The sequence below is a fragment of the Nuphar pumila genome, chromosome 11 (genome assembly GCF_984573655.1).
Source record: "Nuphar pumila chromosome 11, dmNupPumi1.hap1.1, whole genome shotgun sequence".
Classification (NCBI taxonomy): Eukaryota; Viridiplantae; Streptophyta; class Magnoliopsida; order Nymphaeales; family Nymphaeaceae; genus Nuphar; species Nuphar pumila.
This window is the reverse complement of record NC_143259.1, coordinates 22234681-22378859: the sequence shown is the minus strand read 5'-3', so window position 1 is coordinate 22378859 and position 144179 is coordinate 22234681. Positions and strand designations below refer to the sequence as shown.

The window sequence follows — 144179 nt, the reverse complement described above, 5'->3', positions numbered from 1 at the left end:
TATTTGACAAAGCTTAGTGTGTTCTCAGATGTTGTTTGTGAAAATCGTGGCTTTACACATCTCTTAATATAATCTCTTCTTCAACATCAACAGCCCTTGTCATGTTAGTAAGATAGTTGTTCATGAATCAATCCTGATGTAATGATGCTAGATGAGAGCGAGCCAATTCTTGATAAAAGTAAAACCGCTACAGCAAGATGAACTGCAATTGGTTTTCTCGTTGTTTTTTTTTTATTGCCACTATTTTTTTTAGAAAGGTTATTACTATTGTTACATAATTGTTATAACCGAATGGGCTATCATTGGTTTTATCATTGTGATTGTTATCACTATTGTTGTTGGTGCCATTTTGTTCTCATCATCATTTGCTACTGCCCTGCTATTTCTTTTTTTTACCAAATAAGAGCTTCAACTTGTTCTATGTACCTGTTGTGTTATAGATAGCACATGGATATGATATATTACTATGTCACCTACTGTATAGATATGTTCCCCATACGTCAAGCATCCCTTATCATACATATGCTTCGCTTATTGCTTGCGAGTTACCCCCATTATTTGTAGATATTGTCAATTTCCACATGTGTATCTGTTTCATTGATTCAAACATTATTGTATATTATGACATTCCATAGTATATCCTCATGTTTCTAGTCATCCATTTTCTAGCATGTATCTCATCTGTGCAACATAGGTGCAAATAAAAATTTTTTAGATTTGCAATTATAAAAACATATATATGTATATATATCTTCATGTAAATATATACATAAATATATATAAATATATATATATATATATATATGTATATATATATATATATTCTTGGGTATCTTGTATATCCATTCCTTGTACTAATCCCACTTTTGCAGGAAAATCTGGAGGAGGCTGACTCTTTTAATTCTATATTTTTTTTATTTTGCTTTATGTCAGAGATATAATAATCAAATTTGGAATAATATTTACTTTTACTGTTTAGATTAGGATGCATATCATGTAGTTTGATTTATGCAATATCTTTATTACGTGGTTCATGAATTTTATTTCAAAAACATTGTGGATGAACACGAATGGCACGAGTACCAACTCTTAGAGAGTTGAGGAACTCGGTGGAGTCCATATTTACGGCTCTAGTCGGAATATGGACGAGACCCAGATTCATCATCTTTCTACCAGTCACATTGGGCCTACACTCTTAGGCTATCTTCAAAATTGCACATCATATTTCCAATTTTACAAAATATTGTGAATTAACTTAATTAAACTCTGAACATATATGCATGGCCACAGTCAGAATATGTGAAGAATTTACTTTGGATTAATACACAAATTTCCAACAAATTTCTCAAAAAATCTTCTGGATATCTTTTCCATAGTGCATTCATACATTCAAATCATCTGCATCATGGCATCATCTGCTTTTCTCATGATTTTCTCAAGAAAATTTCATTCTCTGGAAATCGATTCCTCAAGAAACTCTGAAAATTTTTGAAGTTGGATTTCCCAAGTCAAGTTTTCCCGTGATTATCCCTGGAAAATATTCTTTTCTTAAAGATTCATTTTCAAAAGGAGTTTCTCATCTTTCTCAAGAATCCAAATCGATTTTCAGATATTTCAAGGACAATATTCTCAAGATTTCAATTCCCTAAGTTTGGATTTTCCTTCTCCAAAGAGTTTTCCAATGAATTTCAATCATTTTCCAAAGAAAGTTTTCAAAGTTGGAATTTTCCCTGACAAGCATTTTTCCTTCAAATGTTTACCCTTTTCCTAAGAATTACTTTTATTTTCCCAAGATTTTCAACCATTCATGATTTTTCCAAAACTACATAAATTTTCTCGAGATTTCAAATCATTTTCATTAGAACTTCCTGAGAGACTGATTTCCACCTTTTTCCTGAGAAATGCTTTTTAACTCCAAATGTTTTATAAGCATACATCATCATTTTCCAACTTACATTTTACAAAATCTCATAGCACATGCCTGAATTCTCTGTGCATTTAGGATAGAACACAATTTCCATGATTTCACTAAGTCAAGCACATTTTTTGTCTTTGGTTCGATTACCCCTATTAAAGGCGGCAGGAATGGTCGAACCTTGTACCGATAGGTCGAGCCCCATCCCATGAATTTTTCCGCTATTTTAAAAAATGGAGGCGAGTATTTCAAAACAAAATCCAAAATCCGGTCAAGTTTGACTCGCGAAAGAATTTTCCTCTCTCTCCCGCAAGGGAAGGAAAGACGGGAAAATTTCACGACGATAATAGTAGGGCGATTCTTTCGACAATGCAAAAGATGAATAAGGCAATCCAAAAGAAGCAGGGTGATTCTTTCGACAATGCGAAAGACGAATAAGGCAATCTTTTCGACAGGAGCAAGGCAATTCTTTCGACAAAGCAAAAGATGGGTAAGGCGATCCTTTTGACGGGAGCAAGGCGATTCTTTTGACAATGCAAAATATGAGTAAGGCGATCCTTTTGACAGGAGCAAGGCGATTCTTTCGACAATGAGAAAATGAGTAAGGCGATCCTTTGGACAGGAAAAAGGCGATCCTTTCGACAAAGCGAAAGATGAGTAAGGTGATTCTTTCGACAATGTGAAAGATGAGTAAGGTGATCCTTTTGATAGGAGCAAGGAGATTCTTTCGACAATGCAAAAGATGAATAAGGTGATCCTTTTGACAGGAGCAAGGCGATTCTTTTCACAATGCGAAAGATGAGTAAGGTGATCCTTTCGACTGGAGCAAGGTGATTCTTTCAACAATGTGAAAGATGAGTAAGGCGATCCTCTGGACAGGAGCAAGGCGATTCTTTCAACAATATGAAAGATGAGTAAGGAGATCCTTTCGACAGGAGCAAGGCGATTCTTTCAACAATGTGAAAGATGAGTAAGGCGAGAAAGGCAAATCTTTCAGCAATGCAAATGATGGATGAGGCAACTCCATGAAAGAGGGGAAGGCAACTCTTTCGACCGTGCGAAAGAAGGAAAAGACAACACCAAGATGTATCAAAACAAACATCAAGTTTTTATTCCTTATCAGGAAAGCTGGAAAATATTGCCAAAATGATAAAAAAAATGTCTTTGATTCAAGGTAATTGAAGGCAAGCATACTTGTTTTGAAGGATATTCCCTCTTCTACCTAGAGTATTACCTCCAACTGGGCTAACTCTGCAGAATCAAGAATTAGATTCAAATTTGTTGTTGTTGAGTTTCTTCAAGGAAGCTATCCATTTCCTTGATATGAAAAGAGAGAAAATATTCTTAGTTTCATAAAAGCAATTGAGTGAAAAGATATTGATAGAGGAATTTCACATAAATAAATAAGATTCTTGGCAATTTGGCAGTTTGATATTTGAGCTTTGCCTACGATGATCTTTTGGCACTCTTTTTGAGATATTGAGCTTTCTCAGGGTTTTGGGAAAGAAGTTTATTACATCATCCTTTATTTTGGAGATGTCCTGACTTTTCTTTTTTTCGGAGAAGGGTACATCACAAACTCCTTCATCTTGGAGATGCTCTGATCCTTCTTTTATCTCAGGAATTATATTGATGATATTGTTTCTTGGGTTGAGAATCTCTTGATGGTAGCAGAAATCAAATATCTTTTAGGGGTTGTTGGGAGGTTCATCTCATTTGCCTTCATCTTGACGGTGATCTGAACTTTCCCTGGAAGAATCCGTCACAAACTCCGTCATCTTGGAGATGATCTAAATCTTCTTTGGCCCCGGGGGTCTAGCTCGCATATTCGTCTTCAACTTGATAACAATTGAGGGATCCCTTTTGCAGATATTTGATTGCAGCTTAAATGGTTGAGAAGATATGGATTGAATGAATTCTTTTTTCGCTCAGGATATTTTCACTGCCTTACTGCCAGAAGAATGTTCTTTAAGAATGTGTCATATCTATGATCAATATCAGTTCACTTATGGCTTTTCAACATCATTGAATTTTTTCTTCGCCAGTCATATCGAAGATTTTCTTCATCCTTTTGGTTAACCAACAGAAAATCTAAATTTTGAGTCTTTCTTCACAAAAGCTTCACCCTTTTAGAAAGAATACTAAAGGAGATTTGAGGTAATTCTTTATGCAATAAAAGCTTGAGATCAACAACTATTTTTTTATGACAATTTGGCAAAATATTCTTGAAATCCTTGACAACGAAAATTGCTTAACATCGAGTTTGACACATTAGTGGGATTCTGGAGGAATGTCCAACACGAAGCTAAACTCTGAAGGTAAATCCAATACAAAATTGGAATTCTGAAGGTAAGTCTTGGCATAATACTGGATTTTGAAGGTAAGCTCAACTCAGAAGTTGGTTTTGAAAGAACATCTGAATTAGAAATCGGATTCTGCAAGGAAAGCTCGAAAATTCGAGTCGCAACTCGAGCCTTCAAAGGAAAACTAAGAAGTTTGGTTTTTAAGGAGAGAAAATTCAGGTCGAAACTCAAATCTTCAAAGGAAAACTAGACTAACTCGGATTTTAAAGGAAAGAAAATTCGAGTCGAAACTCAAATCTTTAAAGGAAAGCTGAAAGGTTCGAGTCGGGGCTCGAATCTCAAAGGGAAACTAGAATTTGAAGGAAAGAAAACTCGAGTTAAAACTCAAATCTTCAAAGGAAAGCCAGAAAGTTTGAGTCAGGGCTGGAATCTCAAAGGAAAAAATGGAAGTTCGAGTCGAAACTCGAATCTCAAAGGAGAATCAAAAGTTCGAGTCAGAACTCGAATCTCAAAGGAGAGTTGGAAGTTCGAGTCAAAACTCAAATCTCAACGAAAAATTGGAAGTTCAAGTCGAGCTCAAATCTCAAAGGAGTGTTGGAAGTTTGAGTTAAAACTTGAATCTTAAAGGAGAATCTTTAATCAAAAGATTGAATTTTGAAAATTGCCAGTGCGAGGACTCGGATTGAAGGTTTTGAGAATGACCAGTTCGAGGAATGGATTATTTGACTTGCAATGAAGAAGACCATCATAGTTAATTGTATGTGGTCTGATTTCAGGATTGTTCCCTTATCCTGAATGGGGATTGAATAATATTGAGGGGAGTTGATGAAACATGATAGAAATTGATGAAAATTTGATGAAGATTGATAAGAATTTTGAAGAAATCAAGGAAATGATCCAGGTTTATCCCTTAACCTAAAAGGAAAATACCTCGAAGAATGAGGTTCAGGTTTATCCCTTAACCTGAAGAGGAAATGAATAAAAATTGATAAAAAATGATGAAGAATTAATAAAAATTAACAAAAATTGATGAAAAATCAATAAAAAATGATAAAAAAATCAATAAAAAATGATAAAAAATAGTAAAGAATAAAAAAAATTGATAAAAATTGATGAAGGAAAAAGATTGAAAAAAAAAATAGTAAAATTGGTGGAAAATTGATGACACTCAAAAGATGATAAAAGATTTCAAGATTATCTCTTATCCTGAAGGGGAAAAGAAATACCTCGATGAACGAGGTTTAGGTTTATCCCTTAACCTGAGAGGGAAGAAGGAGATACCACAAAGGCCGAGGTTTAGGTTTATCCCTTAACCTGAAAGGGAAGAAGGAGATACCTCGAAGGCGGAGGTTCAGGTTTATCTCTTAACCTGAGAGGAAAAAAGAATACCTCGAAGGACGAGGTTTCGGTTTATCCCTTAACCTGAAAGGGAAAAAGAATAAAATTGATAAAAATAGAGAAAATTTGAGGAAATTTATGAAAATTTATTTTGAAAAAAGAATTCTCACAGGTAGCATTGTTGCTCCCATGAGGGGTCTCAGGATTATCCCTTATCCTGAATGGGAAAGAAGAAAATACCTTGAAGGTCGAGGTTCAGATTTATCCCTTAACCTGAAAGGAGAAAAAAAGAAGAAAGGAATACCTCATTAGAAAGAGGCATCAGGTTTATCCCTTAACCTGAAAGGGTAAAAGAAGAAAAGAATACCTCATTGGAAAGAGGCATCAGGTTTATCCCTTAACCTGAAAGGGGTAAAAGAGGAAAAGAATACCTCATGGGAAAGAGGCATCAGGTTTATCCCTTAACCTGAAGGGGTAAAAGAATAAAGATTGACAAAAATTGAAAGAATTGAAAAATCGATAAAATTTGATAAAATTAATAAAGAAGGATAAAATTGGTAAGATTGACAAAAGATTAAAAGAAATTGATAAAAATTGAGAAAAGAAAAGAGTTTATTTGATCTTGCCTACACATGGGATCTTTGAAGTGAGAGGAGAATGTTATTTTGAAAGACAAGTGAGAAAATCACTTTTGGGAAGAGGATCAATCGAAAGGGTGATTTTACAGAATGATCAACACGAGGGTCGATTTAGAATAAAAATCAACACGAGGGTTGATTTTAAAGAGAGATCAACATGAGGGTTGATTTTTTAAGACAATGGTTCGAAACCAATTTTGGAAAAGAAGATCCACACAGGGGTTGATCTTGAAGACCATGGTTCGAAACCAATTTTGGAAAAAGAAAATCAACACAAGGGTTGATTTTTGAAGATAATGGTTCGAAACCAATTTTGGAAAAGAAGATCAACACAAAGGCTGATTTTGAAGATAATGGTTCGAAACAAATTTTGAAAAAGAAGATTAACACGAGGGTTGATTTTTGGACAACGGTTTGAAACCATTTTTGGAAAAGGAAAGATCAACGTGATGGTTGATTTTGAAAAAGGATTGGACAAAAATATTGAACTCTTGGTGATCATAATAAAGATTTTTGCAGAAATTTTCAAAATTTCATGATTTTGAAAAACTCTCGTAGGTAATTTCATTTCTCTCCTGAATGATGTTGGGATTGTCCCTCATCTTAAAAAGAATAGGAATTTAATGTGGCCTAATGGAAGCCAATGGCAAAGAAGATTCTTGAAATAAAAATATAATTTTTCAAAAATTAATGCCCCAGTATGGCAAAAGAAAGAAGTATTTGACATCAAAGATACGAAGAAAATTGATATTTCATTGATAAGCAAAGCTGGTAACAAAAGACTGCATATTTACAAGCACTTTGACCCGAGGTCACAAAAAGACTGGGGCTGACCTGCCCCTACAAGGTGACTGGCAGAAAAGGAAAAAAAAACAGAAAACTTTGGCATTTTATCAATTTTCTGAATGGTCTGGAAAAGGCTTGGTCATGATGGCCAGCTCATCTTCTTCTTCGTCTTCAACGAGGAGACTCTTGTCAATGCAGTCCTGGACAATGTTTTTGAAGACGAAACAATGATCGATGTTATGCCCCACTGCCCGATGGAACTTGCAGAACTGATTCATGAACCTTCTCATGATTGTGGGAGGATTTGTGGCCTTTGGGAGCTTCACTAATCCCTTGATAAACATGAATTCAAGGGCTTCCTTGAGCGATTGTTTGAGGGGAGTGAATGCACGATCATTACTCCAACCTTCGTACTTTATCTTTTCCTTTTGTGGAATATTGTCTTGAGACAACTCGTTGTTCTGCTCAGAAGACTTTTCTTCTTGAGTTGTATTGTGGTTCTGACCACTTTTACTGTTAGTTTTGTTTCTCCTACTGTTTCTGCCATGATTATTGCCGGAGGTATCAGCTGAGTGAGTGAACTACGCCTTCTTCTTCTGGTCTTGGATATTCTTGACCAGAGTCATGCCCTCGTCGAGTCCATTCTTCATTCCTGTCTCGAGTCATTCGGCACGCTAAATCAATTTGATGAAGGACTTCACTGGAGAAGTGGCAATGAGGCTCCTTAGAGGTTGGGAAAAGTTATTGAGGATTATCTGCAGTGCATGCTCCTCTGGAATGAGGATCTTCATTTTGTTACAAGTGCTTCTCCACCTATAGATGAATTCTCCTGCTTTTTCATTCTCATTTTGCTTCAAGTTATAAAGGTGATTGAGCGTAGGTGAAGCCTCAGTATTAAACAAGAAATGCTCAATGAACAAATTTACCACCTTATCGAACTCTTGTAGTTCGATAGGATTGATGTGATCGGCATACCATCTTGTTGTTGTTCCCTCCAGACTGCGGGAAAAGCAAATGAACAGGGCCCGATTATCCTTCCTAAAGCGGTTGCATTCCGCATAAAAAGTGGCCAGATGAGCCTTTGGATTACTGGTTTCATCAAACTTGAGGAATTTACGAGGAAGGTTCTCCAGATTATCATCTCCATCTAGGCCATCGTAGAAATCTTCGCCAAAATAGGTCTACTTGCCCTTACTTTTGGCCTGAATGTCCTTTACTGCTTGAGTTACTTCCCTCAATTGCTCGCCCATCGGATCTTCAGCTGGAATCCCACACTTAGGCTTGTTCATAGATTTGGGTTCTTCAGTAGCTATCTTCATGAACTGCCATGGAGGATTCTGACTGAAGACAAATTGCTCTTCCTCTTCTGACTCTTCTTCTGCGGACTCTATGCTTTCAGAAGCACTGTCTGGTTGCACCTTCTTTTTGATGATCCTGACATGCTTTTTTCGTAGCCTTCTTCTACAGTTTGCTTTTAGGAACGGTCTTTTTTAGACTGGCCTCGTCTTGCTCTGACATCATCTTGGCCATCATCTTCTGAAATAGACCATACATAGCGGGATCAACATCATCCCTCTTGTTCTGACTTTGTCCTCTGGATGCCTGGGGAGAATTCATTTCTTCTATCTCACTGTCGTTGTATTGCTGAGCAGTCTCCTTTTCTGTCCTCGTCTGAACCATATTTTTTTATAGAGTAAAGGGAGGGTTTAGACTGAAGAATTTTTGGGAAAAGTTTTTGATGAGAGAAGGAATCAAGTTAAATAGGTTAAAAAAATGATATCCCATTACTAGGGATTGAGTCATCACAGAATTTTGTGACAATTGCGTTGTTACTCCATGGGGAGGAATAAACAACTGAATGCTATTTTGAAAAAGGCTATCACTTGGCAAAAGAGACTTTATTAAAAAAAAAAAGGCGAAAGACTTTTTTGGAATAGAATCAGAAGATACGTTGGAAAGATAGGAGGAAAAAGGTTTGAAAATAGATGGCAAGGATTTAAAATTTTGAAAAATTACAGGCAGGATCAGAAAAATTGAAGAAACCAGAAGAAGAAAAGAAAAATACACCTGGGTTTTGAAAATAAAGAGGAAATTTTGAATAATATACCCAGGGTTTTTAGAAAATATAAGGTAATATAAGAAACATCACAAAATCATAGTTATACAAACAAGGATACACACACAGCACTCCCTAAAGATGACTCTAAATGCAATGTTTTGAAATGGCTTGTAGGATTCTAATCCTAACTCTATGGTTCATATCATCTTATTTCAATCAAGATACGCCGATATACTCAAGTCGGAGCTCGAAGTACGTGTCATAGAAAATATCTCTCCGGTTCTAAGGTAATGGCTTCCCAACATCCTTGAGCACCTACCGATATACCTCGGACTATGGCCCTTAAGTACGTGGTAGGGGGGCGTTAACCCAAATAAGTGGTCCAGTTGTGAGGCTCTCTCTCGAACTATGGTTCAGTGAGACACCCAGCAATGTGAAGACCAGGACAATATAGGTAGGGATGTTTTCGAAAACATGTTCAACATGCAATAAATCAAATGGCTCTAATGCAAGTCCTAAAGAGATAGAATTTAAATGAGGAGAAGCACACACTTGCATACAATCCCTAGAATTGAGGAGAGTTTTATTTTAGACCTAAGTCTAAGTGAGCATGAATGGATCTCCTCAATATGGTCCTACCAAACCATACTTAAATCTTATATGCATTATGTCAGCTAGGACAGAGTTTAAGCTCCTAAGGTTTGCATGGAAATGAAGCTAACATTTGAAGAATAAAGATTTAGATAACATCAAAGCAAAGCAAAAGGCAAAAATTTGACAGGACGAAGACGGGTCCCATCACGGTCGCCAACTTCTGTGATCATTGCAAATTTTTTCCTCTTGTTTCTCTCTTTTTCTTCTTTTTTTCCTTTCTAGCCTCTATTTTCCTTTTTAAAGGAGAAATAAAAGTTAGAAAAGAAGAGAGAAAAGAAAAGAAAGGGAAAGGAACTCTTTTGCAAAGGTCTCATTTGACCTACATTTTGAAAATATTTTGAAATTACTCACTTCCATTTTTTAAATATTTGCGTGAAAATTGAGAGATGGGATTCGCTCGTCGGTACAACGTTTGACCGTTCCTGGCACCTTTACCAGAGGTAATCGAACCAAGGATCGAATTTATGCCTTTTTGATTTACTAAAATATGATCTAAGAATTTATTATAAGTCTAAATGCACAAAGAATCATGCTTTGTGCAATGCAAATGCAAAGATGTATGCTTTTGGAAAAATAGTTTAGAAAATTTTGGGATTTTTCAAGTGATTCTGAAATAAATTTGATAAAGGAGTGAAAAAATGATTCAAAGGTTGGAAATTGGTTTGAAAAAGTTAGATTTTGAATCTAACTTGGATTTTGAAATAGATCTGGAAGAAGAGACTTGAAATTCCAAGTCTTGGAATAATTAAAGACTTGAAAATAAATTTTGAATTTGAAGAAATGAAGAAAAGGGAAGATTTGAAATCTGAAATCCTAGATGGAGTTTGATCCAAAATCTGGAATCCTAAATGAAATTGGATCCGAAGTCTAGAATCCAAGATGGAATTGAATCCAGAATCTGGAATCCTAAATGGAATTGGATCCGAAGTCTGGAATCCAAGATGGAATTGAATCTGAAATCTGGAATCCTAAATGGAATTTGGATCCAAAGTCTGGAATCCAAGATAGAGTTGAATCCGAAAGTTGGAATCCTAAATAAAACTGGATCCGAAGTCTGGAATCCAAGATAGGATTGGATTTGAAAATCAGAATTCAGGATGGAATTGTATTCTAAATCTAGAATCCAAGATGGAATTGGATTTTGAAAATCCAAATGGGATTTTGAAGATAGATCTGGATTTTGGAAATCCAGATTTGAATTTAAAAGTGGGCTTTAAACTTTAGGGAAAAATCAAATTTTGAGATTTAGAATCAATCTCAAAACCTTGATTTTGAATTTTGAGAATCAAGACTCAATCTTTGGATAGAACTTTGGAGATTTTGAAAAATAAAGGGTAAACTTGATTTTAAACCTGAATCTTGAAATCAGAAGATGAATCTGGAAATTTCCAAGTTAGGATTGAACTTTGAAATTTGATCTGAGATATTGAATTGAATTTAAAATTGAATCCTAAAAATGAATTTGAAAATTCAAAGTTGAATTTAAAATTTGAAATTTGATTTAAATTGGAAATTGAATTTTGAATATAAGAATGAATTTGAAATTTCAAAGTCAAATTGGACTTTGAAATTGAAGTTTGAGATGAGATAGAATTGAGAAGATGAGTTTGAATAAGAATTGATTTGAGAAATGAAGAAGGTATTTGAAGAATTATCTCAAAATCACTTGGATTTTGAAGTAATATGAAAAAAAATTGAAAATAAGATGTAATTCTATCCTAAATGATAAATGAATTAAAAGAATTTGAAATTTGATTTTTGAAAAGCATATTTTATTCTTTAAATGAATTGAAATAAGATTGAAGATATAATACATTTCTGACTATGGTCATAAAATATATTATATAATAATCATATTTAAACTCAACTGAAGAATAAAACACATTTTTGGTGCCTCTATAGAGTTTAAAATGAAATTAACTCTTAATATATCCTGACTATGGCCATTGATATATATTTTGAGTTAATTTTAAGTTAAACTCTAATAAAGGAAGAAGATATTTAGAAAAATATGATGATTTTTGAAAAAGATCCAGTGTGGATCCAATGTTATTCCATAAAAGATGAAAATCATAAGTTTTGTTCACATCTTGACTATGGTCATTGATGCAAATCATCAACTTAGGATTTAATCACCGTTTATTAGAATGGTGTACGTGTCATTCGTGTTTCCATTTGTGAATTTTTGAAATAAAAGGAAAAAATGATATGAAAACAAGCAATTTCTAAAATATATGCATGCTCATACATTTTAATCTAGGACCGAAAACATAAAGAATTCTCATTATATCTTAGCTATTACAATATTTGAATTGAATTGAAATAAAAAATTCCTAAACTAAGAAGGAGAGATACATTTTCCACCTAATTCCTGAAAATCCAAGTCAGCATAAGGTAGAAGAAGAAAAAAGACATGTCATATCATATTTAAGATGCAAGATGATACATATGCTATATACAATGCATGATGAACAATCGATATGCTATGAAAGTGGCAAGGAATGAATACTATTGTAATGCAGTGAAGGTATATGCATGATGGTGAGCTGTGCAGAAAAGTGCAGCTGGATGGCAATGCAAATGAATGGAGTGTGGGACTTCATTTAATGAGATGCTGGAATGCAAATATAATGACAATGGATGCCGATCCTGATGACAGGTGACATGGCTGTGCAAAAAGGATAATATGTTGTGTTGTTGTATTTGGTGTGCTGCAATAGGGGGTGATGGATGAGGCTAGGTAGCTGATAGGGTTGCTACAGTGTTATGAATAGTGCCTTTCAATTCCATATATGGATGAAAGGCTAGTCGTCGAGGCAGGAAAGAACCATATATTATAACTGAAAAATATCTGCCAAGAGTCAAAAGGAAAAAAAATCTTGTCATGATGTACCGTGAACGCATGCACCTTGTGGCCGTGAGTTGTAAGCTCAACTGCAGCCTTGACGACTAGCCTTTCAATTCCACTTATACCAAGGTCAGGATGAAGTATTACGATGTTGGAATTCGGGTTTTGCTCATCCATCTGTATCTTCCCTTCCACGATTGGCAGCCCCAACCGATAATGGTTTGATCTGAAGGGGGGGGGGTAATACAGATCCACATAACCGATTCCAGACATCACCAAGGCTTTTGTAATAGGTTTAAAGAGAGAGATTCTCTTCTTTGATAAAACAGCCTGAGTGAGTGAGAGAGAGATCTACCCCCGCTAATAAAGTGTGTTTTCATCTTCACAACCCTCAAATGACAGGGAGTCCATTCACTTGCATGATTTTCTCCCCCTTTTTTTTTAGTAGTAGCATCCAGGTTCGGATCAAAGGATAGAACAAGCGAATGGAATCAACAGGCAATTTTTCAGAGAAAAATGGGAAAAATAAAATGGATCATCAAAAGGGAGAATGAAATCAAACAATCAGATATTCAAAATACGAGTGAGTTATTTATGGCATAAACAGGAAATAAAAAATCATCGTGACTATCGAAATCAACCATCCACCAAAAGTGAAGATGGGAATTCAAAAATTAGTAGATGATCAAAACAAACGAGGTTTCAAAAATCAATGGATGATCAACACATGGATTAAAAAAAATGGAACTAGAAATCAGATATAATACAGAACTGCAAATAAATAAATAAAAAGGATGTGAATCTGAATCGCAGCATAAAGAACTATCGAAATTCAATATGGAAAAGAAGAGAAAATAATGATGGAACCGAATAATAAAAGAAAGGAGAAGAAAAATGTATCAGAATTAAGCCATTCCATTGCTTGTTTGCACAGGGGATGGGCTAATATTGCATAAGCAATTCAACGTCACCCATGGTGCATTAATGGGGTTAAAAACAAAAAAAAAACTGGAAGAGAAATAAAAAAAAACTCAAAGGGGAAAAGGTAAGATGAATATAGAGATAGGATTAAGATTCAAAACCCAGATGGATCGACGATGTCATTGCGAGACATCGTCGGTCATCGATACTTAAGGGAAAAAAACGGAAATCTACTGTAAATTTGAAACAGAAATAGATATTGAAAATTAAAAGGGAGATGAAGAAATACATGTAAAAATGAGAAAAATCATAGATCAATGGTGAAAGGTAGGAATTCTTACCTTACCTTGCAAGAACTCTGAAGGAAGGAGGAGAGCCTTCTTCCGTCCAGAGGGGAAATACCAGAGGAGAGAAGAGCATGAAGGGGATAGGGTGAAGACCGATGCGTTTAATGGATGTCTCAGCTTGGAAAAAATTGATGCCTGTTACGAACCCCTGCAGCCTCTCTTTATAACGAGAGGTCATTAGGTTTTTCACGATTTTTTTCCTTTCAATTTTTGAAGATTTTTAAAAAACAATGTCCTTTTCACAAAAATTTTTTTAAAATGTGGTTTTTAACAAAAACAAGTTTCCAAAGGGGGCTTTAAAAGCCATTTTTTTCGATTTTCTTTTTCTATTTTTTTGTTCTTTTTGTATTTTCTACATTTTTTTATATTTTTGAAATAGAAACTCTAAAACTAAAAAAATTTAAACTAATTTTGCAAAATTTAAAAATATTTACAAAAGAAGTGTTTTTCTGAGAAATCGGGTTTAAATTTGGAAATTTCTTCAGAAAACGGGTTTAGATCCAGGTTTTGAGGAAATATTCAAGTTTTAAACTTCGAATCGAGAAATACAGAGCAGTGGATCTGAATGGATACCGGATGAATTATCTGAGCCTTTTAGAAATTATTTTTGGTGTTTTTGTAATTTCAATTTGAAAAATTGGATAACGAGGATCAGATTTGGAATTTGGCACTGGATTCAGATCTGAAATTGAGTCAAATGTATAAAATGGATTTGATTTTAGTAAATATGAGAAATAAACTGGAATTTTGAGCAAAAGTGACTCAATTTATTCAGAAAATGGGGCCAGGGGCAAAAATGGAATATTTACAGAATTTTAAAAATTTTGGGGTGTTTACAACTGGCCATATCGAGGATTTATTCTTCATCCTTTTGGTTGGCCAATAGAAAGATTTTGACTTTAAAATCCTTCTTTGCAAAAGCTTTGTCCTTTCGGAAGTAATACTGAAGGTATTCTGAGGTAAAGTTTTGTGTAATAAAGATTTTGAAATCAACAAATATTTAATGACAAATTGGCAAAATGTTCTTGAAATCCTTAGTGAAAGCGGGCATTGTTGTCCGACTAAATGCATCCATGACAAAATTCTCCTCTCCTTTCCCCAATGGAGAAGATTCAGAAATGGGAAATAGAAATTACTTCTCTCTTCCCTAAAGAGGAGGTGTTTGCAAAATGAACTTTCGAAGAGAAATTAAGCTTTCGTCAAAACTTCCTAACATTAGGCTTCTCTTATGGAAAGGGAGCCGGTAATGGTGAGGTCAGTGAATTGGTCATGAAGGAGCGAATCCATCATACTCTCTCTGAAAAGAGGGTCCTTCATGATGAAATGACCTAGTATAGAATTGGGGCCACCAGGAAAGCGAGCTTCCATCGAAGTTCTCCCTGAACTAAGAGTTCCTTGTGTGAAATTGGAAATTTGTTTTGCAAATGGTTCACAAAGACACGAGTCCCTTTAAACTCTCCCTAAAAATGGGCTAAATGGACAAAGGATATCATGTGAAAAGAACAAGCTCCCTCGAACTCTCCCTGTAAAAAGTGTCTCTCGCAAGAGAAAATGATTGAAATTGGTATTGAGTGACCAAAAAGGTCGAAATTGGAAATTGGAGATTGGAATTTAGAATTTAGAAATTGAAAATTGGAAATTGGAAATTGGAAATTGGAAATTGGAAATTGAAAATTGGAAATTGATTGACCCGAGGGGCGAAATTGGAATTGATTGACCTGAAGGTCGAAATTGGAATTGATTGACCTGAAGGTCAAAATTGGAATTTGGAAATTGGGTGACCCGAAGGTCGAAATTGAAAATTGGTTGACCTGAAGGTCGAAATTGGAATTTGGAAATTGGATGACCCGAAGGTCGAAATTGAAAATTAGGTGGCCTGAGGGTCAAAATTGGTATAGAACTTGAATTTTGATGAATGATCAGCACGAAGATTGAGCCCAAGAGGTCGACTGACACGACCAACGGGTGAGACACTAACCCGAGTGTTCAATTTTGAAAGAACACCAGTATGAATACCGAATTTTGAAAATATGTCAACATTGACATTGGATTTTGAAAATGTACCAGTTCGAGTACTGGGTTTTGAAAATATACCAGTTCGAGCACTGGATTTCGAAAATGTACCAGTTCGACCATTGGATTTTGGAAATATACCAGTTTGAGCACTAGATTTTGAAAACATACCAGTTCGAGCACTGGATTTTGAAAATGTACCTTGTTTTTAAATTGAGACTTGAATTTTTGGAAAAGACCAGCGCTCTCAAAATATTTGGGAATTGTGACGAGAATGATTGTCGAGGTCTCAGGATTATCCCTTATCCTGAATGGGTAGTTCAGGTTTATCCCTTAACCTGAAGAAGAAATGAATTGGATGCATATGACTGCAAATGAATGAATGCAAATGTATGCAAATATGAATGCAAAGTAATGTAAATGGGTGCACATGCGTGCAAAATGAGAGATTTGTTTAGCCTGCTTGCATACAGGATATTTGTGGATAAAAAAAAAATTTAAAAATGCCCCAGTGTAACTGGGAAAGAAGAATTTAACCATTATTAAAGAAAATCTGAGGAATTACAAAGAATAAGACAGATGATTTAAGTATAGAATTTTTTTAAATGTAGAGCATTGATGGGATCTCGCAGTTCCACTCTGTCAGCATTGATGAGCCGATATGAATTGCGAGGTAATGCCTCTTTGACAACATAGGGACCTTCCCAATTTGGTGACCACTTGCCACCCGAGCGGTGCTTGAGATAAGTCGTTGATCTGAGCACTAGATCGTTGACTCAAAATTTCCTTTCAATGACAGAATTTGCACATTGTATGGTTATCCTTTGACAATATGATTAAGCATGTTTTGCTACTCTGAGCCTTCTTTCATCTAGCAAATCAAGTTATACTAGCCGTTGTTGCTGATATTGATCAAGCGGTAACTCCAGAAATGATGCAAACTTCAGAGCGGGTTTCTAAACATATAAAGGCAGTACTACTTCAGTTTCGTAGACAAGTTCTGACGGAGTAGCATTAATTGGAGTTTGAATGGTAGTCTGATATGCCCACAATGCATCATGGATCTTTTCGTGCCAATCACGACCTGCCTCCAAAGTTTGCTCCAGGATTCGAATAAGAATTTTATTGGTGGCCTCTGCCTAACCATTCCCTTGAGAATAATAGGGAGCGAAGAAATGATGATGGATTTTGAACTTTGAGCAAAATGTCATCATTCTCTCATTCTTGAAATGACTGTCATTGTCTGACACAATGTCATGCGGTATGCCGAAACGACAAAGGATATTCTTGTGAATGAATGAGACTACATGTCAACCTTCTATTGTGCGTAGAGTGACAGCTTCTACCCATTTAGTGAAATATTATGTTGCGGCAAAAAAATATTTGTGGTCATTTGAAGCAGAAAGAGTGATGGGGCCTACAACATCAAAGGCCCACATAGAAAACGGCCATAGAGAGACGACAGATTGCAAATATGTCGTTGGGGCATGAATGGAAGGTGCATGCCTCTGACATTGAATGCACTTCTTCACAAAACGATAGCAGTCTTGATGCATAGTCTTCCAATAATATCTTGCTCGGATGATTTGCTTGACAAGAGTTTGGTAGCCGACATGACCACCGCAAATACCTTTGTGTGCCTCTTGCACAACTTCTTTGGCTTCTTCTTTGACCAAACATTTGGAATACTTAGAACTGAATCCACGATGATAGAGAACATCGGCAAGAATAAAATATTGGGCAAACATGTGCTAAATTGCTCGTTGCTCTTTCTTTGAAAGTTTTGGAGGAAATTTGCCAGTTTCAATGAAATTCTAGATGTCATGATACCAGGGCTTCTTCTTTTTTTCAGCCTAGTTTATCTACTTTGTTGGAATGAAAGCAGATTGATCAAGTATGTCAATTTCAAAGGAATGACAAGATTCTCCACTCTTGAAAGACATGATAAAGCCCAGATTGGCTAAAGTGTCTGTAACTTGATTGAAGTCTCTCTTGATATGGAAAAGTTGAAATTCTTTGAAATTGTTGGCAAGAGCTGAGACGATCTTCTGATAAGGAAGTAATTTTTGATCTTTCACTTGTCATTCGGCTAGGACTTGATTGACGACGAGCAAAGAGTTGTTAAAAGCATGCACTCTTTTGATATTGAAGTCTTGTAGAATTTTCAGCCCTTGTATCAAAGCTTTATACTCAGCCATATTGTGAGTGCACTGAAATTCTAATTTGAGAGAAAAAGGGGATCATTTCCTTCTCAGGCATAATTAGCAAAATCTTGATTCCTATGTCTGCCATATTCTTGGAACCATTGAAGAATAAATTCCAAACTGGAGATTATTGAATATTGCAGATCCGCTCATTGGGAAAATCATCCTCGGCTTTAACATCATCTACTAAAGGAAAATCTGTCAATTGGTTTGCAATTGTTTGGCCTTTGATAGATTGTCGTGAGACATATTCCAAGTCATATTGCATCAATAGGACTTTCTATTTGGCAATCCGTCCACTGAGAAAGGGTTGCTCGAGAATATACTTGAGAGGATTTAACTTGGATAGAATCTTGACTTCAGATGCCAACAAATAATGTCGCAATTTCTGACACATCAAAACTAGAGTTAGACATGTTTTCTCTATCTAAGAGTATTTCTTTTCATAGTCAATGAAGGTCTTGCTTACGTAGTAGATGGTATGTTCTATCATATTGCCCTCTTCATATTGCGCCAAGAATCCACCACAAGCGACTTGATTAACTGAGATGTATAGTAAGAGGGGTTTTCTCAATTCTGGCGGTTTCAATACATGAGAATTGAGAAGATACTTTTTGATACGCTCGAATGATTGTTGGCACTTTGGTCCTCATTCAAACTTTACTCCTTTTCTGAGCAAATGATTGAAAGGCTCACATCTCATGGCCAAATTGGATATGAATCGCCGGATTGATTGCATGCGTTTCTGAAGGTTATGCAATTCTTTGAGATTTGTTGGGGGCAGCATGTCAATGATGGCCTTTGCCCTAGCAAGATCCACTTCTAGCCCCTTTTTGTTGACCAAAATGCCTAACAGCTTGCTGGATTCAACTCCAAAAATACAATTTTGAGGATTGAGTCTTAGCTTGTAAAGAATGAGTTGATTGAAGACTTGATCAAGAGTTTTGATGTGATCTTCTTCTTCTTTGGATTTCACCAGAATATCATTGACATATGCATCCATGATTTTATTCATTTGGTCATGGAAAATGGCTGTCATTGCACGCTGATAAGTGGCTCTAGTATTCTTGAACCCAAATGGCATAACTGTATAACAAAAGTGCTCCAAGGAGTAGTGAAAGATGTCTTGGACTGATCACGGGCGGCCAACTTGATCTGATTGTATCTGGAATATCCATCCATAAAAGAGAACATGGCGTGACCCGTTGTGCTATCGATCAAAAGATCAATATTAGGAAGCGGATAATCATCCTTAGGAGTCGCTTTGTTGAGATCTCTAAAGTCGATGCAAATTCGGACTTTGCCATTCTTTTTTGGAACAATGACAATATTTGCTAGCCAGTCTGGATAGTCAATGGTTCGAATGAACCCTTCGAGTAGGTCTTTCAGACCTTTTTTAACTTGTTTCTCCACTCGAGGATCCATTTTTCTTAGCTTCTACTTAACTGGCTTGACATCTGGTTTTAGGATGAGGTGATGCTCAACCAATTTGGTAAGTCCATGAAAACACTTTTTCATGCTGCTTGAGAAAATTGGTGAGCCTTTCTTTCTCTTCTGGGCTCAAACTGCTGTCGATCTTGAGAATTTTGGGATCATCTTCTGATCTGATATTGATATCCTCAGTCGGATCTTGAACTAAGGATAAGGGATCATCTTGTTTTTTAATTGATGCAAATTCTGGTAATTTTTGAAGAGCTGAATTGAACTCTGCGGATTCTTCCGTCTGCTTTGTAGCCTGGCTGCATTTTGCTCTTGCTTTGACCTGATGAATCACTGTCGGCTTCAAAAAGGCATTTGGATTAAGAACGAGCTTTTTGATAGATCGGGAAGACATTCTGAAAATTAGAAAATAAATTCTATTCAGGGAAATCGCCCATCATAAAACAAATTGCTTTTGTTGAGAAAATAATTGAAAAAATAAAAGAGCAAAATAATGGCAATTTTGCAAAGATTTGCTAATAAGAAGTAAGGAGACAAATGGCATCCGTATGGACAAAGGAAACTTGCAACTTTACTGAAAGATTGAATTGATCAAGTGATAATGATGAAAACGAAACGGGATATCATCTCAGTGCGAAAACAAAAGAATAGAAATGAAAAGACAATTGTTATCATCGTAAAATTTTATTTTTGCAAGTCAAACTGACCTTTGAAAAAGTTTTTGAAAATAACTCGCCTCCGTTTTAAAATATGGAATAATTTCGAAGAATGAGACTCGTCTGTCGGTACGAGGTTCAATCGTTTTTGGCGCCTTTACCAGGGGTAATTAAACCAAGGATCAAAAGTGTGCTTAGCTTTGCTCAACTTGTCTAAATTGTGTTCTATTTCCTAAATGCACAAAGAATCAGGCATGTGCTATGAATTTTCTAAAAATGCAGGCTTGAAAACATGATGTTCACTTAGAATATTTGAAATACTTGGAAAAGATGTTACTTGGAAAATCATGAATCATGGTGAGAGAATATTTCTGAGGAAAGTGAAAATCGATTTCTGAAGAATCCAAGTATTTTAAGAAAATTGATTTCTGAGGAATTTCAAATAACTTTGGAAAAACTTGATTTCTCTGAATTTAAACCTTGAAATTGAAGATATTGTGACTTGGAAAATCATGATTTGAACTTGAGAAATACTTGAAATACCATTTGAAATCTCAGAGTTTTGAGAAAATCAATTTCTGAGTAAGACTTAGAAAATTTTGAGAAAATTAATTTCTGAACTAGAATTGGGATTTGCAAATTAAATGAAATGAATGAATATAGATTTGAAAGATATTTTATAAGAAATTGAGAAAATCCTTTTGTATTTTTGAGAAATGCAGTGGATTTTGAAGTTAGCCTAAGAGTGTAGGTTGAATGTGGCTAATACGAAGATAACAAATCTGGGTCTCATTCGTATTCTGACTATGGTCATGAATACGAATTCCACCGAGTTTGTCAACTTTCTAAGAGCTTGTGCACATGCCATTCATGTAGACCATGGTGAATTTGTAAAAATATGCACATGAATGACAAGCATAAGGGTTATATATCTAAGTTTAAACTATATGCAATGCAAATCCTAATCTAAGCAGAAATTGAAATTCTTATTCTAAAGTTTACATTTAATTTACATCACTAATTGAATTTAAATAAAAGAAAGTAAAGAAAATTAAAGTCTTCAATATCCCTGTAAAACTAGAAAACTTGTGAGTGAAGATATTCGGCTTTTCTAGATTTATCTAGCAATATCTAGAAATTACTGGATTTTGCTAGATATAAGCCTTTTTCATGATTCTCTAAGATAAACATAATGAAAAATGAAATAAAATGGAAGAAAAAATAAATATAAATAACTTTGAAATTTGAAATTTTATGAAAAATGACAAAAATACCCCTGAAAACAAGACTATGGTTTTGAAATCAGGGTTTTCAGAAAGATATTTTGTAAAATGCAAATTTTGAAATTCAAATGAGAATAAATAAAACACAAAATGATATGATATGATTGAAAATAAGAAATTGAAAGTTTGGAATTTCGAAATTGAGGTCAAATTACCAAAATGCCCTTGATAGCAAGACTATGGCCTTAAAATCAGGGTTTTCAGAAAATATTTTGGTGAAAACTTGGGATTGAGGGTTTAAATAAGATAAAATAACAGCCAAATCGATCATGAAGCATCCTAATATGATTCTAAATACAATCAAACCCTAAAAATATAGACTCATGCATAAAAATCCAGAAATATCATGAAAATCATTATTTTGGCAGTGTTTCGGGATCCTGCGGGTACCCTGTTTTGCAATTTAACTCATCCAAGCATCAAATGATATCCAAAATCAGTAAAAATTGATATGTAAACTTTTTATAACCACAAAATTAATCTAGAAACATAAATATCAAATTTTGACATGATTTAAACATGAAAATTGCTTAAAAATCCAAAAACATGCTATTTTTACCCGTGGGTACATACCTGTCATGGTGTCAGACCCGAATCAGGGAACAATTCACCATGGAAATATCTAAAATTTTATAGAGACAAAATAGACATATAAACAGAGAATCTCCTATCTACAAATCAGAAAAAGCATCTCCGGTTAGGGAGATATTGTTCTGGAAATCTGTACTTGAATATAACGAATATAAAATTTATCAAAACAGATGCTTCCAGTTAAAAATACAGAGAAAAATAGCAAAGCACATTAGAAAATTCTAGGTTTTCTGCAATGAATAGCATACATGTAGACAATGAACTCTTTTTTTTACAGATCATTGATCGGATCTCCGGTTAGGGAAATAAGACCAACACAAGTTTAATTAGGGTTTTAATAAATCATAACGAGTTCTAAAAAGTTGATCTAACTTTCTGTCAGAGGAAAAATAGTGAACAGTGATGTAAAAATACAGGAAAATTAAAGTAAATACTAGCCATTAACACAAAACTGTTTCATTTTACAGATTACAAATCAGACTTTAGATGAGAGAAATAATGCAATTGCAAGTTACCTATGAATTTCAATAGCGATTTTAACTTCTGGAAATCATGATTCAATCTTTTATTTTTCTGACAGAGTTCCTGAATTCCAAAACTTCTGTTTTTTTTACAGAGACTCAATGACACATTCGGGGACCACATATAAAAAATCAGCAATTTATAACAAATATTTAAATGTGAAATAGCATACTTTTTACAGATTTAGAATCAAAACACTCAAAAACATAATAAAGCATTAAAAACTATGATCTAAACATGGAAAATAACAAAAAAAACTCATAAACAACATAACAAAATTAAATTCAATGTTGAAGTTTATGAAATAAACATTAATACCAAAAGAAAATAAAAAAAAAATACAATGAATCCATGGCCGAAATTGATTTTACCTTTGAAAACATGGATTTAACCCATTTAATGGGTAAATCTCATGTTTCGTTGGTTAAGAACGTAGAAAACAGCAACTTGAATGATTCTAATGGATTAGAATCTTGGAAATCACCCTCCAACTGAGTTAGATCATCTTCTTGAGTCTATTTTGGAGTTCTTGGAAGAAACTCATGGTTGAAATCCATGAATCAAGGGCAATAATGGTTAAATTCGTGATAAAAGGCATAAAAATTTAAGAAAAACATGAAAAAAAATATAAAAAGCTTACCTTGGGTGGATGCAGCTTCAATAGAGGAAGAAGAGGTGCCGAAGAGAGGAGAGAGACCACAAAAATTTGAGAGAGAAAAGAGTCTCTTTTGGCCTCTTTTTGGCTACTATTTATAGAAATAAATTAGGTTTTTCTAAAAATTAATTAATCCCAAGTTTGCCCCTTTTAAAAAGTATCCAAAATCATTAGTGGGGGGCGATTTTTTTTAGGCGATTTAGCCTAACCAAACCCTAATTACTAACCTAATAAACCCTAGAAATAGCCAAATGTGGCGCCATCTAGTGTGGGCCCACATTAGTTTTTTAAAACTTTTAATTTAAAACTTTAAAAACTACTAGTTAAAAACCAAAATAAAAATGGATTTTTCAAAATCGATTTAAACTCTTCTAAACCCCTAATCTAACTAGGACACTGACTAACCTTAGTCTAACCCTGACTTTATCAAATGTTGCGCCACCTCGAGTGGGCCCCACTTGAATTTTAAAAAGTTTATTTTAAAACTTGAAAACGAGCAGCTTTTCAAAAGAGTTTCAAAAGTATATTTAGAATTGAAAGTTTTGAAATAGCACAGAGTTCTGACTGGGTCAGAACTTTTCCAGATACGGCGCCAACTGAGTGGGCCCCACATCAAAGTTTTGAAATTTTGAAATAAAGACTAAAAATAGCTTTGAAAAGGGGTTAAAATCAATAAATAAAATTCAAAGGCTTGAAAATAGAGTCTTAATCAAATTGGAACTCTAGGCTAGAGTCCTGAAATTTTAGGACTCTGAGATTTTAGGATTTTGAAAGTCAGATAAAAAAGGTTTTTGAAAGATTTCACCAAACTGGTAAAATAAGTCAGAAAACGCGGTCAGGGTTAGAGTCCTAACTCAATCAAAACTCTAAAATAGAGTCCTGAATCAATCGGAACTCTGTAAAATGACCTAATTTTTGAAAAGCAAATGAAAATGAATGAAAATAGAAGTAAAACAAACTTAAGAATAGACTCCTAATTGAATTAGGAATCTGGGCCAGAGTCCTGATCAGACTGAAACTCTAGATTTTTTTTAGTATTTTCTAAAAAACAGATGAATGAATTTGTGAAAACAGTGAAAATAACAAGTATTGAAATCAAACAGGGTTCTGATCCAACTAGAACTCTGAAAACAGGGTTCTGATCCAACTAGAACTTTGAAAACAGAGTCCTAATCGTACTAGGACTCTCAAATTTTTGCATTTCTGAGAAAACAAATAAGAGAATCTTGAAAAACGGGTGAAAATAGGATAAAATTGAAGTCTGGTTTAGAGTCCTGATCTGATTAGGACTCTAAGGAAGAGTTCTAGCTCGGCTAGAACTTCGAGAATTTTTTATTTTCTAAGAAGCAAATGATGAGATTTAAATAGAACTTTTAAAAACCAGTGAGAATGAAGTAAAAAATGAACTCAGAATAGAGTCCTGATTCGATCAACTCTGGGATAGAGCCTGATTCGATAAGGACTCTGGAATAAAGTACTAATTTTTTGAAATTTCATGATAAAGGTATAACAATTTTGATAGATAGAAAGATTTTTAAAAGATTCTCTCAAAATTGAAATCAAGGTTAGAGTCATGATTCAACTGGGATTCTTCAAACAGAATCCTGGTTCAACTAAGTTTTTGACTCATTTTGAAAGATTTTAAAAAGATTTGATTTAAAAATAGGCAGAATACCAATGAAAGATAGAGTTCTGATTCGATTAGGACTCCGAGAAAGAGTCCTAATCTGGTTAGAACTCTAGAATTTTGGCTAAAATAAAAGATTTTGAAAATCAGATAAGAAGGTTTTGAAAACAAGTGAAGAACAGGAGTAACAGACAAAATCGGGATAGTCCTAATTCAATTAGGACTCTGAGAAAGAGTTCTAATTCAACTGGGATTCTAGAATTTTGTCCAAAAACAAAGAATTTTGATAGGTGTTCTCAAAAATAGGTAAAAAGGGTAGTAAAAGGTAGAGTTCTGATCCGACTAGGACTCTGGAAAAAGTGTTTTGATCCAACTATGACTCTAAATTTTTTTAGATTTTTAACGAATGAAGGAATTCAGAAGTGACACCACCTAAATGGGTCTCATCTTAGAATTGAGATCAATTGAAATTGAGTTTCAAACGAATCCAGATTGTTTTCTGAGAAAACATTTTAAAATATAAGATTCTGAGGGTTGGCAAATGACAAAAATGTCGATTTAAAACCCAGGTTTTGAAATTGATTTCGAAAGAAAAGTTTTAAAAACTCGAATCTGGATTTAATATTTTGAAAACAGGAGTTCTGGATCTCGATAATGAGATGAAATGACATGCAATGTTGTACAATACAATGAAATGATATGTCGAATGCATGCAATGATATGCAATGACATATGAAATGTAAACACTGAATGAGGATGAAAATTTGGGGTGTTTATAGATGCCTCTTTTTGCTATTAAGTCAGTTTAGGGTCGAGCTTAGTGGCAAAAAAAAACACACCAAATTTTGACTATATACAAAAAAAATGCCCCAGTTAGAAGAATCTAACTGGGTATGAAAGAATTTGCTCTAATGAAAATGGTAGATATGGAATGGAGAATGAAAGATTCATTTTGTAGAAATGAAGTTCAGGTTTTGCCCTTAACCTGGATGGGACGAAAAATACCTCGTATAAGAACGAGGCTCAGGCTTGACCCTTAACCTGATCGAGAAGATAGAAAATGGTAAGTTGGATGGCGAATAAGATAACTTTTTGAAGAAGAATAAGGCAACTCTTTCGATAATGCAAAAGATGAATTCTTTCAACAACGCGAAAGATAAAAAAGGTGATCCAAAGGAGCAGGTAATTCTTTTGACAACGCGAAAGATGAATTCTTTCGACAAAGCGAAAGATGACAAAAGAAATCCAAAGGAGCAGGGCGATTCTTTCGACAATGTGAAAGATGACAAGGCGATCCAAAGGAGCAGAGCGATTCTTTCGACAACGCAAAAGATGAATAAGGTGAGCCAAAGGAACAAGGTGATTCTTTTGACAACGCGAAAGATGAATTCTTTCGACAACGCGAAAGATGACAAAGGTGATCCAAAGGAACAAGGCAATTCTTTCGACAACGCGAAAGATAACAAAGGTGATCCAAAGGAACAAGGTGATTCTTTCAACAACGCAAAAGATGAACTCTTTCGACAACGTGAAAGATGACAAAGGCGATCCAAAGGAACAAGGCAATTCTTTCGACAACACGAAAGATGAATTCTTTCGACAACGTGAAAGATGACAAAGGCGATCCAAAGGAGCAGGGTGATTCTTTCGACAACGCGAAAGATGAATTCTTTCGACAACGCGAAAGATGACAAAGGCGATCCAAAGGAACAAGGTTATTCTTTCGACAATGCGAAAGATGAATAAGGCGATCCAAAGGAGCAGGGCAATTCTTTCGACAACGCGAAAGATGACAAAGGCGATCCAAAGGAACAAGGTGATTCTTTCGACAACACGAAAGATGAATAAGGTGATCAAAGGAGTAGGGTGATTCTTTCGACAACGCGAAAGATGAATTCTTTCGACAATGCGAAAGATGACAAAGGCGATCTAAAGGAATAAGGTGATTCTTTCGACAACATGAAAGATGACAAGGAGATCCAAAGGAGCAGGGCGATTCTTTTGACAACGCGAAAGATGAATTCTTCTAAAAACGTGAAAGATGATAAAGGTGATCCAAAGAAACAGAGCGATTCTTTCGAAAACGCAAAAGATGACAAAGGAGCAGGGCGATTCTTTCGACAACGCGAAAGATGAATTCTTTCGACAACGCGAAAGATGACAAAGGTGATCCAAAGGAACAAGGCAACTCTTTCAACAACGCAAAAGATGAATAAGGTGAAAGGCGATTCTTTCGACAACGCGAAAGATGACAAGATGATCCAAAAGAGCAGGGTGATTCTTTCGACAATGCAGAAGATGAATTCTTCCGACAACGCGAAGGATGGCAAAGGCAATCCCAAAGGAACAAGGTGATTCTTTCGACAACGCGAAAGATGACAAGACGATCCAAAGGAGCAGGGCGATTCTTTCGACAACGCGAAAGATGAATTCTTTCGACAACGCGAAAGATGACAAAGGCGATCCAAAGGAATAAGGTGATTCTTTTGACAACGCAAAAGATGACAAAGGCGATCCAAAAGAACAAGGCGGTTTTTTCAATAACGTGAAAGATGAACAAGGTGATCCAAAGGAGCAGGGTGATTCTTTCGATAACGCGAAAGATGACAAAGGCGATCCAAAGGAACAAGGTGATTCTTTCGACAACGCGAAAGATGACAAAGTCGATCTAATGGAATAAGGTGATTCTTTCGACAAAGCGAAAGATGAATTCTTTTGACAACGCGAAAGATGACAAAGGTGATCCAAAGGAACAAGGTGAATTCTTTCGACAACACGAAAGATGACAAAGGTGATCCAAAGGAACAAGGTGATTCTTTCGACAACGCAAAAGATGAATTCTTTCGACAACGCGAAAGATGACAAAGGCTATCCTTTCAAAGAGAAGGCCAGTCTTTCAATAATGTGAAAGACGACAAAGTCTATCCTTTTGGAGAGAAGGCTAATCTTTCAACAACGTGAAAGATGACAAGGTTATCCTTTCAAAGAGAAGAGAGGTGAATCTTTCAACAACGCGAAAGACGATAAAGGCTATTCTTTCAGAGAAAAGGTTAATCTTTCAACAACGCGAAAGACGACAAAGGTTATCTTTTCGGAGAGAAGGATAATCTTTCAATAACGCAAAAGACAATAAAGGCTATCCTTTCGGAGAGAAGGCTAATATTTCAACAACGTAAAAGACGACAAAGGCTATCCTTTCGTAGAGAAGGCTAATCTTTCAACAACGCAAAAGACGATAAAGGTTATCCTTTCGAAGAGAAGGTTAATCTTTCAACAACGCGAAAGATGATAAAGGTTACACTCTCAAGGAGGCAAAAGGTGATACCGGGATGTGTCAAAATGGACATCGAGTTCTTCACTTCATGTGAGGACAACAAGAAAATAATGCCAAAATGTCAAAAATTGTTTGTTGATTCAAAATACTTGAAACTGATGTATATTGGTATGAAAATATTTTCTCTTTTTTACCCAAAGTATTACCTCCAATTGGGTTAACTCCGTAGAATCTAAATTCAAATTGAAATTGCTTACAATTGGCCTTCTTCAAGGAAGCTATCAATTTCCCTGATATGAACGGAAAAGAAAGAATTCGCATTGTGAAAGCAATTGGTGAAAGTATCATGATAAAAGAATTTCACAAAATTAAAGAAGATTCTTGGTAGATTCGGCAGTTTGATATACTGGGATTCTTTTCTCATTATGATCTTTCTGCACTCTTTTTTTTTCGACAGAATTGAAGCTCTCTTAGGTTTTTGGGGATTACATCATCCTTCATTTTGGAGATGTCCTGACTTTTCTCTCTCTTTTTTTTGGAAGGGCACGTCACAAACTCCTTCAACTCATAGTTGTTCTAATCCTTCTTTGCCTCATGGATTATCTTGACGGTATTGGCTCTTTGGTTGAAAATCTCTTGATGATAGCAGAAATTAAATATCTTTTAGGGTTTGTCGGGAAGTTCATCGCATTTGCCTTCAACTTGGCGGTGATCTAAACTTTCCATGGAATGATCTGTCACAAACTCCTTCATCTCAAAGATGATTCAAATCTTCTTTGGCCCCAGAGGTCTAACTCGCATAATTCATTTTCAAATTGACGACAATTGAGAGATCACTTTTGCAGATATTTAATTGCAACTTAAATGATTGAGGAGATATGAAAATTGAATGGATTTTTCTGTATCACTTAGGATATTTTGACTGCCTTATTTTCCAAGAATGATCTTTAAAAATGTGTCATTGACTGCGATCAATATTGATCACTTATGGCTTTGCAACAACATTGAATTTTCTTTGCTGGCCATATCGAGGATTTTTTCTTCATCTTTTTGTTTGGCCAATAGAAATATTTTGAATTTGGAATCCTTCTTCGCGAAAGCTTTGTTCTTTCGGAAGTAATACTGAATATATTCTGAGGTAAAGTTTTGTGAAATAAAGATTTTGAAATTAACAAATATTTAATGACAAATTGGCAAAATTTTCTTGAAATCCCTTGTGGAAGCGAGCATTTGAAGCACAACTCAACGCATTCATGACAAAAATTCTCCTCCCCTTTCCATAAAGAAGAACATTCAGAAATGGGAAATAGGAATTACTCTTTTCTTCCCTGAAGAGGAGGTGTTTGCAAAATGAATTTTCGAAGAGAAATTAGGCTTTCGTCAAAACTTCCTAACATCAGGCTTCTCTTATGGAAAGGGACTGGTAATGGTGAGGTTGATGAATTGGTCATGAAGGAACGAGTTCATCACACTCTCCCTGAAAAGAGGGTCCTTCATGATGAAATGGCCTAGTATGAAAATTTAGGGGGGGCACAAGGAAAGCGAGCTTTCGTCGAAGCTCTCCCTGAAAAGAGGGTTCCTTGTGTGAAATTGGAAATTTGTTTTGCAAACAGTTCACAAAGACATGAGTCCCTTCAAACTCTCCCTAAAAAGGGGCTAAGTGAACAAATGATAGCATGCAAAAAGAGCGAGCGCCCTTGAACTCTCCCTATAAAAAGGGTCTCTCGCAAGAGAAAATGATTGAAGTTGGTATTGAGTGACCAAAAAGGTCAGAATTGGAAATTGGAGATTGGAAATTTGGAAAATGGAATTTAGAATTTAAAAATTGGAAATTGATTGACCCGAAAGTCAAAATTAGAAATTTAGAATTTGGAAATTGGAATTTGAACGACCCAAAGATCGAATTTGAAAATTAATTGACCCAAAGGTCGAAATTGGAAATTTGGAAATTGGAAATTGAAAATTGAAAATTGGAAATTGGAAATTGGAAATTAAAAATTGGATGATCTGAAGGTTGAAATTGAGAATTGAGTGACTCGAAGGTCAAAATTGGGAACTGGAATTAATATAAAGATTGAATTTGAAAGAATGACCAATACACATACAGGAACTGGTAAAATAACCAATGTGAGGTTAGATTTTGAAAAAGGACCAATTTGAAGACTGGATTTAGAAGGACCAGGTGCTAACTGGGTTTAGAAGGACCAGGTGCTAAACTGGGTTTAGAAAGAAGATTCGAATCAGAATTCAAATCTTTAAGGAAAAACTAAATGAATTGGGTTTTGACAGAAAATTCAAGTCGGAACTTGGATCTTCTAGACCAATTACTAAATTGCAGAAAAGTTTGAGTAGAAACTCAAACCTCTAAAAGAAAGCTAAGCGAATTGGATTTGGAAGAAAATTTGAGTCGAAACGCTAATTTTCTAGACCGATTCTAGACATTTGAATTGGATTTGGAAGAAAATTCGAGTTAGAACTCTAATTTTTTAAACTGATTCTAGACATTTAAATTGGATTTGGAAGAAAATTTGAGTCAAAACTTTAATTTCTAGACCAATTCTAGACATTTGAATTGGATTTGGAAAAAAATTCGAGTCGAGACTCTAATTTTCTTGACCAATTCTAACAATTGAATTGGATTTGGAAGAAAATTTGTGTCGAAACTCTAATTTGCTAGACCAATTCTAGGATCTGAAGGAAGAAAATTAGACCAATATAAATTGGATTTGGAAACATTGACTGGGAAGAAAATCAAAATCGGAGTTAAGAGTTTCAACCAGTAAAACAGGATTTAGAAAAATACCAGCATGAGCACCGAATTTTGAAAGAGTACCAGCACGAGCACTGAATTTTGAAAAAGTACCAACACGGATACTGGATTTTGAAAAAATACCAGAACGAACACTGAATTTTAAAGAGAAATTACAGCACGAACACTAGATTTTGAAAAATTACCAATTGATTCTGATGGAAGATTTTTAGTCTTCACCCTCATGCTGACTTGGACAACTGTCAAGGCCTCAAAATTTATCCCTTATCCTGAATGGGTAGTTCAGGTTTATCCCTTAACCTAAAGGGGAAATGAATTCGATGCATATGGATGCCAATGAATGTGAATGAATGCATGCAAATGCAAATGAATGCAAATGTATGCAAATGAATGCACATGCGTGCAAAATGAGAGATTTGTTTGATATTGCCTGCATACATGATGTTTTGAAGACAATTTTCAAAATCAAAATGCCTCAGTGTAATAGGGGAAGAAAATTTGGATAAAAGGAAGATAATTGGCGTTCGAAGAATGCTCTCGAAAAATAACAAAGCAACTGACTTTTGATTGATTCACGAGGGACTCTGAAGAGGGTCATTCCTCATGAAAGAACATTTTGCGAAGAAGGAAAATAAAAGGTGATATCAAGCTTATGAGAAAAATTGATAATTTTATTGATGCATTGAAGGAAAGATGACAAATTAAGGAAAGACAATCGGGATTACATCATCCCTTTAGGATGATAAAGCACGATGAGAAATGGGAAAATGCTGGTGTTGTCAGCTTCTTGAGGGAAAATCTCAGTCAGGATGACTGGTTCTTCTTTTCATCTTCAATGAGGAGATTCTTATCAACGCAATCCTGAACGATGTTCTTGAAGACGAAACAGTAGTCAGTATTGTGTCCTACTGCCCGATGGAATTTACAGAACTGATCCATGAATCGTCCCATGATCGTGAGAGGATATGTGGCTCTTGGGAGCTTTACCAATTCCTTGGTTAGCTTGTATTCAAGGATTTCGTCGAGAGGCTGCTCAAGAGGAGTAAACTGGCCATCGCTACCCCAACCATCCTATTTTTTCTTTTCTTTCTGTTGACTCAATTTTTCATTCTTCTTTGAAGACTTTTCTTTCTGACTTGTATGGTTGTCCTTGTTATCTTTGCAGTTACTGTGGCCAGCATTGGCAGAGAAGGTGAAATTTGTCTTCTTCTTTGAATCTTGATTATTCTTGATGAGGGTGATGCCATCATAAACCCCATTCTCCATTCCCATCTTGAGTCACTCAGCTCATTCGGTAAGCTCAATGAAAGATTTAGAAGGCGAGGTGGTGATAAGACCTCTCAAAGGATGTGAGAAATGTTCAGAATAATCTGGAGTGCGTGCTTCTCTAAGATGGGATTTCTCATTTTGTTGCAAGTGCCCCTCTATCTGCGGATGAAGTTTCTAGCTTTCTCATTATCTCTTTGCTTTGTATTGTAGAGGTGGTTCAGCATTGGCAGGGCTTTAGTGTTGAAAAGGAATCGTTCAATGAATAGATTGACCACTTTATCGAATTCCTTCAACTTGATGGGATTGATGTATTCTGAGTGCCATTTAGCAGTCGTGCCCTCCAGACTGCGAGGAAAACATCTAAACAAAGCACAATTGTCTCTCTTGAATCGATTGCACTCCGCAAAGAACTTAGCCAAGTGAGCCTTGGGATCGCCAGTCCCATCAAATTTGACAAATTTTTGGGGGAGATCCTTCAGGATGTCATCCCCATCTAAACCATCATAGAAATCTTCGCTTGTGAAAATCCTTTTGCCCTTGTCGCGGGCTTGCAGATCCTTAACCATTTTGACCACATCTCTGAGTTGTGACTAGTCAGAGTTATTAGCAGACTAGTCTTTTAGCTTATTGGCTGGCCCCTGAGTCATTTTCTGAAAAGTTTGATGAGCCTCGCACTCTTCATCGGTGTCACCTCCTGATTCTGTTTCATCAGATGTATCCTCATGTTGGATATGCTTCTTGGATATCTTCAGTTGTTTCTTCAATGTTCAGCCCTTGATCTTTTTCTTGGTAGGAATCTTGCTGGAACTGGCCCCTGCTTGCTCTGCCATCATCTTATTCATCATCTTTTGAAACATGGCAAACATCTGGGGATCGACATCATCATTGGCTTGTTGATTTTGTTTTCTGGCAGATCGTGGTGAATCCATTTCTTGCTCGCTGCCACTGCTAGGGTGCTGAGGCAATGTTTTTTTTCTGGATCTAGTCTGAATCACTCCACAATGCCAAAATTTTCTGCAGAACAAAGGGATGGTTTAGATTGAAGGATTTTGGGGAGAAAGGTAAATGATGAAGGAAATATTGAGGATTATGAAAGATATGGAAATTTTGAATAGAATTTGGAAGACAAAATTTGAACATTTAAAAAATTGCAGACAGGATCAAAATAAGGTTGAAAATTCGAGATCCAGAGGAAAGGTAGGAAAAGGGAAATTGCCTGGACTTTTTGAAGAAAAATATGAGGTTTTTAAAAATCGTCAAGGGTTTTGATAAAATTGTTGGAAAATAGATGAAATTTGGAAAATGATGTAAAAGGAAAATAAAAAAAAGCATTCCATCATATCCTGCACAAATAATTATGCACATACAGCATTCCCTAAGAAGCTGACTCTAAATGCATCAATTTTGAAAATGGTTGTAGGACTCTAATCCTGACACTAAGCTTAGATCAGTTGTGTTCAATCATGATATGACGATATACTCGGGTCGAGGCTCGATGTACGTGGCATAAAATTCATCTTTTGTTCTAGGCTTGTGTTTTCTCAACATCCTTGAGCGCCTGCTGATATACGTTAGACTATGGCTCTTGGTACGTGGCAGGGGGGCGTTAGCCCAAATAAGTGGCCCAGTTGTGAGGCTTTGTCCCGAACTATGGTTCTGGAAGAAAACCCAACAACGTGAAGACCGAGTAGACATAGGTGGGGTGATTTTTGAAAATGATCACATGCAAGCAAACAGAGGGCTCTAAGACCTAAAGAGATAGATTTTTGAAATTTTGAAGAAGTAAACATTGTTTAAATACAAATCCTAGATTAAGGAGTGTTGTATTTCAGACCTAAGTCCATGTGAGCATGAATAATTCTCTTCAATTGGTCCTACCAAACCATGCCTAGCCTACATGCAATTCATGTCAGCTGGGTTCAAGTCTAGGCTCCTAGGTTCACATGATAACAAAAGTAAAGGCTGACATTCCAAGGAACACGATTTTGACAATTTGGACTAAGTTAAGCACACAATTGATCAGGCGAAGACAAGTCTCATCATGGTCGCCAAACCTGTTATCATCGCAAAATTTTACTTTTGCAAGTCAAACTGACCTTTGAAAAAGTTTTTGAAAATAACTCGCCTCCGTTTTAAAATACGGAATAATTTCGAAGAATGAGACTCGCCTGTCGGTACGAGGTTCAATCGTTTTTGGCGCCTTTACCAGGGGTAATTGAACCAAGGATCAAAAGTGTGCTTAGCTTTGCTCAACTTGTCTAAATTGTGTTCTATTTCCTAAATGCACAAAGAATCAGGCATGTGCTATGAATTTTCTGAAAATGCAGGCTTGAAAACATGATGTTCACTTAGAATATTTGAAATACTTGGAAAATTTTTGGAAAAAATGTCACTTGAAAAATCATAAATCATGGTGAGAGAATATTTCTAAGGAAAATGAAAATCGATTTCTGAATAATCCAAGTGTTTTAGGAAAATTGATTTCTGAGGAATTTCAAATAACTTTGGAAAAACTTGATTTCTCTGAATTTAAACCTTGAAATTGAAGATATTGTCACTTGGAACATCATGATTTGAACTTGAGAAATACTTGAAATACCATTTAAAAGCTCAAAGTTTTAAGAAAATCAATTTCTGAGTAAGACTTGGAAAATTTTGAGGAAATCGATTTCTGAACTAGAATTGGGATTTGCAAATTGAATAAAATGAATGAATATGGATTTGAAAGACATTTTCTAAGGAATTGAGTAAATTCTTTTGTATTTTTTAGAAATGCAGTGCATTTTGAAGTTAGCCTAAGAGTGTAGGCTGAATGTGGCTAATACAAAGATCACAAATCTGGGTCTCATTCGTATTCTGACTATGGCCATGAATATGAATTCCACCGAGTTTGTCAACTTTCTAAGAGCTTGTGCACATTCCATTCGTGTAGACCATGGTGAATTTGTAAAAATATGCACATGAATGACAAGCATAACAGTTATATATGAAAGTTTAAACTATATGCAATGCAAATCCTAATCTAAGCAGAAATTGAAATTCTTATTCCAAAGTTTACATTTAATTTACATCACTAATTAAATTTAAATAAAGGAAAGTAAAGTCTTCATTATCCCTTCAAAACTATACAACTTGTTAGTGAAGATATGTTGGCTTTTCTTGATTTATCCAGTAATATCTAGAAATTACTAGATTTTGCTAGATATAAGCCTTTTTCTATTATTCTTTGAGATAAACATAATGAAATATGAAATAAAATAGAAGAAAAAATAAAGATAAATAACTTTGAAATTTAAATTTTTATGAAAAATGATGAAAATACCCCTGAAAACAAGACTATGGCCTTGAAATCAGGGTTTTCAGAAAGATATTTTGTAAAATACAAATTTTGAAATTCAAATGAGAATAAATCAAACAAAAAATGATATGATATGATTAAAAATAAGAAAGTCAAAGTTTGGAATTTTGAAATTGAGGTCAAATGACCAAAATGCCCCTGATAGAAAGACTATGGCCTTAAAATCTGGGTTTTCAGAAATTATTTTGGTGAAAACTTGAGATTGAGGGTTTAAATAAAATCAAATAACAGCCAAATCGATCATGAAGCATCATAATATGATTCTAAACACAACCAAACCCTAAAAATATAGACTCGTGCATAAAAAACCAGAAATATCATGAAAATCATGATTTTGGCAGTGTTTCGGGATCCTGCGGGTACCCTGTTTTGTAATTTAACTCATCCAAGCATCAAATGATATCTAAAATCAGTAAAAATTGATATGTGAACTTTTGATAACCCTAAAATTAATCTAGAAACAGAAATATCAAATTTTGACATGATTTAGACATGAAAATTGCTTAAAACCCCTAAAACATGCTATTTTTACCCGTGGGTACGTACCTGTCATGGTGTCAGACCCGAATCAGGAGACAATTCACCATGGAAATCTCTGTAATTTTATAGAGACAAAATAGACATAAAAACAGAGAATCTCCTTTTCACATATCAGAAAAAGCATCTCCGGTTAGGGAGATATCATTCCGGAAATTTGTATTTGAATATAACGAATATAAAATTTATCAAAACAGATGCTTCTGGTTGAAAATACAAAGAAAAATAGCAAAATACATCATAAAATTCTAGGTTTTCCGCAGCAAATAGCATAGACAATGAACTCCCTTTTTTATAGATCATTGATCGGATCTCCGGTTAGGGAGATACGACCAACACAAGTTGATATAGGGTTTTAGTAAATCATAACGAGTTCTAAAAAGTTGATATAATTTTCTGTCAGAGGAAAAATAGTGAACAGTGATGTAAAAATACAAAAAAATTACAGTAAATACTAGGCATTAACATAAGACTGTTTCATTTTACGGATCACAAATCGGACTTTGGATGAGAGAAATAACGCAACTGCAAGTTACCTATAAATTTCAATAGCGATTTTAACTACTGGAAATCATGATTCGATCTTTTATTTTTCTGACAGGGTTCTCGAATCCCAAAACTTCTAAATTTTTTACAGAGACTCAATGACACATCATGGACCATATATAAAAAAATCAGCAATTTCTAACAAATATTTAAATACAAAATAGCATGCTTTTTACAGATCTAGAATCAAAACACTCAAAAACCTAATAAAGCATTAAAAACTATGATCTAAACATAGAAAATAACAAAAAAAACTCATAAACAACATAACGAAATTAAATTTAATGTTGAAATTTATAAAATAAACATTAATACCATAAGAAAATAAAAAAAAATACAGGCAATCCATGGCCAAAAGTGATTTTACCTTTGAAAACATGGATTTAACTCATTTAACGGGTAAATCTCATGTTTTGTTGGTTAAGAACGTAGAAAACAGCAACTTGAATGATTCTAATGGATTAGAATCCTGTAAATCACCCTCTAACTAAGTTAGATCATCTTCTTGGGTCTATTTTGGAGTTCTTGGAAGAAACTCATGGTTAAAATCCATGAACCAAGTGCGAAAATGGTTAAATCCATGATAAAAACCATAAAAAATTAATAAAAACATGAAAGAAAATATAAAAAACTTACCTTGGGTGGTTGCAGCTTCAATGGAGGAAGGAAAGGTGCTGGAAAAAGGAGAGAGACCACGAAAATTTGAGAGAGAAAAGAGCCTCTTTTGGCCTCTTTTTGGCTTCTATTTATAGAAATAAATTAGGTTTTTCTAAAAATTAATTAATCCCATGTTTGTCCCTTTTAAAAATTATCCAAAATCATAATTAGAGGGCGATTTTTTTTAGGGGATTTAGCCTGACCAAATTCTAATTACTAACCTAACTAAACCCTAGAAATAGCCAAATGTGGCACCACCTAGTGTGGGCTCACATTAGTTTTTTTAAACTTTTAATTTAAAACTTTAAAAACTACTAGTTAAAAACCAAAATAAAAATGGATTTTTCAAAATCGATTTAAACTCTTCTAAACCCCTAATCTAAGTAGGACACTAACTAAGGATTTTGAAAGCCAGATAAAAAAGGTTTTTGAAAGATTTCACCAAACTGGTAAAATAAGTCAGAAAACGCGGTCATGGTTAGAGTCTTAACTTAATCAGAACTCTGAAATAGAGTCCTGAATCAATCGGGACTCTGCAAAATGACCTAATTTTTGAAAAGCAAATAGAAATGAATGAAAACAGAAGTAAAACAAACATAAGAATAGACTCCTAACTGGATTAGGACTCTGGGCTAGAGTCCTGATCGGACTGAAACTCTAGATTTTTTTTTGGTATTTTCTAAAAAACAGATGGAAGAATTTGTGAAAACAGTGAAAATAACAAGTATTGAAATCAAACAGAGTTATGATCCAACTAGAACTATGGAGACAGAGTCCTAATCGGACTAGGACTCAGATTTTTTGGATTTCTGAGAAAACAAATAAGAGAATCTTGAAAAATTGGTGAAAATAAGATAAAATTGAAGTTTGGTTCAGAGTCTTGATCTGATTAGGACTCTAAGGAAGAGTCCTAGTTCGACTAGAACTCCAAGAAATTTTTATTTTCTAAGAAGCAAATGATGAGATTTAAATAGAACTTTTAAAAACCTGTGAGAATGAAGTAAAAAATGAACTCAAGATAGAGTCCCGATTCAATGAGGACTCTAGGATAGAGTCTTGATTCGATCAGAACTCTGGAATAAAGTCCCAAAATTTTGAAATTTCATGATAAAGGCATAACAATTTTGATAGATAGAAAGATTTTTGAAAGACTCTCTCAAAATTGACATCAGGTTCAGAGTCCTGATCCAACTGGAATTCTTTAAACAGAATCCTGGTTCAACTAAAACTCTGAGTTTTTTACTCATTTTGAAATATTTTAAAAAGATTTGATTTAAAAATAGGCAGAATACCAACAAAAGATAGAGTTCTAATTCGATTAGGACTCTGAGAAAGAGTCCTAATCCGGTTAGAACTCTAGAATTTTGGCTAAAATGGAAGATTTTGAAAATCAGATGAGAAGGTTTTGAAAACAAGTGAAGAACAGGAGTAACAGACAAAATCGGGATAGAGTCCTAATTCAATTAGGACTCTGAGAAAGAGTCCTAATTAGACTGAGACTCTAGAATTTTGGCCAAAAACAAAGGATTTTGATAGGTTTTCTCAAAAATGGGTAAAAAGGATAGTAAAAGGTAGAGTTTTGATCTGACTAGGACTCTGGAAAAAGAATCCTAATCCAAGTAGGACTATAAAATTTTGACCAAAATGACAGAAATGTGTAAAGATATGATCATAACTAGTTTAACATCAGAATGGAGTTTTGAAAAGATTTCAAAAGATAAAAAGATAGAGTCCTGATTCAACTAGGACTCTAAAATTTTTGAGATTTTTAACGAATGAAGGAATCTAGAAGTGACACCACCTAAATGGGTCTCATCTCAGAATTGAGATCAATTGAAATTGAGTTTCAAACGAATCCAGATTGTTTTCTGAGAAAATATTTTAAAATATAAGATCCTGGGGGTTGGCAAATGGCAAGAATGCTGATTTAAAATCTAGGTTTTGAAATTGATTTCGAAAGAAAAGTTTTAAAAACTCGAATCTAGATTTAATATTTTGAAAACAGGAGTTCTGGATCTCGATAATGAGATAAAATGACATGCAATGTTATGCAATGAAATGAAATGATATGTCAAATGCATGCAATGATATGCAATGACATATGAAATGTAAACATTGGATGAGGGTGAAAATTTGGGGTGTTTACAATAGCAGATGCTTTTAATGTGTCACCTTGACGAAAATAGTGCTCTTCTTAGATCTTCTGTCATTGAAGCCCAATCCGGCTTCTCGAGGATAGTGCTGGGGAATTACTGGCTCGAGGCGGCCATCTTCATTCTTGCCCAGGCTTTTAAAAGGCTGGTAGCCATGTTTTAATAATAGATCAAACCCTTTCTTGGCCTTCATGAATTGGAAAAACAAAGGATGATCATTGAATGTGTTGTAGTCAATTCGCCCTCCAATCTTGAAGAATTGTAGGCCCCTCCATCGAGTCATGGATACTGTATGCTTTGGTTGTTTTTCCATCTGCAGTATTCCTGAATTCTCTTCAAAAATGACCTCTTCAATTCTCCTAATATTAGGGATATCGATAGTGAAAGTAGGTCTGGGAATCATGGGTTGAGCTAGCCTCTGTTCTGGATCTTCTCCCAGGACCGTTGTGATCATTCCACCTTTTGACCACTTGACGCACTGATGAAGAGTAGATGGCATTGTGTTCGTGTTGTGGATCCATAGTCGTCCCAACAACAGATTGTATGTTGGTGGCACATTGACCACATGGAAGAGAACTGAATGGACTGAGTAGTCGATGAAAAATTCCAAGAAGATTTTTCCTTTTGCAGTTTGGCCATGATTATCGAACCCGTAAATGATGATTGGGTGTGGGATATATTCCTCCTCTTTGATGCCCAAAGTTTTGGCTATCATTTTCGGACATATATTGAGGTTGTTGCCTCCATCTATTAGCACATGAGGAACAATCATTCCTCCAGTTTGAATCACAACATATAGAGCGTTGTTGTGAAATACATGAGGCTTCGGGAGATCCTCATCCGAGAAAGTAATGGGAGCATTTGTCATGGCTTGATTGACTATCTGGTTCATGTCTTCAGGAGTTATGCTCGGCTTCACCTTGATTTTCTGCAGCAGATCATCTAATACATGTTGATGCTTGGCAAAAGCTTGTGTTAGGTCCATAATTGAGACATTGGATAAGGCAATTATTAGCTTTTGTGCAGACGTCTCACTTTTCTCTGGGGCAGGCTTGATAAAGTGTTTGAGAAATTCAGGAATTCTTTTAGTCGCCTCAGAGGATGCCTTGGTAGGTTTAGCGGATATCTTCATCTGGCCGAAGACTGAGATGAGGTCCATCCTCTGAGCATTGGACTGAGCCTGTTGTAGCATGAGGACCTGATGTTGAACTTGTGTATCTCTGTTAAAGCATGGTCTAATATGTGCCTACGGTTGAAAGGGCTGTTCAGAGATGGCTACTGTAGAATGATGGGAAAATAGTTTCTTCAGAATTTCCATATTTTCATCTTCAGCACCCTCTACCAGAAGATTTTTGTCAATAAGATCTTGAACAATATTCTTGAGAATAAAGCAGTTTTCAGTGTTGTGTTCCACTGTTCTGTGAAATTTGCAAAATTGATCCTTGAATTTTTCTATGGGCACAGGGGGATCGACCAGCCTGGGCAATTTGACCATGCCTTTGGTCAACATGTACTCGAGCACAGTTTTGAGTGATTGATCTAGTGGAGTGAATTTTCTGTCATAGCTCCACTCTTCGTGCTTCACTTTTTCTCAAGATCTTGGTCCCCGCTCTAACTGAAGTGGTTTATTATATTGAGGGATCGATTTTCCTTTCTGATCATTCTTGTGGGGATTTGAACCCCCTGTACCATAATAGAAATCTTTGTTCTGCCCCTTGCGGTGATTTCATTTGTCATTTCTGACAGAGTGGGTAAAGTGAGCCTTCTTCTTCTGCTCATTCTGACAATTGTTCTTAGTGAATGTGAAGCCTTCGTAGACTCCGTTTTTCATGCTCAACTCGAGTCATTCAGCTTGCTCTGTTAACTCGATGAATGTTCTTGATGGTGCAATAGAAATGAGGCCTCTTAAAGGCTGCAAAAAATTACTCAGAATTAGAGACAATGTGTGTCCCTCTGATATGGGATCTCTCATTTTGTTACAGACCGACCTGAATTGATGAATGAAATCTCTGGCCTTCTCATTTTCCCTCTGCTTGAGGCCGCAGAGATGACTGAGAGTTGGAAGTGCCTCAGCATTGAAGAGGAATCACTCGATGAACATATTTACCATTTTGTCAAATTCTTTTGGTTCAATCAGGTCGACATGCTTTGAGTACCATTTTGTTTTGTTACAGACCGACCTGAATTGATGAATGAAATCTCTGGCCTTCTCATTTTCCCTCTGCTTGAGGCCGCAGAGATGACTGAGAGTTGGAAGTGCCTCAGCATTGAAGAGAAATCACTCGATGAACATATTTACCACTTTGTCAAATTCTTTTGGTTCAATCAGGTCGACATGCTTTGAGTACCATTTTGCAGTTGTTCCCTCCAGACTGCGAGGGAAACAAAGGAAAAGTGCCTTATTATCTCGCTTGAACTTGGCACATTCAGCGAAAAACATAGCCAGATGTGCCTTTGGGTCACTAGATCCATCAAATTTAATGAATTTTCTGAGGAGATTGTCCAGATTGTCGTCCTCATCCAAACCATCATAGAAATCTTCGCTCATGAAGACTTTCTTGCCCTTGTCGCGGGCCTGCAGATCTCAAACTATCCTGACCATATCTCTGAATTATGGTTGGTCAGAATCATTGATAGACTGATCCTTGAACTTGTGGGTTGACCCTTGTCTCTGGGTTGATTTCTGAAATGTTTGTTGGGTCTCGAACTCTTCATCTGTGCCCTCTACGAATTCCTCTTCATCTATTATATCAATATTCTGAATAGGCTTCTTAGACAGCTTCAAAACCATTTTGACTACCCGGCCTTTTTCCTTCTGCTTGACCTGGGTCTTTTTTGTACTGGATTCAGCTTGCTCTGTCAGCATCTTGCTCATCATCTTTTTAAACAATGCATATATTTAAGGATCGATGTCATCATCTGCTTGCTTTCCCTAACTTTTGACTAGTTGGGGTGAGTCCATCTCTTATTCTGAGGCCGTTGAATATACGATGCCCTCTACTGGTGCAGTTTTCTTTTCTAACCTCGTTTGAACTATTAAGTATCATGAACGTTCTCTGCAGAGCAAAGTTGGGTTAGGCTTTTGAGAGAGATTTTGATTGGAAGAAAATATTTGTTGAGAATTTTGGTAGACAATTGAAAGAATATCCTATTACTAAGGGTTGAGTTGTCGCTGGGATTACGACAATTACGTTGTCATTCCTTTACAAAGAAAATAAACAACTAAAAATTATGCCTTGTTACCTAGGCGAGGTTGTCAAACCAAGAAAGAAGAATTTGAAAGATTTTTTATTCATTGAAGGAAAAACATGATTGCATTAATAATAAACTTGAGAAAGAGGGGGCGAACAGACAGTTTTCCACCACTCTTGATAATCAGCAGAGACACGAGGACCGGGAAAAAGTGGAAGAATAACAAAAGAGTCTCAGCCATATCTGGCAGAATGATATGTTCTGGACCACAATGTTGATGTAAGGTCGAACTCTGGCATAACTCCCGATAGCAGTCGTATCTCAACGTGCTTCTGTCTCAAGGAAAACTTTCAAACACACCGCTCTGAATGATAGTAGGCGTAGAAGAATGGACCAAGTAGCTTAAATTGCTTGTCGTATGCATAGGTGTATCTGGGAGGTGATAGCTCTCAATCAAAATAGTCCTACACCACTTCTTCTTCCTGCAGATGACCAATCAGGAACCGGTACCGTGCAACTAGAAGGAGCTCCTTGTCGTTATATCTGAATGAACTAGCTCTGGTCGGCACATGCTAGAGGAACCAGGACTGAAGTGCATAGGTACATCCCTCGACTAGGACTCTCCAAGTGTGAAGCGAGTCAATCTTCGGTACAGAAAAGTAAGTGCGGCCATGGCTATCGAGAGACGGATGGTCTGTCGACTTCCCCATCTTCTCAGAAGTTGAACTATTCTGACATCCACATAATTTTATCCGTCTGGAAAGAAAGCGAGTCCTACAGTGCACAAAACCATTGCATGCTGAATTCTCTGACTTCTGTGAACACCTCGTACTATCAGTAGATCTCGATCAGTCTCACATATTCATTTTCATTTTCTTTAATCAGTGGCCAAGACTTACGCCCTATCATGCAAGCCAAACCATCTTTGGGATCTAAACTCTTGACATTGATCAAAAATTACTGCTCCAATGGATCTCCAGGCTGACCGGCTGGCTCGAGCAATCCCATGATCTCTGAAAACTCATCCATCAACAGGGTCATCTCGCCCCATGGGAACCAGAACGTGCAAGTGCACGAATTCCACCGCTCTGCGAGTGCGTGGATCAGATTGTCGTTGACTGACAACTTTCCCACTGTGGATGCCAGTTCCAACCCACAATCGCTCAAGTGGTCCAAAAACATACGGGAGAAGTTCTTGAACCAAGTATAATACCACCAGGGAAAAAAGGGTCTGGTGCTGAGAGCTCGATGCTCAGGAAGACTTTGTCGCACCTCGTAGAAGATGTGACCCTCAGGAAAGACAGAGTCGAGCTGACTGGATGCCATTGAACTGAAAGATAGGGCAATAATTTTGAAAATTACAGGCAGGATAAAGTGAAATGCTGGAAATTCAAAGTCCAGAGGAACGAAAGAATGAAAAATCACCTAAAGTTTTGAAGAAAAAATGGATAATTTGGAAAAATCATCCAGGGTTTTTGAGAAAAAGGAGATATTTTACAAAATATGGAAAATGAGGTATTTTGGAAAATTATCTAGTATTTTGGAAGAATTGGGGAAAATATGGGAAAATAAAAAGGGAAATGATTACAACACATTCAATCACATTCTGCATAAAACAATTCTGCACATGCAGCACTCCATAAGAAGCTGACACTAAATGCATCAATTTGGAAAGAGTTTTAAGACCCTAATCCTAACTCTAGGCTCAGAACAGTTGTGTCCAATCATGCTATGCAGATATACTTGAGTCGAGGCTCGACGTATGTGGCATAAAAAATCATCTTTGGTTCTAGGCTTGTGTTTTCCCAACATCCTTGAGCATCTGCCGATATATGTTGGACTATGGCCCTTGGTACGTGCAGGGGGCGTTAGCCCAAATAAGTGGCTCAGTTGTGAGGCTTTGTCCCGAACTATGGTTCTAAAAGAGAGCCCAGCAATGTGAAGACCGGGTAGACATAGGTGGGTTGTTTTTTGAAAAATAATCACATACAAGCAAACAGAGGGCGTTGAAACCTAAAAGGATAGATTTTTGAAAATTTTAAAGAAGCAAACATTGTTCTCACACAAATCCTAGATTGAGGAGTGTTGTATTTCAGACCTAAGTCTAAGTGAGCATGCATAATTCTCCTCAATTGGTCCTACTAAATCATACCTAGTCTATATGCAATCCATGTCAGTTGGGTTCAAGTCTAGGCTCCTAGGTTCACATGATATAAGAAAGTAAAAGCTAGCATTCCATGGAACATGATTTTGACAATTTGAACTAAGTCAAGCACACAATTGATCATGCGAAGATAGGTCCCATCTCGATCGCCAAACCTGTTATCATCGCAAAAAATTTCCCCTCCCTCTGCGAGAGAGAAACGATTCTGCGAGTTAAACTCGACCAAGGTTTTGAAAATGGTTTTTGAAAATTACTCGCCTTCGTTTTGAAAAATTATGGAAAAATTCTGTGGAATGGGATCCGACTGTCGGTACAAGGTTCAACCCTTCCTGACGCCTTTACCAGAGGTAATTGAACCAAGTATCAAATGTGTGCTTTGATTAAGTTTAATTATCTAAATTATGCTCTATTCTTCTAAGAATACACAGAGAATCAGGCATGTGCTATGAAATTTTGAAAAGATGGAATTTTGAAAAGATATAATTTTGAGAAATATGATGTTTGCTTCAGAATATTGAAATATGCTTGGAAAATACCTTGGAAAAGTGATTCAAAATGGAATTTCTGGGAAAATCATTGAATTTTATTGGAAATCAGAAATTATATTGGAAAATAAATTTTTGAATGAAAAATGGATTCTCAGGAAAACTTGAACTTTGAGAAAATCGGTTTTGAGATTTGGACTACTTTCTTAAGGAAATGGATTTGAGGATTCTAAGAAAATCAGGAAGTTTATTGGAAAATGACTTTTGAAATGGAAAATGGATTCTCAGAAAAATCAAATCTTTGAGAAAATCGATTTTTGAGATTGGAATTGCTTTTTTCTAAGAAAAACGATTTTTGAATAGGATTTGAGAATTTTGGGAAAATCAATTTCAGAAGTAATTCAAAGTTTTTAAGAAAATCGATTTTGGGATTTTAAAATGAAATTGAGAATGTGAAAACCTTGGGAAATCATGATTTGAACTTGGAAAATACTTGTAATCTCATTTGAAAATTTAGAGTTCTGAGAAAATCAAATCTTGAGAAAGACTTGGAAATTTTGGGGAAAATCGATTTCTCTGAAATGGAATTGGGAAAAGAGTCTGAAAATTATGCAAATTGAATGAATATGAATTTGAAAGATATTTCATTGAGGAATTGGGAAAATCCTTTTGAGTTTTGAGAAATGCAGTGCATTTTTTAAATTAGCCAAAAAGTGTACGCTGAATGTGGCTAATACGAAGATCACAAATCTAAGATTTCCTTTGTATTCTGACTATGGCCATAAATACAAATTCCACCAAGTTTATGAACTCCCTCAGAGCTTGTGCACGTGTCATTCGTGTCAACCATAGTGATTTTGGAAAATGTGCATATGCATCATATATCAGATATTGGAATTTATAGAAATTAAACTATATGCAATGCAATCATATTCTAAGCAGAAAATGTAAATCTTATTCTAAATATTATATTGTTTTTTTACATTTAATTTAACAAAAGAAAAGAGATAAAATAACTGAATCTTCTTCTTGAATGTTCCTGCAAAACTAGAAAACATGTTAGCACAAAAAATGTAGGTTTATCTGAATTTATCCGAAAATATTGGAAGTTATTGGATATTATTCAAATATAAACCCAAATCATATCCCCTTTGATATAAACATGAGAAATAAGTAAGTAAATTCAAAAATAAACTTAAAAATTCGAAATTAGAGTAAAAATGACTAAAATACCCCTGATGACCTTGAAATCAGGGTTTTCTAAGAGAATTTTTATAAAATTTAGAAATTTGAAAATCAAATAAAATAAAATTAAACACAATATGATGCAATATGATGATTTGAATGAAAATTTAGAAAATTAAATATTGGAATTTTGAAATTGAGGTCAAAATGACTGAAATGCCTCTGATAACAAGACTACGGCCTTGAAACCAGGGTTTTCTGAAATAAATTTTGCAAAAATGAGAAATTAAAATGCAAATGATATTGAAATTGACCTTAATATGATATGATATGCTTATTAACATGTTAAAAACCTTAAAATAGCAAAATTATCACAAAATATCGAATTCAACTTGATTTTTGCGTGATTTTCGCCTCTAAATTTAAAGATTAACTAACACAAAAAACAAATGAACTTGAAATTGATTCAAATTTGTTATGGACATCTAGAATAACCCTAAAAACAGAATGGAACTCGAAAATCTATTTTTTTGTTATTTTTTTAATATGGAAATTAACTAAAAATCCTAAAAATTAAGATTTTGCCTAAAATACTAGATCTAAACTGAATTTCGGGTACTAAACTACCATAAAAATTTCCCAAATTTTATGAGGTGATATAGGACAGTTAGTAAAAGATTTTTTCCTTTTATAGATTCTAGTTTTGACCTATGGTCGGAGCTTGACAGCTCCAGCAAGTCGGATCAAAATCTGGCAACTCTAGGACTTAAAGTAGACTGACAGGTTTCGGGAAAAATTATGGGAAAAATAGCAAACAGTAGATAAAATGACTGAAATTTTGGGAGAATGTCCCTGACAAACAGAGGAAAATTTCCTTTTTTTACAATTTTGGGATTAGATGAACGGTTTGGAAAAGAGCAGAGGATTATCAGAGATCTAGATCTCTGTAATTCTCACACACTGGAATTTGACAGACAGAAAATTTAATTTCGGAAAAAATACCTAAAATGCTTTTAAAATTCTTAAATTTTGGAGAATGATAGAGGGAATGGTGAATAATAACTTCACTGTTGAAAGTTTTGACATCCAACCTACAGATTGAAGCATCACAGTGGGTTAGGGTCGATCTAAACCCTGACAAGGAAAAATCAAGATTTTCACAGAGGTCTGAAAAATCCGATTTTTGACAAAAGTCAAAACATTTTAGAAAAACCCCAAAAAAACATGAAATTAGTATATTCTATCATAGATCTGCTGTAATTTTTTTGGAGTGAATTGAATCTCCCATGGGGGTGATCTCGGATCCATTACCCTGCTAAAAATGGATCTGGAATTTCTCGAGGGTTAAAAACCCGATCTGGAGTTTGGTTTGTTCAATGGGGTTCCATAACCCGATTTAACCTAAATTTTTAGCAGAATATCCATAATACATGCATATTTTTTAGCATTAATTTTATGAGATTTATTAAAGAAAATTTTGACATGAAATAACACTTATATTGAATACACGAATCAAACTTACAAGATAATGAATAAGAATTTTATGATCTAATCTAAATACCCAAAGTAAACTTAAAACAAAATTGTAAATCTAACTATGATGCCTTTGAGAACATGAAATATGCAGAAAAAAATAAATAAATAAATTGGGAGGCATGGTTCTCTCTTGATGTGACTCTCAAAGTGAGAGATCTGATCCATTGAATGGATGGATCTCATCACTCTTTCGGTCCATACACATAAGATGTATGTTTTTTTCTTTTTATTCATTTATATATATATATATATATATATATATATCATATATATATATATCATAAGATAAAACAAAGGGTCCCCTTGCCACCTTGGATCTGATTGATCTTGGCTATATGTTGACATTCATGGTAATGAAGTTTGGGAGATTCACGTCAAGGTGTGGCAAGAGAGGAAAAATTGCATGATCCTAAAATTAATATTGGAGGATCCAATGGTCCAAAGAGATTCTCACCTTGGATCAGCTGAGAGGCTACAGTAGGACGGCTGGATGAAGGTGATCTAGGGCTTCGGTACTTGTTGCACCAAAGACAATGGTGGCTGGAGGTGATTTGCTATACCAACGGATGGGCTGCAACTTTGAAGATGCTGGAACCGACTGGTGCAGTGGAGGCTGGAGATGCAGCAGCAAGGTGGCTGGCTGCAAGGCTTGATGCAGTTGGAGGTGCAGCAGCTACTGTTGAAGAGGAGGCTATTGGCTGGAACCAAAGTTGAAGGGTTGTTGTCTTGGAGGATGATTGCAAGGAGGGCGCCGGCTGTGGGGATAGTTGTGAGTTTGAGTAGCTGCTGGAGATGGTGCGGCTGCAGCAAGAGGACTTGAAGGAGAGAGGTGTGAGAGAGGTCAGCCCACTGTGAGATGAATGGCTGAGAGAGAGAGAGAGAGAGAGAGAGAGAGAGAGAGCTGGAGGGAAGAAGAGAGAGATAGTTTTAGGGGCTGAATAAGGGGCTAAGGGAGAGAGAGAGAAAGTTGAGCGTGAGTTTCTTGTTGGAAGAGAGAGATATTGTTGAGAGAGTGTAGGGCTCAGAGTTTCCAACGTGATGCCTCCTTGGAGAATGGTAAGGTGTGAAGTCTTATGGGGGCTGGAACAAAGAAAGGGGAAAGAAAGAAAGGAGGGAAAAGGAAGAAAGTAAGAGAAGGAAGAAGGAAAGAAAAAAGAGAGAAAGAAAAGGAAATAAGAAGGAGAAGAGAAAGAAAAAAGAGGAGAAGAAGAAAGGAAGGTGGAGGGTGTGGTACGTGAATGAGAGAAAGAAGGGAGGAAGAAAGGAAGAAGAAAAGAAGGAAAAGAAGAAAGAAGAACGGAAAGAAAAGAAAGAAGAAGAAGGAGAGGAGGGGAAGAAAGAAAAGGAAATAAGGAGAGTGAGGGGTTGGTCGACCCCTCTTGTGGGTCCCACCATTAAAAAAATGTAATAAAATAAAACAAAAAGAGAATAGAAGAAACAAAATATTTTTTTTTATTAAAAGGAAATGCAAATGGATAAGCCATCTCAGAGTGGGCCCATTTTTCAATTTTGAAATTCATTTTGAAAATCATAGGGGTAGAATAGTCTTTTTAGAAAATTTTTGGACGAAACGAGCTATTTTTGGCAGTTTTTGAAACGAGCTCAGAATTTGAAGTTTCATACCCCATGGAGAAGCAAATCTAATTTAGAATTTGAAAATTTGAGTTTGAAAGAAATCCAGATTATTTTTCTCGAGAAAATATTTCCAAGTTTAGAATTCTGGGGGTAAAAATGTTTATTTTGAAAATCTAGGGTTTGAAATTGATTTCTGAAAACTTTTAAAGCTCAATCTGGATTGGAATTTATAAAACTAGAGTTTTGGACTTTGAAAATGAAATAAAATATTATGAAATATTATGAAATTGTATGAAATGATGAGAAATGATATGAAATGCTATGCAAAATGCAGACTCTGAATGAAGAATTTTAGATATTGGACTTGGATTGACACTTGTACCAGTTCAAAAAGTGTTAAAATTGATAAAATTTGCAAAATGGTTCAAGGAATGGTTTTTGGGATCTACCGGGCCAGAGTGACACTAAAAGTTGGGGTTTGAACTGATTTGAACTAAGATGGACTGGATTGATCTGGATTTTAGGGTTTCAGAACTCAAGTGAATTGACAAGACACTGACTCAACTGAACTCCCCGAATAAATTTTCAAGAAAAGTTGTCATTTTTAGAGAAATGGTACGGAATGGTCATTGGAGTGAAGTGAATTACGAACCAGAGTTGGCTTTGAGCTGGAATAAAGATCGGTAATACTGAGATGAACTAAAATTAAAGCTCGAACACTAGCTCAACTGACTGGACTCAGCTCAATTTCAGCTGAAATGGGCTAAAATGGGCTCCTAGACACTTGAAAATGGTTTTGAAATGAAACTGGAGCACTTGAACTCCTGGTGAACTTAAGCTAGACTCAGTGGAATATGACTGACTGGGAATGACTGACTCAGAGACAATTGGATTGGATTTGAGTGAGAAATGAGCTCATTTCTGAAGAAATGATTCCATTTTGGCAGGAATGGTTAGAAATGAAAATGGCCTTCTTACTGTGAGCTCAGGTGAGCTAGAAATGACTGATATTCTAATTGTTTTGAGTTTACAAATAAGCTTGGTTGACTCCGACGAACTCGGGTCTGGGATGACCTAGGGGTAAAATGGTAATTTTTCTAATAAAAGTAGGTAAAATTATAATTTTCTGACACAAACTTGGGGTTGGACTCCTACACTGACCTACCAGGGTTGGCATTGCATGAGGGGTGTGTTTGAAAATGAATGAGGAAAATTTAGGGTGTTTACAGTAACAAACTGAAAGGTGAGTGTGCTCAATTTAGTTATTTCTTGTTAACCGGCCATGCGAGTACATACATGGCACGTGAGTCAAAACAGCGGAGACCAAGCCGAGAGTCTATTATGCTTTGTATTTTGAGATACCTCGGTTGTCTAACTAAATCCTATTACTAAGGGGACGACCGATGGTCGAAAGAGTAAGCCCCTAAAGGCCTGACAGGGATGCATCCAACTTCTGCAGAAGTGTTAGGCTAACTTATGTAGCCCCTATCCCCAAACCTCTGATGACTGGGGAAGCCGGGTCTTTTGCCCGTAAATAGCCATAAATGGCATGTCCATCGGAGTTGGTACCCTTCGTCATATCTCTTGGCGAAGCCAGGTTGAATCGAGCGCGATGGGGTTTCTTAGCCATCGCCTCATCCTTCATGTTCTGGTCCATTAGACCAAATGAACATCTTGCCTGTGAAGGCGATCCCATTTTTATGTGTTTTCAACAACGTGCACAAAGTACTAATCGAGGTCATAAGACCATCTTATCCAATCGTCGTAGTACTAATGTCTCGCATGTTCAAGAGTACACTACAATGAACGGGATATAGGTCCTCAATAGGAGCCTCAACGGTGTGTTTCGCAAAGATATAATGTTTTAGAAAGTTATTTTAACATTCTAAATCTTTCGAAACAATCAACAACTTGCCTACATGTGGCATGCGATTTTATTGAATCTTGCATCCGATAACGCAGTGTCTGGATGCTACGTAAATCTTGACACTGGTCTCGGTAAATGGGTTTCGCAAAAGAACCCATCTCCCAACAGCTTGATCTTGCCCCAGATCAAGGATTTTCCCAAAACATATCGAGTAAACGAAAATAGTAGAAAAGGTACTCCCGAAGACAGTAAGTAGTAAATATGAAAGCAAATGTCTGGGCGCAAAGCGCGGCGACAAACAGAAACAGGAAATGTGAAAGCAAAGGACAAGGATCGTAAAATTGCGTCCTTGAATTAAATGTATACTTATATACGTATGTGTATATAAATATGTAATTAAGTCCTTTCGATCCTTAATTATTTAATCTCGATTCAATTATTTAAGTCCTTGTGCAATTTCTCCTACCTTGGGGTATTGCTAGGAAGAAGTTGTCTATGAGCGTAGGTGATCGTTGATTCGGTTTGCGAGGCGCGAACGGGCTCCGTTGTGCAAACTGCAAAAGTACATCATTAGCATGCATTTATATGAATAAGGACAGGGAGAAGACTCAGCTTCTCCAAAATACAAGGCAGGGCCAACAGTCCCTGCTGACTTGAAACGAAATGGAGCAAGAGTCAATGGCTCCTACTAGCTCGTAAAAGAGGAGGGGTGAGGGCTTGCCCTTGCCAAAGAAAAAAAAGAGGGGTAGGGGTGTCGGTCCCTACCAAAAACCAAAGAGAGGGGCCGATGGCCCCTTGCCGGACATAGGAGAAGGAAGAGAGAGAGCGCAGGCGCCAAAAGCCCCCTGCAACTTTCAAGAGAGAAGGCATGGGCCAATGACCCCTGTCAATCATTGAGAAAAAGGGTAGGGGCCATCGGCCCCTGCTGGACTCAAAAGAGGAGGGGGCAGGGGCCAATGGCCCCTTTTGACCTCGACAGTTATCGAGGCAGGGGTCAGTGGCCCCTATCAATGCTTTGGAAAAACAAGCTGGGGCCCTTTGGCCCCCACCTGCAGCTAACAGGAAAGGAGGCAGCAAAGAGGGAGGGGACTCACCTGAGGATGTCGGAGAGGAGGGAGGTCACCTGGGAGGTGGGAGGTCACCGAGCAGTGGTTGCCGAGATGGGAGCTCACTGGAGAGGGGGAGTCGAGCGAGAGACACAGAGGGAGAGGGGAGATGAGAGAGTCGACGGGTGAGGGTCATCGGAATGGGAGCTCGTCGGAGAGGAGGGAGGCATTGGGAGGGTCGAAGCCGAGAGAGAGGGGAGAAAGCGGGAGTCGGGGGGAGGAGTTTTGAACGCCTCTCCCTTTCCCCCCTTTGCCCTTTATAAAGGAAACACAGGGGACAGGCGCCCTTTGTGTGTCGCCCCTTGAAACCCCCTGTAAGCCCCCTCCAATGGACTGGGACCCGAGTCTGGATCCAGGTCAAGTCCAGACCCGACCTGGGTCCAGTTTTTTTTTTAATGGGTTTTACATAGAGAGATAAAAATATCTCTCCAAGTAGTCGAACAGGTCACCTGTTGTTCTAGGCATCCTATCCATCCTTCCCATAGAATATGTCATAACTTTGCCTACACAGATCTGAATCCAGCATTGTTAGATCTGTTGGAAAGGTGTGTGCATCGCACAATATTTCTGTGTTAGCCACTTCTGTCAAAACAGGGTGCTCAGGCTTCGAATCATAAATTGTTTGAGTCATATTCTGACTCACCTTCTTAATTTAGTTGTCGCGTGTGGAGATCCATTTGGATCTCGAATCATGGATCAGCTACTACACCGAGTTTGCCATCACTGGGAGAGTCTGTATTGTACCTACAGACAGGTAATATTAGCAAGTGAAAAAAAGGATATGAAATACATGTAGATAGAACATTGCATGCATTATATAAACAAGAAAATGATAACTGAAGATAAGAACTTACTCATAAATGAAGGACTCACATCATTAAAATTGTAAGTTCATACATCTTGTATATGTTCATGCATTTCTGTAAATGTCCATGCATGTGCATAATTTATTGCATTGTTGCAAATCTTAACATGAATGAATGTGCATTGAGTTGACTTGCTATTTTTTTATTTAGCATGATTTTATATTTATTGTCTGCTAAGATATGTGTTATATGATTAATATACAAGGTTGTATTTGAATGTATTATTATATCATACATTTATGCAAGTATGTTATTACCTACTAAGACTCAGGTTGTCTGACCCATTTGCTTAAACAATTTTTAGGTTATGAGAAGGCTAAGTGATCCCTATATTGTTCAGTTGTTCTCGGACTTTGCTAGTTACCTGTCAAAGTGGTGTTTTGGTTCCTCATGTTAGGAAGATTTTGGTCTTGGCTTTGATATTGTGTTTGAAAATGGTTTTGAATCTGGATGATTATGAATGATTTGAACTTTTATTTAATTTGATTCAATTGATATTGATGTACTCTAATTTATGCAATTTAGTTAGTATATGGTTTGGTATGGCAACTATGTTAATCTTGATTTATATGTTTCCGCTGAGTTTAAAAAAAATTTACAAGAAAATAAAGTTATAAATCGGGGTCATTACAGGGATGCCCATCTTTCTCTCACTCTCCTTCTCATTCTCTTCTCCCTCACATCTCTCTCTCTCCCCCTTACTCTCTTTTTCCCTACACAACCACGGTTTTTGCCTTGTCAAGTAGACGTTTTTGGTGTACTTTTGAGCATTCAGATTTTTAGGTGCTACCACTCACCTTTCTGGCCATTGTTGGTGCAACTGAGGAGGTCAGACAACTAAGGAGTCTGGTTGGAGGAGATTTTTGGAGAACACCCAGCCTAAGGGTGAACGACGAGTAGACTCGAGTAGTTTGGCCTTCTTGTCTTCTTTCCTTCAACAATTTTCTCATTTTTATGAGAATGATTTTTTTATTTTCTTTTTGGTTTTCGTTGTTTTGTGTTTGGGATGGTCTTAAGGAGGAGAATCGTCGAGGAACCAAACTTGAGGTGAAATTTTTCAATGCCTAGGGATTGTGCCTGTCAAAATTTTGCGAGCCAAGGTAGGTATCAACCCCTTCTATGCGATAGTGGCATGTGTTAGGCTCAATTCGAGTTCGGCTTTGTCAAGAAAATTTTAGTAGCTGCAAAATCCATGATTTTCTCAAGCTTTATGAACTATTTCTAATTTTGTTTTGATGTAGTGTTATGCTAGATATAATCTGAAAAAGAAAATGTCAATATACATATCTAGACTATAAGATTTGCGATTTTGACCTTGTTTAGCTATAATATATATATATATATATATATATATATATATATATATATATATATATATATATATATATATATATATATATATATATATATATATAGGTTTGAATCTTCAATTTTTTTTTTGGAAGAAACTGAATCTAGTCGTTGTCTTAAAACGATGCTAAAATTTGTATTTCTTTCGGTTACTTGTTACATATTGGCATTTTGTTACGATGTAGAAAAAGAAATCGTTAGCATTGAATCTGAGTTTCTTTTGGGTGACTTGAAATATATATATATATATATATAAGTGTAGATTTTTTTTTTAAACTGAGCCTACCGGTTTTGAGTGTTGATTTATCAAATAGGTTTGAGTTTAGCTGTTAGTAACCGTGCTACTTGGTTTTGATTTTTTTTTAAACTGAGCTGCACGGTTTTTATTTGTAGAAACTAAGTTGCACAGTTTGTGTTTTTTTTAGGAAAAAAAAATACGTTGAGTAATAAATCTGGCTTGTTTTAAAGAAAAAAATATAATAGTGTAGATGTTTTTTAAAATCGGGTTAGGTTTTGATTTTAGAAACCCAACCTTACCTAGTTTTGAGTTATGATTTTTTTTTAGAAACTGGTTTTGGTTTTATGTTTGACTTTAGAAACCGGGTTGGATTTTAGAAACCGGTTTGAGTTTTTGGTTTTTTTTTAAACCAGTTTGGGTTAAGTAAAAATATATATAGATAGATATATTAAGAATCTATGTTTTTATTGTTAAGAGAAAAGAAAAAAAATGTGGTGAATATGTCATATAGTTATTCTTGTTGTGCTTGAATCATTGAATATATATATATATATGAATGTGTATATGCTACAATTTGTATTTTTTTCATGCTAGAAAAAATATATATATATATATATATATAAACGTGGGTATAGTGATTTTTATTAAATTTGCATTTTTTGGGACTTAACAAATATGAACCATTGTTGATAGTTGCTCACTTGCATTTGGATTTAAAAACAAAAATTTGTTTAGAATGAGACATTATTGCTCACTTGCATGTAGGTTAAAAAAATTGATGCAGAGCATCCTGATGATCCGCGCATTGAAGACAAGTTGGATCCAAATCCAACTCATCCGATCTGATCCAAGATGTGAGTTGTGGCAGATCCAATCGTGCAGGACTATTTGGGTCCAATTAGATCTGCCCGAACCCAAATCCATTTTTGCATATCTTGTTGCAATTTCTGAGATATTTTGTATCTTTCTCAGAGATTGTATTTTTATGTTTTGATTCTATTTTGTCATGTTAAGGAATCACATTAAATATAATTTTTTTGTTTTTTTAGGTGCCAGATTCTACGAATCCGGATAGTTCTAGTGCCCTATAGGATTTTTTTTTGTACTAGAGGGTGTATGGGGATCTAAGATAGTTTTTATTTTTTATTTATATTTTATTTTAATGCAATTTTGTGTAGGGTCTGTATTTCAGCATTGCTTGGATCTGGGCCAAGATCCAAACCCTAAATGAACCCATGGGTGGTGCCACCTTGTGTGGACATCCATAGCCCTCAGTTTGAAAACCAACTTTGACTCTAAAGTCAAGATAGTTGTTGGAAATTTATTAAAGGCTAAAGAGCTATTTTTAGTGAAGTCGGCCTTGGAAGAGCCCTAAGCATGGGGAAGGGCTCTCTCTCTCTTTATGAGGCCCCTTCCCCATGTGTGTTTAAGGAGGGAGGTTGACCAGCTTAGGGGGAGCTTTTGCCTTTGAAGAAAATTCAAAATTGTGATGAGACATGGAAAGAAGGTCTGAGACTTGAGGAGGAGAGATTTTTGTTGATGGTGGGCTGCTGAGCATGAGCCCTAGTTGCATTCGTCGAGTGATCTTCAATCTTGTTGCTGCAAACTTAGTTTCTTTGGTGTTGTTTGCTTGTGTTCTGTCATTTTCTGTTATATTGTGTATGAATCTCGTGAGGTTGTTGTCCACGTGAATGTGATATAGTTATAAGTTGTTGATTATCCCAAATCTCATTTTTGATTGATGCATATTTGAGTGTTTGCTTGAATCTCATTTATGCAAGAATCACGTTTTTCTGCACTTGGGTCTGTCTGACACAGTTCCAGTGATCATATCGTATCTCTCTGGATACTAGTCTAAATTGTATGAGCTTTGGCTTGTTAGAAAGCTAAGATCTAGGCCGCAATCTTTTTTGTTTATGATTTTATGTGAATCGCCCTATTTAGTCTGCCAAAATTGCTGGCAAGTTTCTTACAGACAGACCAAATTTGAGTCCTGTCCAGTGCAGTACACCTCTTCAACTGTTCTGTATTTTTAGTATATCTCTTTGTCTACTGAATGAAAATTTGCAAATATTTTTTTGTTAGAAAGTTAGCACATAGGTATACAAGTTTCATGTTTATGAGTTTTCTTGAATCGCATTTGTTGTTATCCTAAAATAGCCGACAACCTTTGCATGTAGAAAGTTATTTCGCTCTATCTTGTCTGTCTTATTTCTTGATATATCTTTATATTTGCTGGATATTTCTGTCATCCATTCTTAGCTTCTTGATATAAAACCTATTCTGAATAGATATTGCTTCGTCGGATTTTTCTCATGTTTTGAGTTTTTGTTGAATCGATTGTTTGTTGTGTGCATGTTTTTTTTTTCTACATGCTTGGAACTTTGTTTTCTAATTTATTTATCCTGGAAAAGAAAATACAACAGAGAAAATTAATCATAAATCTCAGAATATTTGCCCAAAAATTACAAGTTTTGGTGTTTTGGAAAGATCATAAAGTGATCTAGGATTCGTCAGTTTGGAGTTTTTTGAAACTTCTCTATCAGAGGGCTCTAAATCCCTCTCTAAGTTGACTAACTGCTTGTTTAGTCAACCTGTCAAAGACCTGTCTCACTGATCCAGACATTTATCCGTGGATCAGATAATCCAGATCTGATTCTAGTGTTTTTGGATCCATCAGAAAGGTGTGCGTGTCGCGCAACTTTCTCGTGTTGGCCACTTTTGTCGAAATAGAGTGATCAGGCCCTGAATCTCTATTTGATTGAGTCTTGTTCAGACTCGCCAGAATATTTTTAGCTTCTGCCTGTGTTGAGATCCAGTTGGATCTTGGATTGTGGATCGGCTCTTGTGCGGACTCTGCCATCAAAAACATTTTGTTATGTGTGAGTTGTTGTCATAATATGAACAATATTGTGCATATGCAATCAAATTTTTGTGAATTACTATCATATTATGACAGCAACGCACATAGAACTTAAATCATACAAGTTGTTATAGTAGGGACAACACTTGTTCAGATATGTATTCTATGAATAAACTCATGGATTTTTATATATAAGAGGTTGTCACAGATATGATCAATACTTGCATATGCATTTTTATTTTTTAGTGACGGTCAAATGCGAACAACCCTGTTCATATGCATACAAAATTTGCATGAACAATATGTTATATGCATTCTTATTCAAAAAATACTCATGTTCATACATATTTATATGTTTAAAATGAATTTTTGTCATATGTGAACAACCCATACTCATGTGCATTTGAGATAAAAATTTCTGTCATATTTAGTTTGTCGCCCTGCTCATGTGCATGATAAAGAAATAAAAATTTTATCAGCCTATTCAATTTGAATATTAGTTATGTCAAAAGAAAGAAAAAAAATCAGTTTTGGCCTCTCTCTAGTGTGTTTGAATATGGCCAATAAAAAAATTTTATTTAACATTCAATGAATATGATTTGAAATCTGATTATATATATATATATATATATATATATATATATATATATATATATATACATATATATATATACATATATATATATATATATATGTATGTATGTGTGTGTGTGTTGGATAATATGGGGTTTTATGAGGGAAAAAAAACAACTTGAGAAAAAAATATGTATATTTGAAATAATTCATTTCATATGCATATTATGTAAACCTTGAATTGAAAATGTATGCTGCCCCTTAAGGATTTTGGGGAAAAAAAGAAGAGAAAATGAACACTCACCAATATTTAGATATATACATGTGTGTACAAAAATCAAACCCCGTTCATAGAATGTGAGTGAGTGAGTTGCTTGTGAATTGGGTAGAACATCGTATAAGTGGGCCTTAGTAGGTCACATATATATATTTATGAAAATCATGTGGTTTGATTGAAAGAAAAAAGAAGAAGAAGAAAGAAAGAACTAAAAACTATATTTTAGTTGTTCTAGAACCATGAAAGATGAATTTAACCTAGAAAAAAATAAAATAATATTAGTTAATCTAAGAAAGTAGTGATTTAGCCTATACATGAGCCCTAGTGGTAATGTATGATGTTTGAATTCATAAACTTGAGATTTATGAATGTTCCCAATTTCATTTTCTCACAATGTGGACCTTAGAAAATGATTTTCCTAAATAAGAGCTTACTATTAGGTACAATAAAGGCTCGTTGGTAGTGCAATGAGATGTTTGCACAAGTTCAAGAAATGAATTTTCTCTTGAAATAAAATTTTCAATTTTTCTAGTTCGGCAAGGCTATAAGTACCTTAAGGGTACTTTGAAAAATTAAAATTTTGATAATGAATCAAAATTTAACATAAACAAGATACACAAATCTTGGTTATGTCCTGAAAGATGGGATAACTTGTCACCTTTAGAGCGAGCTTGCAATAACCCTGTGAGATTGGGTTGAGTTGTCGATGTTCTCCTTCTCAATTGGCGATGGCGTGTTACTATTGTGGGTATAACACCCCAAATTTTCTATCTCGAAAATCATGTAAAAAATGTTTTTTGAAATAGTTTTATAAAATTATAGCGAAATTCAAACGAGATGACACTGGCTTATTACATCACGATTTTATTTTTTTCCAGACACACGTCGAATTTTAAAAATTTAAACATCCATAATTAAATCATTGTCTATTACATTTGAATTTTAATAATAACACTCCTTTAAATTTAAATAATAATTAGTGTCTTGAGCATCATAAAATGCTCGCAATCCAAAATAATTGAAGGAGTGGAAAAGGCTTGGCTCAGTCCTCGTTGCAAACTCCGACCATCTTTTGATCCTTTATTCACTACTTGAAAACATTTAATTTTAATAGGGTCAGACAGTAAGTCTTAATAGGGCAGAGCTATTCAAAACACATAAATTAAAATAAGTACACATGAATTAATTCAATTTTTCACACATTGAAACAAAATTAAACACATCAGAATTACATGCATGGCATTCTTACAGGGTATTCAATCATACATTTACAAGGTTTCACTCAGTTAAGCATCTATTTAACTACAAATATTTAGATATGCATGAACGGTTAAAAATGCATGCACTTACCATTGCAGAAATCGATTGTATGCATGAATCACTTATTATTTTTAATTAGGTTTTCTTTCTTAGATGATGTATGATATATCTAACTAAATGCATATTCAATTTATGTTACAGTTCTTATCTCTGTGGGTATAAACACAAGTAGTAATCCTGGATCAAGGTCATGGCACAGGCAGTGTTTTTAAACAAGGGTGGCTTTGGCTTGATCGACACCATTCACCAGTGTCAGGTGGGGGATGATAAGAGCGAGAGAAGCTTCCAACACCATCATCTCAATGCATTGGACTTTACTCATAAGATTCTATTCCTCCACATTGTAGTCTAATGTGGAGGGTTCTCCTATCTTCATAGCTGGAGAGGAGCAACCTTTTGTGCTCAAATACGATACCCACGAAGTCAGACTAGTATCGCTTACTCTCTCCTTGTAAGCATCGATGTTTAGTGTTACATGGTTAGACTTTTTAAATTAATTAATTTTCATGCAACAATCACATGTAAATCTACTTTAGGGATTCGTCCTATTCAGAGCCCATGGATGCATATTTTTAAAACGTATATTTCAAGTATCATTGCATATGTCTTTCTTTCATTTCAAACTTAAACACACATTTAAGGTAAAGCAATGATTTTTAATGACTAAATGCATCCAACCATTTGCATCATCATGTACATGTCATTCATATAAAAGCAGCATACATGAACCATTAATAATTGCATTTGATTCACAAGGCGAACTCTATTTGTCCCCTCTATTAGCAGGAGGCCATGAAGGCAAGCTAGTGCATCACCACTTTAATCAATGTATGTCTCATATTTGGCACTTACTTTCTTACAAAAAGTGGATCTTAACAGTTCATATACATTACAATATTCATTCGCAAAAGTATACATGAAAACACATAGAAATTACGAATACAAGTTAACCAGATCTTGGACCGATGTGGAATTTGTTAAAACTCAATTTTGTCTGACTGTTACAGAGGTTACAGAAAAGTGTATATTCATCGAACAAAGCTAAATTTTTATAGGTTAGGGACAATTTTGTCAGCTTTCCGATGCCATAAACCGTTCATAAAAAAAAATTTGAATGATGAAGATGTGATCGGTTTAGTGCATGTCTATACTTTTCTGGTCTGACTGTCATGGTTCAGTGTTCAGTCTTAGAACAGAGCTCAAAATTTCACAGAAGCTATAAAATTTTGTTAGCTTTCTGATGCAATCAATTTTTCGTAAAAAATTCTCCATACGAGAGAGATACGAATGATTTACCGATCGGGTGTGAAACTAAAAATACGTATTAACAGGAAATATGCATTTGAGTGAGCCAAAATAGGCCACCCGAATTTATATTTCCATTTTATTTCCACATAAACATATCAAATAAAGCTTATAAAATAACATTATATGATTTTTATATAACCTACTATGGACAAATCTCATTTTCATAACTGTTAGGCCGAAAAACTGATCTGTCTCTCCGAACCCTATTTCCTCTGAAATAGTTTTGGTATTTTTGCAATAACATACATAACAATGCATATTTTTTCATGACAAAAATAATGAAAAAATATTATAAGCACTACAGTATACGTACATGATCATTAAACTAGAATTTATAACTAAAGGTTTTGCAAGAAATCAATAAACATTACATGAATTTCAAGAAATTATGATTTTTATTTCTAACAAAATCCATAGCATGTGTTACATTCTTTTTGTTTGTTTTTAATTTCACCAATTCGACCATTTAAGGGGTGGAACCGATTTCTTCTTGGAGAAATCCGAATCAACCCTCCTTAATTAAATCAATTTAGATTTAACAAAAACTCTTTCTTTCATAATAGCTTTAATCGAATTCGAAAACCTGATTTTGATAAAATGATTTTCTTCTAAAAACCCTCTCTATTAAATTCTTTAACAAACCCAATACCAATCCCATGCATGGAGGGTTTGGTACAAAGTTTGTTCTTATGAAAAATTAGGATAACTCATGCCTATGAGTTTCGTTTTACGTGTAAAGAATAGAACCTCCTACCTTTTTTATGAAAACACCTCTTTCGGTTGCGAAAATGAACTCCACAAGCGAACCGATCGTTTGCTTTGTATGGTGACTGCATCAAGACCACTCTTCACGCTCTAATCATGTATGTAGATTCACCTCTTGCGTGCACAAGAGGGAAACCACAAAGGGGATGGAGGAAAAGAGAGGAGAAGGAAGAAGGGGCAAGAGAGAGAAGAAGGGCCAATTCCAAGATAGGCAAAATGGGGGGGGCGTGAGCCCCTCCTATCTATTTATAGGGTTTAGGGATTAGGTCAAGGGCTGGGCTAATCTCAACTCTTGATTTAATCCAAGTCTCCCTTTCCTTTCTTCTACCTCTTCTAGTTTCCTTTTTCCTTATATATATTATTTATTTATTTTAAATTTAATTTTTATTTTATTTTATTTTTTATTTATATTTTATTTAGCTTAGGTTATTATATATATATTTCATAGTATACATGATATACTATATAAAATGAGAGGGGTAAGGGTTGGTCGACCCCCATGGGGTTTCAATATTTTCATATCCCATGACTAGTCAAATTTTTTTATTTCCTTCTTTTTTTTTCTCATGTCACCTTTCTTCTTCTTATTTGTTCCAGCCTTCTCATCCTAGCCCCCGCCCTCTACCGCCTTGAGAGGCTTCCCTATGAAATATGGTAAGTTTTGATTTTAAGCTTTCATGTTTTGATTTTTAGAAACTTTTAAAACCTTATAAATTTAAAATGTTATATTTATTTTTACTTTTTAAAGTTGAAAATGAGGTGCCATATAGGATGGGATGGCTTACCTATGGACACCTACAACTTTATTCAATTTAATTGAATCACCTTTTCCATTATAATTAATTATTTACTAATTAATTAAATTTAGTATTTTGGAGTTTAATTCTTTCAAAACTAGAATTTAGATTTAAGTGGAATGAATCTAAATGCAACTGAAATTAGGTTCAAATGTATGTGAATGTCTCTAAACCAAAATTTTTGCTATATTAATTATATTTTTTTCTAACCAAAATTCTATTTCCTTATAAATGAGTTTTGAAAGGGAATTTCCACTAGGGTCGATAGGACCCTTTGGCAATTGAGTGCATTTCCTATATTTTTTTTTCTAAGTCGCTCATAACTTATCACATATAAAGACTTTTATAAAAAATTATGAAAATTTCTCAAAAAAATATGAGTATTATAGCATAATCATGATGAAATAACAATAATAACATGATCATAATATCAATAATGAAATAGCAATAAAAATAACATGACCATAATCTCAAATAATTCACAACTAACTATGTTAGTAAGTTATCAGGGTTAGTATTATGTTTCGATAGTCTTACTCCTCTTAGTACGCAGAGGTATTTGTCATTGTGTCAACTAGAGTATAGTACGGTGTTCATTATGCAAATTGTATATTTACCGTAGTACCTACTGACCGCATCCCAACCCAAACCGCGGACTCCAAAGAACTGAGAGATGTTTGGTGCATGGGTACATTAAGATTGTAATCCCTATAGCTACAGCAACTAAGGTCTATCATGTTGTTCGGTAACCTGGACCTCCTTGACTCTGAGTGACGAAGGTCTAAGGATGCCTCACTCCTTATTTTTCAAGTCGGTATGACATGTAGCTTAAACCTATATGTGACATTTGTCACTCAAGGTTGTACCAAATCACCCTCTCTCAGGTGGAACTAAAGTGTAAATGGGTGACGTGTGCGGCTTCATCTTCATTATGGGTAATTAGTACTCATGTTCTTGTGTTTTACAAAGTGATATGGCTTAATAGCTACATACTCTCTGCAGGGTAGTATGTCATGACAAGGTCTTGCCCAGCCCAAGTCATGTGCCCCTCAAATGAGCATCTTACCAGTAAAAGCGAATAACCATAATCTTAATGTGTGGTTGTTAGTATATGCAGTGAGACTTCTTCTCACAGTGTGGGGTCGCAGCCCACCCAAACTCTCATTAAATTGATTTCAAATCAATATTTTCTGTTGTTTTTACTTACATAAATAAATATATAAAGATTTTGTCATTTGAACGCCATATCTCAAACTTTGTTTTAAGAAGCTATTAAACATCAGTGCACAGGCTAACTCTTTAGAGCTTAAATCAGTTAAGGCAATGTCAATGATGAAATACTTAAATTAATAAAAAAAAAATGTAATAGTTCAATCAAATTTGTTAACAGTGGTTTCATATTAGATCTAGTACTAAGAGGCTAAGACACGCTCGCGCTTACACTCTAGCGTGTTGTCTAGTACGTGATACGGTTGAAACATGTCCAGTGGTGAGACTATTGCATTACTTATTAGAAAGGGAAAAAAAATTGTGTTACCTTTGAAAAAAAATTACTAGTATTTTTTTTGTTGAAATTTGTCGGGTCGTTACAGAAGTCCTGCAATTGCATAGTTAATATATTTTATTCAAAAAATATTCAATGCTTACGAACATAAATTATGCAATATATGCGAACATAAATAGCATATTTTATTCGAAGAATATTCAATGCATGTGAACGTAAATAATATATTTTATTCAAAAAATATTAAATGCATGCAAACTTAAATTATCTAACACATGCGAATGTAAATATCATATTTTATTCAAAGAATATTTAATGCATGCGAACATAAATTATCTAATGCATGCATAAATCAAATTATGCAATATATATATATATATATATATATATATATATATATATATATATATATATGTTGCTAATTGGTGTAAAACTCTCTACCTCAAAATCCGTGAGGTTTTATGAAGCTAAAATCCCAAAAATATCCAGAGGGGTTTTCTTCTAGAAATGATCGGCGCGGATCGCATCCTCCAGCAGTCCGAATGCAGGTGAGGACTTGCAAGTGACTCGATCTTTGTATCACAAGTACAAAAATTTGTATGCATGTGGTAGTGCACAAATATGTGGGTCCATGACAGTCAGCAAGCAGAATAAGCCACTGCAAAAAAGTGGCAGTGGCATCACCATGATGGTACAGCAGCAAGCGAAAGTGGTGGCTGACATGAAGTGACAACAGTCAAAGGTGCACTAGGCACCGGCGCAGTTACAAGCACGAGGGCAGCTGCAAACATCGTGGTTGGCTGCACCCTGTCACAGCCCGAGCTCGGCTGGGCTGATTGAAGCTCAACTGGGTTGGGCTCGGTTCAGTCAAGCCAGGGATCAGCTCTTGAAGTGTTTGATTCTGACACGAGTGGGTTTTTATAACGTTCAAAAAATCAAGTCCAAAATCTTTGTAAATTTTTTAAGGCTCCAAATATCATTTTTTTCATCTAAAACACATGATCCAAGTATGGATTCCTCATAAATGGCCCATGCCCAACACATTTATGCGGTTGGACCTGCAAACAAAAAACACCCAAAGAGCAAAAAAAAACCATTTAACATGTTTCATTTAGCATGGACAGGCCCCCTTTAAGACGACAGAAAGCAAAACTTGGGTTTTTAAAACTTCAGATTTTGCTTAAAACCAGGCATCTAGATCTGACTGGGTAAGAACCATATCCACAAATGCCGAGCTTTCAACTAAACATTCAGTGCGAACCAAGAGTGAGCAAGAGACATTCCTGCCAACCTTCCAAATCCAAGTTAATGCTTGAAGTTAGCTTGGATGATACAGATAACTGTAAATAAGCCTGAAGCTATGAAAACACATTTTGTAGATTCCAACCAGATGAATCACATTCGAGCTTTTTTTTATATTGCAAGGTAATTTGAACACTAAGGTTGAGCTAAACCAGCCTGATGGCTGAATGTTTTGGTGTAAGACCACATAAAATTGTATCAGATAGGGTGTTTGAGTATTGATTCAATAATGGGGTAATGAGAATTCATTGTTTCTTCTTACAACATGCTGCACTTTATAGCTTTACAAACTACAAGCAACACCCCAAACAAACAATAAGCAACACCCCAAACACTACTCGCATGTTTCACTTGAATCAGCACCTGCAATTTTTCTAGCTCAAGATGGGCATGCCCCAAAACAAATAATATTAAATACATACAACAGCTGCAGCTGGAAACACACACAGTAAACACATGGACCATAGGATCACGCCCCATGCTCAAATTCTTCACACAATCATCTTCATTCTTCCTCTTTATGTGTCTATTTTAAGAAGTGAATTTAGCGAGGTACTGTTGAATCTCTGAGCAAAACCTCTGATCACAAGAACGATCAGATCACGCATGTGTCGTGTCTGAACCATCAAGTCAACCTCATCCTCACTGTCCACAACAATCTTCAGTCGATGCTGATCATTTCTGAATATCTCAACCTGCAGAAAACTTGATATTTTAAACCAGTGCATGGACACACCGTAGAACTGCACTCAAGTCTACTCGAAATAACTTGCTTATAAGGAGTAATATGATGTCATAGGATCAGTGGCTCATAAACCAAAACCTTGTCCACAAGCCCAGGAAACAAACTACCTCGATCCAGTCAATGCTCGTATGCAAAACTTGTCCCAAGAGGCCAGAGTAACATACCAAAAGGTCTCAAACTACCCTCAACCAACTTTGTTATCATTCATAAAGGAGAGGTGCAGAAAGAATCTAAACCACGCTGGAAGCTTAACCAACATAACCCAAGCTTGAAATCCCTTCCTGACACTTCTGAAAGTAAATGCCCCAAAAAGGAAAAACAAGACAAGGTGACTTGTATCCCAATTAAATTGATAGACCCGTCCGTCCACAACTACATAACTAAATGTAAAGTGTCCAGATGGGTATATTTCCAAGACATACTAAGGGAGTGTTTGATACATGAGACACACACTGTTGTGGGGACAAATCAGCCCCTGCAGCATGCAACCCATGTTTGATACATGCCATAGCACGTCTTAGATGGGATAAATTGCATCCCACGACACTTTATAACGCGTCTGCGCAGGAGGGGACACTCCAGTCACAACCCCAGGGGTGTGACTGAGTTCCGGACAAATGTTGCACATTCTGTCCATGTGGCGTGTATCCGGTGTATCAAACACGGCCAGAAGGAACCTCCAGCATCTTCAATTTTACCAACCTCTGACATAAATAGGTCTTCCTGTTTGGAACTTCTGATTGAAAAAAGACCCATAGTATCAATATGGCTCATGCATTGACTGCAAACTGACTGACAGTTTCCTGGAAGTAAAGACCTGCATCTCTTAAAATGCTAGTTTCAAGTATGTTCCAAAAGACTCACATGAAATGGTGGTGCATAGGTTCCACGAATTTCCGTCGTAGGAAAAGAAGTCTTTGAACCAGGTCTCATGACCTTGATGCGCTTCCTGTTCACTTCAAGAATCCTCCTCTCAAGACTTCCCACGGCCTGAATCTCAGACTGGAGAGAGAGAGAGAGAGAGAGAAAGAGAGAGAGTCAGTTTCTAAGGATACCAAGAACAGTAGTAATAATACTAACAAACACTTCCATGATGAAAGTGATGAGATACCTTAGATGACTGATCTCTATCACGAAGTACCTGATCCAAAAACATTTTTTAGAATGTTAATTGAATTTTTTTTAACAAAAGCTAACTATAAGGTAGGGCATAAGTGCCATAAATCGTGTATTTGAAAATTTTCAACCTTTCATAGAAGTGAAGAGTGCCCCCCTCTAAATGATGACAATAATATTAGCATTCCACAGATACAGGAAATCAACTTAGAATGGTTGTATCATATGCCAGAAAGTGAAACTAAAACCTACAACTAGTGAAATTACATAAATTTATCACATAACCCCAGGTACATGGTTGTTTACCAAGGGTGAGAGTCTGCTTGGGTTGTCTATGTCAGACATGCATATGCACACAGATATATGGACTGCAACTGGAAAGCCTCACTAAAATGACAAAAGGCAAAATCTAAAAAGCATAAAATATTTACAAATGTTATATAATGTAGCCATGTTTGGCAACACACAGACAGCACCGACAATCAGAAATACGGGTATGCTAAGCATTCTCAAGTGTTGGTCCATGAAATTGCCACCGACTGTCAGCATTTACGTACAAATTATTTTGATGACCTGCATTTGCTTATATAAACCGACGTTAACCCACCCCATTGGCTAAATGTGCAACAGAATCCTTGGATGGAAAGGAACTTGGACTGGTTAAGTCACAGGAACATTCACTGGGTGTTCTGTTATTCTGAGTACAATATCCAACCAGTACTTTGCTGAGCTCATCCATGTTCAATTCAAGTATTCAACCAGGTCCTGGTTGAATTTGGTTATGCTTATACCATTTAAGTCCAAGCTCGTGCCCTGCTTTCTTTTAGGGAAAAGGGCCCTTGATTCTATAAATAACAGTCAGATGACATTTCCATATTCCCAAGATATCCATCATGAATAACAAACACAAAAAACTGCATGAAAAAGTTCAGACAGAACTTCAGAACATCAGAAAAATCAGAGGTCCCAGTTGCAATCTGGATTTATTGACTTGTTCATGACATTTTTCCTTGAGAATAGATTATTATATCTCATAGAAAAGAAAAGCAGCATGCACCATGCATGTGTGCACACACCTCAAATTTTATGGCTCCCATGTCTAATCTCTGCTTCACCTCCTTGAGTACGTCAGGCTCTGGAAGAAAATAAAAGAGGGAAAATGTTAGACAAGAATGATAAAGGATAATAACTGAAAAGTATAAAAGAATCTTAATTATTACCACTCCATGTGAGCAGTCAATTCAGGAAACTCACGCATCAATGATACTAGAACGAAAGGTGGAAACAGGAACTTGCTAAAAACGAAATCAATCCTACAAATAAATGCTGTCACAATTCCCATTACTCTGGAAAGCAAACCCAGAGGCTGGTCACATGGTATTGCATGGAAGCATATGAGCATATTCATTTTCCACCCATCCAAGTCAAAAAGCATACAGCTTTTTATTTTTCATCCTCATCATGTCTTGCATATGTCAAAATCTGTGAAGACTATCTAGTGGAGTGTCATTCTACACTCCCTAGAAAATCCAGCTGGACCTTCAGTTTATCATCGTGGTCACACTTATCATCTATTAGACCAATGACTTGTAAGTAGATTGGACCTACACCAAGTTTTGACCCGTCTGTAATGAGTGCATTTGGTATGCAACCAAACCCAGCTCAGTCCTATCCAAGTCCTGCTACATGCAAACTTTTAGCTTCAAATAATCAATTTGCTAATACAGCAATAACGAGAACTTACCAACAGCAATGGGCTCAGTTGATGCTGACACTGGCTGTCCTTCAAGCCCATCCTCTCTTAAAGGAGTATAGATAGCTACAAGCCTATAGCCAACATCATCCACATTTGCCTCATACATCCGGCCTGTCTCACCTGCATAACCATTAAACAAGCAACATCATCTGTCATGACCATTATTCAGATGCAAACAACCAACATAAGTTAAAGCAAAGCACTAACAGCATGGGGAATGTATAGCCAATAACATTAAGAAAGTGATTTCCAATTTTGCCAAGTAACACTAAAAGTCCTGCAACAGAACAGGCATATGAGCATTCGAATCCTTGATGTAGCAGGAAAAAAAGTACTGCAAAAGCAGCTCCATTATCCAATCGAAATGTAATATTGTAGAACATGAAAAATCTGAAAGGTGTAATGACTCGGACTCATCTTCAATTCACAGAATCACCTTGCCAAGCAAAATTAAGTCCAATCAAGCAACATGAATGCCATAGAGAGCCAAGAGGTGGACCAGCCAAATGCCATTCACTGAATTGTAATTTGAAGGGTAATTTTTCAGATGCCCCAAACTCAGTCTAATTTATATATCAACAAAGTCTTCTCATGTTGTAGAACCCAAACTTTTAACTTGAGTAAAGCAGATATCCTCACAAGGCAACCACTACCAAATTTTGTATATTAACATATAAAAATAATCAATGCCTGATCAATTTCACTTATTCAATTCATCCCTACTCACACTTTCGTATCTCCAACAACAAAACCATGGGCTAGCATAGGAAACGTGAATATGTATTGCTACAAGGGTAACTTGGTTATCTAGTCAATATTAAGCCAAGGGTATACTAACAGTGTTAAGAGAATTTGAGTTATCTACCAAAAGTTGGGGGTTCATTTGAAAAGCACAAAAATATGATGAGTATATATAGTATGCCACACAGACACTTCCTTTAGCATGTGTATCCCATGTCGATACAACACTTCATGGAAACAGTCAAACTAGTTTCACACACAACATTGTATCATTAACTGTTTACTATTATGATCTCATTCGCTTTCACCTGAGTTCTTTTTCTTTTAAAACTCATCATCAATTACATCACATTCCAGTTTCAGCCTAGTTTTATTCATGACAATCTTGCATGCACTTGCAAACACTAAAGATATTAAAACAAAAGAATGAATTATATGGGAAGATGTAAAAAACTCCTACAAACTTCTCTTTCATTAAATTCCTCTAGAAACACAAAGAAGAAAGTACAGCAACCTTTATTATACATGGATGTGACTCCACCGAGGTAAGCCACTATCAACGACTTGAGGCTGACCTTGCCCAAGTCCAGGGCTCCAAAAAAGTCAGTTAAGTCCACTAATTCTACCATACAGTGCCGCAGTTACAAACTTCGGGTAGCATCATATCAGATTCTAAAACAACCTTATTAAACATTTATTAAAAGCAAGTATAATCTGGAAGCAAAACATTAAAAACAATAATAATTCTTATAAAAAACGTCGTTACATGTGTAACCATAGTGAAACTACTGTTGCTAAAGTCAAACAATAAATTTCCTAAAGGTCATTCTCACTGACACTGGGGAAGAAAAACTCGAAGCGAATATAAATACAGGTTATCAGTGAGAAGTGCACAGATTACATAAACAATCAAATCCAGGCATCAACGTAACATAAGAAACAAATTGGCAGCATTCTCTAAGTATGACACACCTGGGATAGAAATAAGATCAGGACTACCGATCATGGACCTCAGCCACTGAATTCTGCTCTTGCCCTCCTTTCCTCCACTGTAAATTCCACGAACAGCATATAAGTTCGTGTGAAAGCCTCTCCCCTCGATCTCTAGCTTGTCTATTTTAGGAATCCCTGGAAAGCATACAAAACTTAGTTTGTTAAATTCTTAAGATGAAAACTTCCAGAAAACTGCAGACACAAGACACAGAGGCCCGAGAGACTGTTAGAGAATAGATTGTCCAAGAACATATGTCAAAAACATCATCCTGGAACATTTCATTGCAAAGACTTCTTCTATGTACAATGATAATATTCAATCGTAGCCAACTTGTTCAAATGTTTGAAAAACAGACAGACGTATATATATATGAACAAATAATGGGGACTGACAAACAATAAAAACAAAAGAATGAGCAAAGACAAACACACTTATACAAGACAGATGATCTGGAGTCACTAGAATATGAGAAATGGAAATATGAAAACTAATGTGAACTGCGATTTTCGTGATTTTTTTGTTCTTTTCTCTTGAATCTAACCGTTCGAATGTGATCTACAAGATTGCTTTTATAAGAACTCGCTTTTGAATCATCCAATTTTGATGCATAAACAAGATTTTTTTAAGGATTTAAAATCAATGGCTCATAATCTTCATAAATATTCAAGCATTCATAAATAGCATTTTTCAGCAAAAATACACAATCCAATTGTTGATTCCTACCAAATTCACCATGCCAAGCACATCCATATGGTTGGAGCCCATATTTCTAGTTCTCATATTTCAGTTCTCATATTCTAGTGACTCATATGATCTGTATCAATGTTGTGAACAGCATTGAGGCGTAGCGAGGCATAAACCTCAAGGTGTAAGGTGTAAGGTGTAAAAAAATATTAAAAATTTGACCAAATAAAAAAAACAAAAATAAAGATGCATCTTTTATGTACTATTAATGAATAATTGAATATTAAGTGGAGAATCTAAACTAAATTATAAACGAATTCCAAGCAATGACTACAACGCAATAATTTAATTGATCCAACAAAGAAGATGTGATTCTTTAACCAAGGAACAAGAGACAATTAATATAAATACAACATAAAGAAATAAATGTGTGAATTGTGAAGTAAAAACTAATAAAATATCATCAACTAAAGTTATTAAACATAACAGTTAATGCATTTTTACAAATTGATAGTGCAACAAAATTCACAAGGTTCAAGTTACTGGTGATATACATTCAATATCCATATGAGAAACAAAACAAAAAAAACAAAAAACTCCAATAAAAGTTTCCCATGACCCTATGCTCCATCAATATATATATATATATATATAATATATATATATATATATTAACAAAAACAAAGTAACTTTCTGATTAATAGGCCTAATTGTTCAAGAATAACAGGGGAAGAAGAAGAAAAGAGAGGGATAGGGACGAGAATACCGTATTCATCTTCTTCTTCCTCCTTTCGGCAAAGAGAGAGAGAGAGAGACGAGAAAGTGAGGGGAAGAGACAAAGAGAGAAGGAGAGGAGAGAGGGGGGGGGGGGGAGTGCCCTAATCAGTCCAGGTCTCCCCTAATTTGGGTCAAATGGGGACTTTGACCCCCAATTGACCCAAACTCAATGAGGTGCACGCCTCAGCCTGAGGTGTGCCTCATAAGCAATGAGGCGCACGCCTCATGGCATTCGCACTTTTTCAATGCGCCTCGAGGCACCAAAGGCAGCACTTCACCTCAAGGCATGCCTTTTTTGCATCGAGGCACGCTTTTAACACTGATTTGTATAATAACCATAGAACCAAATGCATCATTGTATTTACTCTGAATATCTTATTCCAATTCTACAAGAAAATTAAAAAATCTCAAGCAAAGCATCTTCAAGAGTGTCCTCTAGAGCATTGTGGTTACCATACATAACAAGCGGAGCATGATCCATAAGGGTAGGAAAGTTATGATACATATATTACCAAAAACAACATTATTTTTAAAATAACATGCCATTAGCTTGTTATTTTGGCATGCCGCTATAATGATATAAATAACTCATGTATTTACCCCTTACAAGTGCATTACATTACATCAAACTCTGCTATTTCCTCAATTTTTTCATATTAAGAATACAAGTGTTTATATATAATACATGATATTTTGTCATGCATGCAGTTATAACTCGATTATATTGCTTCATTACTTTATAACTATACAAGATAACAAGAACTGAAAATATTTTCCACCTAAATTTGTGTTGAAGAACATGACATATGACTTAGACATCCATGTTTTCAATAACTAATCATCACAATTGCAACATCGGGACAATAAGCTACATCTATCTCAAATGAAATACCTTTTGAAGTTATCATACATACAGACTCTCATTGGGCCCGTAAACATTTATCTATAACTGTAAACATATGCAGCTCTCAGCACAAAAAGACTTAAAGAACCAAAACAACTGTTGAAGGTTGAATCCAAGGAATATGAGCTCAAGATATTATCAGCTTCAGCATGAATGAAAAACAGAGATTGAGCTTCAGCATGCTTGGAAAAGGTAACACTGTGAGAGTTTTAACAGAGAGCATTCAACAATTTACCCAGAATGATGAAACTATGCCACATAAGCAACCAATCAATTAACATAAACATGTACCTGGTACAATGGGATCAGATACAGCATACGCAGGTTCACTGGACCTCCCAAATACATCAGTGACAACGCATTCGCACCTTAAACACCGACCTATATCCTCTAAACGCAACTTATACAAACAAGAACATTGTGCAGGCAATGGCTCATATGACTGACAACCATCCAATTCTGACATGAAGAACCTGCATTACAGCCATTCTCTCAGTATTTGGAAACTTGAATAATGTAGTTTAATTGAAAACTACATACAGCAACATACCATTGATAGCTAATATCCTTCTTGTACTTGTTCCATACAAGTTGTTGAGTGTCACTTTCAGGGATCACCTCTACAGCTGTGAGTACTTCCCCTTCCATGGTTTTGCCAGTGAGAACAAGTTTCTGCACTTTTATAAGCTCTGAAATAAAACACATAGTTCAATTACAACAAATGAGACAACGAGAGGTACACCATTAACCAGTGAATTAACAAAAGGTACGTCATTAAATGGTCAACTCACAAAATACTGTTAAACTCATAAAGAACGTCAAAAGTAATAGTTCATTAATACCAGCCAGGCAAAGGCAATTAAATAAAATTCTTCTGTTCTATGGATGTATAAAGACAGCAAGTATGCTTTGACGTAACATCCTGACACTGTATTACATGACCCACAAATAGAAAAGCAATTCATTTAATGGCTTATGACTTGTTCTCATATGGTCATCATGACTTATGACTTTAGTAGATGAAATGAAGTTAAAGTTCAGAACATGGAATTTTTTTGCTAATGGTAGTAAATCAGTAGGTGAACAGACTGTAAAATAGTTTGTAGGTAGTGCCGTCTATGAGCTATCCAAGTGTTAAGAATTCATTGCTTTTATTCACCAACAGTCAAAAGGCAATCAAATTTCAACCATAAATTTTGTTGACATCATCAGCCAGATTTTTCAACAGTGCAGACAGCTAAAAGGATTAGTAGTCATTAACGAATTCACAATAAGCACATTACTAAAATTGAACCAAGTGCTTCACACACTTTTTACCATTACACCCTTAATTCCTAAGTGAAGACACATGCTGAATATCAGATAACCAGATTTATATGAGAACAATATAATTCTTCTAAATGCAGAAAATTATATATCAAGATTTACCAGGCTGGCAAATCCTGCCTAAAAACTGCAACCAATCGGTACATCTAATCAACAATCAATGACACAAAACCAGGTGTACCTGGAAGAACAACATCGCTGGGTTCAGCAAGTATAAGTTCACCCATGACCGAATCTGCGCGAACAGGAGTATAACTGCAGATTGCATTTCAAAAGGCAATCAATATTCAAGGTCCTATCATTTACATAAGAAGCAAACTTCAAATTATAATGCTAGAACTGGAAAGTACAAAAAAATGCTACACATAAATTTCATAACTTTTATGACACGTTAGTAGACAACTTTCTGAAATAATATGACACATTAGTAGACAACTTTCTGAAATAATCACTGAAACACAAACTTAGTACACCCTATTTTCATTATCAAATGATACACCCAATTATCAGTAATACAAGTATATATCACCAGCCACATTATTTACCCAAACAACAAACGGCAATTGTAGTCAGCATCTGTAACTTCATATGTCCTAGAGTTTGCTCCATTGATCAGAAACATTGTTCCTTCAGCAGTTTCTCTATACCAGCTAAACAAACTGGCACCCTCGAATCCTCCATAATATGTCCCAACTCCCGAAAACACACCTTGTGATACTTCTATAACACGAACATCAAAAACCACTGGAAGAGCTGTTGGAGAAGAGCATTCCGCAAAGTCAAGGATGAGATACAGAAATCTACAGGTATACAATTGAACAAGGAAACTTGCAATAGAGAACCAAGAAGCAGGTTCCCCCTCGCCACCCCCAAAAATAACAAAAAAAAATAGGGACAAAAAGAAGGGAGAAACATTTACCTGGTGAAACCGGAGATTGGCTGACTGCAACCAAGGGCCTTCCAAGTTTTCCATCATCACGAGCAGGAACCCAGCATAGTGTTAGATAAGTTCCCACATCATCAAGTTTTGGAACATATGTCCTGTCTTGTAATACATCATCCACTGAATCAAAACATGGAAAGCAAAAAACAAGAAAAAAAAAAAACTCTATAATATAGTCCGACGTGTCAAAAAGGGAGCAACTTACAAGCTGTTTCCAACAATAAGAACATCTCCATCAGCATTAGATATGCCCGTGATATCTGTTTCCTGAAGCTTCTCACGAGATTTATACCATGCATACTCCCCATCACCTTCCTTTCCCCCATAGTATGATTTCTTAGGAATCACTTCATTATCCTCGGAACATTCTGGAATGATAAGCTCCAAGCCAACAGGCTCCGCTATTGCCAAGTATAACATAAGATATGTGTGCTGAAGATAAGATATGTGTGCTGAAGATACAATTAAGCTTCCCAACATGGATGCCCCAGATGTAACCAAATTTTGTACAATAAAAGGATACTGCTTTGACAAGATAAAACAGAAGATGACTCGAGAATTTTTTAAAAATCATGCTATGTTTCCTAAACCAACAGGCAGCATCTATAGGAACATCAAATTTAACCAAAAATTAGATAAAGAAGAACCAAAATGAGAAGTTTTGATGAACCCTACAAGTAGGGTTCTCCAGAGGTCGAGCCTGGGCCAGACTCAAGTGGGTCCAGAACAAGATCTGACTTTGAAGTGCCATGCACTGCCCAGGTCCAGACAGTAAAATCTCTATTTTGTAAACATTTTACATGTAACAATTCAAGATTTAATTTGGATCTTCGATCGGTCTCCGGCATGGCTTATAAACTATGTCACATGAACACTTCATTTAGCATGTGTATCATGTGTCAACACAACATAACACTAGGACATATTAGGACCTATGTAACACGGACTCTTCTAACAGGGCACCGCACCCACGTCGCACCCAGGCGGGTGCGACACTTGGACACAGCTTCCTTTGTGTTAGGTGAAGTTAACCACATTGAGGTCCATTTTTATCCAAAAGTAGTTTCAGTTAACCCTAATCAAGTCCATTTTTATCTAATATTATATATATAAATACATAAATGTACACACATACACGTAGTGTTAACTTAAAACTGTTAAAAATTATATATATATATATATACCCTCTGCACACCCAAATTTTTTTAAAGTGCCGCATCTGCACCCGTACCCGCACCCGTATGTGACATAGATTAGGACACTGTATGGACGCAGTCAACAGTGTCATTAAGTTTAACTATTTCCTTTAGTGATTTTGATTACTTATTTTGTATTTATGAGCATTCTATTTTTAAAAAAAATTGTCATCAATTACATTACATTTCAATTTAGTTTTATTATTTGATGCTTTTATTGATAATAATTTAGAATTATTTTTCAAGAGTTTGCACTTGAGAGGTCCCATTCCTGCATCTGTATCCATGTGACATACTTTATAAACTTCCAAACCAGACATGAGCCCATCCACTATGGATTTCATGGTGCCAACCTGATTAGCTAATCATACCTAGGGGTGGCAATTTCTGACACGACCCGCCAACCCGCCTCTTAGGCGGGTTGGGGTTGGGCTTAAGCCAACCCGTTTAATAAACGGGTCGACCCGTGTAACCCGTTTATTAAACAGGTCGGGTTCGGGTTGGGGGTATGCCAACCCGCCAACCCGGCTGACCCGTTTAATAAACGGGTTAGGCGGGTGGGTCAACCCGTCTGCCCGACCCGTCAACCCGCCAACCCGTCTGCCCGACCCGTCAACCCGACCCGCCAACCTGCCTACCTGCCAACCCGATCCGTCAACCCGACCCGCCAACCTGAAAACCCGTTTACCCGACCCAACCCATTTATTAAATGGGTTGGCGGGTCGTGTCGGGTTACCCGTTTATTAAACGGGTCGGGTTCGTGTTTGCCACAGCTGACCCGTTTAATAAACGGGTCGGGTTCGGGTTGAGGTATGCTGACCCGCCAACCCGACCCGATTGCCACCCCTAATCATACCTTCAAAGGTACAGACCTTTGCAGTGCTGGGTCAGTACAGGGTTCAATTAGGCAAGATCAGAAACCGTGGCACACCTGCTTACAAGGATTTTCACTAAAAAATAATGCATCTTTTGATACATGATTTTTCATATATGCCTCTCTCGGTCCATGATGCATAGAAACATTGAATTTTCATTTTTTTTTCCATTACAAAGTCATAATTTCAGGCACTGCAACACAAGGATGGCCAAAGGATGCCTAGCTTTAATCATTTGGAAAATATGGGAGTGCCCTTTTCTCATGCCTTTAAATTGAGATGGCTATTTCCTGAAATATCAACAATATGCCCCCATTTGGATCGCTTTATAAATAGCTCCATGCCATTTATACTTATTTTAAATATCAGGTTTTGGTGTTTGGATCGTCTATTTTTATTTTTTTAATAAGCTTTTATAAATTTGATGAGAAATTATCCATTTTTTCAAAAACAAGGAGGAACCTACTTTTTTTCTTTTACAACTACCACCACCACTACCCACCACCACCATCATCATCTCACCAACACCATTACCACTACCACCACCAACTACCATCACCACCATCCCATTAGCTCCATCACCACTGCCTCCATCACAATCACCATCGTTGCCTCCATCACCAACACTATCACTAGCACCACTACCACCACCACCACTATCAGCGCTACACCACGACCTCCATCGTCACCATCACCATGAGCACCACCTCCATCATCACCATCACCACCATCATCATCACCACCACCTCCATCACTACTCATACTTATATCTTTTTTCTTTTCATTTTAGTTTAAATAATTGATGATCCAAACATTCACCTAACTAAAAATATAGGCAAGATTCTTTATAAAATGTGCTTTAATTTATGCATGTAAGCAATGAATAAAAATAGATCAAAACAAGGCCTACAACTTTCTTTGGGTTATTAAGCTTTTAATTTGATGGGTACCACCTATGTCACAGGGACTCGGCAAAACATATGCCGCCCCCACATCGACGCGACGCGGGTGCGCGTGCGGGTGCAGCCAACACGACCCTGGGTGCGGTCAATGCACCCAGGGTCATTTTTGTCCACGATTTGGGCGTAAAAAAAAAAATCCCCGATGAAAAGGAGGATTAGGGCAAAAAAAAATTTTGCCCTAATCTCTCCTCTCTCTCCCCCTGAGCTCGAGCTCTCTCCCAGCTCCGCCGCCCAGCTCCTCCTCTCGGCTCATCCTCTCCTTTCGCAGGTACCCTCTCTCACTCTCTTCTTGGGTCGGCAGGGGAGGGGCCGAGCACCCCCCCTCCCCTCTCTCAGTCTTTTGTTGGGTCGGCAGGGGAGGGGCTGAGCCCCCCCTGCTCCCTCATTTTTCGGCACAGGAGGGGTTTTTTTTTTGGGTCGACAGGGGAGGGGCCGAGCCCCTCCCCCATGTGTTGTTTTTTTTGGGTCGACAGGGGAGGGGCTCAGCCCCTCCCCCATGTGTTGTTTATTTTGGGTCGACAGGGGAGGGGCCGAGTGTGAGAAATCAGATGTGGGAGTCACCTTACTATCGTAGCAAGAGATAGAGAGAGAGGTAAGAGGGAAGAGAGAAAAAAAATGTTGGGCGGCAATGGCATCTTCTCCCCTTTCCATTGATATTTATATGTTGTACAAGTGGTACAATACAGTACAGTGGTACAATACAGTACAGTATGTTGTACAAGTGGTACAATACAGTACAGTGGTACAATACAGTACATGAAATATATCCATTTACATATACATATTTAACAGCCTCCCTCAAGTTGAGGATGATCTTCAATCATGCTCAACTTGCCCTTAAGTAACCAAAATTGATGACTAACCAATCCTTTGGTGAAGATGTCTGCCACTTGGTCTTCTGATCTGACATACGAAGCCTCAATTTCTTCTGTTTCAATCTTTTGTCTAACAAAATGTTGATCAATCTCAATGTGCTTCGTGCGACAATGATGAATAGGGTTAAAAGAAATATTAATGGCACTTTGATTATCACGTAAAAGCAGAGAGGAAGAGATGGGTTCATTCAACTCTTGAAGAAGATGCCGTACCCAAGTGACATCAGCTGTCCCTGCTGCCATTGCCCTGTACTCTGCCTCAGTGCTGGATTTAGCAATGGCCTTTTGTTTCTTACTACTCCAAGTGACAATATTTGGGCCAATGAAAACACAATATCCTGAAACCGACCTACGCTCATCAGGGTCTCCACCCCAATCTGCATCACAATATGTAAGTAAACGGTGTCTTGTAGTGAAGCTTTCATCTTTGTGATAGAGCAATCCATCTCCAATAGTCCCTTTCAGATATCTGAGAATACGCTTAATACATTCCATATGACAATCAGTGGGAGCATGCATAAACTGAGATGCTTGATTTACAGCATAAGCAATGTCAGGTCTTGTAAATGTAAGATATTGCAACATACCAACAATGCGGCGATATAAAGTGGAATCATGATATAATTGGCCTTCTTTTGCACTAAACTTATGATTTAAGACAGATGGGGTGCTGAGAGGTTTACAATTAATCATACCAGTGGTGTGAAGAATGTCAAGAGTATACTTGTGTTGACTTAGAGTGAGTCGATCATCTTGCCTATCGACTTCAACTCCCAAGAAGTATCGCAATGGGCCTAAGTCCTTCATCTTAAATTTGGCCATGAGTAAAGACTTGACCAAGGCAATATGTGCATCATCACTCCCAGTGATAATGATGTCATCAACATATATAAGAACCCAAGTAGTAACATGATCATTCTTATACATAAATAAAGAATGATCAAGTATACTCTTAGAAAAGCCATGTTGCTGAATTTCCATGGAGAAACTCTCAAACCAAGACCGAGATGCTTGTTTTAAACCATAAAGAGACCTTCTCAATTTACAAACCCATGTAGCCGCATCATGTTCACTATATCCAGGAGGTTGCTCCATATACACCTCTTCCTTCAAGTCCCCATGTAGGAACGCATTCTTGACATCCAACTGGCTAAGAGACCAACCATGCTGAAGTGCCAAAGTGAGGATCACACGAATGGTGCCAATTTTGACAACAGGGCTAAAAGTTTCCTCATAATCTTGCCCATATTGTTGTGTGAATCCGCGTGCAACAAGGCGAGCTTTATATCTTTCAATGCTACCATCTGGTTTACGCTTGATCTTGTAAACCCATTTGGAACCAACAACATTTCTATCAACAGGTCGAGGAACAATATCCCATGTATGACATTCATGAAGTGCTGTCATTTCTTCGTTCATAGCTTCAACCCAAGCTCGAGAATGGGCTGCCTGATGGAAAGTAGACGGCTCTTTCTCTTTGGCCACATTGGTTAGAAACAACTGAAAGTCAAGAGAAAAATTGTTGTAACTAACCCAACGATGGATAGGATGCCTTTCACGTGTGGATCGTCGAAGAGGGGGAGCCTCGTGAGATGGAGTTGGAGGGGCTCCTCGACGGGCATAAACCAAACCTAAAAACCGTGAAGGTGCATCCTGGATGATGGAGTTGTCTGCTTCAAACTGAATTGGTTCATCAACAACAGGATCTCTGATAGAGTCATATAGCAAAGTATCACAAAGCCATGGATCATAAGTAGTTTGCTCATATACCTGAGAAGTATCACAAGTGCTGAAATGGTCATCATCAAAAACAACATTTCTAGACACCTTAATCTTACCCAAAATAGGATCATAACATCTATATCCTTTATACCCATCGGCATATCCCAGAAATCTGCACTGAACTGCTTTGTCCTGAAACTTGTTACGTAAAGAATGATCCACATGGGCATAACAAATGCATCCGAAAGCATGCAAATCATCATAAGAAGGGTGAGAACCGTGAAGCAAATAATAAGGAGACTGATCTCCTAATAATTCCATAGGCAACCTGTTAAAGATATGCACTGCAGTGTGAAAGGCCTCAGTCCAAAGAGAGAGAAATATCAATATTGTGCATCATACTTAACGCGGTTTCAACAATATGCCGATGCTTACGTTCTGCTACTCCATTCTGTTGTGGAGTGTAAGGACAAGAGGAGTAATGTGTGATGCCATGGTCCTTTAAATATTCACTAAAATCATGAGATATGTATTCTCCACCACCATCACACTGGAAATAAGTGATATTTGAATTGAAAAGGTTCTGAACAAGAGCATGGAATTGTTTGAAAAGTTTGAACACTTCAGATTTAGATTTCATAAAGTAAATCCAAGTGTAACGAGTGAAAGAGTCAAGAAATAACACATAATAACGAGAGCCAGATAGAGATGAAACAGGAGCTGGGCCCCAAACATCAAAGTGAATAATTTCAAATGGCTTGGAAGCTCTTTTATTGATACTTTGAAAGGGAAGTACATGACTCTTGCAGACATTACAACTAGGACACTTATGATCTAATTTGACTTTGGGAATAAAACCCTGAGAAGACAATTTGTCAAGGAACCCTTGACTACAATGACCTAACCGACGATGCCAAGAAACTGGCTTATTACATTGCATAACAGAAGAAGACTGACTCAAATAAGCAGGAAAAGATGGAGTCACGGTAGATGGCGTCTTCAAAGTCCCGGGGGCTGCTTCGAAGACGTACATGTTTCCGCGTCGTTCACCCTTAGCGAGCATCTTCTTGGTTCGAAGGTCCTTAAGACAAACAGAAGACGGAGTAAATTCCATGGATGAATTTGTTTCATCAACCAATTTAGAAACAGATAAAATGTTTTTCTCAATGGCAGGAGTGAGTAAGACATTTTTCAATGGTAGTGTAGATTGTGACAAAGAGAGAGATGCATTTCCAGTATGAGAAATAGGGTGGTGGGAACCATCTCCCGTGACAATAGTGCCAGTGCAATATAAGGAACCATGTTGGAAAGTTTACTTGCATCAGAAGTAACATGTGTGGCTGCTCCAGAATCAATATACCAAACTCCATCATCATTCTGACGCAAATTCATGTTGTTAAATGCAGTCATCAGAATTTGTTGCACATCATGTGGCAACCCTGCACTCTGTCCCCGATCAGTACCCTGATGTGCTCGAAAATTTCCCTGCGGCTGCCCCTGAAACTGTCTAACATTCATCTGTCCAGCTCTTGGTCCTGGCCTCCCTGCCTTGTTGCGATTCTGTGGGTTGTGCCAACAATCTGCTTTCACATGGCCACGCTTGTTGCAATGGAAGCAAGTAGGGACACGGGTACCTCTAGTGGCAGGTGGAGCAGTAGGAGTAGGAAGGAGTCTTCCACAGCCCATATGAGCAGCAGGTGGACGAAATGAGGTAGACCCAGATGTAAACATGACAGGATGAGGATCATCAATAAGATGATCTTGAGTCAAACTAACTTCATACTGTAGGAGTTTGGCCTGTAAATCCTCAAAGCATGGAAGTGTAGAGGCAACCTGTAATGCAGTGCAAAACATACGATATTGGGGCCCAAGGCTTCTCAATACCTGTTGAACAACATCTCTGTCAGAAACAGGATATCCAATAGCGGCCAACTGATCAATGATAATTTTGATATCCCCTAGAAATTCAGTAATGGTCTTAGTTCCCTTTCGCATAGATTGGAACCGCCATTTCAGTTGAAGTGCACGTGATTCAGAAACCTGTGAATAAGAGTGAGCAAGATGTCTCCATAGTTCTGCAGCAGTAAAATGGTCAGAGATAGTTTGTAATATACGATCAGATAATGTGGCAGTCAAATAGGCAACCACAGATTGGTCCTTCTGAAACCAAACATCATACGCAAGATTTGGAATAGCAATGCAACTCACCTTCCCATCATTACCAGTTACCTCTTGCGTAATAGTCATAGGTGGGGCGGGTGATCCCCCATCCAGATGCCCGGAAAGACCATGACTTCGGATAAACGGCAGAATTTGGCGTTTCCAAAGTAAGTAGTTATCATGAGTTAATTTGTGAGAAACAAGTTGAGAAAGAAATCCGGGGCTGATTTTAGAATCCATAAGGAAGAAGATCAAGGATGAATCAAACAGCACGACAGAAATTCGTAGGTTGTACGGACAGAACCGTACGGACAAAAATTTTTGAGTTTTGGAAATCACGATTTTTCAGTTAATCGTGCAGAATGTACGATTTATCAACTATATTGCAAGAAATAGATAAGAAATCACAAGAAGTTTGAGAAAAGAGGCACTTTTGAGAAATGAGGGTTCCCAAATTTGGGGAAAACAGAAATTAGGGTTGATAAAATTGGGGATAACAGAATATGTAAGAAGGAAAAGATGCACGATATGAGGAAATGAAGAAACGACGTCGAAATATAGTGATTCAACGGAGAAACAACAGAGAAAAGATGGAAAAAACACTTTCCTTGAGAACGCCCAAAAACCACGTCAAGGTCCTTAGGGGCCTTCCAAATGATCGTGATTACTACGCCCTTGGCTCTGATACCATGTGAGAAATCAGATGTGGGAGTCACCTTACTATCGTAGCAAGAGATAGAGAGAGAGGGGAGAGAGAAAAAAAATGTTGGGCGGCAATGGCATCTTCTCCCCTTTCCATTGATATTTATATGTTGTACAAGTGGTACAATACAGTACAGTGGTACAATACAGTACAGTATGCTATACAAGTGGTACAATACAGTACAGTGGTACAATACAGTACATGAAATATATCCATTTACATATACATATTTAACACCGAGCCCCTCCCCCATGTGTTGTTTATTTTGGGTCGACAGGGGAGGGGCTCGGCCCCTCCCCCATGTGTTGTTTTTTTTGGGTCGACAGGGGAGGGGCCGAGCCCCACCCCCATGTGTTGTTTATTTTGGGTCGACAGGGGAGGGGGCGAGCCCCTCCCCCATGTGTTGTTTATTTTGGGTCGACAGGGGAGGGGCCGAGCCCCTCCCCCATGTGTTGTTTTTTTTGGGTCGACAGGGGAGGGGCCGAGCCCCTCCCCCATGTGTTGTTTATTTTGGGTCGACAGGGGAGGGGCTCAGCCCCTCCCCCATGTGTTGTTTTTTTTGGGTCGACAGGGGAGGGGCCGAGCCCCTCCCCCATGTGTTGTTTTTTTTGGGTCGACAGGGGAGGGCCGAGCCCCTCCCCCATGTGTTGTTTTTTTTGGGTCGACAGGGGAGGGGCCGAGCCCCTCCCCCATCTGTTGTTTTTTTTGGGTCGACAGGGGAGGGGCCAAGCCCCTCCCCCATCTGTTGTTTTTTTTGGGTCGACAGGGGAGGGGCCGAGCCCCTCCTCCATCTGTTTTTTTTTTTGGGTCGACAGGGGAGGGGGCGAGCCCCTCCCCCCATATGTTTTTTTTTTGGGGTCGACAGGGGAGGGGCCGAGCCCCTCCCCCATCTGTTTTTTTTTGGGTCGGCAGGGTAGGGGCTGAGCCCCCTCCCTGCTCCCTCTGTTTTCAGCAGGGGAGGGGCCGAGCCCCCCTCGCTCTCGCTCTCTTGTTGGGTTGGCAGGGGAGGGGCTGAGCCCCCCTCGCTCTCGCTCTCTTATTGGGTTGGCAGGGGAGGGGCTGAGCCCCCCCTTCTCCCTGTGTTTTCGAATTGATTTGAAAATTGTAATGTATTTTTTTTTGTGTTTTCAGGATAAAAATGACGGACAAAGGGAAAGGACTTGCGTCATCCTCATCCCAACATGCGAGTTCTGCTGCTAGTTTTGCTTATAGTTGCAGTGGGATTGATGATGTGGGGTCACTATGGGTACATGTAGATAAACTCGCAAAAACTGGAGAAGGAGGTGGTGGAAACAAGAGATTTCGATGCAAGCTCTGCGAAAGAGATTTTGTTGGGTCTTACACAAGAGTTTATGACAATGTTTACTGTTAAATGTTAAACTGTTAAAACTTCAAAATCATATATATATATATATATATTTTTTACATTTTTGCCCCTGCCGCACCCCCGCACCCGGGTTTTTGGAAGTGCCGAATCCCCGCACCCTCACCCGCACCCGCACCCATGTGACATAGGGTACCACATACCAAGAGAAATGATGGTTGAGACAACACTCTTAGGTTTCCCCCGCATTCCATCTTTGTGTATTGGGATGAAAACAAGTTCAATGCTTTTACAACTACCACCATCACCACCATCATGATCTCACCACCACCATCACCACTACCACCACCAACTACCATCACTACCACCACCACAGACATCACCACCATCTCCATCACAATCACCATCGCTGCCTCCATCACCAACACTATCACTAGCACCACTATCATCACCACTACCACCACCACCACTATCACCACCACCTCCATCATCACCATCACCACCATGAGCACCACCTCCATCATCACCATCACCACCATCTTCATCACCACCACCTATATCACTACTCATACTTATATTTTTTTTCTTTTCATTTTAGTTTAAATAATTGATGATCCAAATATTCACCTAACTAAAAATATAGGCAAGATTCTTTATAAAATGTGCTTTAATTTATGCATGTAAACAATGAATAAAAATAGATCCAAACAAGGCCTACATCTTTCTTTGGGTTATTAAGCTTTTAAGTTGATGGGTACCACATACCAGGAGAAATGATGGTTGAGACAACACTTTTAGGCTTCCCTCGCGTTCCATCTCTGCGTATTGGGATGAAAACAAGTTCAATGAAGCCACCTACATCTTCATAACTCAAATCAAGAAACTCTGAAAATAAAAAACTAAATCAGTATACATCTCAAGAAATTAATTCTGAGGACCTGAACAATTAATAAAGGAATATGCACTGGAAATTGGAAAACATACACACCATCACAATCAAGCTTCTCCTTTGAACCATCATTTTTCAACCTAAACCATTCATGAATGCAGTCTCCTTTCTCACTGGCATGAGAAACAACAGCACATCAGATAAACAAACTCGCATAATAAAACACTTTGAAAGACATTTTGGAAAAGGAAAACCGCACCCTCCATTATATGCAGCCACAAAGCTCAAGTGTTGTCCTTCAACCATCGCCCCATGAAATTCAAGGGAGCCACAAGTTGGTGGACCTGCAGAAAAAAAGACATTGAGGAACTACATGGTGCAGAATCTTGGTATTCAAGCTTAAGCTTGCAGTTCTACAAGTCCTTGGCACAAAACTAGTCATGTGCCCCATCCCATCCTCAAAAAGAGGTACCAATATAATTCAATAGGTTAACAATTAATAGAAAACTTTCTTAAAACCAAAAAATTAGCATCATAAGATTTGATAAAAAGCTTTAGAACATGGCAAATATGGTCTTTACCGCGACAGGCTGCTGTCTAACCATGGCATAGCCGCATAGGCCAACAACAGTATTGCATGGCAATGGCAGGCAAATGACATGGGAAGATCATTATTAAAATTTGACACTACATCCAAATTAGGAGAATAACAATATTACTGCACGCATCAAAGCTTTTTTTCCTTTTCTGTCAATCTCTAACACATCTGAGCATTCAGCTTTCTTACCAGTAAAATTTCATAATTTCATCTTCACCAAGTCATGCATGTAGGTTTCTGCATGTTCCTCTGCATATGCATGTATTTTTTGTTTGTACGTGTATACGTGTGTGCTCGAGTGCATGTGTGTGTGCATTGTGTCTGAGAGAGAGAAAGAGAGATTGTGAAGAGTTTAAATCCAGAAGTTGGTTATTGCCTTGTGAAATAACTCTTTAGGACTAGACACTGTTCCGTTCTACAGTGGAACCTTCAAGTTCATATAGGACTAGAATGCATATATCTGGTCATGTTCATTTATTCTTCCTGTTACAACTTAAACAAATTTTGAAAACACTATGAGGTTTGAAATTAAACGTGAACTCAACCTTATCATTATGACATTTCTTGAAATTTAGGTAATTTAAATGAATATTATGTGATGTTTGAGAGTATAGTCGCTTACCAGGCAATATTGGCCCAATACATTCAGAAACAACAGTAGGTCCACGAGCCCAGTCACTTCGAACAGGCTCACAAGAAACAGAAATTAGAGAACCAATATCACTGCTTGATAAGGTGTATTCTGAAGTTGTTGCACCTTTTATTTCATGTTGAATTCCATCTGAGCTGGTCTGCAGAGAGACAGTAAATGTTTGGTACAAAAAACAGTGAATAAGCATCAAACCTGTTGAAGATGGAAATTCAGGCATATAATGTTTCCTTATTAAAACTACCATTGAAAGGTGAAACAGAAATATGTAAAATGAGCGACATTTGCAGTAAAGATTTTAGGTTAAAACAATAACTTGGCCAATATACTAACTACATAACGCCAGAAGCATGCAAGATAAACCAAGTCTCCAAGCACAGTCATACCAGGAACCATTGGAAAACTGATTGGCCTTCATTTCCTCCCCAATATTTCTTGTCAACATGCAGGACAGAACCTTCAACACATTCCCCTAAAATCTGCAAGGAAAGCAATCTAGGGCTTCCTGTTGATCATTTTATATACTTCAGAATCAGTATCAACTTGCAAGTTTTATGGGCATAACTGTGATAACTTCTCTGATATTCCATTTCCAGACAACAGGGTACAGGTATTTACCAGGACGAACCCTCTCCTGTCCCATGCAAATTCGCGGCTCACCAACCATGCCATCATCTCGTACTGGAGTAGATTTGAAAGATACAAGTTTACATATGGCATCTTTGGTTATGCGATACTGAAGAAGCCCCGATGCCTCAGACGCCAATTTACCAGGATCGGTTTCACTCTGCACATGATCACAGCAACGAATTAACAAGTGCTCTTGAAAAATATGCATTGATTTTTTCACTAGCATTAGACTCAGACAATTAAAACCTTCAAATAATTTGACTTGAATACATTCATAATAGAAATACTGCCACATGCAATAGATACAACAAGAGACTCACATACCTCATGCAGATACCAATTATGAAAACTTTGCCCCTCATGACCCCCTATGTAGCCATATGAAGCTGTCAATATTTCACCCTCCGAGTACTCACCAGTGACAGACAGAAAATTCAGACTTGGAGGAAGGGCTACAGAAATTTAAGACTTATTAGTTATGTGAATCTACACAAAATTCTTGTCAACAGAAAGAAAGGAGGTTAGTTTAAACATGACAAATTAGGACACAAAAAGCAATGACATTTTACATATATCACCAAAAGTAGGAATGAGTTGAATAAATGTTTTGCGTACAGTATGAGGCTATGAGCACACTGATTAATACAAGCTTCGGAATAGCACGAGTAAACTGTTTGAGTATCTTATGTACTATCCAGTGCCTGGCCATGCATGGGCAAGACTACAGCGCAGAAGAACCTTGCCACTTTCTACAGACTCGAAAAGAACATGTAATGCTGCTATTGCAAAATTTAGTCAATTGGAATGATTATTCCAATTGGATGGTTCACATAGATGTGACTTCAGCAACTACCATCATCAGTGAAAAGAATTCCACTGTGCCAACTAAAGAATGGTTTCCTACAGGTGTTTCTTTTACTCCGGTTCATTCAGCTTTTGTGCCTCTTTCCTGTTCAAATAACACCTTGCTTCAGTTTTTTGGCAATCTACCACAGTTTTACAAGGAAGCAGTTATTCACCATGCTTTCAACAAAGATTATGGAGATAGATGCACTTAATGAAATGCATGTCAGGAACACTGCTTCCAGTAGAAGAAAAAGTTCTAGAACGACCACATGAATTTTACAATAACTTCCATTTGGCTGGCCTTTTCTACAGTCAAACCATAATTTTACTACCCAACGTTCAAAAAAAAGTCAAAAAGTAACTGAAGCTTAAGTCCACCTTCATAACCATCGATGAAAAGGTTGGTCATTTTTGAAATGTTGAAAAAAAAAGGGTGGCAACTAGATGAAAATCACCAAAATAACCAGTTCCTTAAATGGATCGAAATGAAAAGTTCTTCCCATGTCATTTGGTCTTCATATGAGTGAAATCATATTAAAATAATTTCGTATGGAACCACTGCTTATTCATTGTTTCAGGCAAATAAAATTTAGGTTATATAACCAACAGCAAATGGGCTTACATGTTTTATTTTTCTGTTAGAAGTCATCCGTACATATGTGAATCCATTTGACTGTTCTTATGGCCACATTCATCTCAAATAAGGTGTTGATATGTTCCAATGTAAAACAAGCTTGATATGTTCTGATACAAAACAATTTGGTATTATTACTAAGCTAACATAAAATTGATAGACTTTGAGCCTCTTTTTGAAGTGAGCTTCCACAGCCAATATATGGGTGGTTTCATAAGGTTCAGAACAAATATCAGAAGCAGCAATCTCCAAATGAAGGTGGAGAATTAGCATGTTACAAGGTACCATAAACAACGCAGGGATCAAATATCTCAAAAGCGAAAAAGAGAAATTAGAGGTTTGTCACTATTTGATGCATCCGATATCCAGAAGGCTCAAATTCATTCATCTGCTGACAAAAACACAGCACGTGTAGATATAAAATCACCTGTTTTTCGCATAAGCCCCAAATCCAAGTAATACTTACTTTCTACAGCTTTATCAGATATAGCATATGCTGGTTCACCAGATCCACCATCAGGAGACATTGGAGTAAGCTTTACCACGATATAGTAGCCAACAGCACCCAAAGGGATACGAAATGACTAAACAAATATAAATACCAATCAGTACTATTGTTTCCTTGAAATTAGATCTCCAAGAAAAACGTACCAGACAAGGACCATAGTCACCATTATTGTTCTCAGCAAGGTTTTCCTTAGGAGCTTTTTTTAAGAAATGGTTTTTCTCGAGAACATCTCAGAAGTTTTAAAAGTTGAAAATGTAAAGAATAATAAAAATGATAAGAAATAATAGGTTGTAGTAGCATTTTTCTTACAAAAATATAATTAAATATTTAGAGAAGTTTTTAAAATATACAAGACACAAAATCTGAGAATATACACTTCAAATAATAAAAATACGATTTTTTTTAAAATGTCATGATAATATCCAGATAATATCACAATATATATGCTATGGGGATATTTTGAACATATTGTGACATTTGCAAGTTCTTTTCAGCTATTGTGAAAAAAAAAACATTAATATCATGTGATGCTTTCAAAATATCGGCAACATCGATGACTATGAGAAGAATCAAACCCTGAGAAAAAGTATGGAAAATTTAATGAGAAAAGTCATACCTTAGCAATTTTAGAATTGCTAAGAGCTTCCAAAGAAACCTTGTCCTCCAACTTTGATGAACTTGATTTGAACCACTGAGCCCTGCTAGAACCTTCAGTACCCCCAGTAACGCTTGCACTAACAGATAATTTACTCCCCTCTCGCATATCTCCAATTATCTTAAGGTTACTAACTTTTGGAGGGGCTGAAGTTTGACAGAAGAAAAGTGGTGAGTGAGCCGAGAAAAACAAAAGACGGAATGAATAATGAATGCCAGGATATTTAAAAAAAACAAAAAGCTATTAATAATAATTATACTTTTGCCATTAACAGTAACTACACTCTTGCATGAAGTAAACAAAATTAACAGAAAGAATAGAAAATCAAATATATGTAGCTTAGGATCTAAAATTGAATAAGTTGCATCCTATGTAACATAGACACAGCAGACAACCCATCGTACCCGTGTTGACATGCCTGGGTACGGGTACGAGTACCAGGTGTGGCATGGGTGCATTGTGGGTCATTTGGGTCGGGTCCAACTATGACCCAACCCAAAACCCAGTTTCTTTTCTTACTTGAAACTCATTTTTCTTTGATAAAAAAATGAGAGAAGAATAAGGAACAAGGGAGGAAGAAAGTGGTGGAGAGGCAGAGAGATGGGGCGGAAGCGTACCTGGGCCTCTGTCTTCTTCTTCTCCTTCTTCTATCAAAGGTGCCAGAGAGAAAGAGAGAAACATCACAAGCCCCAAACCCTCCTTTGCATTTTATTTTATAAACCAAAATATTAAACAGCCCCCTCTTCTTTTGAAAAATTTTAGTCCAACACCCCAATCTCCCCAAAATATGATCCTCTCATAAATGTATATGCACGATGGATTGGATCCATCACAATCCAAAGTCCAAACAATATATAGATATATAGTCATGTCCCCGTACTCTCACAATTTTTTAAATCGACATGTTGTACCCTACATACCTGCAGCCATACCCATACCCATGTCCCATAGGCTGCATCCTTTAGTATTAATTTTTTATTATGTAGCTTCTCCATTCAAGCTAAAAATAAGAGATTCAAAATGTTCAAAAAATACTTATTAATGCACTAAGCCATCATACAAACTAGTGTTGTAAGTATTGTAGTGTATAGTGTGTTAAAATATAATGTATATACATATGTGGTATATGTATATACATGTATATATAGTGTATACATACTTTTTTGTAAAGGTTTTTTTTATTATTTTGACTAGTCAACACTAGGTTGACTAAGGCTGACCAGCCATTGGAGCTAGTCCAATGGCAACATATGTAGCCATTGGACTAGTTACAATGGCGCTTTGAGCCTCTTGTTTTGTATATAAAAGGGGGTGAACCCCCTCATTGTAGGTATGCATTCTTGCATATTTGTGAGCCTTAGTAAAACATATTTTTTATATTTGTGACCTTTTTTGTGTGTGTCCATTGTAGGTTTTGTGTGTGTGCTCTTTTGTGGCCACTTTTGTATATGTGTGCACTTTGGTATTTGGAGGATATTTGTTCCTAAATGAAGGCTTGTGTTTCCTTACATGGTATCAGAGCTTGGTGGCGCTAAAGCTCGTTGGTGATTCACATTCAAGTGTTTGCGATCGTGGTAGTACTTTTGAAGAATCACATTCAAGTGCTTGTGTGATCCATTATGGTGATTGCTTGGTGGTGCTTCATCTCCATTTTGTGGTGGAGTGCTCGTGCTTCTTTTTTCACTCTCTATACCTATTTATTTCTCTCTCTTTACCTATCTTTCTCTTGTTCCTTCTAAAAAATAGACGACAAATATAATGTCACCATCATACTCATTAAACTCAATGATTCTATATAACATGGTCGTCAATTATGAATCATCATATTTAAGGGAAAGGGTTATTGGGACTAGTGGATGGATTTGATCTGAAACATAAACTAGTTCTCACTAAGGTAGAGAATGAGAAAGAAGTACCACATATGGAGGGTGAGAAAACTAAACTCATAGCTACTTATATAAGAAAAAGTGAAAGGAATGGAAGATGGAACATGTCAAGATCATGTCTTGGCTTATTAATAATATGGATATCAAAAAGTGTTCTACCCTTACTAAGTTTGAACATGCAAACAAGAATTAAGAATACCTCCATAAAAGGTATTCCCTTACGGATATTGCAGATGTGTGCAACATGCGCAATTTGCAAGATAAAATTCGGACAATGACCCAAGGGGATAAAAGTATTAGAGAATATTATAACAAATTATCCGAACTTTAGGAATAGTTGGCTCTTCTAGAACCAAGATGGCATTGTTTCGAAGATAAAGAACTTCGTCAAAAGCAAATGGATGTAGAGCATTTCTATCAATTCATTAATGGTTTGAGATCGGAATTCGAATCTACTAAATCGGCTCTTTTTTATAGAGGAAAAGTTCTCTCTATTGAAGACACTATATAAGAGTTGAGTATGGAAGAATATAGATTAAAAAAGCGTACTACCAAAAAATGAGGGTGACTGTCGTAGTTGTCTTTAGACCGGAAAACTACATAGTACTTACAAGTCACCCCATTATAGAAGACAATGCAATGAGTATGATAAGAAGAAAATTATTTGTCATTATTCACATGAACCGGGACATATCAAGCCCCAATGTCCCAAACTAAGAACATATGAGAAGAAGGTTGCTTCGGGTGGCCCTCCACAAGAGTCAAATGATATCACTACCTCTCTAGATTCAACCATTGGAAGCATGTCTCTGACTTAACTAGTGGAAGTTTTTAAACCTCTCTCCAAGGGAGGGTTTTCATCAATTGAAGTCGATGTTTCATCCTTATTGGATCCTAGTAAATCTCCTTGGCTTCTTGACTCAGGTGTCTCATTTCATATGACACCTAATAGTAGCATTTTATCCGAATGTCATAATAACTCAAGTGTTTCTAATGTGTTTCTTGTTGATGGTACACCTCTTGAGATAAAAAGAATAGGAAATTTAGAAAGCGCTTTTTCAAAACTCAAAGAAATTTGATATTCCAAAGGTTAGATGTATTCTAAATTGAATTTAAATCTTTAGTCTTTTCTCAAATTTCTGACAATGGATGTAATGTCTCCTCCTGATGGTTGTTGGGTGCAAGATCGTCAGTCAAAAAAGTTGATTGGGGAAGGACATAGAGAAAGAGGCATATATTACATGGACTTTTCGAAAATATCCAAAAATACATTTTCTTGTAATGTTCAGAAAATAGATTTAGATTTGTGACATAAAAGACTTAGTTATCCCAATATATCCAAAACTCAGTATTTTTCAAGTTTGAGAAAATTTTGTAATTCTGAATAATTTACTTGTAAAGATTGTAAATTAGAAAAATGAAGAGATTATCATTTCAAGAAAGATTTTTTGTTGCTTCTAGACCTCTTAAGTTAATACAATCGGATATATATAGGGCCCGGCACCTATTGTTTCTAAGGGTGGATATTCTAAACATGTAATTTTCGTTGATGATTTTTCTATGCATACTTGGATTTATTTCCTTAAGCATAAATCTAAAGTTTTCTTACACTTTCAAATATTTCACAATTTAGTCAAAAACAAATTCAAAAATTATATTTTATCTTTTATACTATTTCAGGAGAATTTTTATCAAAAGAATTTAAATAATATCTCAATCTACATGGCATCACACACCAAATATTTTGTCCTCATACACCACAGTAAAATGGTTTGGCAGAAAGAAAGCATAGACATTATAGAAACCACTAGAACTTTGTTTATAGCAGAGTTACCAGTCGAGGAAGCGGGAGCGGGAAGCGATACGAGAAGCGGGAGCGGGAAGCGAGGCACTTTCAAAAATTTAGGAAGCGGGGAAGCGTGGGACCACTTAGAAGAAAATTTTGAACCGTCTCGGAAGCGACCTAAGAAGCGAACCGGAAGCGACCTAGGAAGCAAACCGGAAGCGAGGGGGAAGCGAAAAAAATGGAAAAAATGGGGAAGCGAGGGAGAAGCGTGGGGGAAGCGTGTTTCCCATAAAAGGGAAGCGCGCTTCCCAAAAAAGGGGGACGCTTCCCCTCACGCTTCGAAAGCACGACGTTTCGCGCTTCCCCTTTTGCCTAGGCGCTTCCGGTAACTCTGGTTTATAGCAAACCAAGCACCAAAAGATTTTTGAGTTGAGGCTTCTTTAACTGTTGTTTATCTCATCAACTAAATGCCATGTTCATCTTTGCAAAATATATCTCTAGTTGAAAAAAATTCAAACTTGTTCCTGATTATTATAGACTAAGAGTTTTTTTTATGCAAATGTTTTGTTTTTACCAACAAGAATGACAACTTTCTTCTCGTGCTATTCCTTGTATCCTTTTAGGTTATGCAGATAACCAAAAAGGCTATAGGTGCTTTGATTTCAAAAATAGAAAACTTTATGTTTCAAGAAATGTGTCCTTAGAAAAGGAAAAAAAATGATTTCGAAAATTCTAAGAAAATAATTGAGTTTTATTTTTTATGGATTTAATTCCAAAATATGAGGATGATTGTGATTATTAATGTGATCTTGATGAAGATCATGAGGTTGGAAATGATATGGTGAATGAAAAACAACCCCATAATGATAGTGAACACCAATCCCATAAGAATAAAAACTATCTACAATATTCTAGACGAAAGGATCCCGAACCTCCATGTGCATATATATGTGTGACTTTGTTTGTATATATGTGTGAGATTTTGTAAATTTTTCTATAAAAGCACGAAAGCATGTCTAGTATCACTGAATATGTAATATGTTATTTATGTACGTATGTGATGTGCTTTTTTTATTTTTCCTATGAAAGGTGAAAAGTATGATTTTTTGTATATAAATAAATATATATACATATTCTGATTATGCTATAAGTGAAATATATGTGTGTGCGTGTTAAAATCAATTTTTCTATGAAAGGATGAAAGCATACTTTGTTGATTATACTAAATATATTAAATATAAATAAATATATATTCTGGTTATTTATTTTGTGAAGGCATGTGTATTTGTTTGATGAATTAAACATTTTATGTATATTTTTTATTTTTTAATTGGGGTGCCAACTAGCCTCACCTAGTCCTCAATTAGTCTTTTTAGGGGTTCACCGACTAGGCACCGCAGAACGCTTTTAAGTACATAGGTCTGTTAAAATGTACTCATCAATTATTGTAATTAGATATATTTTATATATATAAAAGATGATACATATACATATATGGTATATATGTATATGTATCATCCTAACTATATATATAATATATATTTTTCTATGTTAGCCGTAGGGGTAGTTTAGTCATTTTACGCATATTCCATTTTGGAATATGATTGTATTTTCTCCTTTTATTTTTCCTTTTTTATTTTTTCTAAAATTATTTTTTGTGGTTTGCGCCACATTGAAGAACTCCCCAAAGAGTCGTTGGGGAGCCCCCAACAGTCACAAATGTGACCGTTGGGGGCTCCCAACGACTCCTTTGGGAGCCCCCTATGTGGCTCCTCAAAGGCTTATAAATAAGGGCTTTTCCCCTTTGTATTTCTCACCTCTTGAAGGAGTTTTTGCTCCATTGTAATGGGTGTTACACCCTTTTTCTCTTCAATAATATTAACTTATGCCTTATAGGCATTTTTGCTCATTTTGTGGGTTTATGTGTTAGCACATTATGTGCTTGTGTTTTCCCCTTTAGTGGGTATATCCGCACTTCATGTGCATGTGTATTGGTTCATTATTGAACCTAATGTATTCAAAGTCGTTTCTTTACAAGGTCATGATATACTTTCAACCATGATTTTTGGTAATCAAACATGTTAAAAATTAGGTGAAGTGGGATATATTGCAATATAACCCAATATTTGCAGCTTTTGCAGTATTAAGGTATACCCAAATATACCCTTGTTCATTGTTACAAAGACAATAATATGCACTGCTGCATCGATCAACCGAAGCATCCAATCTAGCCAATATCTACTTTGAAGTAAGGAATTGGTAATCAGTCCTAGCAGAGAAATAATTTAACATAGAGGCAACAATATTCCAGAAATCACATGATATCAAACTATGAAAAAACGATGATCGCCAGACAAAAAATGTTCCAGATTATGATCACATAGTCCAGTTAGCAATAATATCCTAACCCCTCCCCACTTTAGCTGAAAAAGAAATGTATGGCCCACATGTAGAACATCTAAGGGTTCATTCGGAACAACCTTGCTTTACAATATCTGTCATAGCAGATGCAGACTCCCCTTCTTGCCCTGAAGAATAAATGAACAAAATGAAAGAGAAAATACATAAATAAAGTCCAAAACAGGTCTAGTGCTGATTATTCACCAAGCTGCACAAGAGATTACCGTACCCTCAAAATTTATAGGTATATAAACAAACATCAAACGCAAGCTCACATCATTCCTGGTCAGACTATACTCGGCAGTACCAGTGGAGACCACAGAAAAATCACTGCCATTAAGAGAGAGAGAGAGAGCAAAAAGAAGAGAAATGTTAAGCCAATACTTAAAAAAATATAAAGTTTGCAAATCAAAAAGGAATTTTAGCATTCAGCATTAATGTTTATTCCTATGAACTAATAAAGCAACCTATGGTACCCGGACACTCCATTTTTTCCTCCGTGCCTGTCTCGACATGTGTATCCCCATGTTGACACCCAGACATGCCATTTTACTCACCGTACGTACAAGTTTGTATTCAATTGATAATTTATAATTATATCTTCAGTTTATGACTTCATATTTTCAGTATATAATATATTTTACATATAGCATATATATTTAGATTATATTCAGTTTATTTGTATTTATGTGATATTTAATATATATATAAATATATATATATATAGTTGTATCCCTGTACCCACATTTTTTGAAATTGCCGTGTTGTACCCTCTGTACCCGCACCCACACCCAGGTGACATAGAAAGCAACATACCAATAAGGCATGTAACATTCCTTCACCCCTGGCTCCCCCCACCCCACCACACACACACACAAGCCTCACTTGATGATAATGAGACATTTTGTTGCTTTTGCACTTCCATGATACCAATGAATCACCTATAAAAACACAGAAACCCGTAGTTGAGTGTCTGTCATTGAGATCTCCACCCTAATCAGAATCAAAATATGCAATTAAATCAAGAGAGAAGAAAGAAGACAATAGAAGTCCCTTAGAAACAAATTTTTTTTAAATATCGAACAATTTTCATAATAGCACTCATATGCACGGAGGTAGTAGAGTGTTGAAATTGGCTGGTTGTGTGTATTGCATGAGAAGTGTCAAGTCTGATAATAGTTAAATAAGTCAAGGTACTAATCATTCGATAATACGGAGTGGGGTCATCTAAGGGTGTTCCATCATCTATCTTCATCTTAGATTTGATTACTTCAAGAGTGTTCACCTTTTTCTTATCAATAACTCCAGACCTGTCAATTATCTCAATAGTAAACTTAGATTGAGATAGCAAATAACCACGGGAAGAGTAAGCTACTTCAATCCCCAAGAAAAATCTAAGAAACCCTAGTCAATCATTTCAAAAATTTATTTAACATACTTAATATCATTCAAGATTGTAAGTATTGTATCGATCGAGCCCAAAGTAACACTGAATCGTATCGTAAGCGTATCGTAAATTTTTAATAAAAAATTCAAAAATAGCAAAAAATAGCAAAAAAAAACAGAAAAAAAAATAACAAAAATTCTAAAAAAATCATATCACATAAAACAATGATGAATTTCACAAAATACAACCATAAAATCACATATGAAGCATTTATGTCCCTATGAGCCGCACAAAACATCATCAAACATCAACTAATATAGAATCATAGATAATATTGCATGCATATCTAACAAAAACAATGAAAAATATCAAATATCTTGCAATTAAGAACATGCCACAAGACTCATACTTTTATATTACATAAACAAAAATATTATAGCAATAGTTGCACTCGATTTTCAATTTGTTTTCACTCATTACTTGAATGTGTCATTGTCGTGTCGGATCATCTTATGTCATCCTTCTTAGAGGAGTGTGGAGCCTGATTTCTACCTTGATATTAATCTTTAATTTTTGTAGATCCAACTTAACCCATTTTCTTGAGTGAAAAAATGGTGAATATGTACTTTTTTTACCTTAACCCACTTCTTTGGGTGAAAAACGATGGAAATGCACTTCTAATTGCATGTACAAATGGAAAAGTCGGACCTCAAAAGGTATTTAAAACCCAAAATGAAAAAAAAATAACTTTCGACTTTTTTAAAGTGTGTTGAAGGTGTACAGCACGATACATGGGTGTATCATACGATATATATCGTATTGCAAAACCCAAAAGTAACAATATGTATTGTACTGTATCGTGCGATACGATATGATACTTACAACACTGATATAATTTACTCCTTGTTTGTCTCCTCTCGTTGTGATCATGTCATTAACATAGAGAAGTAAGATGACGATACATGCATTAGATTTCTTAATAAACAAAGCAATGTCAATATAACATAAGGTATAACAAAGTTTAAGCATAACAAAACTAAATCGGTCATATCAGGCTTTAGGAGCTTGTTTAAGACCATACAGTGTTTTCCTTAAGTGAAGCACTTTGCCAACAGAACCCTATGTCCAGGTGATGGATCCATATAAACTTCTACCTTCAATTCACCAATGAATAAGGCATTCTTAACGTTCATTTGGTAAATGGGCCAACATCAAATGGCAGCTATATCTATAAGGGTTCTAATTGAGGGCATCCTAGCTATTGGTGCAAATGCCTCATCATAATCAATTTCATACTCGTGTGAATAACCTTTGGCCATTAATCTAGCCTTATGTCTTTTCAAAGTTTCATCACTCTTGGTTTTTACCTTAAACACCCATCTACATCATATGGTTTTTTTTCATTAGGAAGATCTTTTAATTCGCAGGTATTTGATTTTTCTAAGACACCTATTTCTTCATTCATAGCACTTACCCATTCAAGATAATTCTTAGCTTGGTTATAGGAGGAGGGTTCAAAGTAGGAGAAGAATTTGGCTAGACAAGCTCTACATTGAGTAAAGGTTTCGTAGGATACAAATCTATCAGGAAGTTCGTGTGTCCTTTCAAAATTTTTAAGTGTTTGGTTCTTGATTTTTTATACTAAAATATTTTTCTATGGCATTAGGCTATGTCACAGGGATTCGGCCAGACAGGTGCCGCACCCGCGTCGATGCGATGCGACGCAGGTGCGGCACCCGGTGCAGTCAACCCGTCCCTGGGTGTGGTCAATGCACCCAGGGTCATTTTGGCCTATTTTTGAATTTTTTTTTAATTTGCCTTATGAAATGGGCTGCGGAATTTTTAAAAAAAAATATTGGGGTGGGGGTGTTGTGTGTGTGGGGGGAGGGGACTGCCCCCCTATAACCCCCCGCCAAGGGGGGCCCCCCCTGGACCCCCGCCCACTGACCGCGCAGCGGGACCCGCACTGGAGGGAACCCCAGACCCCCCCCCCCTTCTGTATATATATATATATATATATATATATATATATATATATATATATATATATATATATATATATATATATATATATATATATATATATTTTTTTTTTTTTTTTTGCCGCACCCCTGCACCCAAGGTTTTTGAAAGTGTCGCACCTGCACCCGCACCCGCACCCATGTGACATAGGCATTAGGATGTCACGATATCGGTTTGTGTCATATCATTAACAACATCATTGGTGTTCAATAATTCATCATTATATTTAAGAAATAATTCTAGAAAAGAATAATCATTTTCTTTCATAAGCATATTTAGATCAAATAAACCTTCTTGATCTATAAAGATACTGGTCCATGAAATATAGTTATTTTTAAAATCATAGCATCTAAATCATTAACAACATCATTGTTGTTCAATAATTCATCGTTATATTTAAGAAATAATTCTAGAAAAGAATAATCATTTTCTTTCGTAAGCACATTTAGATCAAATAAACTTTCTTGATCTATAAAGATAATGTTCCATGAAATATAGTTTATCATTTTTAAAATCTAGCATCTAAATCCTTTTTTGTTTTCACCATAACCAAAAAAAATACAAAAAATGGCTCTTGGAGAAGGTTTGTCATTTTTATTTGAAAGGACAAAGCATTTGCACCCAAAAGTCCTTAATCTAAAATAATCATGAGTGGTTTTATAAAGTTTTTGTATGGAGAATTGTTTGAATTTTGGTTGAAGGAAGTCAATTTATGAGATATAAACAACAGTAAGCGCAGCTTCAGCCCAAAAATGTTTTGGAACATGTTTAGAAATAAATAAAGTTCTAGTGGTCTCAATTAATGTTTCCTTTAATCCAAACCATTTTGTTGAGGTGTATTTGCACATGATCTTTAGTGTAAAATGTCATGATTTTCTAAATAATTTTTAAAGTCATTTGACATAATCCCCCCCCCGAATGAGAACGAAATAGAAATATTAATTTTAAGAAGATTTCTAACATGCAACAACAACAACAACAACAACTACGCCTTCATCCCAAAACAATTGGGGTCAGCGATATGAACCAAAAAAGAAATTCATTTTGGGTCTTCCACATGAATCCTTTTCCTCCAATCATTTCTATCCAACGCCATGTCCTCGGTGAGGTTCAAAGCATTCATATCCTTTCCTATCATCTCCATCCAACATGATTATGAAAAAATTTAAAAGTTTCAAAAACTTCATATTTGTGCCTAAAAAAGTAAATCCAAGTGAAACGAGAGTAATTATCCACAAAAATCACATAATAAGTGTATTGTCCCTTAGAAGCAACAGAAGCAGGACCCCTGTACATTTCAGTGAATTAATTCAAGTGGTTCGGAAGCAAAAAATGTTCTCTCATTATAAGGAATTGCTTTCATTTTCCCAAGAATGAAGTCAGAACATTGAATTTTTTTATTACAAAATTTTCTCAATTGAGATACACTGGATAACTTAAAAATGCTAAAATGACCTAGTCTTTTATGCCACTAAAAAATATCCAACTTTTGTACATTGAAACAAAAAGTATCTTTGGGAATGATCAACCGGTCTATGAAGTAGAGATCTTGTTCTCTATGCCCTTCCTCAATCTGCTTTCCAAACTAGAGATCTTCTTCAATCTTCTTTCCAAACTAGAGATCTTGTATCAAACATTGGTTAGATGTGAATATTCAGACTTAGAATACTACAACCATGATGATCCGTAATTCAAGAAATTAAAAGAATATTCAAATTAACTTTTGAAACAAATCAGACTTAGAAAAGAAAAGCTTGGATTTTTAAAATTTTCAATTCCTATGATATCAAGAGAGGATTCATCTGCGATAAAGACATTAGATCTACTTGAATAACCACTATGGTTGGATAACACATAATTATTGAGGGTCATATAGAAAGAAGCACAGGAATCTAAGAGTCAAAAGATCTTACCTGGAGGTGAAAAAGAGACCATGGCACCGTTAATAGAAGATGAGCTTTTGATGAGCAGTTGAAGAGCGTCCACTAGTTAGGACAAAGACATGCTTCCAACAAATTTTGGATCTCTATTAGTAGTGTATTTGTCTTCTTGAGAAGCTTCTAGAGTAGCTACTCTTTTCCCATTCTTTTCCTTGAATCCAAGGCAATAAGGCTTGATGTGCCCCGATTTTCCACAGTTATTTCAAATGATTTTGTTCCATCGTATCTCCCATTAATGCTTCATTGCCCCCATAAAGTTATTTCTATTGAAATGAAGAAGCTTATAAAAGTCAGTGTTGGGACCAGGTCTAGAAGCGGACAACACATTATTTTTTATTTCCTTTGATTCGGTCATAAATTTTACCTTTGTTTCTTCCATGCAAACTTGAGCTAAAATTTCATGCAACGGTGGAAGCTCCTCTTTCTTAATGTGGATAATGCTTCCCCGAACTTGCTAAAACTCGGATCTTAGGCCTCTCATGAATTGAAAGAATTGCTCTTCAAGGATTTGATTTTTCCCACGCCGAGCATCGTTGGGAGTATCCCAAATTGGCTCCATCTTAGCCATTTGGTCCCATAATCTTTTGAGAGTTTCATAATACTCTTTAACACTCTTTTCTCCTTTTTTACAATTATGAATTTTGTTTTGCAATCCTCATTTATGGGCAGCATCGTTTTGAGTGTATGTTAGTTTGATAAAAACCAACGCTTCATCGGCCCTCTCAAACTCCAATATATTTTCTCACATTTCTTCACACATACTTCCCATAAATAGGGATAAAACTTTTGCATGTCTAACTTATAATGCTTTAATGGCCTTTTTTGTAGTCCAAATGAGTTTTTTCTCTCTTGTTGCCCTTAAGGATTTCTTTTTTGGTAACTCCACGTTCCCCACAAATGGATTTAGTGAGAATAATTGAGGTTGTGGTAAGGAGCCATCAACATATTCCCACAAATCTTTGTCAATCAAAATCCTCTTAAAAGTGGTTGCCCACGTATTATAGTTTTTCCCATCAAATTTGCCAGGAACAACTATAACCACTTCTTTTTTGGCCATCGTATCAAGAGAGAAGGGAGAAGAGAAAAAGGTAAAGAGAGAGATAGAAGAGGCGAAGAAGAGGTTGATGAATTGCTTTCCAAAGCAATGAACACCAACACTCATTCCTCCATGTACTTTTGAGTAGATGCTCCTTCACTTTCTTCGGTTCCAAGATGCCTATAGCTATGGTACCATGTAATGAAATACAAAAAGAACAATAAGATGTCTCTTATGGGCTTTACAAACTCACAAAAGTGTGCATAAACAAGGACCACTTATGGGTCAAATACAAGAACATACACAAGGCCACTAATGGACAAGAGACAAGAGGTAAAAAAATATAAATCCTTATTAGAATAATTTCTTAAGAGAAGCATACATTGAGAGGAGGGAGAGATCCCCTTTATATACAAGGAGGCTCAATAGAGCTCTTGGGATCAGTGTTATCAAAAACGCGCCTTAAAGCGCAAAAGGCGTGCCTCGACTTGAGGCGCGGCCCTCTGTGCCTCAAGGCGCAAGCCTGAGGCGCAAATATATATATATATATATATATATATATATATATATATATATATATATATATATATATATACACACACAAGACTTCTGAGACATAATCAAAAAGATTTTTGTAGGTTAATCTCATATATTTTCCAGTTATTTCAGTTATGTAATAAGTTTCATAGTATATTGCTATATTTTAACTTTTGTTGGTTAATCTCGTATATTTTTCAGTTATTTCAGTTATGTAATCAGTTTCTTAGTATATTTTAACTTTTGTTGATTAATCTCATATATTTTCCAGTTATGTAATCAATTTTTAGTTACTTTTATATGTTAATCTCATATTTTTTAGAATAATCTCATATATTTTAACTTTTGTAGGTTAATCTCATATATTTTCCAGTTATTTCAGTTATGTAATCAGTTTCTTAGTATATTTTAACTTTTGTTGGTTAATTTCATATATTTTCCAGTTATGTAATCAGTTTTTTAGTTACTTTTGTTAGAATTTCCACCTTTACCTGTATTGAGAAAGGAGAGAGAGAGAAACGAAGAAGAGAATGCAAGAGGGGTCTGCGGCTGTCATGATTTCTATGTTAAAGAAATTGTGACCTAACTTTATATTTATATTTGGATGTACAACATGGGTCTAGATCTATTATAATATCCAGACCTGAACAAAAGTAACATCCAAAAACGATCTTTTGTCAAGCCCTTTGTAAATATGTTTGTAACTTGTCTTTCAGTGTTGACAAACTCAAGCTCAATCTCTTTTTCTTCAACTTTTTGTCTTACAAAATGTTAGTCAATCTCAATATGTTTAACATGACTGTGGTGAACTGGATTGAATGACATGTTGAGAGCACTTTAATTATCACACAGCAAGATAGAGCGAGCAATTGTTTCTCTTACTTCAGTTAGGAGATGCCTGACCCACGTGGCTTCGGCAGTAGCTGCAGCCATAGATCTAGACTCTGCCTCAGTGCTTGATCTAGCAACAGCCTTTTGTTTTCTGCTGCTCTAAGAGACTAAATTTCTTTCAATAAAGACACAATATCCCAATGTAGATCTTCGTTCATCGGGATCCCCTGCCCAGACTGCATCACAGTATACAGTAAGTTCGCGCTCATTCTTGCCCAACGACTGCGGTGAATATATCAATCTGTCCCCAATGGTCCCTTTCAGATATCTAAGTATCCTCTTAACTGCTTTCATATATCCAGTACGTGGTGCATGCATAAACTGAGACACTTGATTGACTGAATAAACAATATCAGGTCGAGTGAATGTGAGATACTGCAACATTTCTATTAGACTGCGATACCTGGTGGGATCGTGACACAGATCTCCATCATGAGCACTGAGTTTTTGGTGAAGCACACTTGGAGTTCCTAGAGGTTTGCAGTCTTTCATGCTTGCCTTGCTGAGAACATCCACGGTATACTTGTGTTGAGTGAGCGTCAAGCCATGAGCCTGGTTATCAACTTCTACACCAAGAAAATAGTGCAGGACACCAAGGTCTTTCATCTTGAACCTCTGACCTAGTAAGTTTTTTACTTCTTGGATGTGAGCTTCAGAGTTCCCTGTGATGACGATATCATCAACATAAATTAATAGTAGAGTAGTCACATTCTGACTTCTAAAAATAAATAGTGAGTGGTCCAACACGGAACGAGCAAATCCATGTTTTTGAATCTCAAGCGAGAAAGCGAAATGCTTGTTTTAGCCCATAAATAGCTCTCTTTAGCATGCACACATGTGTTTTGCAATTGTGTTCTTGATATCCAGGGGGTTGTTCCATATAGACTTTCCCTTTCAAATCCCCATGCAAGAATGCATTTTTCACATCAAGCTGACTCAACTTCCATCCATGTTCAACAGCTAGGGAAAGAATAATTTGAATTGTTCCCATTCTCACCACCGGACTGAAGGTCTCATCATAGTCTTGCCCAGCTTCTTGAGTGAACCCTTTAGACACAAGTCTTGCCTTGTATCGTTCAATGGTCCCATCTGTCTTATACTTTATTTTGTAGACCCATTTACATTCGACAACATTTTTGTCAGGTGGTATGGAAACAACTTTCCAGGTTCCACGTTCATGCAATGCCTGCATTTCATCATTCATGGCTTCTACCCATTTGGTAGAAGTGACTGCCTGATAGTACATAGTGGGCTCACCTTCCTTATTGAGTGCAGTTAAAAAAAGCTAAAAATCCAAAGAGAACTTGTTATAGCTGACCCACCTGTCAATAGGATGTCGTATGCGATTTGATTTTCTGACCTCAAGAGTATGAGAGGGAGTCGGATCGGTGACTGAAACATGATATGGATGATTTGATGCTTTCGGTCTTTGCCTAGAATAGGAAATGCCTTTGTATCTGCCTGATACGAATGATGGTGCTTCCTCGTCATTCTGCTATCCCGATGTCCCAGTGTTCTCAAACATCTCTTCTTCTCGCTGTACACAATCTGGAGAACAAGCTTCATTGGAACTAGCAAAAAGTTCTAAACTCAGCCAAAGATAGTAAACTTCAGTTGTGTTAGGGGGACATATCCATTGTATCGGTACCATGATCAAAAATTTTCTCATCAAAGACAACATTTCTTGAGATTCTGATGCGCCTGTTGGTTGGATCATAACACCTATAACCTTTGTAGTCATCTGCGTATCCCACAAACCTACACTTCTGAGCCTTGTCCTGAAACTTGCTTCTCAGGAACTGATCAATATGCACATAACAAACACATCCAAAAACACGCAGATCGTGATAACTAGGGTGAGCTCCAAAAAGACAATAATGAGACTTATTTTCCAGAACCATAGGCAGTCTATTTATCACATGAACGGCAGAATGAAAAGTTTTTGTCCATAGGTTAATGGGAAGATTACTCTCATGAAGCATACTCATGGCACTTTCAACGATATGCTTATGTTTTCGCTCAGCAGACCTATTTTATCGTGGGGTGTGTGGACAGGACACCCTTCTTCCTATTCCGTTATTTTAAAGAAAAAAAATAAAATCACGAGATGAGAACTCCCCACCTCCATCACATTGGAAAAATTGAATGGACTCAGAAAACTGATTTTTAACCAAGGAAAGAAAATTTTGAAACAAATGGAAGACTTCCGACTTATTTTTTATGAAATATATCCAAGTGTATCGAGAATAGTTATCAACAAAGATCAGGTAGTATCTGCTCCCGGATCCAGAAACAATTAGGGCAGGTCCCCATACATCGAAACAAATTATCTCAAAAGGTTTTGAAGCTCTCTTATTAATGGAATAAAAAGGCAATACATGACTTTTGCATGAAAGACAACTGGGACACTTCTGACTTCTCTCATCCCCATTGAGACTTTCTTTTGGAATGAGATTATTAGAGACAAGTTTCTCAATAAAATGACTCCCACAATGTCCTAATCAACTATGCCATAAGAATGACTTATTACATTCAGAAATACTAAAAACATTAGCAGAAGAGAATGAACACGACTCTAATGAAGACTTTGAATCCAGATGAACACGGCGGACGGAATGACATGGAGCTTCTTCAAAGACATACATATTGCCTCATCTCTTTCCTTCAGCGAATGTTTCTGTTAGATTTTGAATCTCCAGGTCCTTCCACGCGTGAGATCTGAAAAACGGAGAGAGAGAGAGAGAAAGGGAGAGAGAAGTTGGGAGAAACCGATACCCCTTCAGCAATAGGGTCGGCTGCTGTGTATTCTTTCATATTAACAAGTGATTACAAAATTTTAGGGTACTAAAATACCCCTCATTACAATAATCAATATTACATAATGCCATTAATGAAGAAGTGGATGTCACGGGTCCTGGATCTTCAGATCCATGACCCGTAACCGAGAAAACACTTCTTTTCACCCTCCCTCAAGTTGTGCATGATCTTGAATCATGAACAACTTGCCTTTTAACATCCAAAATCTGTCTTTTGTCAATCCTTTTGTAAATATATCCGCCACTTGATCTGTAGTTCGAACAAATTCAGGCTCAATCTCTTTCTCTTCTACCTTTTGTCTCACAAAATGCTGGTCTATTTCAATATGTTTGGCACGACTGTGATGGATTGGATTAAAAGACATACTAATGGCGCTCTGGTTGTCACACAGAAGAAGTGATCGAGATATCGATTCTCCGACTTCTGTCAGTAGATGTCTAACCCAAGTAGCCTCAGCAGTGGCGGCTGCCATTGACCTGTATTCAGCCTCTGTACTGGATCTGGCAACAGCCTTTTGTTTCTTACTACTCCAAGAAACCAAATTCATCCCAACAAATACACAATAGCCTGATACTGATCTGCGTTCATCTGGATCTCCCGCCCAGTCCACGTCAGAATAAATAGTGATCTCATGTGCACTTTGCCCATTTGTCTTTCGCTTATATGTGAGACCATCCCCAACCGTTCCCTTCAGGTATCGTAGTATCCGTTTAACTGCTTCCATATGCCCTTCACATGGGGCATGCATAAACTGAGAAACTTGATTCACCGAGTAGACTATATCAGGGCGAGTAAAAGTGAGGTATTGTAACATACCCACTATGCTACGGTACTGTGTGGGATTATCAAAGGGATCTCCGTCTTGAGAGCTAAGCCTTTGATGAAGAACGCTAGGAGTGCTCAAGGGCTTGCAGTCTTTCATACCCGATTTATTGAGAACATCAATGGTATACTTATGTTGAGTGAGAGTCATTTTTTCAGAGGAACTGTCGACTTCAATTCCAAGAAAGTATCGTAGTTTGCCAAGGTCCTTCATTTTGAACCTCTGATTCAAGAGATGTTTGACTTCTTCAATGTGCTCATTGGAACTGCCAGTGATGATAATATCATCCACATATATCAACAACAGAGTAATTGTGTCTGGGTTCTTAAATATAAATAAGGAATGGTCAAGAAGAGATTTCTTAAAACCATACTTTTGTATTTCAAGAGAAAAGCTGTCAAACCAAGATCGAGATGCCTGCTTCAATCCATATATCGCCCTTTTTAGTCTGCAGACATATTTTGTAGGATTACCTTCTGCGTAACCAGTGGGTTGTTCCATGTAAACTTCTTCTCTCAAATCTCCATGAAGAAAAGCATTCTTCACATCAAGTTGACTAATGGTCCATTGGTGTTCAATGGCTAAAGAAAGTATGACTCGGATTGTCCCCATCCTCGCAACTGGACTAAAGGTTTCGTCATAATCCTGTCCTTGCTCCTGTGTAAAACCTTTGGCTACAAGTCTCGCCTTGTATCGCTCTATAGTCCCATCCGGTTTATACTTTATTTTGTACACCCATTTCGAACCAACAACATTTCTGTCAGGTGGTCTTGATACGACATCCCACGTACCACATTCATGTAGAGCTTCCATCTCCTCATTCATTGCTTCAATCCATCTTCTGGAATTTGATGCTTGAGAGAACGTTGTGGGTTCATCTTCTTTATTCAAGGCTGTTAGAAAGAGTTGAAAATCTAATCTGGATTGAGTTACTCAGGGGATAGAAAGAAGGTTGTGGGGGGAACCGAGGTTCAGCCACCACCGAGGTAAAAGAAAAATAGAAAGAGGCGAAAAGAAGACTGTGGGAAGAAGAAGTCAGATCTGATTATCTTCAGATCTGGTTGATATCAGATCTGATAGAGAAGAAAGGAATGTGGGGAGACAAAAATGGGTCGTTCGTGAACCAAAAAAAATGAAAATAGGAAACGGAGGGATATGTTCTTGACTTAGAAGAAGAAATCGAGAAGGATAGATCTATCGGATGTACCTTTGAGATTGATTCCAGTTTCAACTGAAGCGTGGCTCTGATACCATGTTAGATTTTGAATCTCCAGGTCCTTCCACGCGTGAGATCTGAAAAACGGAGAGAGAGAGAGAGAGAAAGGGAGAGAGAAGTTGGGAGAAACTGATACCCCTTCAGCAATAGGGTCGGCTGCTGTGTATTCCTTCATATTAACAAGTGATTACAAAATTTTAGGGTAATAAAATACCCCTCATTACAATAATCAATATTACATAATGCCATTAATGAAGAAGTGGATGTCACGGGTCCTGGATCTTCAGATCCATGACCCGTAACCGAGAAAACACTTCTTTTCAGTTTCCCTCATGCGTAGGTCCTTGACCTGCACAGAGAAGGGAGCGAATTCAACTGAAGCATTATTATCATCAATAAGTTTAGAAACAAAGACAATATTTTTCTTGATGTCGGGAGCATGAAGAACATCAGAAAGTGTAAGAGTGGAATATGACATGGGAATGACAGTTTTTCCAACATGGGAAACAGGATGGTGGGATTCATCTCCAGTGACAATCTTACTTTTTCCAAAATAAGGAATAGGGTTAGAAAGTTTACTTGCATCGCCTGTCACATGAGTCGATGCCCTTGAGTCGACAAACCAAGTGCCTTCATCACTCTGCTTCAATTTCAACTCTGACAAGGCGGATATCAGCAAATCTTTAATTTCTCCATTGTCTCTGATATTTGTATTCTTTTGGTTTCTATCTGTGGACTCTTTCATTTATTCTCTGGATTATGCCAACAATTCGCCTTGATATGCCCCCTTTTGTTACAAAGGAAGCAAGTGTGGATGGATCTTTGTCCCTATGCATGAGCTAACATATTGGGAGTGGGAAGCAGACCACGTCCTCCGTGTCCACTTCGCCCTTGTCCTCCTCGTCCTCGTCATCTACCATAAGTCACTCTTGTGGCAAAAACTTCTTGGGAATTTATGTGAATGTGAGTTTCTTCATAGAAACCCTTCAGAGTCATTTCATACTGAATCAATTTAGCTTGTAGCTCATCAAAGGTAGGAAACTGGGAGGCACAATAGTGAAGTGACTATCATATTGTAGTCAGATCCCAATCCTCTCAGAGTTTGTTGCACCATGTCACTGTCACTTACCGCACATCCTATAACTGCAAGTTGATCTGTGATAATCTTTATCTTGTTCAAATATTCCATGATGGTCATGGAATCTTTTCTTAGCAACTGAAATTCTCTTTTGAGAAAAACCATCCTCGCTTGTGAAACCTGCGAATACGTCTGAACCAGTCGCTCCCAGAGTTGTGTTGTACAATTGTCAGGGATGGCAACAAGGACCTATTGAGACAAGGTTGAAGTGATGTATGCAACAACTGATTGATCTTTCCTTTCCCAGTTGAGAAATTCTACATTTCTGACATACACGATCGAACTTGCCCCTTTATCATCTTTCTCTTCTCTCGAGACAAATTCTGGTGGGACTGGAGTGGTTTCATCCAGGTGACCTAAGAGACCTTGGCTCCTTATAAAAGGAATAATTTGTCTCTTCCAAATCAAGAAGTTTGAGGTATTCAACTTTTCAAAAACGAGTTGGTTGAGAAAACTTGAAGAAAGATTTGATTGAGAGGAATAAGGATCCTTTGAGAATGAAAATCAACAAGAGTGTTCACGAAATGTTGAGCCCCTCCCCTTTTTTTTTAATGAACAGAAGATCGCAGACTGTCAGATTCAGAGAATAGAGAGACTGAACCTTTTTCTATACACTCCAAAAAACTGAGATTGACGTGATGAAAAATACTCACACGTTAGATGTATTTTCAGACAAGTATAGAAATGGATAATCAAGAAGTAAATTGCACAGCAAAACAATAAAGAATCATGAGAAAAGATGTAATATTCGAATATGCAAAGGTAGATTCGTGGAGGAGATTGGGCAAAAGGAAGATCAAACAAATAGTACCAACAAAGGAGATCAAGCAGATAATATTAAACAAAAACATATTTGAATTAGCAATCGTGATTGGTTTGGTGTTTGACGTGAATCGATTTCAGCGATTCACGTGAAATACTATCACCCCTTTTTTTCACGGTCTGGGTTCACGTGAACAGGATTCACGTGAATCTCAAATCCACTAGAATATAAAACCCACGTGAGGTGTGGATACACAGGAAAATTCAGAAAGAGGGGAAGAATGAGAGAGGAAGAAAGGAAATGAAGAAGAATAGAAGAGTAGAAAGGGAAGGAACGAAAAACCTCAAATTTCTGATCGTCGCACCTGTCAGAATCATCTTCGGCCTTTAGATGGATCTCTGCTCTGATACCATGTTAGAATTTTCACCTGTACCTGTATTGAGAAAGGAGAGAGAGAGAGAAACGAAGAAGAGAATGCAAGAGGGGTCTGCAACTGTCACGATTTTTGTGTTAAAGAAATCGTGACCTAACTTTATATTTATTTTTGGATGTACAGCATGGGTCTGGATCTATTATAATATCCAGACCCGAAACAAAAGTAACAAAACGTACATACAAGAGATACTTGTGGGTCAGGTTTGGATAGTTGTGGGTCGGGTTTGGACCCGAACACCTAAAACACCTTTTTCAACTTTTATATGTTAATCTTATGTTTTTTAGAATAATCTTATATATTTTAACTTTTGTTGGTTAATCTCATATATTTTCCAGTTATGTAAACGGTTTCTTAGTATATTTTTTTCTTTTATTGGTTAATCTCATATATTTTCCAGTTATGTAATCATTTTTTTAGTTACTTTTATATGTTAATCTCATATTTTTTAGAATAATCTCATATTTTTTAACTTTTGTAGGTTAATCTCATATATTTTCCAATTATTTCAGTTATGTAATAAATTTCTTAGTATATTTTAACTTTTTTGGGTTAATCTCATATATTTTCCAATTATATAATCAGTTTTTAGTTACTTTTATATGTTAATCTCATACTTTTTAGTACTTATTTGAGATTTTCTATTTCTTATTGGTTGTTATTTCATCAATAAAGCATTTCTTTATTTATTTGTATTTTTAGATATTTTTTATAAATTTTTTAAAGTTTTCAAAAAAAAATTGAGGCTTATGCCTCTGCCTCGGTTTTTGGTGGAGCGTCTCGCTACGCCTCAACACTTTTCACAACACTGCTTGGGATGCTCTCAAGACTAGAAATAGAGTCGTTTGGAGCTCCCAACAACTCTATTTGGTTATTTACCAAATAGCCCCTATGAAAAGAGAAAAAGAAAAAGAATATAAAAAATAAAGAAAAGACAAATGTGCCCCTAATAGGCACAGTCTATTACAGTTGACTGAAAAGACAAATGTGCCCCTAATGGGCACAGTCCATTACAATTGACTGAAATAACAAAAATACCCCTAATGGGTATTACCTATTACACCTTTATATATATATATATATAAAATCTCTAGAATATGAGAACTGGAAATATGAGAACTAATGTATGAACCGCGATTTTCATGGATTTCTTTTCTTTTCTCTTGAATCTAACTGTACAGATGTGATCGGCATGCTTGGTTTTATAAGAACTCGCTTTTGAATAGTCCGATTTTGATGCATAAACGAGATTTGTTGAAGGCTTTAAAATCAATAGCTCATAATCTTCATAAATATTCAAGCATTCAAAAATCGCATTTTTCATCAAAAATACACATTCCAATGGTTGATTCCAAGCAAATTCACCATGCCAAAGACATCCACATGGTTGGATTTGCAAAATAAGTGCTGGAAATGCCCATATTTCTAGTTCTTATATTTCAGTTTCTCATATTATAGTGACTTTATATATATATATATATATATATATATATATATATATGTGTGTGTGTGTGTGTAACTAGAATATGAGAACTGAATTATGAGAACTAGAAACATGGGCATTTCCAACACTTTTTTTGCAAATCCAACCATGTGGATGAGATTGGCATGGAGAATTTGCTAGGAATCAACCATTGGTTCATGTATTTTCGATGAAAAAAAGTGATTTTTGAATGCTTGAATATTGATGAAGATTATGAGCCATTGATTTTAAAACCTTAAAAAAATCATATACTTTAAGTGTATACACTATATATATATATATATATATATATATATATATATATATATATATATATATATATATAAAGTCACTAGAATATGAGAACTAGAAACATGGGCATTTCCAACACTATTTCTGCAAATCCAACCATGTGGATGAGATTGGCATGGGGAATTTGCTAGGAATCAACCATTGGTTCATGTATTTTCGATGAAAAAAAGTGATTTTTGAATGCTTGAATATTGATAAAGATTATGAGCCATTGATTTTAAAACCTTAAAAAATCATATACTTTATGTGTATACACACACATATATATAAAGTCACTAGAATATGAGAAGTGAAATATGAGAACTAGAAACATGGGCATTTCCAACACTTTTTTTGCAAATCCAACCATGTGGACGAGATTGGCAAGGGGAATTTGCTAGGAATCAACCATTGGATCATGTATTTTCGATGAAAAAATGTGATTTTTGAATGCTTGAATATTGATGAAGATTATAAGCCATTGATTTTAAAACCTTAAAAAAATCATATACTTTACGTGTACACACATATATATAGTCACTAGAACATGAGAACTGAAATATGAGAACTAGAATATCAGAACTAGAAACATGGGCATTTCCAACAGTTTTTTTGCAAATCCAACCATGTGGATGAGATTGGCATGGGGAATTTGCTAGGAAGCAACCATTGGATCATGTATTTTCGATGAAAAAATGTGATTTTGAATGCTTGAATATTGATGAAGATTATGAGCCATTGATTTTAAAACCTTAAAAAATCACGTTTATGCATAAAAATCGGATGATTCAAGAGCAGGTTTTTATAAATCCAAGCATGTAGATCACAACCGTACGGTTAGATTCAAGAGAAAATAACAAAAAATCCATGAAAATAGTGGTTTACATATTAGATCTCATATTCCAAGCATGTAGATCACATCCGTATGGTTAGATTCAAGAGAAGATAACAAAAAATCCATGAAAATAGTGGTTCACATATTAGATCTCATATTCCAGTGATTCATATATATATATATATATATGCACTTTAACAAAAATATTATGCAGCAAACAGCAACTTTCATGAAGATAAAAACATCATGCATGCACACGCACACACACACACAGATTTTATATATATATTCATCTTTGTGCATGTGTTGTGTAAAATAACCCATGAAAAAAACTCCACTCCTACCCAACCTTTCACACTGTCATGCTCTGTCATTATGCATGTGCACGTGCATTGCATATGTGCAGCATCAGCCATAAGCTGCTCAAAAATTCCAAGAATGCCAATAACAGAGTCAGCATACCCAGTTTGCTTATTTTCTCGAAGCCACTTGAACTTGCTAGGACCTTCCTTTCCTCCAAAATATTCACCAACACCTACAATGATGTTTCCTTCAACAGCATCCTCCAGAATGCGCACATCACTGACTGATGGAGGAGCTGGCAGTATTACAAGAAAATGTTAGATACCATGAAAGAGTGGCATGCATTGCAACTTCGTAGATAACAAATTGGAACTTCTGATAAGGTCAAAGAGGAGAAAGAGTACAAAGGCTTTAAAGGGAGAGAAGAATGAAAAACCAGGAAAAAAATTACTTTTTCAATAGCGCTTTTGTAAGTAATAGAATCTATATCCAAGCAATAGGTCATAAGTGAACATTTCACCTCATACACCATAAAGAGGACAACTCTAAGCATGGCCACTGAATAACATTGAAGACATCCATATCACTAGAAAACAACTAAAGAATCACGGTAATTTCAGTATTCCTGTAAAGCACCATCTGAAAATATGAGTAGAGGGGCAAACATGGAGTTAATGGTGTCAATGCATCAGATTGAGCCCTGCAGTTCTTTGGCAAACCAGACTCTGGTTTCTGTCCAACTGGATCTTGCTCAGGTCCAGTTCAAGCTTCAAATATATGTGAGTCAAATCCAACAAAATGGTAGATCAGAGATGGGTACACAGCAATCCATCATGTTTACACAAAAAAATTGCGGAAAGCACAAAGGGCTAGGCCAAGATGACATCCAGAGACAAGGCTGGAATATCCTCCAGATGTTATATCAATCCTTTTCTGCACAAAGCCTTGAATCTTGGCTTAAAACCATCAAGTCTCTGATCCACTGGCTAAACCCTGAACGCCCTGGCACAAATAGACAATGTTGCCTTCAAACTGAAGGAAACATGGCAGTCAGATTGAATATCTGTGCTTTAGAATGTTTCTTTTCTGAAGGAAACTTAATGGCTCCATACAGAATTCAGAACATTAATTTCACTCATTTTCTATATGAACTGGAAAGTTATCGTTTATTTTTCAGTTTGGCTTTATTTTCAGACCTTGAAAATTATGAATAAGCCTGATATCCTGACATATCCTAATAGGGGGAGAGAACAGGGAAATCGCAGATGACTCAATATGTCGGACAAGTCAAACTATATGTCAACTTCATCTTCCTCGCCAGGACTCCAAAAAAGGACTTTTGAAATACCAATGCTCATTGCAATATCATATTAAAGAAAATGCAGTCAAGTACTAAACTTTGATGTATAAATGTATCAATGGATTTATTGTCCTCATGATACAATCAAAAGTCCAAATTGGAAAGATATAGGCAAATGCAAACTTGCCCATTATTTTCCCTAAAAAGAAAAAAAAACTTTGGCATCGAAAAAACTTGGAATATTTGGCATTACTGTAAGTTAAAGTAGCAATGCTTCATCTAAGGAAGAACACAAATCCATGAGCTCTAGTCATATGCAACCGAATTACTGTAATATTTGCAGAAGGTTTCATTTATTTATGCATCAAAAGACCACAAAGCTTAGCAGTAAATGCCCAAAAGCCATAAGTAATTTCAAAGTCAAACATGGGAATTTAATGCATAATCTGCAGACAGCTTTGAGCTTAGAGCTAATATAATTCACCACTCCAAGGAAAGAACAACTAAATAACCAACAATGAGGACCATTCACACTTTCTTTGGGATGTTAAAGAAGAAGCAAGCTCACTGAGACATTACAGCAAGAAATGCCAGCAGTCATGCTACAAGATTTGCAAAAAGCGACTAGAGCTAAATACCAAGAGAAACCAATTCCAAAGCATACACAATGCAAGAACATATACCTGCTTTTACAAAATCAGTCATAGCATATTGAGGTTCGCCTTTAACACCTTCTTCTGTAACAGGTGTGTACATAAAGACCAAACTTGAATCAATATCATCTATTGTTAATCGGTACTCTTCATCTTCAGCGCCAACTATTGCCACAGGACTACTGTTCCATTTGCGTCTCAACCAACTGGGCAAAAGAAAAACGAACAGAGAAAGGTTATTACTGTTCATGATCAGCACAAGTCCTGCAGACCAGTTTAACAATATATATAATTTTGGATGGCAGAAAGAGACACTACCTAGCTACTCCTTTTCCAGGTGTCCCACCACACCAAGCAACCTCTGCAATGCCCTTGATCACATTTCCCTCCACAAGGTCCCCTTCAACGTATAGGTTCACAACCTTCGGGCACCCGGTTCCTTGGTAAAAGAGAACCAGCAAACTAGATGAGTCAAGAACATAGAAAAATGATGAATCAAAAGGTGGTGAAGTTTGAGTATATAAACAACTTGGAAATCAATGAAGCAAGACCAAATAAGAGAAGTGACATGGCAACTGCCCAGAGACTAAGTCTAAATGTCAATTTGTCATTATGTTGCTGACATGTGTGCAATATCAGCAGCATTAAAAGAGTAAACGAAAAGGATGAAGTGAGGGGTTGTGGGGTTTAAAGCTGCCATGTTTTTATGCATCACATAAGCAAATGTTAGGGTTGAAGCTTCTATCAATCAAGAAGGAAGAAGCACAAGCGAGAAGATAAGAAGAGGCAGTCAAAGAAAAACTTCATTAAGCAAAAACAATAGAGAGAGATACAACATATAGTTTGACCCCCATTCTAACTCCCTGCTCAAGAATGGACAATAATGACTCTTTGACCTTTTGACTTTACAACAACATTACAAGTGAGAGGACGATATTGCCCTCATAAATAATGGCAATCTAAGTGGGGGTATGACCGAATACACATGATACACGATACTACATTTCTTAACACTCTCCCTCCAACTTGAGATGACGCAAGAGGAATCATCCCCAAATTTGAAAATGAATGACTCAAAATGCAAGGGAGCAAGACTCTTAGTGAACTCATCCACAATTTGATCTTTAGGGGTTGTTTGATGGCGCGTCCGGACGTGAATTGGGATGCCACAGCCACAAATCATGCCCTTACAAACAAACAGCGGACAAGGTGGACGTGTGAAACCCACGTCCGCCGCATCCGTGAAATGGTGATTCACCGTTCCACCCCACCCCCCACCCTTGTTATGTTGAGAACAAGACGCAGGGAACGGTGAATAACCAAAAAAAAATGAGCGGGCATCGGGGTTACCCTGACACCCTCTCGTCCCCTCTCCTCTGTGTGCATCTCCCCTTCCCGTCCAAGACCCCCTCTCTGTCTATCTCTCTATGCCATGCAGCGGCCCAACAACAAGAGTTTGCTCTCTCACTTTCTTCCCCTTCGTTCCTCTCTCACTCTCTCTCTTCTTTTCTTCTCTTTTCTTCCCCTTCCCCTTCTTCTTCTTCCCTCTCTGATTAGGGCTTTGATTAGGGCTCTGAATCAAATATTTTCTTTGATTAGGGTTTGAATCAAGTTTCCTTAATTAGGGATTCTCATAGTTAATTTGATTATGGCTTTTCTTGTATTTGATTAGGGTTGTTTTCCTTTAAATTTTTTTTATTAGGGTTTGAATTTATGCCTTATTTTTCTTGTAATTTAGGGTTTTTTGGTTTATTTATGGATTTTTATAGTTAATTTGATTAAGGCTTTTCTTGAATTTGATTAGGGTTGTTTTTCTTTGATTTTCTTTTATAAGGGTTTGAATTAGGGTTTTTTATAATTTTTATTAGGGTTTATTTATGGTTTCTTTGATTTTATAGCTTATTTATTGTTTATTTTTCTTATAGTTTAGGGTTTTTTGGTTTATTTATGATTTATTTTCTTGCATTTTAGGGTTTTATAATTTATCTATGGTTTTTGCATTTGTATATAAAAAATTATGAATTCTTATTTTTTTCTCAAATTACCCAAAATTTAAACATCTTTTTCCGTACTTGGATCCAGTTTGAGATCCATATTTGAGGCTGAAACCCATAATTTTTTGATAAACTTTCATAATTAGTTCCAATATGATGCCGAATAAAGCATTTGTATATCAAAAAAATATCAATTCTTATTTTTTCTCAAATTACCCAAATTTTAAACATTTTTTACTTTTTAGATCCAATTCGAGATATATATATCTGAGGCTCTACTGGTGTATGTTGATGATATGATCATCACAAGTAATAAGAAAAGAGTTGAAAAAATTAAATTTATGCCTAAGAAAATTTTTGATATGACTGACCTTGGTTTCTTTAGATATTTCTTAGGTATTGAAGTAGCATATTCGCCAAGATAATACATCTTGTCTCAGACAAAGTTTGCAGCTATGAAAAGCATGTTGACACTCCAGAAGTGATCAATGCCAAAATGAAAACTGAAGATGAGGTCTTGTTGGATGATCCAACACCGTATAGATAGCTTGTTGAATCACTAACATGTTTATCTATTACTAGACCGGATGTTGTGCATGCAGTTTATACCGCAAGCTAATTTCAACATGCGCCAACTTCAGTCCACATGAGTGTTGTGTTGATAATAGTATGATACATTAAAAATATTATATCTAAAAGAATTTTTTTATCTTCTTCCTCGTCATTAAATCTAATTGCATATATGACTCTGATTGGAGAGGAGATCCCAATAACCGACTCAACTATTGGTCTTTTTGTGTTCTTAGGTGATTCTCTTATATCGTGAAGATGTAAAAAACAACAGAAAGTATCGTTGTCCTCCACGAAAGTTTAATATAGGGTGATGGCTACAACAACAACCGAGGTCATGTGGTTGAGGTCTTTGCTTAAATATATGAAAGTTGATGTCACGAAATCATCAAAACTATGTTGCGATAACAAAAGTGTCATGTATATTGCAAGCAATCATATATTTCATGATCGAACAAAGCACATTGAGATGGATTGCCACTACGTTCGGGAAGAACACTTGAAGGAGACTATCAATTTGCCATATACACCATCTGAATTTCAGATCGGGGACTTCTTTACTAAAGCACTTCCCTTACTGCGATTTTTTTCTCCGTAATAAACTTTCGGTGATCTCACCGCAAGTTTGAGGAAGAGTATTAAAATGTAACTATATATATCGTAATAGGGACAGTTTAGTAGAGAATGTTTTGTAATTTTGTTTCTTTTTATTTTTTATTTTTTCTGTTTTTTTGTTTTGTGACTGTTACAGTCAATATGACTGTTGGAGCAGTCCAACTGCTAGTTGGACTGCCTCCCTTTTGCTCTCTCTTGGCTCTATAAATAGAGGCATCCCTCTTGTTGTAATGTATGTTTTTTACAAGCATACAACAAACAACAACAACAACAACTACGCCTTCATCCAAAAACAATTGGGGTCGCCGATATGAACCAAAAAAGAAAATCATTCTGGGTCTTCCACATGAATCCTTCTCCTCCAATCATTTTTATCCAATGCCATGTCCTCGGTGAGGTTCAAAGCATTCATATCCTTTCCTATGATCTCCATCCAAGTCTTATTAGGCCTACCCTGACCTCTTTTAACTAATATATTTTTTCATTTCTCCATCCTTCTAATTGGAGCATCATTAGGCCTTCGCCGAATATGTCCAAACCACCGTAAACGATTCTCTCTCATCTTATTTTCAATTGATGTAATGCCTACCTTCTTACGTATCTCCTCGTTTCGAATCTTATCTTTTATTGTATTTCCACACATCCATCTAAGCATACGCATCTCAGCTACACTCATTTTTTGAATATGATGTCTCTTGGAAGCCCAACATTCCGTACCATATAGTAAAGCGAGCCTAATTGTCGTCCTATAAAACTTTCCCTTCAACCGCAATGGCATTTTACGATCGCACAACACTCCAGTTGCACTTTTTCATTTCATCCACCCAACCTTTATCCTATGATTTACATCTTCATCAATTTCTCCATACTTTTGAATGATGGATCCCAAATATTTGAAACAGTCATCCACCGGTATTACTTGCTCACCAAGCTTCACTACACTCCCATCACTACTTCGTTGCTTACTAAACCAACATTTCATATATTTTGTACTCAACTTCGTTGCTTTTTACAAGCATACTTGTGATATTATAAAGACTATTTTTTATGTGATTTGTGTTTGGTGATTGTCTCCAAAGCTATGTCAGAGGGATTCGGCTAGCAGGGTGCCGCACCCGCGTCGACGCGACTCAATGCGGATGTGGGTGCGGGTGCGGCACCGGGTGCGGTCAACCCGACCCAGGTGCAGTCAACGCACCCACAGTCGTTTTGGTCCAATTCTCGAACTTAAAAAAATTTTGCCAAGAAAAATTTGTTTGCCCTATATGTCACAAGGATTCTCCAACTAGGTGCCGCACCTGATGCGGTCAACCTGACCCTGGGTGCAGTCAACGCACACAGGGTCATTTATGTCCAACTTTTGGACTTTATATATATATAATTTTTTATATTTTTGCCGCACCCCAGCACCCAGGTTTTTTGAAAGTGCTGCATCCCCACACCCGCACCCATGTGACATAGCTCCAAAGTGAGATTGTATTTGGTGATTTCTACATAATGAGATTCTATTTGACCCATTAGTGGTCCTTGTGTATTTGTGCTCTCTTGTAGCCCTTAGTGGCATTCTATTGCTTTTGTTACTACTTCATTTCACGTTAAAATCAGAAAATAGTAGACAAATACTACAAAATTCAATATTGCTCCAATGAATGTGATTCTTGATTCATATGATTTCTAAAATCATGTTCTATCAAACCCCAGTATCAATTAAACCAAACTTAGATGGCCACCTGGCAATGCACACATCAGCAACCAGCAGTACGAGACCCAATAACGAGCACAGCAAGACAGAGAACGAAGCTTCACATGCCTTCTAATCATGTCCAGCAACCTCTTATCTCGTGTAGATATGGCTCCAATACCATATCAATCAAGAAGGAAGAAGCACAAGAGAGAAGATGAGAAGAGGCCCTCAAAGAGAAATATCATTAAGCAAAAACAATAGGGAGGGATACAACATATAGGTTGTTGAACCCCCTTCTAACTCCCCACTCAAGAATGGACAATAATGACTCTGAGACTTTTTGACTTTACAACAGCATTACAAGTGAGGACGATACTGCCCTCGTAAATAATGACAATCTACATAAAGTGGGGGCATGACCGAATACATATGATACACCATATTACATTTCTCAACAGCTGCCATGTCTTTTACACATCACAGAAGCAAATTGTGGGACCTTTTTTCTTTACCACTGTACAGCCGTGACATCATTTTTTACAAATCAAAAATAATCAGTGCATCACAAAAAGCAAGGGCTACAGAAAGATGAGTGAACAAACTACAAGCAGTGCTCTGACGATGCATTCAGCTTTGTCAAACATCTCACACATGCATTAAATATTGACAAAGAACCAGTACATGCACAGAAACAGTTCAAACATAGTACTGTAAAAAGCTGGTTTTGTCAAAGGCATCTATCATCCGAACAAGTAAACAGATCAATAATCATGATCAATTAGAACCAGACAGCTGGAGACATGCAATTTTCAAGTTTAATATTTTTACACAACAAATGTTGCAGTTTTTTAATCTTGACAGGAATATTGACCAGTAACATGAAATAGTGTGGGCGCTTTGTCGGCCTTGAGCGAATACACAATACAAAGAATGTAGTAGCCAATTATGCCTGTTACCTCAACAAAGGAAAACCCCATGCAAAAGTTGCACATTCAGTTGATCAAAAAAACTTTTAAATTAATCATAAACCAATGCCAAAGCATCATGAATAATTAGATAAAAGGAAAGAAAAAGGGCCTAATTTACCCATAATGCCAGAATAAAATACAATATGAAGATTTACACAGGCTCACATTCACACAAGTTCGCCAATTATCAGTTTATCAAAATCCAAGGAGCAAAGAAAACGTACCAGGAGAAACAGGAGAACTGATGGCAAATATTGGAGGATACTCAGTCTCTCTCAGTATGGGAGAGCACTCAACCTTCAGAAATCTATCTACCTCTTCATGCTTCGGCCAGTAAATCTGAGACATAATCATACAATTATACCGACCTTTTTTAGGTGTATAAATTAAGTTATACTTTTATTACTACAAACAAAAATTAATAATAGCACAAAATATGGTTATTTGTCCATGCTGTACATGTTACATAGCTACATGCTTATCATGCCCACATGCATATGGCTCCAATAGTATATTCAAAAAGGCTTTGCATGAGTGAATCAGTGTACCTCCTTGATTGCACCCTCAATTGGAACAAAATTTGTTGGTGTTTTCTCTCCAATAAACCATTGGTACTTCAATAGTACCTCAGAATCAGTATTCAGCACGCGGTCTTTGGCAAAAACAAAATGACACTGACAGGCATCCTCTTCAAAAGGTTTGTCAATAGAGGCTTCTTTCAGTACATATCCTGGAGGCATCTGATCCTTCCATTGCTCAAAAAGAAACCTGAAAGTTGAATCTGTTCCAGAGTTTGAGCGATCATAATCAGACTTCTACATGGAAAGGAACTCTATGAACTGTAGTCCTCCCATATCCACGTCATAAGGAATCAGACAATAGATATTTTAGGGATAACAAACAACTCAAGAGAAAAATACTGTAATGAACAGATTTAAAAGTGCATAATTTCCTATCTTCAGTTAAAGCTAGGTTATGAATGATTTACATTCTTTTCACCTCCTCTGTTTCTTTTTTTCTTTTCTTTTTCCTTCAACATATGTGTATAATGCTTTTAGATGAACTTACTCCAACTTTGGTGCATATTAAGGCTCATACTCATTTTCTTAAAGGAAAAGGATGAAAATAGTATGCTAATGGTTGATTTATGAACCATAAAACCATGGACCACTGGACCAGCATTGGACAGAGCGGGTCAGGGACTTGCCTGCAGCGAGTTCAGGGCGACAAAATTCCCAGCCATCTCTGATGCACAAAGCAGTGTGAGCAGGATAATGCTTTGCAAGTTCCAGCTCATCAGGAGACAGATCTACATGGATACCATGCATTACATTAAATTTTAAAAAATAATAAAAAAGGAATGTGCTTTCCCTGTAGATTACGAATGATAAATATCATAATTGAACTACTATAGCATAAGCTAGAATTTTCTTATACATGTTTAATATGTGCTCATCATATTTTGGGAAAGTATGAGGTTTATTGGAAGTTTAGAAGTATTTTCCTCCAAGCCCAATTCCCTTGGGGCTCATTTGTTTTGTACAGTTTTCATGGGAAATTGATGAGCTGGCATCCCTTTCCCACAATGACTGAAACAAACATCCAAGAAACATGGTGGGAAAGTGCCATATTGGCACAAGCAGGCCCAATTTTTCCCACCACCATCCTTTTTTCATGTGTAAATCCCTTCATACCTCTCCCGCAGTGAAAGAACTTTCATGGGAAGCTGAGCTGGCAGGATTTTTTAGAAATATGTGCCCTCTCCCATGAATGGCTCTTCCCTTCCATGGGAACGAAACAAGCAGGCCCTCAGTTTCCTCAACTAGAGCAGACAAGTGACGGCAGTCTTATAGGCAACATTGTTCTGTTATATAGATGGAGCAAGAGTGGCGCCATGCCATACAGCTCTGTCCCAACAAGCAGTACAAGGGATCAACTAGTGCAAAATATCTCAATTCAGCCAAAGCTGCAAAGCCAAACACAGGTTAAGACAACTGCCAATACCTTGGTCATTGAACCTTTTCAGAGTAGGGCCAACCAGTAGGATGGAAGCTGCTTCCAAGTGTGCAATTTCCAGGATAGGATTTTCCTCAACGCGCAAGTGCTGCAGCAAGAGCATCACCGTTAAGAAGCCCATCAAGATGTATTAGAAAACATGTCAGCAGCCACAAGATAAGAAAAGGCAACTGCACAGGAAAATGGCATGCCCATATACACTCTATTATCATGTGAAGGTAAGGAGCCTTTGCACACATACATTAATGGATCAATAAAAGAAATTTCATCAAATTTCAGTACATAGAAAATAAAATAGTTCCACAAAAATAGTCAAGACATAACATAATAACAGGTTGCAGAGAGAGGGTAAGCAGATGCAGGATTATAAGAAGAATGACAGCTAAAGAGTTTCATATGCATGGTACAAAGGCTAACCTCCAGAAGTGGCAAATGTGGAAAACCCTTTAAAGTCACTATCTTGTTTTTGCTGGCAGCCAACACCTGTGGTATAACAAAATCATGAAAACATTTTAAGTTTTCATAATAGTAGTAACCATCAAGGTTGTAAGTATTGTATTGTTACCCATATCAGTCCAGTGAAAATTAGCTTGTATCGTATCATAAATGTATCATAAATGTTTAATAAAAAATTCCAAAAAAAAATCAAGAAAAATCAGAAAAAAATAGCAAAAATTCTAAAAAAATCATAACACATGAAACAATGATGAATTGCACAAAATACAACCATAAAATGACATATGAAGCATTTATGTCTCTATGAGCTACATCATAAGACTTGTAATTAAGAACATGCCACAAAACTCATACTTTCGTATTACAAAAACAAAATATTATATAAAACCTCAATAATCATAATCTTCAGCATCATCTCCTTCTTCTTCTTCTTCTTCTTCTTCTTCTTCTTCTTCTCTTGCTAAAATTAATAACAAATCATGCAACTGATAACTGACAATGTAAATAAAAGACAACTACATAATTTAAATTTTACACACAATTAAAGTCTTAACTAACAATATTAAATTCGCATCCAAGTCATACTAAAATGTTATAAGTCATAACTAAACTACTAAGAGTTCATGATAGCTAAAAACATTACATCTAACCAACATCTTACATGGCAATCTTCATCTCTAAAGTTCTAAACTATAAAGATCCTAAAACTAAATTATCTTTTAGAGCCTATTTGCCAAACATTAGGATAGTAATTCCTCAGTGTTGCATCCAACTGTCGTGTGATGATCTCTTTATCTTCAGCCATTTTTTTAGCAAGTGGGTTATCATCATCATCTTCAGAATCTGGAACAATGGTTGGAAGTCCTTTGTATTTTTGCAAAATTCTTCTTCTTTGAATTTCTTCTAGTTCAGCAATAACATCATCACAAAAAGTAGCTAGAATAAATGGATAATCACATGAACATACATTTTGACGAAGACCTGCAATATGTTGCTTAAATCTATGCAGTTCACCTTTAATAATAGCACCACAAAACAGACATCTCAATGATGACCTTGGTCGTGGTACATCATTCATGTTTCTACAGTATTGTCATGCATGATCATCTCTAATAAAATGAACGTGAAGATGACATCGAAAGATCAAAAATAAAGCATAACCAATTAACCACCAAAAAAAATAGTCACACAAATATTCAACAAGTTTACACACACACACACACGTAACAAACTTAAGTCCTAGCATTACGAATGTCGACAACCGCAACATTCATCTGCTAGACAAAATGCACCCCTACTTGAGAAAATCGCAAAAGCTCTCTCCCTTGCACACGGATCGGCCCCCAAATCGCTCTCACAGCTCCTAGAGTGTGTGGGTTCCCCTCTAATGGCCTCTACACAAATGAGGGAGTCAGCCCTCAAGAGGTATTTAAAACCCAAAAAGTAAAAAAGTAACTTTTGATTTTTTTAAAGTGGGCCGAAGGTGTATCGTACAATACACCCAATAAGGATATGATACACACTCATATCACAATATGAATGTGTATCATATCGGTTTCTCCCAAAGTTCCAATATTTACAACACCGGTAACCATTACTAACATGCAGCAACTTCACTAAATCAGGTCAGTAGAAACATGTCTCTATTGAAAATCCAGGAATACCACTAGTTGAAATGAATACTAACCTGCAACCGAGGCTGAGCAGACATTGCAAGCGATTTTAGCTTATTTTGAGCAACTGATAAAAACTGGAATTGATCATAGAAAATTTTATTGTTTTAGAGAATTTATATCAATTTAATGACCAAAAGATGCAGTGTCGGTATATCAACTAAGTCCCACCATTAATAGAGCATGACATACAGCAAGCATACCTCCAAATTAGGAAGTTGTGGAAGGCTGGCAAGTGATGTGATCTGATTCCCAGCCAGATACATTTGCTGCACAAATAAATATTAAAGACTATGCTTTCAAGATGACAATGGAAGGAAGAAAGGGCAAAATCCCAAAAAAAAAAGTCCTGCTCCTATCAGATCAGGTGCAGATTATTGCAGTATAAGGAATATTATTTTATAAATCTTAATGTGTAAATGCAGGTATAATTTTCATAGGCATCAAGCAAACAAATTAGGCAAAAATATTACCTGCAGAAATTTGCAATTTTCAAGTGGCTCGAACCCAAGACCTTTGAACTCATTAAAACTTAAATCAAGAACCTACAGGACCAAAATCCCAGTAACATACATCAAAATCAACTCAACAAACTTCTAAGTAGTTCCAGGATTCAGAAAACAGGATTTCAAATTGCTATCAAGCATGCATTATGGCATTTGGTTGTGCTGTTCAAAACAAGGAACAGCACTGGGATATCATGTGTATAAAAATATATACCTTCACCCGCTTTAAAATCTCAATACCCTCGAGAGATGATAAAAGGTTGTCCCTGAGATAAACAAACTGTAATAAAAAGTATTAAAGAGAAGCTGGAGAAAACCATGGAAGAAGACAACAATGAGAGTAAATTCGGGAGAACCATAAAGATGCATTATCAATCCAGTCAGGATGACAAATCCCATCACCAAGTAGTAGCTCAGCTATATATCAAGGTGCAGAAGCGGCTGCCCCAAGTAAACATGCATCTTGTGAACTGAGACACCATATAATACTCTAAATTAATCTGTCTACATGTGGCCAAAAGACCTACCACAGAAGCAAATCACTCAAACCTTATCCTCTATTGGGAGGAGGAAGGTGATCTTTTTTTTTCCTTTCTTTTGGGCAGTTGTTATGGAAGTTATTTTTTTAAGCTGGATACAACTAAGAAAAGAAAAGAACCAACATTAACATTTATTTCACATAAGTTCCAACTTGGGAAGGGCAAACAAAAGCCTTTTTTCCTTTGAGAAATGTGAATCCACCTGCATTGTTAATATCACTTAAGATACCTTCCAGCTTCATGGAGAAGATGCATCAAACATGGCAGAATTAGAGGATGACAACGGGTAAATCCTTGCTAACTATCATCATGAAGCAGTGCCATGTCTACTCTCAAAATGGAAAGGAAAGCCTATTGCAAAAGCTCAAATGACATATCAGCAAAAGGGATTACCTCTAGATTTGGCGATAAGTTCAAACCACCTGCTTCAAGACTGCGGACTCTGTGACCTCGAAGATCAAGCCTCTGTTAAAAATGAGAACAAATAGATACAATTCATAATCAACAAGAGGAAATCAAATTGTAGCCTTCTAGGTGTATTTCGACAATGAACAATACACAGAAAACAATTGTCCGCAAGTAATTTGCTGCCCATTCAAATGGGTCATCAGAAAACCAAAAAACATGACTGCAACCAACATGATTAAATTATACATGCAGAAAAGATATCAGATTACAACTAATCGTATCCGAGCGGTTATCCAACTTGAATAATTATTGTAAATAATTGAATCCTAACGAATCTCAGATAACTGTGTTTCCTTCCCTAGTGTTCTCATAGTCTCAACTACAGTATATTGGTTCGTCGCGCTAAGGACTTGGAACGAACACAGAAAAAGCAGGCACACCTACCTAAAAAGGGCAGACCAGGGACGTGAATGAGCCAAAGAAAATTCATGAAAGTTGAATAACAAGCCATACCACGTCGTCTCCTACTCTGGTCTCCACCTGCGGCAGCACAATGAAGCGAGAGTCCCTACTTTCCGGGGTCGGAACCTTCCTCCTTGCAAGCGTAGCAGAACTGCCCTTATCTGCTGAAGACGCGGATGACCGAAGTTTCGTCCCACTGTTTACAGATGGCGAGCTCGCAGATAACGGCGAAGATGGCATCTTTCTGAAGCTTGCACTCCCTCCGTTCGATGACGAGGATACGACTGACCCGCTACTTGGCCTGATCACCGTCGATGGCGTCGGAGTAAGTTTCTTCACAGACGACGATTTGATGCTCCCTCGTGGAGACGAAGCTGGGGCTTTGGGAGCCACCTTCCGGACAGCATTCTGCCTCTCTCCCCTCGGTGATGGCACGGACGGCTTCTTCTTCTCTGACAGACTAACTGGAGATGGTAATGAAGCTCGCCGAGAGTCAGAAAGAGAACGATGGACACTGTCGGAGGAAGCCGACGGAGAGTCACTCTTGGCAGAAGCACTTCCTGATCGCCTCTGGATATCTCCTATGCTGTTTCTCCTCTCCAAGCCCCTTCCCAACGCCGAGCCCGATCTGGAAACGGCCGCGCTCGGACGGAAGCGGCTGGAGCTCGACTCGGAGACCGAGCTACCTTCTGGCGCCTTCCTGGATGAAGCAGAAACCTTAGCGGCGGAAGCAACGGTAGGTTTTGTGACCCTGGAGCCTTTTTTGACGCTGTCCCCGGAAACTTCCGGAGGCTGTTTCGCATTAAGCCCATTCTTCACCGGATCTTCCCCGGAATTCACCGGTAGAACCTCCATTTTCAAAAAGCAGCCTCCTTTCGCGTGCCAAAAGCCCCTAATTCACATGCATTTTCAGGATCTCAAAGGATCTCCCAAATCTTCGTTCAAGCAAGTCAAAAACCCTCTGTTTCAACCTAAAACCTACACACAAACCCGAGAGACCACGAGAAAACCCCGAGAGTAACCGGGAAACCCAGCATTTCTCGGGAAAACCGCGATTTCCTCACTGTTTGCTCACCCGACACCCTAGACCTCGACCCATGCAGAAGAAAAACCCCACAAATCCAGATTCTGCAACAACACGCTCTGGAATCAGCAAAAAAAAGGGTGGAATTTCCGGGTCAGCAGAGAAAAGGAGGCGAGGAAAACGCAGATAAGCGAAGAATATTAAAAAGTTCTGAAAATAAAATAACAATTCGAAAAAAAAGAGAGAAGGAGAGGGAGAGGGAGACAATATGAGCTCTCTTCCTCAGCCAGAAAGTAGAGAAGAAAAGCCCTTTTCTTTTCTTTTCTTTTCTTTTCTTTTCTTTTCTTTTCTTTTCTTTTTCTTTTTCGATTTACCGACAATGCTACTCGAGGGACTGTGCTTTTGCGAAAGGGGCGACGTCAGGTGGGCGGGCTCTTATGGCCTTCGGAGATACGATTCGCCACCAACCGATCGATTCGGTAGAGGATGGGATCGGAAGGGCGTAGAGAGAACAAAGGGACGTTTGCGTGTGTTGGGTATCCCTCGTCCGATCTTGTCTCCTCAGTGTCTGCGTCACTCGACACTTCCGACTGCGACCGAGGAAAGTATTGATATTACAAACACAGTCTTTTCTTTCTTTCAGTAAACTTGTCCTTAAAAGTTAAAAGCCCGTTTGGTCGATACTTTTGCAAATAACATTCACCCGTATGTGTATCTGACCGTCCGCCCCAACAGGATTGGTAAATCCATCTAATTAAGGTGCACCAAACTCCACCGAGATAAATAGCGCTGGTTCAACTTGAAATTTTGGGTCTGAATACGAGCAATAGGTAGGGGTGGCAAAACCTGACGCGACCCGACCCACCAACCCGCCTCTTAGGCGGGTTCTGGTTTGGAAAAAATGAACCCGTTTAATAAACGGGTCGACCCGCCTAATCCGTTTATTAAACGGGTCGGGTTCGTGTTAGGGGTATGCCAACCCGCCAGACCCGTTTAATAAACGGGGTTAGGCGGGTGGGTCGACCCGCCAACCCGACCCGTCGACCCGCCAACTCGTCTGCCAACCCGCCAACCTGACCCGTCAACCCGACCCGCTAACCTGCCTACCTGCCAACCCGATCCGTCAACCCGCCAACCCGACCCGCCAACCTGAAAACCCGTTTACCCGGCCCAACCCATTTATTAAATGGGTTGGCGGGTCGTGTCGGGTTACCCGTTTATTAAACGGGTCGGGTTCGTGTTTGCCACAGCTGACCCGTTTAATAAACGGGTCGAGTTCGGGTTGAGGTATGCTGACACGCCAACCCGCCAACCCAACCCGATTGCCACCCCTAGCAATAGGTACTTAGCTAGGCTTAGCTCCTATAAAAGCTCATGATTTGGAGGAGGAGCCTGGAATCTAGACTAGGGTGGGCACAAACCTCTTTATTGAGAGATTTTCGGGTCACAAGGGCAAATAACAATATGGAAGTGTAACACTTTGAGATTTTTAACTTTTGAAAAATACATAAAAGTTCAAAAAAAAATATTAAATAAACAACAAAAATGATTTCATCTTTGGTTTGAAACATCAGGTGAGTTATATTCTAATAATAACCATAGTATAAATCAAGGCATAACTTAATTCAAACATGCATTATATATAAAGCTCTTTACAAAAGATTGGACAATTAAACATTTATGATTGAAAAATAAAAATCTTAAAGTTTTTTCAGGATCTTGAAAATCTTGATTCTTTGATGCCACTCTAATCTAGTATCCATTGTCGTACAAAATGTCTTTTACCTGAACCTATATTTTTTCATAACACGGGACCATACTTGTGACAGTTTGATAAGTAAATACCAATTACAGATAACTTAAAATATCAAAACATATTTAGGAATCATGATTTAACTCTACATATGTAATTCATATTCAGATTATAAAAATAAGCACATATGTATTCAGTATCAAGCAAATAATCACTCATGCATTTAATAACAACGACATTGTCTATTTTTTTATAGTTAATTAAATATTAGAACTTTTGTTTCGATATTAATTAAACCCATGGGTACTCGCAGGTCACTAGTCGTCATACAGCCAAGACCATCTGGGAGTTTATTATGTCATGTGTATTTTAATTACCCCAAATGACTAGTGTACGGATCCCAAAAAGAACGGTTTGTAACTGAAAGAAACCCCCAAAAGACCACTAAAACGTTGATTTGGATGCATCCTAAAACTTCTACAGAAGTTAGGGCGGTGACTTACCCTGTTCTACAAAACCTACGAGTGATTGGAGACTCATGGGAATCTATTGCTCCAAAAAATATTTTCACATGTCACTCCCTCCAAAGTAAGACACAACTTTATTATATCATGTGTTTCTATTAAGTTTTTTAACACATTCAATGTTGCTCTATATATACAGACACTTCACCTATGAAGGCAAGAAATTACTTTAAGTTTATGTGTAAGCAAGATTCATTTGACAACTTCTATATAAGAAAATTTTCACTACAATAATATTTTTCAATAATAATCACACGTTAAACATTCAGCAACATGTTCCATATCAACAAATATAGCTCAAACTTTAGTTGTAGCCTTGCCAAAATAGTTCATTTCATAAACAACAATTTTAGACATTTTAATTTAAAGCCTGAATGGTTTCATTAAACCCTAATCTCATTATTGAACAACAATCTTTATGACAAGCATTCAAGGCATACTTCTAATACCCATGATTTTTCGAAGAATTTTCATGAGTTTTCGGACTTCTCTTTTTATGTGATAAATCAAATTTGATAATTCAAGTTAATCTTTACATTATAGGGTTTGTAAGACATAAAAAAAAAATTCTAAGTGTAAGAAACACCTTTACACTCCCCAAAGGTTTTCATCGACCCTATTAAATCTCTTTTCTTTAAAAATTATTTATGAATATTCAAATTATCCTTAGAAATAATATATTTAATGAATAATTAAAAATACATGGATATTTGAATTTCAATAGATAAAATAAATTCACATTTAAGCCTAATTTAATTTTATTTAGAGTCATTTCATTAATTTCATATTTTAATTGAATTTGAATTTCAAGTGAATTAAATTAAAATTTATTTAGTGGAATGGAACTTGTAAATTAATTAAATTTAATGATTTTGTAGGAGTCCATAGGAGGGTCATCTCATCCTATATGACACTCCATTTTAAAATTTTAAAATACTACAATAAAACTTAAGGTTTTAAAAAAAATCAAGTTTTAAAAACAAACTTACCAAATTACTTAAGAAAGCATCAAAGTCAAAAGTTGCCTTTTAGCAAGTTTTAGCTCTCTATGAGACGAGCGTTGTAATGCCCCGAATTTCCAAAACATTACTTGTCAAAAATTCATAGATTTTTTTTCTTTGCAGTAGAATTTAGAAAATGTTTTTAGTAGCAGAAATGAACAATAATGAGTTATCAATTTTAAAAAATACCAAGCAAGTCACAGGTATGTGGACAAGCACTCATTGACCACCAAGGTATTTCATTTATCAAAACAAATTATTTATTACAAACATCACCGCTTAAAAAACAATATTCTATAAAACTAGTTTTTATAAAGAAAGCGGTGCAACACTATCTGAAGAAACCCTAGAACTCGATGTCGCTTTGCCCCGTATATTTGAAATAGAAAATTTTAGAGTTTTTTTTTTTTAAATCCCTTTACATGATTTTTAAGAATACAACAGAAACTCTTTTTAGATTCGGTTCAACCCTTGGGTAGGTTACAGTTACCAACACACACTCGAAAGACTAAAATAATTAAACCAAATCATTACTTAAATTGTAATAAATCAAATACGAGTCTTTCAAACATCAAAGTTTACAAAACTAAAGAAAAACAATAAAGTAAATAAATTCATTTGGTTTCTTCAACAAGCCTAAAAGAATGCGAGTATCTTGACACCACTCTGAGCCTCCTGTCATCGCCCTCTAGCTTATTCGTTACCTTAAATATTAAAATATATAGGCATTAGCCACAACCCCAATAGAAAAATACCCTACACATAAGCATGAAAAGAATACAAATTCATTAAAATATGCATCTTACCAATACACTCAAACCATAGCATGTCATATCATATAAACCCAACACAGTTAATGATTATAACACTAATATCTTAATCATGTAAGATTTCATAATAATTCAATCTTACCATAAAGTGATGTACCTGCATAATCATTAGTCAATAAATAATAATCGAAGAATTCATGTATGCCAACATATGCAGAAACTAGAAATTATACATGGTATTCCTAGAGATTTATGTCAATATTCAATGAACCACTTAACCACTGGTGAACCTAATCAAATGCATTGTTTTTCTTTTATTTCCTGAAGGTACACACTCAGGATCTAATCCTAACTCAACAATCAAATGAGGGGTTTTGAGAAGTAGAATTATTTTACTACGATTGATTGGCCAAGAACATCAAGAAAACACAAAAAATATAATATAAATTATAAGAAAAACAAGAAAACTCAAGCATCATCATGGAATACTTATTTTTAATCATGCATCAATCCATAGATAGTATCTAAACATTATTTATAGTCTAAAGAAATGTCATATGATCATTATATATGCCTTGGAATCGAAACTATCAAAATAAATTACGATTTTCACATAAAATAACTAGTTTAAGATGCTAGCATGTGAAAACACCATGAAATGTATAAAATAAATTTGCAGAGTCACAATTCATAATATAAACACATACAAAAAAGTAAATATATATTCATTCATGCTGGAAACAAATATTTAACCGTCTAAAAGTACGTCAGAACACGAAACTATGCATTTCGGGTTACTCAATTTTCCAGTTTAGCCGTCCAGGCATAGATTTACCAAAAATATTTTTTTTTTATTTTTTTAAAGCATGGTAATGATTTAAAAATACTTTTAAAACCTTTTTCAACCTATTTCAGATCTGATCTACCATGAATCAACATGTAGAATCGGCAATACGCACGGTTTATGCATTTACATTCAATCTATGCTACGTGTAGGTAGAATCCTACCTTAATTGGATTCTTATCGGCCTTCATCTCCCATCTTAGAACCTTAGAAGAGCTTCAATAGTTGCTGAAAAGGCTCTAATAAAGAAAAAAGAGAGAAAAAGAAGAAGAAGAAAGAATAGAAAAGAGATTTACCTTTTTTTTCTTTTTATATTAGAAAACCTAACAAAAGGGGGGCATCCCCCTCCTTAGAGTTCCAACCCTAATTGTATTTTAATTAAGGCTAAACCCTAAGAGTCCTATTAAAATTATACTAACTACTTTCATAAATTAGTTATGTAATTAATTGTGGATTTACTAGGGAGGGGTGTCCCACCCTCTCTAGAATCCTCTAGTGTCTTAAAAGGTTGTCTAAAATCTGGAGTGAATCTCACTTGGGTCTAAATAAAAAAATGATCTTGATCCAAAAACTAAATCCAGATCCAAAAACCGATCTATGTCCAAAAACCTATTTGGGTTGGATCTAAGAACCAAACAAAAAGATTCAAAACTAAAACCAAATTAAAGATTCATATCCGAACACAAAATCCAAAACAACACTGGATCCAAACTCAAGTTTGAATCCGAACCTAACCCAATCCAAAATCCATAATTGAAATATACATATAGATCATTTATTTTCTTGTTTGGTCCACATATTTTAAATTTTATAATTATTCTTGCATTTTTTTCATAACTTGAGTCTTAATTTCATAATAATTTGAAATCAAGAAAATCAGAAAAATATATTTTTTTAAACTTACCAAAAATCCAAAATCATCTAATCGGATCTTCTACGAGATCTACAGCTCAAACTGGTTCTACTAGAGTCCTAGTTCAACTTAAACTCTTGAATTTTGCCTAAATTTAACCTTATTTCAAACTGACTTTTAAAAATTAAACTAAAGCAAAATCTCAGATATTACAGTTCTGACAGTAGGGGCATCATCGTGCCATTCAAATTAGCTCAAACAAGACTTTTGCCAAACATTTTGACATCACTTTCTCTGCTTAACGGATAAAGCATGATGACCCTTTTTACTCGTAGAAAGTACTTGTCAGAATTTCGGTAACACCTCCTCTGTGTGATGGAGTATGTGCTACACTCTTTGTAAGCTTTGTTAAGCTTCTCTCAGAAAATTCTGCAACACTTTCTCTCTTTAACGGAGAAAATGTTGTGTTCTTTTAAGCTTGTTGAGCATCTTTTCAAAAAATTCACTATCACTTCCTCTCTTTGCGGAGGAAATGCTATGCTTAACTCAGGGATAGATGTGCACCGTTGTGCATACTTTGCATCTATCATGGTTTGTTGGAACCTTTATGCCTCAGCTAGGTCATGCGCAAGTGACCTAGTTTTTTACAAAAAAATAGTTTTGTGTAAGAATGAAGCCTTTACAATAAGGGCGTCTTTTGTCAATCAAAATCTTGATTGAGGAGCGACATATGGGATCACATTTTACGATAGGAGTTGATTTTTATTTGAATGCTCATTTATGCACAGTTATATATAATATAAGCAGGAGCTTGTGCGATATAGCATGTCGGTGTAAGTGAATGCATATTTAATGTTCGGCGAAAGAAACTGAACTAAATAACTTGCAGAAAGCAAATGCATTTATATTTGCAGAAAGCAGGAGCTTTGGCATCATTCAATGCAACAACAATCTTAAATATATAAGCAAATACACACATACATATATGCAAAAAAGAAAGAGCCTTGGCATCATTTGATGCAACGACAATCTTAAAAATATAAGCAAATACATATATATTGTAGAAAGTTGGAGTCTTGGCATCATTTGATGCGACGACAATCTCAAAAGCATAAGCCAATACATATATATTGCGGAAAGCAGGAGCATTGATATCGTTTGACGCGGTGATAATCTCAAAAGCATAAGCAAATACATATATATTGCAAAAAGAGGATCCTTGGCAGCGTTCGACGCAATGACAATCCCAAATGCATAAGCAAATACGTATATATCAAGAATAGTAGAACTTTGACACTATTTAGTGTGCAAACCTACCAAACTATGTAGTGGTGCTCTAACGAGGTGGTTGAGGTACTCCTAGGTCATGTCCGACACGTCTTTTACATCCAGTACGGTCACAACCAAGAGGGTCTCTTATAGCTTTCGATAAAATGACGTCTAGACCAAGAACCGGTTTGGACCTAGCATAGGTCTAACTAGGTTCAAACCTACCTCAAGTAGGTTGGGTTAGATCGGATGAGTTGGACATATGCAAGGAATTGGTAGAGGAGTTCAAGCCGTCAGAGCCAAGGGGTCTTGTCCCAACTGGGTTTGAATTAGGTCAAGTGAGTCCAAGCCCACCTCAACTAAGCTAAGTCTAGGTCAAGTAAATTTGACCTAAGTTAAGACCAAAACAAAAGAAGAGAGAGAAAAGCTAACCTGGTAGGTCAAGTGAGTCTTGACCAACTGAGCTCAGTCTGGGCTAAGCAGGTCTAAGCTCACTGCAAGTGAGCTTGGTCTAGGCTAGAACCAAGAGAGAGGAGAGAGAGCATAGGAGCTAGAGAGAAAAATAAGAGAAAGAAGGAGGGGGGGGGGGCGATTTTTAAGTGAGGGGGTCACCTCTATTTATAGTTTTTCATGTGGATCCGATCCAAACCTCTTATTTGATCCAAGACCCAAACTTGGTGATAAAGTAATAAAATGACTTCTATATTTCTATGGAGCCCACCTAATAATTCCATGAGTTATTTTTGTTAGGCCCACATGATATTTTTGGTGAGATATTTTTGTGGGACCTGTCGGACATTTTTGTTGGTCTCATATATTTTGGGGGTTTTGCCGATATTTTTTTATAAAAATTATGAGTTCACCATTTTCTTCATATCGACAAAATTAAGCGAGTTGGCTCATTGAAATCTCCTAATTTTACTCAGAAAGGAAGTTATGGATCCCTAATTGTTTGTGCATATATTTGTGAGGATACATATGTCATAAGTATAATTGGTTCATTGAAATCTATTTATTTTGCATTTCGGGTTCATATGCTCTTTTTACATAAAATACATCTTGGATTTATTTAGAATTTTTGCGAAAAAATTATGGGTCTTACATCATTATCCCTTTAAAAGAATTTTGTCATCGAAATTCCATTAAGAGTATTATGTAAATAGCTCAAGATACTTCTCCCACATGTTGGATTCAGGTTTTTAAGTACAATCGTCTATGTCATGATATTGCCATCTTACTTTAACAAGTGGGATGACCTTAGATCTTAGCACTTGCTCTCGAAAGTCCATGATTTCTACTGGTTTTCCTTCATCTATCATGTCCTCTAATGTCGATGTCTTCATGTAAAATGACGTGGGACAGTGGGAGGGATCGTGAATGTATTTTCTAAGCATTCACACATGGAATATATTATGTATCTGCGCATATTGTGGTGGCAATACTACTTTGTATGCGGTCTCTCCGATCCAGTTCAAATTTTTGAAGGAACCAACGAATCAAGGGCTGAACTTCCCCTTCTTTTCAAAATGAAACACACTTTTGGTTGGAGAGACCTTGACAAAAACTTTGTCTCCAACCCAAAAAGTGAGTTCTCTATGCCATTGATATGCGTGGCTCTTCTGTCGGCTCTGAACAGTCAGTAGTTTCTCTCAGATCATATGCACCTGCTCAGTGTAGTGTTGTAGTACAATGGCTAAGTCTCAGGTTCACTCACCCACTTTGCCCCAATGGATTGGTGATCGGTAGGGTCTTCTGTAGAGGGCTTCATATGGTACCATCCCAATGCTATCGTGATGGCTATTATTGTATGCAAATTCTGTTAACGCTAAGTATGAATCTTAATTTCTTTTTTATTCTAACATACAGGCTCATAGCATGTCTTCGAGAGTTTATATGGTACGCTTAGATTGCCCATTAGTTTGGGGATGAAATGTCGTACTGAACTTAAGTTTCATCCTCAGGGCTTTCTGCAGCTACTCCCAAAAAGTGAGAGGTGAACTTCAAGTCACAGTCAGAGATAATAGATATCGGCGCTCCATAGAGTCTGACGATTTTCCGAACATAAAGTTATGCCAATTTTTTTGTAGAGTATCGTGTGTTAATTGATAGGAAGTGAGCAGACTTTGTGAGTCTGTCCACAATCACCTATATCGAATCATGTTGTTTCTTGGATCGAGGTAATCCTACAATGAAATCCATCATAATGTCTTCCCATTTCTATTATGGATTTTTGATCTGTTGCATCATATCGCCCTGTCGCTGATATTTTATTTTGACTTTTTGGTAGGTCAAACACTTCGAGACAAAGATAGTCACATCCTTCTTCATACTTTTCAACCAGTATTTTCTCTGCAAATCTCTGAATATTTTTGTATCCCTAGGGTGGATAGTGTATTTGCTACTGTGCGCTTTTTGGAGTATCTCTTCGCTTAGCTTCGGGTTATTTGGGACCAATAACCTTTCTTTCATCCATATTCTTTTGTAGAATATCGTGTGTTAATTGATAGGAAGTGAGCAGATTTGTTGAGTTTGTCCACAACCACCCATATCAAATCATATTGTCTCTTGGATCAAGGTAATCCTACGATGAAATCCATCATAATGTCTTCTCATTTCTATTATGGATTTTCGATTCGTTGCATCATACCACATTGTCGTTGATGTTCTATTTTGACTTGTTGGTAGGTCAAACACTTCGAGACAAAAATAACCACATCCTTCTTCATACCCTTCAACCAGTATTTTCTCTGCAAATCTCTGAACATTTTTGTACCCCGAGGGTGGATAGTGTATTTGCTACTATGCGCTTTCTGAAGTATCTCTTCTCTTAACTCAGGGTTATTTAGGACCAATAACCTTTCTTCCATCCATATACCTCCATCTTCTTTTAAGTGGGAGAAAACTTCTTTTTCAGTTCTATGTATTGGTGGTCTTTGAATTGTTCGGCTACTATATGTTCAAGGATCTCAGGCTGAATTGTCAAGCTTAACAATTGAATCTTGCCTGAATCAACCAAAAAATGCTTCTAGTTGATGAAGTCTTCCATCAACTTTCATTGTCCTGTGAGACTGGAAAGAGTGCCGACAGTCTTGCAGCTCAGGGCATCGGCTATGGCATTCGCCTTTCTAGGGTGACAAGAAAGCGTGAATTCATAGTCTTTAAAGAATTCCAACTATCACTGTTACTGCATATTCAATTCTTTATGATAGAAGAGGTATTTTAAGCCTTTCTGGTTCAACATGACCTCAAATTTCTCTCCATATAGGTAGTGTTGCCAAATTTTAAGTGTGAACACTACCGCGACAAGTTTTAGGTCATGAGTTGGATAGTTTTTCTCATAGATTCTCAACTGTTGTGACACATATGCCATCACCTTTTCGTGTTGCATCAACATGCAACCCTAACCCGTTCCCGAGGCATCAGTGTAAGCCATGAAACCTCCTTAACAAGAAGGTAAGGCAAGGACCGGGGCCGTAGTAAGCCTCTGTTTCAGAAACTTAAAACATGCCTTGCATTAGTCTTTTTATATGAACTTAACTCCTTTTTTCAACACTTTTGTCATGGGTAAGGCAATTTGAGAGAAGTCTTGTATAAACTTTTGATAGTATTCAGTAAGTCCCAAGGAGCTACGAACAACAATGATATTCTCTAGCTATTTCCAATCCAACACGGCTTCTAGTTTTGCGGGATCTATTGTTATACCATCTTTTGAGATTACGTGCCCAAAGAACATTACTCTATCAAGCCAGAATTCACATTTTTAGAATTTGGCATAAAGCTAATTCTCTTAAAGGGTTTTCATGACAATCCTCAAGTGCTCTTGGTGTTGTACTTCATTCTCAGAGTAGATTGAGATATCATTTTTGAAGACAATGACAAAGGTATCCAAATAGGGCATGAATATTCAGTTTATTAGGTCCATAAAGGCAGTAGACGCATTAATGAGTCCGAAAAGCATTATTACAAACTCATAATGGCCATATCTCATTTTGAAGGCTGTCTTGGGTATATCCGCCTCCTTAACTCTAAGTTGATGATACCTAGACCTGAAGTCGGTCTTAGAGAACACTCTAGTCGTTTTGAGTTGATCGAATAGATCTTCAACCTTAGGCAACAAGTATTTGTTTTTAATGGTTGATTGATTAAGCATCCTATAATCAATGCATAAACGTAATGATCCATCATTTTTCTTTACAAATAGCACGGGTGCTCCCCATGGTGACACACTCGGATGGATGAATCCATGTTCTATTAATTATTTCAACTGACACTTTAGCTCACTGAGATTTATCAGGACCATTCGATAAGGAGCTTTGAAAATTGGTGCATGATCATGCATACATTTTAGAGTTCAATTCATATTAAACTATGCATGATTGATTAAGAAAAATATATTAAAATCTTGAGTTTGTTGCTAGTTTTGATAAAATATGCAAAAAAAATAAAAAATGGAAAATGCTTGAAAAATGAGTTTACTTTGCAATTTAGTTCAAAGTTTATCACTTGCAAGTAGTTAAGTTAATGAAATAAAGTTTTTAGAAATAGTTATGGCTTCGATTTGCTAAATAAATAAGGAATTAGTGCATTAGAAAATAAAATATCTTTAGGGAGCCTTGTTTTGGAATTGTTTAAAATAATAAGAGGGCTTTTGTAAATTTTGTAACACCCTAACATGAGCTTTAAAAGCTCACGTAAGGGAGGAAGGGAGCCATCTCCTCTATGCAAGACTGCCATTCTCTTCTCTCCCTTCCTTCTCATTTGAAATTTCCCTCTCTTCTCCTTACCCTTCCTTCTCTTTTCTCTTTCCCTCACTTTCTTCTTCTTCCTTTCCTTCTTCCAATGATGAGGAGCAGTCACTAAGGCATCGGATTGGGGAAGATCACCTCTCCTCTCAACCCAAACTGGTACAGTAAGTTCTTCTTTTCTTCTCTTCTTCTCTTCTTCTCCACTTCTTCCTCTTCTCATTTTCCTTCATTCTTCCTTCTTCTTGCTGTTTCATGTAGATTAGCTTATTTCATTGTACAATTGAAAAAAAGAAAAAGGAAATATAAATAGGATTTTGTTCATTTAGATATTTTTATTTGTTGTGTAATTGTTTTAGATCTGATATTAATTAGCATCATTATATCTAATTTGATTTATATTTTTCATCATATTCTTTTAGGCATTTAGTGTATTTGCTATTTCATTTTGATTTTCTGCAATCTATTTTGCATTGTTTGTATAATTCGGTCAGTTGATTTACTCTGTTGTGCATTCAACTTGGATCCTCTATGGATTCCTTTCAATCACCATGAAATCCTTTGATTTCATGGTGAGATCAGTTCGGAGATTAGCAAATTTGTTGTGAAATAAGCTCAGATCGACGGATCTGCCAGAAATCCTAATTTCGATCAGCAGATCTGTCAGTTTTTCTTATAGCTGTTATGAAAATGCAAAGATTCAAGCTCTGCCAGAATCTATTTAGCAGCTACCGAAAATCCTAAACAGGATCAACGGAACTGCCATAATTTATTCTGTGTCTGATGGTAATTCATCCTACAATTTGTCGTGAAAGTGTTTTCTGGATCAATTGTGAATTCCGTTCCAAGCACTTTATTCTGTTTTGCTGGAAATTGGATCTACTGTGAGCTGTTGTAGACCTTATGTGAGTTGTGTCCTGTGAGTTGTTGTGGACTCCTCTACATTAAATTGAACTTCATGGTGTTTGATACAGTCTGATGGCAGTACATTTCATTTCCACAGTAATGCATACTGTTAGTTTCACAGCTACAATTCATAGTATTTCAATTCAGTGTAATTTCAATTGTTTTTCACGAAAATCCAATTTCACAGCATTTTATTTTCTCATGTCAATTTCTTTCTCATGTCATTTGAATTTCCTAGCATTTGAATTTCATTGCATTAATTTCATTTTCATAGCAATCCATTTTAAATATCATTTTGGAATTCTAGTTTACATTCGTAATTCTATTCTTGCATTCATAGTTAGTGTATAACATATCTTTTCACATTTAAATTTTAGTGTAGTGTTATTTGTTTTATCTTTCTGCTTTATGCATTCGTGTTTCACAGGAAAGTGCAGAGAGAAGGCAAGTGAGCGAGATACGTGGTGGCACACGTTCGACACATGACACGAGACATGAGCGCAGAAGATACATTTTGCTTTTCTTTTAGAATTTAGGAATTTATTTTGGGTTATAATAAAACCATTTTAAACCCTCTGCGTAGGGTATTCATTTATTGTAATAGTTAATTAGTTTTACTTTTCTCATATTTTTCTTCATTTTGGCAATAAAGAATAGTTAATTGCTTATTTGAATACAAAATATTCCTCGTTCCCTGAGTTCGACCCGGTCTCTACCACTTGTGAGAACCGGTTTTATATTTGGTGTCTGGTTTTCACATTGCTTTTCATATAAAAATATTTTCAAAATCAATTTCACGAAAAGAGACATCAAATTTTGGCATCGTTGCTGGAGAATGACGAAATACGAGTATTCACTTTATTGCCTTGTGTTTGTTCTCGTAGTTTAGGTTGTTAGTTTAATTAAGTTTTTTAGTTAGGATTATTTAGTTTGCTTTTTGTACTTAGGATTAGAACCATGTTTTTGCACAAGAGAATAATTTACTTTTCCTGCACAACCCACCTAAAGGATTCTCTTAGAGGTGAATGTGCACGATTGGTATTGTGCTCTTAGTTTGCTTTTCGCAAATTTTCTGCTGAGTGCAAGTGTGCGGTGTTTTATTTATTTTCAGTTTTCAGTATTTGCTTTTGCTTACTCGCTTGTGGTTTGCATGGTTTGGTCGCTAGCGCGTTAGTTAGGTAGAAAAAACCAAAGTTAGGACGGTTGCTGCACCGGTCTACCTCGTGGTGTATGCAAGGGCGACGCTCGCTTGATCCCAAGCTTGTTGAGCCAATCAAGGATCCCAAGTCCCTTATGAGGAGAGCCCATAGAGCTGCAACTATAGCTGAGGATCAACAGATGAATTGTCCTCTTAGGGAGTACTTCATGCCCAACACCTATACTCCCGCCTCCTGCATCACGAGACCTGATGTAGGAGCGAACCACTTTGAGATTAAGGCCTGTGTGATCCAGATGCTACCTTCATTTTATGGCCTTAGCAATGAATACCCCTACTATCATCTCGACGAATTTATTGAGATCTGCTCCACAGTACAGATCAACAATTTTGAAGATGGCATGTTGAGGTTGACGTTGTTTTCATTCTCCCTCAAAGATAAAGCCAAGTACTAGCTAAAGGCTCTTGATACGGTTCAGATTACCACTTGGGAAGGAATGCAACGTGAATTTCTTAAAAAGTATTTTTCAATTGGTAAGATGAATCAGTTTCATAAATCCATAACCAGTTTTTCTTAAATTGAGGGAGAACAATTTTACGAAACTTGAAAAAGGATGAAAAATCTTCTCCGCAAGTGCCCCCACCACCAGGTGCCTCGTTGGCAACTGGTGCAATATT

General features: G+C 36.5%; 1 protein-coding gene and 1 long non-coding RNA gene across 2 annotated transcripts; both read right to left on the bottom strand.

Moving 5' to 3' along the window:
* Positions 1-65830: 65830 nt before the first annotated feature.
* On the bottom strand, positions 65831-129993 carry AIR9 (Outer arm dynein light chain 1 protein). The gene is made up of 37 exons (XM_089981282.1): positions 128711-129993; positions 128183-128254; positions 127465-127530; positions 127218-127289; positions 126948-127013; positions 126759-126821; positions 125033-125098; positions 124604-124703; positions 123807-123908; positions 123148-123380; positions 122824-122938; positions 117087-117207; positions 116799-116974; positions 114975-115110; positions 97151-97251; positions 97002-97049; positions 90811-90995; positions 90153-90270; positions 88531-88658; positions 88195-88363; positions 87963-88081; positions 87550-87718; positions 86589-86673; positions 86429-86502; positions 86206-86325; positions 75829-76024; positions 75600-75721; positions 75226-75433; positions 74862-74935; positions 73905-74043; positions 73646-73827; positions 70968-71123; positions 69243-69374; positions 68575-68633; positions 67494-67523; positions 67247-67384; positions 65831-66332 (listed from the first exon to the last, which is right to left on the bottom strand). Exons 1-37 carry the CDS (start codon positions 129512-129514, stop codon positions 66156-66158), a joined length of 5121 nt encoding a protein of 1706 aa, XP_089837408.1. The 5' UTR covers positions 129515-129993; the 3' UTR covers positions 65831-66155.
* Positions 78479-85746, bottom strand: LOC149822185 (uncharacterized). Its single transcript, XR_016426114.1, has 2 exons — positions 85640-85746; positions 78479-78647 (listed from the first exon to the last, which is right to left on the bottom strand). It is a non-coding gene; the product is annotated as an uncharacterized LOC149822185 (long non-coding RNA).
* Positions 129994-144179: the final 14186 nt, after the last annotated feature.

What these genes read in the sequence shown, in the direction of transcription:
- AIR9 (XM_089981282.1), bottom strand. Translation starts at nt 129,514, where the DNA reads ATGGAGGTTCTACCGGTGAATTCCGGGGAAGATCCGGTGAAGAATGGG. An exon ending in TCGCCCTGAACTCGCTGCAG is followed by an intron (nt 123,381 to 123,806) that starts GCAAGTCCCTGA and finishes ACTCTGGAACAG; the next exon opens with ATTCAACTTTCAGGTTTCTT. An exon ending in GACTGATTTTGTAAAAGCAG is followed by an intron (nt 115,111 to 116,798) that starts GTATATGTTCTT and finishes TAATACTGCCAG; the next exon opens with CTCCTCCATCAGTCAGTGAT.